This window comes from Enoplosus armatus, chromosome 10 (assembly GCF_043641665.1).
Source record: "Enoplosus armatus isolate fEnoArm2 chromosome 10, fEnoArm2.hap1, whole genome shotgun sequence".
NCBI lineage: Eukaryota > Metazoa > Chordata > Actinopteri > Centrarchiformes > Enoplosidae > Enoplosus > Enoplosus armatus.
Window position 1 is genome coordinate 8,195,344 of NC_092189.1, and position 135,675 is coordinate 8,331,018.

Consider the following 135,675-nt stretch of genomic DNA (forward strand, 5'->3'; position numbering starts at 1 on the left):
TTCACTCTGCACTCTGTATGTGTGGGTGTATGTGTGTGTGAATACATGTGTACTTGCATGTACATGCACACACACAGACACACACACACACCTTTACCAAAACTGTTAAATCAGCCTCAGGTGTATTGAGCTTGCTGCACCATACAGACAGCAGGCACGGCCGGATGTCTGGAGGAGACGCTGCCGCTCTTCCCATAAATACCAGATCCTCCATCATGTCCGCTCCTGCACCTGACCCCTGACAGGCACTTAACAAGGCAAGAGCAACGTGGAATCAATACCCAAAGTATTCACGCAGCATGCAGAGGAAGTGTCCTATTCGACTTAAAGTGAACTCATTTGTTATTGTAAAGTGGAGGTTGCACCTTAGGCCAATCCAAGCTGTTTATCTATAACTGCCTGTGAATGCCGGTTAGGTTTAATCCCATCTGCTCAGCATATGGGTTTGAGAGGAAAAGGCTCTTTGCTCTTTACAATGAGCAATTAAGAAAACATGTTTTTTCACCTGATACAATTTGTAATGGAAAACTTATCTGTGCCTCAAGAAAACCCCTCATCCACTACTGTTACCAGCCACCCACCTGGATGACCACACTGTGGCCCTTCCGTGCTGAGAAATGCAGCGTGCTAAATAAAAACAGACACCAGAGGCTCTTTTTTTAGGCATCCCACACAAGCTTGTTTTTAAGCTTTTGCCCCACTGGCACGACTGAGCGAGAGATATAGTTCATGCAAACTGCTGAATACCCATAACCTCTCTTGCGCGGATGCCATAGCCTGCAGCTCTCTTGATTATTGCTCTTCCAGTCAGATGCAGGCATTCCAGAAAGCTGCAACGAGTCTGTTGTAAATAGACAAAACATGCTTCGACGGGCTTCCTTCATGGTCTCCTATTTTTGTGACAGTTTCTTTCTTTTACTTCTCTCTCCATTTTTGACTTCTTCTTTTGGTTTTTCCAACTCCACCCGCTTTATTAGTACTCCTAAGACCACAGATATTCTCTGCAAACCAAGCCAATTTGGTTCAGAAAATGGAGCGCTATGAAATGTCCTTTTATAATGGAGCCAAGGCCTGAACAGTTTGAGGGGGCTGAAGACTGCTTTCCCATGAGCTCTTTGTGCATGACTTAGAGATTTTTTTGATGTGAGTTAAAGTCACAGCCGTCACAGCTCTGTGGTTTGTCTGTCTGTGAGCGTCAGATGGATGCAAACAAAACTTCAGACACAGTAAAAGTCACCACAGAAGAGAGGGTCCCCATGGACGGGCAGATGAGTGACAAATTAGATATAAAGTGCTTTCAAGTGGATGTTTGGCATGTTGCATGGTTTGTGCGTGTCTGTCGGTCTCTTGGTACATATATGTAAGACTTATAATGTGTTTTTCTTATGTCTGTGTATGTGGTGGCATTTGATTGTGTGCACTCACGAGCATGCATGCATACAATGCGTGCCTGTCTGTGTGCAAGTGTGTTTAGTCTACAGGCCGAGGAAAGGAGCTTGCGGTTTGACAAAGACGAATAGCCGAGTTTGTTCATCTCCTGTGAATGTGTATCAGCACATGACATCATCACTTCCCTTTTCATGCCATCGGCCGGCTGGTAGTCAGTGTGCTCTGGGCATGCTCAGACACTAGAATATATAATAAGTGGGATGCATGATTGAAAAACAGAGGGAGTGAGAAAAAGGACAGAGCGAGATCGAGTGCAGTGGGTGATTAGATAGGCGGTATGCCATTGTCACAGGATAGAGCAAGCTACCGTGGTATTACCAGAGTGTTAACCACATGTGCTACATCAGCTCAAAAATACGCTGAGCAACAGTAATAGTGTCTTTTGTCGAGAGAAAATCATTATATTGAGAATTTAACTTAAACTTAGAGGGGACAAAGAATGATAAGCTAATGCTGTGACTTCAAATGCAGTTGGTTAATATCAGTCAAAACTCAATGCCAGTGATATTTATTATAGTTGTGCTTTATTGCTTACTAGAGTGCAGACAGAAATTTGTCGTGCAGTTAATTATTTTACTAGATTTTCTTTCCTATTAGAAGAGGCAGAGGGATTTGTTAAGTCACTTTAACTAGTAATAACTACATTTTTGGCTACTTGGGGGCAGCAGAAACAGAATGTTAACACAACGCTGATATATTATCACCTTTTAAGTTGATATGGCTACCAAGTTAGCAAGCAGTTGCCTATTTACATATTCAACAGACATGCATGTTTTGGCCACCTGGCAAATGTAAGTCTGTAACTCTGTTTTTGGTCTCCACCAACTGGGAGATGAGGGAAATGGTTGGCTCTTTAGCAGCTGAAGGCTCCACCATGTTGTGCAGCTACTTGTTAACTTTGTCTGTCTGCAGTTTAGTGCTGGATGGCTAATGTACAGCTGGTTTTCAGAGCTCTTTTGCTGAAAACGGCTGCAGCCAAAAACAACGCTGATGAGAGCAGTGAGAGTGAACAAAAACTGTAAAGTTGTGGGCTGTGAAACCAAAACAATGTTCTGAAAGACTCTAATACAGAGGAACTGCAGAATCGGATGATAATTCTCTGTGGGTTTGTCACTAAAATGACCCCCGAACATTACGCATTGTCTTTTGATCCATTGCTATTATGTAAATATTGACTATAGCTGCTTTAAATACTCAGTTACATTTGGAAACATGTTAGAACACTAACATTGCATCTATTAAAACAGATCTACAGCCGGCCCATGGTTTACAAGATTTTGTCTTTACTCCCATAATGTACAGCACCTCATAAATGGCATTTAACACCATCATATGACCATGTTCCCAGCAGAGGTCAAATCAACTCTAGGCCTACAGTGAATTTGTTAGTTGGCTCTGAAGTCGAGAAGTGTAATTTGTTACTGTCGTTCCAGTCTTATCACAGTTCCTGTAGTCCCATTTCTCCTTGCTTGGGCTCACTAACATTTCCCGCCATATTCCTTTGATTAGGAGCACATCTGACTCCCATTAAAACTTCCACGTGCAGATCCAGGGGCTGCTTTGGAGCTGGATGGAAAAGTTTTTTTCTTCTTCCATTATTTCCTTTTTTTCATCCAACGAGAGGCCAACTTCTCCTTCAGGAAAGAGAGCAGTATGTGCCTCACAGTGAAGGTTTAGGTTTAGGGAATAAAGCGTCAAAGCAACTGTTTTCTCATTAACACTTTTAGTGACACACTCCACGCTTTTATCACTCGAAGTTGAAATGAGCGACTAAATGTTTCTGTAATAGTTTAACCAACACCATATACGGGTATGGATCTGAAAGATTGTTGGATAAGTGCTGTCTGCCTTTGGCCACACAATAAAGTCCTCTGCCAAATGCCATTCAAAGCCTGGGAATTATGTTGCAACGGATGACAGTTCCACTGAACTCAAATTTCACAACTTAATTTTCCAACAGTTAAACGGGAAAGGGAAAAAGAAAAGCAAAGAAAATAATGTTTTTGACAGTAGTGGACAAGTGCTGACCATGGCACAGCCATAAGACAGCCATAAAAGCAGCCATGGACAAAGAAGAGCTGCGGCCAAGTGGTCCACTGCCTGGCGAGGACAATAGGAAGTGATATGACTAATCCACGGATTCCAGGGAGGAAATGACACACTGAGGAAAGCCTCAGAGGCCTTGAATCCCACAGAACATCGGGCAATGTGGAGTCCGCCCCTGAAGGAGAGGAAGTTATATCACAAACTGGGCACATATTCGGATTTCTGTCGAACTGTCCCTCTGGCCAACTTGTCACTCTGACAGCAGTACAGTGTGTGATACAAGAAATGAATTCTGATGGACTGGAAGACATGATGACGACACATCATGCTGACTCAGTTGACAGCTCTGCAATTCCCTGCTGTATGTGCTTACTGTGAACCAATACAGTATGAGTGTTTTTGCCTCTATCATGGCTCTAGGAATGGCAATGTTGGTCTGTCTTGTTGGTCCACCATTTTGTTTTCAGGCTGAAAGGAATATCTCAACATCTATTGGATGGATTGTCATGAATTCTTGTGCAGGCTTTCATGGCTCCCAGATAACATATCCTACTGACTTTGGTGATCCCCTGACTTTTCCTCTTGCACCATTTTGAGGTTTACATATCTTTTTTATTTTTTAAGTGAAATATTCCCACAACTATTGGGTGTATTGTCACTTGATTGGTGATCATTTCCTCTAATGTCATCAGGTCAAAATGTACTTTTAAGAAATTCCAAAAAATACTAACATGCTAAACTAAGAGTCTGAACATGGTAAACATTACACCTGCTAAACATCACCATGTTAGTAGTGAGCATGTGTGCATACTGACGTTAGCATTTAGCTCAAATCACCTGTGCACAGGTACAGCCTCACAGGGCTGTTAGCATGACAGTAGACTTGTTTTGGAATTTAGTAGTTTTAGGTACCTGGGAAAAGACCAGACTGATTCCAGTATTTTTAGACTCAATATATTTAAAATGGAGGCCAACAAATTTCCAATAAAATGCCATAAATATAAATGCCTTTTCTGAAGGTGGCAAGAAGGGGCTGCAATGGGGGACTTCATTATTTCTAAATGTGTACATACACTCAATATACTGAGAGTGACTGAGATGAATCTGTGTTTGTTCAGTTTATTTAATAGATCCGAACAGAAGTCTTGAAACATTTTGACTTCCCTCTGGATTGATCAAAGCGTGGAACACCATATGGGATGTATTACCATTCATGCCCTGTTTCGTATTGGCTACCAACCTCTCTATATCATAGTAGATTCATGGCACTGACAGGACCAGGTCTTTCAGGTCATGCACCCCTGCCACAACAACCCAAGCATGTTGTAATATGAGCCCGTCGCCAGGAATCAATTGTCTGCTTTTTTGCCAGAAAACATAAATCAGTTGTCTGCATCCTTTCTGTGTCAGCCGCCTTTTGCACAGTGAGAGGCAGCTAGGCCTGCACACTTCTGACAATTATAACACTGGGTGGGCCATAACCAACCATGAAATCAGCCATTCAGGATGCTCAGACAACATATACTAGGGAGGTAAAGGTGAAGTTCAAGACTGCATTCCGAGCAAGTCAAATAAAATGTGTACAGATGGAAAATAACAGCTCAACATTTAATATTATTTTCTACAGATATCAATCCTTTTTGTTGATTGCATTTCATTTCAGTGTACTCAAAAGGAAAACAAGATGTCTGATAACATCTGGACACATTATCAATAGTAACATGTTTCTAATGAATGAGTTCGACATAATAATAATGCCGGACTGGTTGCTTGTTTTCATAAGTCCCTATTTCCTGCATGTCTGGCTCTTTTCTAGGATTAGCTAAGTGTTCGCAAGGTCCAACTAAAACAAAGATGACGTTGGTGGCTCGAGCACTGCCCTAAACCACCATCCGATCTATCTGCTGATCTCAGCCTAGATCCTGTCCAGACAATACCCGGCTTCCCCGTGCTGCACCAATCAAAACACATGCCATTATATGGCAGCCGGGTGAGAGGCCTGGAGACGAAAAACAAGGAGAAAGTGGAGGGAAGGTGACAGAAAGAGAAAAGAGAGGAGGAGAAGGCATGAATACAGAAATACTGGAGTAAGCTTTTATTGCCGAAAAGCTGAAGTCATCAAATGAAGGAAGGCATTTGTGTAGTCTATTTCGACCACCCTCCCCAGCTTTGTTTAGTCTTTTGTACTGTTCTTATAGCCATTGCCTCTACTCTTCCAGGGCTCTCAAAGAAAACCCCTTAAGTGGGATGAAGAGCAGTCCCCAGTCGCTGGTACTGTGCAGACCAGTGCTCTGATGAACTAAAGGGACTGGGGCTGGTGGTCGGGGGCAGTGAACTCGGTCCTCTCCTGGTGCTCTCTGACAGAGTCTCTAATCCATTTAGGTTAAGTCCTGGCAGAGAATCTGAGGTCTGACAAAGCCCAGCTCTGTCTCTGTGATCCAGCCCACTGAGTTTTAAGCTTTTGCAGATGTGTGGAGAAAGTGGGCATGGAGCAGGCCCAGGCTGGGATGGCTGACTAAGTGGACGCAGGGTGCTAAATCTGCCTTTCAACAACAGCCTGATGAATCCTTCGCATCTGCTTCCCGTCTCCCTGCCGAGCAAGCTCTGAGCTAACCAACACACGATGAACTCAGACAGCCAGGGCCTGGTGGGCATTTCCAAAACTGATATGGCAGAATTTGGATGTGAGGATATCCTTATGCTTTTTGTTGTTTACAGGGCAGGCAGCCAAGCGTCTTATCAGCCCCGATGTTGTTTTTCTTGGTTTCTGTCCTAATGCTCTCCAGAAGGAGAGGAGGGTCTGATGAGGAATGTAATTTCTTTTCCCTTAAGATCACTCATGAGCGATTGTCAAACTGTTGCCATCAAACAAACCACTGGAAAATCTGGAAAAATGTAACATATCTCTGATCAGACATGTCTTAGCAGGCATTACGCCAAAAATGATATGGAGGACATCAAAGCCGACAGGCAAAGTTGACTTTGATGACGGGCAGTACATCTAGATTATGTCATGCCAGCTGAATACAAAAAGATTTATTCAACGTGATGCTGAAACAGATGTCAGCAGTGTGCGTTGTTATGTGAATGCCCCTTTGTTTCCTTTTCCAGTCAAGAAAATGAGTTACGGGGCCGTCATGGTGAAATCAACATCCAGCTTCTCTCTTCCTCTTCTTGAATGTATGACACTAATTCAATTTGGACAGGATAGACAGAGGGTGTGTAGGTAAAAACCAGGATGACAGACTGTGGGTGTGTGTGAGGAGAGATGGAATGCATGAGGATGTGGTGGTTGGCTGAAATAAAATAGGTGTGTGTTAGGTATGATAGCAGCACTTTCCCTGTGTCATTTCCTGGCCACCTGTTTGCCAGAGTGCATGAATAGGAAAGTACTGTGCTTCTCTATGTTAGCATCCCCTGTAACACCCTTTCCTCCTCCTCCTCCTCCTCCTCCTCTCTGCTCAGAGCAGTCTAGCACAGACTAGGTCAGACTCCATTTGAGAAAAACAGTAACCCACTAGTCATTCTGCCAAACATTTCCTGAGAAACGGAGCAAGGTTTTATATGTGCGAGCTGTATTTTCAGACTTTGAGTGTGTCTCATAACCCTAATATTTCATGCAGGCCATAAATAGTTGGGGGATGAATGCTGAGGAAGTCGCTATAAGAGGACTTGAAGTTTATCAGAAGTTCAGGAGCCAAAAAAGAAGGAAAAGCAAAGTCAACTGCCCTTGCTGTTTTAAAGGATTAGTTTGAGATGAGAAGATCGATACCACCCTTAAGTTTGTGTCTTCAGTGTGAAGATACGGCCAGCAGCTTTTGGATATTCCTTTGTGCAAGGAGCTTGAGAGCATCACATGACAAAAAAACGAACTGTACTAAATGCTGGCAATGTGAGCAATCAAGTCGATACAAGACTGAAAACCCACACCAGGCAACACAACAATGTTATTATTGTCTGCAGAATCAAAGTAAGGGATAGGACCATTTCTTCTGGGATTAAATCCAAACCAGCATTCTGCTTCCTAAATCTGAGTCAGTAACCATCGTGTGTGCTTTCCAATGGCAAGTCTAATTACTGGCTGCAGCCGGGGTTAACTAACAGTTTGGGTTCTACCATATTTCCCCTCATAAACCTTTAGTAACGTAACGCAACACCGCACAGCCCATTAAAACAAGTGGAGAAAAAGTGTGTGACAAATACCTCTTTTTGCAGAAACTGCACATCCATAGGTTACAGAGGTTGAGGAATGCATTCCAAGAAGAAATGGGTTCAGCTCAGGTTATTTGACTGCAAAAGTAAAATCATATAGTCACAACACGAGGCGTTGCAGCTGAACATAATACTGTGTTTTCTTTCTCACTGGCGAGGGACTAATGCCAGGATACGATGTTTAACAGAACATCCAGTATAAAAAAAACATTACTGGTGTGTAAGATCTTCTTCAGTCTATTAAAGTATTCCTGTGCAGAATAAACAATCATGTCATTATGAAAATGAAAAAAATAATGACCTCAAGTAACATCTTTGGCAATGCAGTGTTGTTTGTATACTCATAAGGTATTGATATAACAGCCATGTAAGTTATGAGAGTATCCCTGGAGACACACCCAAATATAAACAGCCTGAAATACACGCCTGCCAATCTAGCCAGCGGCAGCCATCTGGGCCTATCCAGTTACAGTGCTGAATAAGAAAATGAGAAAATAAATAGCTAGCAGTACCAAGTTCCTGTTCAGGCTGACTCAAGAAAACCACCTTCTCCTGTTCCAGCCCACAGGTGATCAAGCCAGTATAAAAGCTTGCTAATAAATTCAGCACCACGGCCCCTGAGGTGTCTGGGATTTGGGGGTCTTGATTGAGGGGATGTTTGACCTTCTTGGTTGGAGCTCTCTGCCTCCAGAGGGCTGTTTAAAGCACTAAAAAGTCGTGCCTGGGTTTCAGTTTCGTGACCCAGTTAAAGGCTGTGTGCTGGCAAACGTGCCCGAAAGGTTTCTCGTCTGGCAGCAAAACCTGGTTTGCTCGGCTCCCGGTCTGTCAAGCTTAGCAACGGCACTCTTATTTTAACTCCCCTCTAATTAGGGGCTGGGTGGACCAGGGGGAGAGAAAGAACGAGGGATGGACAAAATGGAAAGAGAGCCACAGAAATAAAGAAAAGGAGAAGAAAGTAAAGTCAGTAAAAGCTGCGACTAAAAGAGAGAAAATGAAAATGCATGGGGAGAGATATAGATGATATTTTATCCTGGCAGAAGGAGAAGGAATGCTTTGTTTAACTTTTCTTGAGGTTGTGTTATGATAACCCTCAGCATGAAAATATTTATGGACTCAGTGAAGGTGGGGGGGGGGGGCCTTAATAACAGATCACGTTGGACGTTGGACGACATAAGTTCCTGCTAACAATGTTGTGCAAGCTACACCAGGAACATGAAGTCATTGCTGTCCTGAGGCTTACACCCACATGTTGTTTTACTCATTTAAAGGAACATCTCAGCACCAAGACAAAATTCTCCATGTGACTCTAATCTGTATGAAACTACAACTCAGAGGTGGTCCCCCTTTTATCATCCAAGGAATGAAACATTTTTTAGCACTTAACCGAGTGATGTTGATCCAGAGGGGAATCTGTTGCTCTTGCTTCAGGGTGAACAAGGTCAGGTGCTCAGGGGTCGAGCTCATCCGTCCTCTGGCAAATGGACAGATGTCAGCGATGTATTACTACTGCACGGCCTGGAGCGCAGTCCCATATCTGTAGCTGTGGGTGAGCTGATGCTATGTGCAGTTAGTGCAGACTTTCCACTTTGTAGCCCTGCTGATGCTGATATTTTTGTAGGTCGGATGTTGCCCAGTGACTACCATTAGCATCTTGTTTGAACACAAATGATAGTTTACAGCTGCAGACACACATGGAAAGAAGACAAATTCTAATGTATGGCTGAAGAAGCGAGATCCTATGAGGAGTCCCTGTTGCTAAGTCTCAACCATTATCAGAGGATGTTATACAGGAAAGGAGTGACAGATGCTTCAGATTGGTCCCAGAACAAAATATTCCCCTCCTTTGAAGACATATTTTCTTCCCTCAGGACCCCTCCCCCCCTCCCCGTCCTGGATCTACATTATTTCTCCTCTATTTCTTTGACCCTCTGCCACCCTGAGACCAGGCCGAGCCACTTCTACTGCATTGCAATATATAATAGGGTCAGACATCTTGTATAAAACCTGATTTTTATGAAGTTGTTGCTGTTGGTGGTAGTTGTAAAAACTGGATTATGTTATATGTTAATTACAATTAAGTGATTAAAGATTTCTTTAATACTACTACCTAAACTGACTCTCTTTCTCGTTTTCACTCTGTCCAACCAAGTCTTATCAAAACTAAAATTACACACAACATATGTGAAAATCCAGTGAGGCCTATCTTCCAACAGTAGAGGTAGTGGAGGGGGGGTTTAGGGGGTTTTAGATAAAGTCGACGCAAGCCAAAGTCAGCGGATTGGCAACAAGATTATCTTTCCCGCGTAGGCAGGAAATCAGATCTGTCAGCCCCATCAACAGGAAATTAAAGAGGACAACATGGTTTAGACAAAAGCCAACAAACCCCTGGTCTACCCAGATCCTCCCAGCTGCAGCTTCACCCAGTGACAAGGCCTGGCAACGCTTGAGGACGTCCTGACAGAGAAACACTCCTCAGTCTAGTCTGCAGATAAACAGAGCCCTCAGACAGCAGACATCCTTGTGTAAATAATAAATGTTTGGAAATTTCTACTTCAGCTGTTGAATGTAGTCTCCATCCTCTTGTCCGGCTTATCTGGGCTCATTTCATTCATATCTCTGTTTCTGATTTGGAAAAGGCTCAGTTAATACAGCCTCTTAGATTTGATACAAGCTCAAAATGGAAGTTTACCTAACCAGACAGCAATCTGCCCCAGGGAGAGATTTATTCAGTTCAAACACTATGTTGGAGAGTATACCTCCAGGTATATACACAAAATGTGATCATACAGATGCCCATTACCAGAGGACCGTCTACTGTTTGTTACAGTATTAACACACAAAACCTTTGCATTAAGCATTCGATGTAAAGTTAAGATATTACAAAATCAGATTTTAATGAAAACCTAAAGAAAGGTGGTTGGATTTCTACTTCACAAACCAATCACACAAATTGTATGTCATCATGATCTCATTGTATGTTCCTTGTTATATTGTTTTAACCGGGGTGGCAATTATAACCTGTCTTAAATTCCTTGGGCGTGACTGATATCTTTACCTTAGCGGTCTGTTCTCTGTTGACGGTCCCTGTGGGATGTTGACTCTGACTCTGAGCAGCCACAGCTGAGCTTGAGTATCTATAAAACTCTGTTTTATCTGATGATCTCATTCATTCAATGGGCACAGGTGTGCAGGTGGAAATTAAGATCCCTTTGGACTTGAAGATAATCAATACTGAATCAAAACACAACCCTCTTCATCTGTGGCTGCATCAGCTGCTAGATATATATTCATTGTGCAGGGAATTTAATGAGACCTCACACTCTGAATGAGTTTGGTGAACAAAACCTGTAAGAATCATAATATGTACAGACGTGTATGTAATGAAATGTGAAATGACATGCTTCACATATGCATGTATGTTTGTAGGTTTTATCTTGTACGATTGCATGACCACTTTACAATAAATTTTTCACAATCTTACATTTACTGACTTTTAAGTCTTCACTGGAAGCAATTTTGAAACTGTGAAAACAGTATTGAACAACAAATACAATGATTAAAAATCTGTAAAAGATGAAATACCATAGATAGTTAGACCAAAGAGGGTAAATCAGGATACAGCATAATGATTGGTGATTTTTCCTCCTCGAAAGTGTTTAATTAGATGGATTGTTAAAAGGCCTGACGAGGTGAAAGTATGCAATGTTTCCCAAGAATATAAGCAAAAATTAGAGAAAAGACAGAAAAAAATCTAACAGGATTTTTCTTCATCCCTTTTATGACCTGGCGAGTTATCGTGGAATCTATTGAGATCTTCTGTTTTAAATTCTATAAATACATCTCACATATAATACACATCTCTCATGTGCAAAATAAAGTATTTATTATAAATTCTTTAAAATCTGTTTACTCCAACTACAGAGAACTCATAGTTCCATCTGCAGGGGATTTTCATTGTCCTCTGGTCCTTTAAGGGCCTCTTCAGCCTGTGAAATGTACCACTGATAGAGTCTACAGCAAATCCACATCTACAGTTTGACATTTCATATTCCTGCACTATAAATCCAATGAAGCTCTCATTGATTCCCTGCATTGATTTAACTTAGCCTCTCCTGGGTGAAATACGGCACTGCTCAGTGATGGGAACTTGTGTGTGTATACTGGATGTGGATATACAGTATTTGTGGTGTGGTGGTGGGTCATGTTGGGCTGGGCTTCTGTGGGTTTGGCTGCACGCCCTGGGGCGGTTGTACAGCGGAAACCAGCCACTTCTGTCTTTAGCATCTATCTACACGTCCTCAGCTGCCAGCACACTATCAGCGAGACCTAATGGGGCTTAGCTGCCCAAGAGGCCTCTGGCTATATGTCCACAGTGAGACAACAATAGTGCTTCTATTACAAGTGTTGCCCTAATTGAAATCCTTTATTTATTGAACTTGCATTATTGCTGGCGTGTGGCTGAATTTCTTTGGGGCATGTAATTCATTTAGGCAATTAATGAACCTTGTTTGGGTGGACACTTGTAGACCACAGAGGATTATCTTGTGCTGGGCATCACTGAATGAAGATCTTAGTGTGGCAGGTGCAGATATGCATGACTCTTTTCTATAAAAGTCTGGGGAACTAGAGCTCTGCTCTGTTTGCTGATACAAGCAAATAATAAAGTGTCATTCGTGTTCCAGGTCGAAATGTCCTGGAATGGATTTATATGTCTGTGCAAAGAGATCCGAAGCCTTTTGGAAAATTCAGGCCTAGGTGTGACTGTGGCAGCATGCTCGAACTCAAGTTGATCTTCGAGATGTCAACACAACTCAGCACACACTAGTACACATGCTAGAGAAAATCTTGTTAAATTAATTTGCTTTCTTACAGAGAGTTACATGAGAAGATTGATACCACTATCAAACTTGCTGGTTAGCTTAGCTTAGCATAAATACTGGAAACAGGGGGAAACAGCTGGCTCTGTCCAAAGGTGAAAACATTTCAACTACCAGCATGTCTAAAACTCACAACACATTAAGTCTAGTTTGTCGAATCCATTTTTTCGAATCTGAAGTTTTTTTGCTGTTTCCAGTCATGCAGGCAAACATTTGATCTCTTTGCGCAGACATAAGACATCTGTGATCACAAAAATACCCATGAAGGTTATAAAAATAGGATTTAAGGTTTGCAAAGGGAACACTGTGTGACCGAATCATTTAAAAATGGGGCTAACCAAAATGTCAAACTATTCCTTTAAGGGTATCATTTCCTTCACTAAACTAGACTAGTCCTGATTGTCAGATTTCTATTCTACTCTGGTCTTTCCACTGAGAGGGAAGAGGCCGAGCAAACAGCAGACTTTTAGCCCTCCAGTGGATTCAGCAGTTCCCCTGAGGCCCCAGTCTGTGGCACTGGCCTTAGCTCTGGGTGCTGACACACTTGTGCCCTTGCACACGCAATGCACCCGGCGAGCAATGAGCAAATAATAAATGAAAGCACAGGCCTGCAGTCTGCGCCTCTGACGGGGGCTCGGAGGGGGTGTCGGGGGTCAGCTGCTTTCTCAGAGCGATCTTTTTCAACCAGTCGTCCAAAGTCAACATTCCAACTAACCTACAGCCATCAGAGTGCAGGCTGAGAATGAAAGCGAGAGGAAATGAAGGGAGATGGGGAGAAAATGACAAAAAAGAGTATCGTGGAGAAAGAGTTTTTTTTTCTTTCCTCCTGAAAAGCTAAGGTTTCACAGGTTTGGCTTTTCCCAGCTTTAGAAGCCCACATGCCTACAGTTATTCATCTGGGTAGACATCATCCATTACCTCTAATTAACCAGATGATGGTCTGGTGAGCAGAAAATGAAGGAGGCGATTAATCACTCAGGGCACCTCCAGGCCTACTGCTCAACCTAAAAGAGCTGGATGTGAACAAAAAAAGCTCTTGGGTCTTCATGCCCAGAAACAGGACTTGTCCAAACTATTCTGGTCCACAAGCAGAAGTAAAAAGAGACTCCTCTGAGGATTATATTGGCCATATCTATCCACCTGGCAGATCTAATGAAGAAAACAGAACCTCATGCATGTACAGTATGCAGTGTGCAGTTGATCCGTGAGAGGGGTAATACATAGAGAAACGACAGCCGAGCAGGCTTCTAGATGCCATATTTTTATTAGACGGAGAGAATTTACTGCCTCTGTTGAGGTGTAGCTTTTCTCCTCCTTTGCTCGCTTGTGTCATGCTTCCTCTGTGGGTGAGTTACTGGCGGTTTTGGGGCGGTGACGTAATTGTGGAAAGGTCCTGGGTGCAGTCAAACTTGTAATTCAGTGAGGAATTTCTCATCTGGTCAAGGCTGGCCGGGCTTGTCTTTATAAATAAAGATGTTAGTCTTCAAAAGAGGAAAAACAGGGGAAGAGGAAAGGAGAGACATGAAAGTCCTTTACTAACCCACTTACTTGCTCAACACTGCTGGAACACCCTGATATTAAATTCTAACCCCCTTAACATGGTCACAGGTCAGATTTCTGTGCTGTTTGCTGTATGAGGTTCTACAAATAAGAACACGCTGATGCTGAGCATGAAATAAGTCCAGCCTTGATCCAGGAAAATATTATCCTGACCAGAAGAATCCAGAATTTGTCTTCCAGACGGTGTTTTTTGGGGCTCATTCAAGGTCTGTTCACGAGTCAGTTATAAGATTTCTGCATAAATCTCCACTGCCATATGCAATTCAGTCATTTTCAATCACTGTCTCCTCTGTTTATCTAAATTAAATTATGGCCATGACGACCTATATACTGGTTTAGCATAGCAAGTGTTCTATCTTTTTTAATAAAATATGATACTCCCAGCAGCACCAGCAACCTCCCAGCAAGCACAGGTACAGTACACCACTGCTGTGCACTGGGAGTCGGCTGCTGCTATCATCAGCTGTGTTTGAAGTGGGAGTCTGGGCTGTTTCAGTGGTACTGACTCGCCCCATGTGCACTTTATTACCTCATCTTCAGGGGTGATTTATGGCTCTCGTACAGGCCATTCTTCTGAACTGTTTACATCTGCTGAAGATAAAAGAAAATCATAGCTTTATTACTCAGACGGAGTGGGTCTGTTTATACAACAGACGGGCCTTATTGGACCTGCATCACATGTATCTGATCTGCCTTTTTCAGAGGCAATAAACTGCCCAATGTGTGCAAAGCATCGCAGGACTGATATGTGTTAAGACAAACGGGTATCTGTTGGAACACAGATTCCATTACTGTCTACTCCTAATGTTGACAAGTAGACATTTTATGCTCATGACTCACATCCTGAAACAAAAAAAGAAAAAACATCCAGCTTTGCTAGGGTTATTATTAAAATGTTTCTGTCTGGATCAGAGCGCCTTGTGTCTTCTCACTCAAAACATTACTATAATCAGATGTACTGTTTCAGCTTGTGGGGTAATTAAAGAATATACTAAAGAACGCATGTCCCTGTATGCTCTCTTATGTCTTCACAAAGCTTTCTCCCAAGCAACTGCTGTCTACAAACTGTTTGCCTGTAGCGCCATCCTGTGGTGACGATGAATACACCACAAAGAGCAGAGGAAGTCACGTGATTCAGAGAGCCTGACTAAACTTTCTGACTAAGTCACGTCAGAGAAGAAAAGTCAAGAGGTCTGTTACAGTATCACATTATTTTATTAGCCGGTATAGAGGATTAACTGTGTTTGTTGTAAGGATCTGTTTTACTAACACACTCAAGACCGAAAGTGACAGTAGCTTACTGGTACACACTGACAGAGCAGTCTGTGAACTCTACAAACCAAAAAAGACATACATAAAAAGTATAGTGTCTCAGTACATTTAAATGATAACACTTTGTACTTAATGTCATTTACAGAGCATCTTACACATCCTCTCCATAGTGCCAATGAAGGCTTGACTTCAGATAATAGTGAAACTGTGGGCAGGTATCACCTTCAACCCAAGAAGAGCCTCTCTGATAAGAAAACAGTACAGGATCAGTAACTGTGATGCCATTGCCTAACGTGTGCGATATTCACTATAGTTGAAGCATGCGAGTTAATACGATACTATTGTCTGCAGAAAAGGATGTTGACAAGGATACAGAAGCTAAAAGCACAGAGTGTGCTGCACGGTTGGGAATTGCTCAGATTGTTCTCAACTACGATTTCTGATTCTGCCCATTGACCTCAGTAATTTATTGTTTTTGTTATATTAAATGATTAAAGACCAATATTCCACAAAAAGAATCCACAGCCAATACATTTAATAAGACAAAACATACTTGTACATAGTGTGGAGACAGAGGCTGGGAGGTTACAGCTGCTTTGCCATTGAAGAAAATACTGTATGTATAACTGTGATAAGCCCAATTTTTCAACAAAACTCAACATTTTTTAATAGAAATCATATGTATATATAAGGTTCTGTTTCCTGCAAGTAACCTCACACTAAAAGTGCTTTTTACTGATAGATGGTATAGTGTTTAAGCTGAGGAAGATATGTTGTGAAATACAGTATATCGTGGTTTATATATTGGTACTGTATTTGCCAAAATCAAAAACAATCAAAATAAAACAAACAATAAACCCGATGCATCAGTTAGTCTGCTATCATGCAATCACTGTATGTTCCACAATGTATCTGATGGTGCAACTTTAGCTGAAACAAATACAAAACAAAAAAAAAGTCCTTTCATATCAATAAGCAGAATCAGAAATCATTTGTAAATTAAATTAATCCCACAGAAATTAGTTCAAAGAACTCAACGCTAGGACTGTTTGATGGTAGTGCAGAGTATTTCATGTTCATGGGGCGAGGGGTCCCAGCCTCAGCTCTACATGGTGCGTGAGCCAAATGGCCTCGGTGGTGGTCTCGGCTCCCTCCTCGCTCGGCCTGACGGGAGCTGCCAGGTTGCGGAAGTCGTGTCGGATCTTAAATGAAACGGTGACATCAGCATCCTCCTCTTTCTGAGGGATCACTTTGATGAAGAAACCAATCTTGTTGGATTTCCTGAAGGCAACAACACTGTGGAAAAGACAGAGGGATCAGGTTAAGAGTTACCTCACGCTATCAGTTCTTTGTGTGTGAGTGTGTGTGTGTGTATCAGCTTACTCTGGGTCATCCTGGAAGTCCTGGGGTTCAGCCAGCTCATCGTACTCAGCAGCAGCATCCTTTCCTGCCAAGACCAGTTCCTTGTTGGGTACTATAACCTAAAAAAAACACAGTACCAACATTCAGTGACTTTCAGTCTCAAGAGATTTTAAATGTGCAGAAAATGCCTTTTCTGTTTTGCAGCACGCCAACGTCAATTTATGTGTTTTGAAGAAAAAAGAAATCCCCCTCGACTCCAAAATGTGTTTTTTCTTATTGTTGTTACTTCACTTGGATGTTTGACCTTCACTGTGCAGAATGATGTACGTGTACAGTTTGTCACCAGAAGGCTGTTTTCACATTCATCTGCTGAAGAAGGAAAGTTTTTCTGAGCTCACCTTAAATCTGAGTTCAACACGAAAGTGATGTGGGAAAATTGAAGCCTAAAAGACTTTTCAGTGAAGTAGGAGACATCTTGTGTCCAGGAGTTAAACTTTTGAAGTGAACAATATTTGCATATTCATAGAGTGTGATGATGAATGATGGAGAGGACATAGATATCATTTTTAAACAGGGTAATTGAACTTTTAATGGAAAACAAATTCAAATTATTCTCATGTCTTAACACACATCTGGACACACTGAACACATTTATTGGACTGTAGAATGGAGTCAAGCAAAGTTACCCAATGTTCAGATGAAACACATGAAATATGGAGGTGAGCGAAGGCAGCCTCGGAAAGAGCTGGTCGATGAAATCAACCAAGCATGGCTCGCTGCGGTTCAAACTGCCCTCCAGGTGTTTGAATATCAGATCAAGCAGAATGACAGGACTGCACACTCTGTTTGGCTTTAATGTGAATGGAAATGGGTCATGAAGATGCTCTGTTTTGGCCAGGAGCTCTTCCTTACCCAGTCTGGCCCATGACTTCATCACTAAAGAGGCCAAGACAAACAGCCTGTAGTCACTGAGAGCCTCGCAGCGGCTGCTGGCAACAGGCAGCTCGGCAGACCGTTTACCGCATGAACACGGCACTCTTAGCTGTGCGTGTGACAGCTGACAGATGGAGGTAAAAATGGGACACAACTGCTCTGCATACGAGATGATGACGAGGTTACCTATTCCATAAGGAACAGGCGGTATGACGGAGCCGACCACCCTGCACTTTCTGAAGCTGGCTGACAAGATTGCAGGAATGCTGTTTGATATGATGTGCAATATTTAAGGTCTTAGTAACCACAGAGAGAAATATCTGGGTTTTTAGCTGTTAGCCTGCCAAGCTCGTTTTCGACAAGTTTGATTGTTTTAACATATTCTTTAGATTCAGCATTAACATGAATAAATATTGATTATTTAAGCTTCAATCTCATTAAAGCAAAGACATACAGCCTCTTGTTATCCTGCCTAAAAGTCAATAAAGGCAGGCAGTACAGCATCACAGTTACAGGCTGCAATCGTAGTTTCAATGTTTGGTAGTACTTGTGACAGTATTTGTGCAATGGCCACTACTTGAAACTGTCTGATACTTTCTGTGACTACAGTTTATTTCAACAAATAAAAAAGGAGAAAGTGTAGTAAAATACCTTGGCAGTGCTGTTGATGTCATCAGGATCGTCCTCCTCACAAAAGGCCAACGTGACGTGAGTGACGTTCTCCACTGGGTTGGTCAGGGTCAGCAGCACTTGGCTCTCCTAAATAGACAAGATGGTGGTGGTGGTGGTGGTGGTGGGGGGGGGGGTCATTAAAGGTTAAGATTATGAACAGAATGGATTAAACATGTAACAGATATATTCAACATGCCAGAACCAGTGCTCACACTGACCTTCATGTGCCGGAGATTTGGAATGGACATAATTCTCACTTCAGGGATGTAACTCCTGCGGGAGGAAAAGGCAGAAGGCCAGTCAATACACAATAACACTCAAACACACTGACAGTATTTAACACAGCATTCAAACACATTCATTAAAGGCTGAGACTTGATCTTTGATTGAACCAGTTGAAATGCAAACATTCATAACTCCTGAGAACAGCAGCATGCTTTTTGTGCGATCAATTTGAACAGTCAGAGGCACTTGGATTTAAACCCTAACTTTTGGTTATTTTCATTAAAAATGACAAAATCTGTTGAAGATTAAGCTACTTTAGCATGAATAATTTCCTGAACATGTGCTTACACTGCACTTAATCTAATTAAACTACGTCAGGCTTCAGGGCTGATTTATATTTTTCATTAATAAACAAAAGATTAACATCATCATGAAAACACATGTTTAGGACAACATCTGATGACCGATACTCACACAGCCACCAGCTGAATTTTAAACTTGATTGAAGTGGGATTAAACTCTGGCTTGCTCAAGTTGTGCTCACATTTCTGGAGGAGGAAATTAAGAAAAAGCAAAGATTATCTAAATGTGATCAACATAAAAACAACAGCCTTTGATTGATGCAGGAGAGTAAAACCCTGATGTGGTACTGACCCTGCAGCGCAGAGAGCGCTTCATCAGGAGGTGTTTGTGTCTGGGGTGGAGCTGAGACGCCCCTGCAGGCTGGAAGTCGGGCTGCAGAAGCCGCTGGCGCAGCGTGGTCACTGCGAGGACACAACAAAACTTTAATTCAACGCCACCTCAATTAAAGAGACAAAAATTATCAGTACTGAAAACGATGGATTGAGTTTGTCAACCCATATAGATCAGTCTTCAGGTAGAGTGTCATTTGTATTGTAACCCCCCTGGTTCTCTGCTACACACACTCTTTTTTGTTTGTCTTGTTTTGTTTTATTTTGTTTGGTTTGTTTTGATTTAGTTGGTTTCAAAAGTTGAATAATGTAGTGTATAATGTGTATCACGTAAGATGTTTTGTACATATTGACTTTCTACTCAAATAAAAAGAACATTTAAAAAAAAAAAAAATTCATCCGTATTGTTTAGAGAGATCTAAACAAATTCTTACCCTCTGGTAAGCTGATGGGCCCGGTATAACAATCTTCAGGCAGGGGCTCCACTTCATCAAGTGCCTGGGCAGGCTCGATGGTGATCTCCTTCTGGTCCTCACCCTCTTTAAGGCTAGTGAAGTTACACAAATACTGCTGTCAACAATCTGTTTTATCTCTTTAACGTAAACTGAAAGCTGACTACACTGTAAAGCACAGTGAGATCTCAGACCATATACACATTACAACAAATTTACTTACAGTACATTAACTACAAATAACCTGTGTATATTTTGCATTGCCACTGAGCACTTTCTTGGTAGCTACTGGTTTCAACAACCTGCAAAGACTTGAAATGTGCATGAGGAAGGTAAGCCAATTAACAGCTCAGCAGCTATATTTGATTTTTTGTCAAAGTTACATTAAAGTTGCATGGCTATGCAGATGGGAAAAGAGACTTTTGAGAACTCGGTGGTGGTGACTTCAAGGACACTTTGTTATCCGAGATTTTAGAATTGGCTACTGAACGGCAACCTTTTGAAACAAGAGACAACCTACTTCACATAATTATTTTCATGGTGTCCTACCCTGCTTTACATTTGTCTCTTGGATCTGACAGCATACTTTGTCAATACAGTGCCATTTGTCAGCCAAAAGGGTCCTTGAATGCATCCCAGTTGTGAAATTTAAAAATGGTCTTCTCACAACAGTATTATTACAAGGTGATGATGTAACTTTGAAAAAAAGTAAGGGTGATGACTGTGATGGATTACCTATGCATCTCAAGCCAAGTTTCAAGGCTCTGCAAATTGATTTTCATCCCACACTTTTGGAAATTAATAAAACAATGGCTGCTGTGAGGGGGGGGGGGGTCAATTTATACAAGTCATCAGTCACATGTATGCACACGATGTGCAGTTACTGGGCAGAAACAAGAAAAACCAAGGGAGTTGTCCTTTAAATTTTTAACAGGAAAACAAAGTCCATGTGTAGAGTCAAAAGCAACAGTAATTTCCAGTATATGACAAAAGACGACTCACGAAAGGCCAGCCAGGTTTGATATGGGGGCTCCAGACCTCTGCCTCTGCAGTCTGGTTCCAAGGCCATATTTTTCCTGAGTGAATTTGAGGCAGAAGAAACAAAATCAGGCATTCTGCCTGCTGAAAATTAAGGAGGACTCAAGACAATTTATAAAATGACCTGATCTACAACCGTTTTTCTACAAGACTACTTTTAACACATGGTCTAGACCCGAAAGGAGAATTTACGACAACTTTTAAAAACAAATATGTAAAGAAATGGTACTAGACATTTAAATAAACAATAAATAAGCCAAAAACAATTTCAATTGTCTTGTGGTAAGATACGCAAACAGGAGCCTTTCTGCCCAGGATAGTGGGAGACAATCATCTCTGACACAGGGTTCAGGACTTGATTAGTTTTAAAAATATTTTTGATCTGGTTCCCCCGACTTCAACAAAGTCTTCTATTTCTTCTCTCCCTCTAACTAACATAAAGGCTCCCATTGTGTGGACCTCAGTCTCATTTACCCAAGGAGACATTCATGTGATCTGTGAGAACACTCAGAACAGATTAGACAGGAACAGAGATAAAGAGAAGACAGCACTACTGTAAAGATGAGACTACCCAAGTTGTGAAAAATACAACTCACCACCACATGAATTGTGTGTTGCTGGGGGGGGGGTAAAAACCAAAATATCAGAGTGCATAAGCAAAGAAAAAAAGAGAGAATAAAGAACCAGGTGAAACCAAAGCAATTTAGCAAACATTAGTGGCATTTGGTGACATGCAACAGCAACAGAAATGCATCAGTGATGGAAAACAACTGCAGGACATCACCACTGAAGTGTTTAAAATGGTTCCAATATACATTAGGAAAGACTGGTTTGCATTATTGGATGTTAATTATTGTAGAAGCAAAATGCAGGAGGTGTAAACAATGTGCCAACAAGCTCAAGAAGCATGAAGACCATGTCCACACCAGGGCGACTAAATGTGCTCCATTTTGACCCATGTTGTCTTCAAATGTCAATGTGTGTCAATGGGAAAACTTTTTGACAGCAACCTAAGAATGTTTGTCATTTCCACATGTAAACAGCTTTTTCATATTTATCCGCCCAAGTATAGACATGGTGTCAATCTTCAACCAAACACTACAGCAGCTGATATTGCCAATTATTCCCTCCTGCCTTGGTTAAAGGTGTGCTAATGAAATAATATCCTCAATGGCACATACTGAGTATACCCTTGGTAATATTATTGAGATTTTGTATCAAATATATCTCTTAAATGCACAGAATTCTTGATCTACATTCTTCTCCAACAGTAGCTGCACATTTTGTAACAAACTACAGTGAGACAACAGCTGTTTGACATTTGAAAAGGTTAAAGAAGGAGGTACGAGTTTTGAAAAGGCCAAACTGAGCTCAGAGAGAGTAGAGTACCGAGAACGCCAGAGGCATGCACTGTCGTCTCCTGGCCAGCTTCTTCCTGTCTCTCTCCTGCTTCTCTCTGTGGGCCAGCTGCTGGTAATACTCGATCAGCTTGTTGATCTGTAGGGAACAGAAATTCCATCCAGACACTGGTCATCAATGCTTCACATATTTTCACATATTGTTATATAAAACAAGAGTGAAGAAGAATTGGGGCAAGGTAACCCAAGCCACACACAGTGTCCCAGCACTACATATTGTTTGGTTGCACAACAATTTGAGGGGTTTGAGGTAAATAAATAACATTTAAAAAGGGAACAGTAAAATAGTAAAATACAGTACACAGCGATTTTACATCTATGAATGTGATGTACTTTAAAAGCAATAATAATCCAAATGTGGAAAAGTGCAGAAATGATGGTCAACTACAATGACGATCACTGAAAGAAACACTTAAAAATGATTTGGTAAAATAATAACACAAATTTGCACAAACCTACAAGATAATCTGCTTTAACAACCACTTAAATTATGAAAAAATAAATAAAAAGGGGCATTTATGATTTGTTGTTTGTGGCCTCAGCAACTAAGCAGCCATTTAGTTTGCTTTAGCCTCGAGACGACTGTGTGTGGGTGTCACTTATTCAGAGAGACATCTATTTAAAAACAAGTAATGCATGATCAGGAAACATGTGAGCAACTCGAGAGAAATCACAGGGGAAAACTTACCCGCTGAGTGTGAGGGTTCTCTGGCTCCTGCCATCCACCACTGGCTGTAGTGAACAAAATTCGCCACAAAATGAGATTTAAGCAGCCATAAAAACAATGGATAAGTTTTCTCCATGAGCTGAATTGATAAGCAACAGTAGACCTAAATCAGGACTGTGAAACATTATGGTGTTTTGGTACTGTTGATGCATCTTACCCCTAATTGAAGTTAACATTTGAAGGAAATACTGTAAATACGACCACATGAATGTGTCGACATCATATCAATACGTACCAACTGATTTGTCAGCCATTCCCACATCCCTGGAGGTCCAGCGACAGAAGCCGCAGGCCAGGTAGTAGGCCTTCTTCATGGCCGTCTTGGTGGGATCATCGGGCAGGGGAGCTGGGATGTTGGTAGCTCGAGTAGACAGTGTGTGCATGCAACATGGGCAGTCGAAACAATTTGCACACCTACAGTAGAGCACAGATGATCAGGAATTAATGAAAGGACATTAATGACATACATATGATACAGAGAGATGACCAGACAGATACAAAAGTCAGCAGTGATTGAGTGCTGTATAGATATGTGGCTTTCTCCATGCAAGTCTGTCTCACCTGTTCTTTTTAAGCTTAGCCTCTGCAGATGGCATGTTCTCCAGACAGCTTGGGCAATAATGGGAGTCCACCTGGTCACCAGAAAGGGAGGAGTCAGTCAAATTGTGCATTCACAAGTTTATTTTACACTGGATTCTTAATAGTTGGATTATCACAGTGTTGGCATGTATTTAGGCAGTGTGGTACAATGACGAATGAGTATTTTTTTTCATGAAGCAAGATTGACGGTTTTTGGTATGATCCGTCAGTAATCACATATTTACAAGGAAAAATCACGCACTACAAATCTGAATTTGCAATAGATGAAACGTCTAACGTTAAATCACTCTGGGTGTGTCCATAACTGTGAGCCACGTTAATATAAATGGATTTTAACAGTGAGGGCGTTAGCTGGGGTGGACTAACGTTGTAACAAGGAGTTTTTAGTTGTCGGACATCTCGCTCATACTCATCATATATAAGCAAATGGAGTTCTTTAACGTTAAATTCAAAGAATAGCAAGAGCTAACTAGCTTGTTCGCCCATTTATGCTGTGATCGGCATAACGCTAACTCCAACGGAAGTTAAACGTCGCTTGCAGCCAATGAGATGAGGAGACTGTTGGAAAAACTCTTGATTGACAAGCGGCTTACCCATACAACGCGCGAGGTGGTCGGACTATGCCCACCTACCTGTCAAAGCTACTAGCAAGCCGGCTAACAACAAAGTAGCTACTGACTAAATAATGCTAACAGCTAGCTTGTGAAAACCAGAGGGTAGTCAAAACGTCCACGTACCTCGTGAGACACACATTCCAGAGATCGTAGCTCACTACAGTAGCGGCAGAAATAAAGTTGAGATATAGGTGCTCTGATCCTTTTCTCTCCACGAACCAGATAGATAACTCTATCTGGCTGCAGAAGGGACGCCATCTCCAACCAGCGCAGTCTAGTCCGTGGGCTCGCTGACTGCACTGTTAGCATCGATGTCACCGCTAGTCGTCTGGCCTTTGAGGAAAGTGTGCTCAATGTCGACCTCATGTGGTCAACATTGAAACTGCCAGCATCTAGAATATTTAATGAAAATGCAAATTTTGTTCATTTTAAAAGTTAAACCATGAGATGCACTGAAACGTATACTGGGGGTTTTGTGTTTCCACATCACAGCCGTTTAAGTTTACTGGACCATGATTGAAAACACGTTTTTGACTAGAGGGGGGCTTCACGTTTCCTTTGATGGTTTCCTAAGTTTTGTCTAGTACCCTCTAGTATTTTGTATAATATTCATGGAGATCGGTGTCTTTTGTGGCAAGAAGTTTTGGCAGATAGCCTCTCTTCATAGCCAGCATGAACAAAATACCAAAGATCCAGTGCAGTTTTCAACCACCAGCAACACTTCACAGTTATGGCTAGCTTCTGTGCAGTGTTTCCCACAGGATTTTGTGAGATTGTGGTAGGTGGACACAGACCCCCTAGGGGGCCAAAGTAGGTCTACTCTGTACTTACTCTGTAAATAGAGAATCATTAAATGTATCTGTGCTGTATTTCATTGAAAATCATCGTCACTGCTGTAATAGTGCCCTAGGAGTTTGCTACAATATTCACTATCTATGTGGCAGCTCCAGAGGGCCTGTCAATCAACTTCAGATCATGATATATATGAATTTAATTCCATTTTGTCCCCCCTTAAAGAGACTGAACAAATTCATGAATTCATACTGAACAGTACAGTATTACAGAAATAACTTGTGCAGGGTGCAGAGATGCGTGTGAACCAGGTTAGTAAAAGTGTGAACATTACAAGACTAGATCAGCTGGGGATGTCGGTATACAGCTACATTTTCAAGCTTGGCAAGTGTATCACAGATGGACGGAAATAAATACAATGAAATAACTTCACCTACTTTAACTTTTAACCAAATCCCCACACTACATTCAAATAGTATACTATAAACATCCTTTGCTTTCTTGTGCAGCCCAGCACATTCATTTGCCTCCTGGATTCTAATCTTTTTTTGTGTTTTGTCTTGATGATTGATGATGATGATATGTAACGTTACACTCATGTTGCTGTAAAAAAGACTGTATGCTGCCTTGTGGGACAAAAACGGTGTAAAATATAGTCAATGAGGCACTCTAACAGGACTGGAAAGAGGCCTGTCAGCCACCCACAGGGCATATGGCCAAGTACCAGCTCACCATGGCAACAGCTGATCCCAGAGAGGAGAAATGATCCATGAATAAAAATTAAACCAACAGTATTTCTCCTCTTTTCAGGAAAGGTGCAGCATATCATCTTGGATCCATTAAGATTCAGTCAAGTCCAACTTGTCACTCAAACAGACGCCTTAATATGTTTTATTTATTTTTTCTCTTACATTATTTCATCAGTCAGAGAATGCTGTTTATGAATGTTCACAGTAGGTTGAGCACCAGGCATGCGCAGACTGACAGACACACGCAGAGACCTAGTCAACTGTGCTTGCTTTATTTTTGTCAAATTGTCTTAATTAGGGGCAGTGAATGTTAAAGGAGTTACTGTTAGTTAACAATCACTACTAAATAAAGAGTTCTGCAAATGCACAAACTTATTTCTATCTAACTTTCCATCTATATGACATCTGTAGATACCGTATTCATCCATTCATTCATTCATTCATTCATTCATTCATTCATAGGCCTATGATTGTGTGCGCTGTTACGTCAGCAGAGGGCGTCATCCCAGCCAGCTGTGCGCCCCCGCCCCCCTCCCAGAGGAGTTAATTCATCCTGAGGGGGAAGCGGACAGACATTTACAGTAAGGAGTCACCGTGTCGGGGAAGGACGGCATGATGTGGCCCCTCGTACCGCTGCTGCTGCTCGGCCTGCTGCGACCCTGCACCGCCGGAGACCTGCTCACACAGGTACCTGTTGATATCCTCACAATACAGATCCAGACAGAGAGGACAGACAGACGTGACGACCTCAGAGGACAACAGATGAAATCGCTGTATTTTCTAATAATAATGCACCGTCCACACCCGCGCGGCGTTAAGCTTAATTAAGATGCAGCAGGAGAAAGTGGTGTTAGTTTGAATGAATGATATAACCTACGACGTAAAAAGCTGTAGCCTGTTTAAAGTAGGTGATAGACAACAATGTGAATATCCCACCGCCACACAGGTGTGTGTGAGAGTCATTTGCTGAGTATTTAGCAGCACCTGTCGTCTCTCATGACCCCAGTTCAACTTCTGCCAGCTTCTTTTTTTCTCATGCAGTTTGTTTGCATTTGGCATGTTGTCAAGTTTTCCCCTGACAGATCAGAACAGACAGATCTGACAGTTTCACTCTCAACTGTATAAAATAATTTAACTGCGATTTATTCTGGGTGTTATTTCTCAGTAGGTCAAAATGAACAGAGATCCAGCTCAGGCTGTGAGTTGTAATTTAACCAGAGTGCTTCTGGCTCTTGGAGAGCAATGTTCTCCTGCTCTGTTGACTCTGGGCTTGTGTTTTGTAGTGGGGCAGATGTCAGTAGCACCAGCACACACAACAACAACAGAGGTATGAGGAGGAGGAAAAAAGGTGAAAGTATTGCAGCAGCCGCTTATTTGGTTAAAGCTGTGGGATCCATTTGGTAAATAAGCTCCTGATATTTGCGTTGGAGACGGGACAGACTGCAGAGACAGGAGATTCATTGTTTTGTTGATCATCGGGACCTTCAAATTGTGATCATAAGCTTTCACTCAGCAAGGATATTCTTTCAATTACCATATTTCCTCATATTAAATATATTTGGGGATCATGTAGGGCTAAAACTAACAATTATTAAAATTTTCTATTTTACTCTGCAGATTATTTTCTCCCATAATTGTGTAAAATGTAAGAAATGCCCGTCCCAACTTCCCATAGCTGAAAGAGACGCTTTCAAATGTCTTATTTTGTCTAACCAATGTTTCGAAACCCAATGATATTCATTTTACCTTCATGTAAGAGAAAGACAAGCGGCACATTTTCACGTTTGAGAAGCTGGTATTGACAAATGTTTGACATTTTTGCTTGTCACTGTCACAGGACTGCAATGTCAATGTTATTTTATTATTAATGATTTACTCATTCACTGACCTATTCATGAATATGTAGCAGCACATCCAACTAACAAACAAGTTTGTGGAGCAGCAATGTTTGTGTTCTCTTGCCTCTTTTTTTTCCGAGAAAACTCATGATGAAACGAATCATTAAAAAGAGTGGGTGACTGGAATGTTACAAAACACACCACCCATACTCAAACATTTGTATGAAGTGAGAACGGTCAAATCCATGTCAAGGCCCACTATTGGCTAGAAAATGGGTGTTGTGAAAAATATAATACGTCCATATGGAGTGGAATGTTTTGCATACATATATACATCTAAAAAGCATATGAGTACAAATACTACAGTAAATAAATACTGATATGATTGTGTTGGCTGTTGGCCAGATGAAACAAATATAACCTGTGTCTGTACACCCAGCGGTGTGACTCATCCACAGATGGCACCATTTACAAATACCAGGCCAAGACTCTCAACGGGAGTCACACTGTGAACTTCAGAGACTACGTAGGCAAGAGCGTCCTCTTCATCAACGTGGCCACGTACTGAGGATACACCTTTCAGTATGTGGGTAAGAAACAGCATCACAGACACAGGGACCAAACAAGCTTCTCCACCTGAAGACATTTGAACTTATTTTGTCTTCTTTTCTATTATCAGACCTGAATGCACTTCACGAGGAGATGAAACCTCTTGGACTCACCCTTCTCGGCTTTCCCTGCAACCAATTTGGCAAACAGGAGCCAGGGCAAAGACATGAAATTCTGCCAGGTTTAAAGTGAGAAATGTTTCTCTTTCAGTGCAAATCAATATCAGCCACAAGTCACTGAAAACACTATAAACACAATCAATGAAACAATTAGGTCGAAGCCATATATAACTGCAGTTCAGTAAAGCTTTATACTGCTCAACAAGAGGGTTTTTTTCAGCCTGTAGATGTGAAAATGTGACACGCCGCTATATATTAGTCACAAGCTGCTTACAAGACAGTATACATTGTAATGTTCTGTAACATAAGAACCTTCAAAGCTGAATGTAGAGAGGAATTTGCAATATTGGTAAATCCCCTTGTCAATCAACAAAGCTTAATTTAATCCGGGGAAAACATCCTTTAGCAATAAGATCAGTTTCTGTTAGAGGCCCCTCAAACACACATAGAATTTATGTCTCCGGTTCCATCAGTCATCTTATATCCACAGCAAAGCCTTTGCAATAGATTGTGTGGTTTGTTGCTCAGCTTGAAGTGAATCTAGGGCAGCTGCCAAGCCACAAAGTGCTCAGAGGCACGTCCACTGATAAGCTGCCCTCTTTCTGGATTCCAGGCATGTTAGACCAGGCAATGGATTTGTTCCAAACTTCCTGCTGTTTGAGAAAGGTGACGTGAATGGAATAAACGAGCATGGGGTTTTCACTTTCCTTAAGGTACGTTATGGTCTGCTCTCAAAGTGTGCGACTTAAAATGTATTTTATACTGTACATCAATAGAGGAAACCTGTTTTCATAGTAGTTTAAATCACGTGTATTACTATTGCTGTTATCCGGCTGTGCACAATCTCTTCAAATATTTCGACCTCATTACTCTGACCTGATAAGTCACACTCACTTGTCTGACTAGTGCATAACATGTGCTCACACCCAACACAGAAGCACACGCACAGCCAAACCCAATATGAGGTGCTTTCCAAATATAAACAGCTATTAATAGCTATTAATAGCTTTGATTTGGAATTATGAGCCACTGAAAAACATTCTCACTAGATTTCCTGTAATGGATGAAGAGTTGATGATTTGACCGTCATGTAAATTATTCATTTACTTAACAAGATAGATGCAAATCTAAGCTGGTCTTGTGCGCATACAGATCAGTCTAAGGCGGCGGTTGTTGCCCTCATTATAATCTTGTGTTTTCCACCACGCAGAACTCCTGCCCTCCAGTTGGAAACGACTTCGGTAACCCCACCGGCAGAATGTTCTGGGGCCCTATGAAGATCAACGACATCAAGTGGAACTTTGAGAAGTTTCTGGTGGGGCCAGACGGGAAGCCGGTGATGAGGTGGCACCCGAGTGTCAACATTTCAGCAGTCCGAGCAGACATTCGCAAATACCTGCTCCAACAATACACACAGGATGTTTTTAATTAGATGTGTAGTGAGATGCTCAGGATAAAAGTAGAGCTTTGATAGAAAGTAAAAATAGAGAGTAATGTTAACAGTTTCTGATACATGAAGATGCCATGTTGAATGAAGAGGAGGCTTGAAAACAGGAACTCTGTGGTGCCTCTTCGGAGTCTGGGGTTCAGGACGGTCCTTCAGTGCATTCAGGCTGCCCTGCAATCCCACAGCATCATGTCATCTTCTCATACCCAGGACCTGTTAGCCATTACAGCCTAAATGTTAATTACTTCCAATAAATCATGAAGAACACACTGATGTGCAGACCAATTTTTTCCAGAAATGACTGTTTTACTGTGGGTGTCAATGCCGTGGAAAGGTGAACATGAAGCAGCATGTGTGTGGCCCCCCTGACATTTCTATCCTGCAATAAAAATGAACAAAATATAAACATGAATACTCGGGGTGAGATGCTAATAGACATTTAGAATAGATTTATTAAGCCAGTCAAATACAAAAAGTCTCACATGTGCTTTTTGCCTACAGCAAAAAAGAAAAAAGGGCTACAAACCAAGAAAATACAACTGCCAGTAATTACAGCGTACCTCTCCAAGTGCAATTCCGCTAATTTCTCATTTAAGCTCTCACCATCAGGATTTTGTTCCCAGTAACTTAACTTATTTGATAAAATGGAGCCTTTTTCATATTCATCTGCACACATTTTTAAGCCCTTCATCTGACTACCTGATATACACTATACTAAAGACATTTTCATGGGTATTCAGTTAAAACAGTGGCTTAATTTGAGATTAAATGTGCCTTTTTAAAATGGTAACGCACATTATCTCAAGGTGTGGGTCCTGTGTCTGTTTATCGGGGCTCTTGACTTTGTGTTACAGCAGTTCACAGGTCAGTCGGCACGGCATGGATTGCTGGTTGTTGAAGAGGGCAGAGAGCAAAGCCAGACATCCTGGCAGAGGTTTTCCTCTGAGGAGCGGCTGTACTACTGCAACACTGCATCTAGGGCCTCCAAATACTGATGACAGTCTTTCTCTTTCTGATGAGCAGAATTTGAGTGTTTCAGCACTAGGTGTTAACAGTTGCACTGATTACAACTCAATAAGTCGACATGAACATGAACAGGATGAACAGGAAGACCGTCATCGCTGCTGCCTAAAGGGTTTTGGTGCTGTGACTTCTAGACACTGTGTCGGGGCTGAACTATGGGCAATCGTACAGGATGCAGTAAGATGAGCATGAATATTGGGATGAGTGGTCAAATCATCAAATCAATTGTGGTCAAGTAGAAGTGTTGTGTTTAATGAGATTAGGTCCATCATCATGGGAAAAAAAAGGTGTATGTACTGTGCATTGTGTATTGTGTCTGATACAAACATACAATGTCAATAGCTACAATATATTGGGATTACACTAACAACATAGAAAGAACAGCATTACTAAAGACAATGATTTACACTTAGTCAATGCAACTATCAAAACAGCAGGTTATAAATAAATTATCAATAATCACAATCATGTTTTTGGTATGATACCATCAAAATTCATTTCCCGAAATTTTTGTATTTCAACAACCACTTTTGAACAGTTACACATATGGGACAGTTCTATAACATCGATGGTACTGAAGAAATCTTCATAAAATCAATTAACATTCACATTGTAAATTCTATGATTCAATGTACCTATATAATCATTCATTGTTGGAATGAGTATATCTAGTCTTAGTCATATTGGGGAATGGCTTCCTGTAACCCTACAAGTAACAAACTAAGTGTCAAGTTGTTACATATTTGCCGAGAGACAATCACATAGGTATATTTTTCTGGAAAAAAAAGAACAATGTTAATTATTCCAACCTATTTAACAAATGACTTCAGTTCCTGATAAAAAAATCTAAATAATATTTCATGTATATATTCAGAATAGCGAAGTGTTTCACAAATAGCCTTATAAAACGCAAGTATAAACAACATTACAATAGGATATCTACAGTTCAGTAGGAAAATTATAGATCAAATCACACCTTGTCAACTCAAAAACAAACTGATTTCATGCTACTACCCAGACTCCATTAGGTGGGTACGGTGATGCTTTAGTGCTTTCCGGGGTCAATGTTCTGTCGCTCCCTTTTTCCAAATCCTGCTCCTGCTGCGGCTGCTGCTGCTGCTGCGGCTGCGGCTGCTGCGGCTGCTGCTGCGGACTGATCTACAGACACACAGAGGAAGAAGACTGCATTATCTACACTGTCACAACCTTTGCTCCCACACACTTTACATTCGAAATGAATACAGTTAACATTTAGCCATCTCATGATTCAGAAAATATACACAATCCTGGGATCAGTGATGATTTGTATGAAAGGATGATGCTGGAAATATTCTATAATTTTTCTTATCAACAAATCTCATGAAAAGACCAAAAGCACAATGAATTGACCCCATCGTCTGTGCAGCCAAAGCCTGATGTAGCTTATTCCTCGGTGCTGTAGAGCTCTATTGATGTCCAAGACCTATTAAAAACACATAACTGAGCCACGCCATTGTACTGGGTGATGTTCCTTCATTACCATGTACATATTAGTTTATATTGAGTCAGTCCCACATACACCGTCCGAGTGTAAATACGCACTAGTACGTATTAATCCATAGCCCAAAATAGTCTTCAACAAATGCAGGATCTCCTCCTGTTTGAGTAACATTTACTAAAAACTACAATGCCCAGCTATTTTAGCAAATATATTTTTTTTGTCACTATATATTTGTGACATTTTTAATGATTTAAATCTTCAGTAACTGAAAGGAAATCAAAACGTATTAATACTACTATGAATGCATTTTGTTGACAATAAGGAAAAATACAGAGCAATAAAACAGTGTACAAAAATGTGATGAGAATAAAACATTGCACTTGGCTGGCTGTACCATACCTGCATTCTCTGGTGGTGGTCTTGAACTCTCTCCTACTGCTCTGGCCCCTCTGGGCTGCGGGAATGACGACTGCCAAGGAAAACCCTGACCAAAAAGAAAGCACCACCTTAGTTTAAATCACTAAATATACTTACATCCATCACAACCAGCAGCCCTCAAGTCTTTGCCGTAACCTAACAATCGTTATTGAATGCAAGCGTGGCTAGCTTGAGCTACAGTTAGACCTAATTACATCTGCTTGTTCCTCCCAAAAGATAAAGGGGAGTCGAGGAAAGAGAAAGAAGAGCCTCGTTTCCTCAGTGAACCAGAGTCACTCCAGAGACAGAGACAGAGGGGCCTTAGCGGACCCTTACCGGGGTAACAGGCTGGAAGTCTCGTACAGGGGGCGGTGCTGCGGCGGCTGCGGCTGTGGCGCCTGCTGCATTGGGCATCCGGGGAGGGAAGTGTATGGGCCAGCCCTCAAGGCCCTGCGGTCCCACCTGCACAAAGGGACCACAGTAGGGAGGGCTCAGCGGGCCGTTCACTGAGCCTGACGTGGGGTCTGAGGTACGTCTTTCCTGCTGCTGCCCCTACGAGGGATCACAAGTACACACGTGATCCCCAATCAGTGCACGGCTGCTACTCTCAGCGCAGTGGCCCTGTCATGACATGGCACGCTGCTGACCTTCAACCCTACTGCCGCTGCCTCCCACTGAGGAGTGTAAATATCCCACCTGTTGATCCCGAATGCACTGACAAACAACCTAACTGGAGTGAGGCTCTTGTCCTGGAGTATTGATTTGTCCAGTATGAACTTATTATAGTCAACATCTATGTGACTGCATTCTGTCACAAGGGGGCGCTAGACTGCAATGTTTACCACAACTCATATCCTCCTGCTTCTAAAAGGCTTGAAGAGCAACTCTCTGAATGCCTTGGCCCTAATTAAACGTACTTGGCCAAAATGACCAAACATTTCACCCTATCCAGGCTGACGGCACCATTTCATTTAAAATATCAACATGTCTGCGACACGACCAGGCTCAGACCTCAGCTGCAGCCAGTACCTGTTTGTGATGCTGCATCTGCAGTCTCTCCAGCTTACACCTCTCTGTACGTTCTCTCTGACACTCATTCTGTGCCTGATGAAGCTGAAACACAAACGCACAATAAAAAAAACACATTAGAGAACAGCTCAGTTATAATTGTTGTTCAATGCAGAAAACACAAGCCTAACCATGCCAAATAAAGGTGAATATACTGTGAACACACAACTAACCTGATTGGTCAAATTAGTAATCTGACCCTGGAGTCTCTCAACTTGCCGCCTCAAGTCCTCTTTCTCCTCATTCATTCGCTCCCTGTCACTCCTCTCTTTTCTGAAGTCTTCTTCAAAGATCTTCACCTTAAGTACAAAACAACAATTAAAAGCAGTTCAGGAAATTCATGTGTAATTGCATTTGGATCTGTGTGTGTGTGTGTGTGTGTGTGTTTACTTGCATGTCTGACCTGTTCCTTTAGTACAGCAATTTGAGTGAGCAGTTCCTGCTTCTTCAGGTTATTGGCTGCATCTGCAAAGTTACCCTGGCCAGGTGGCTGTTGGGAGGATGAAGGGGAGTGCAGGTTCAAGGCTTCCTCTAAAGCCTGAAGTAATACAAAGCAAAGTATTACACAGGGAAGAAATGTCTCCACCCTCCATCTCTCTATGTACTTCTCTTCCACACTCACCCTGTTGAGTCGTTGGATCTCCTTCTCCTGGTACTCCCTTTGTTTGCTGAGGGGCAGCAGCTGATCCTGCAGGTAGCGAATCTTCTGCTTCAGCTCAGTGGTCTCAGAGTTGAGGCACTCCTTCTCCCCCTGAAACACACATACAAAAACATTTAAAAAAAACCCACCTTTGTTAAAGTATCCTGAAACATTTTATTTTGTGTTTCTGTGTCCTGGTTTTGAAATGTTGAGACCAGTTTCACCTGGGCTTTGTGTCCCTCTATTCTCACCTGTACATTTTCAATCTTGGACTTGGCCAGCAGCAGCTTCTTGTCATAGTCGCGCTGCCTCTGCTCTCGCTCGGCCTCCAGCTCAAGCACAGTTTTCTGGGACTCAGCCAGCCGTTGTCTGAGGTCTGTGATCTGAAGGACAATGTAAACCACTTAGTTGAGGACAGCATTCACTAATCACAGTTGTAAAAAGGTACAATTCTCATAAACACAAACACAAAAAGAAGAAACTGTGACTTAGTGATAACAACTCTGTGATAAACATCAGCTGTTGCAGTTGTTAGGATACAGCCTTAGAAAGTTGTGTTATCAAATTATAAACTAAGCCACAGCAACAAGGACACATTTGCAAACACACGCAGTTCTGTTTTTGTGTAAAATATGAACAAACCTGGTGACGCAAATGGATATATCTAGGGTTCTGAGGTTTAAACCTAAGGTTGCATGGTGTCCCTGTCTGAACAAAGTGTGAATGTAGGTGTGTTCATGACTGTGGGTGCGCAGAAGTGTAGGTGTGTGAGTATGAGTGTGAGAGTGTGTACATATGTGTGTCTCTGCTGCCCTCTGACTGCACCACAGCAGGAAGTCAGCGGGTACCAGAGAGGTGAGGGGAATTCTTACTGAGGTGTGACAGGCCTTGTGGTAAGTATGCTCTCAGATAGCAAGCTATTGCAAGATTGCACCTTTTCCACTGGACAAGCATATATAAAACACACGCACGCACGCACGCAGGCACGCACACACACACACACACACAGCTGCTTCACTGCCAACTGATGAACACAAATCCTGTGTTCCTTACAGATATTTCCAAATTACAAAATCTCATTTAACTTGTCTGAAAAACATGTCAACTTTAATGGTAGAAAAGATATTATTATGATTACTCCTTTGACATACTGCAAAAAGTGACCATTGGTGTCACAATGCTACAACTAATTTTAAAGCCTGCTAGCAAGAGAATATTGTTTTATTTATTTATTTTACTGTACAGTGTTCAGTAATGTTCACCTATTTTACGGCCCAGTTTATCCTTAATACAGAAACTTGAAACTAAATTCAACTATAATTTTCGAAATGTGTTACTACTGGTCACAGGCGCCTTAGTATGGGTGAGCCCATTCATGAAATGAATTAAGCTGAAACAGTGGTAGACACAGCTGAGTTAATTTAAAACCCAGGGCAACAGACAAAGAATTGTCTATTCTAAGCAAAAACATTAGTTATATTTATTGAGGTCAGTTTTATGGAAAATGTAGGATAAATAATCCACATTTTTTTTCTGTACATATAGATGTATCCAAGCACTTTGCTTTAAATCTAAAAAGAACACTGGCATGAGGAAGAAGACTTTGAACTTTGAGTGATTTTTTTTAAATTTTAAATAAAACATATAGAAATTAAACAAGAATACTTGGTGGATTGGATTGACCTAATATAATTTCATAGAACTGAACAAATGTGTTAAACCTTTTTAAACGTGAGTTTTGAAATGACAAAAATGTTCTTCAAAGGAATTGGGAGATAATTAGATATTAGTTCTCCTTCAACAGCTCTACATCAGTTGAGGACGCAGTAACGTCTTCCCACACCCTCCATAACAGCTGTAAAGTCATTACTGTACCTTCTGTTCAAACTGTGACTTCATGGAGTTCCACTGAATGTCCCACTGCTTGTTCACCTCCAGTACCTGTAAGCAGCGCCAGAAAGTGAAACAAATGACACTGAACATATAGGAAACTAAATACACAGAGACTTTCCCCTATGGCAAAAGAGGATGAGCAGTAAGAGCAAAAAAAGACTCACATCCTTTCTCTGTTTCTCCAAAAGCTTGATCTTCTTTTCGTACACTTCTACATCACAAGGTTTTGTTGGGGTTTTCTCTGCAGCTTTTCCACTCTGGGGGCACACAAAACATTCCTAAATCCAACACATTCCTCCATTACCCTAACCCCACATTGTAAGAGTTTATAAGTGGAAGTGGGGAAGTTTTAAGTCACAAAATCATTGAGAAAAGCTTTATTTAATGTATTTCTAGATGGGTAAATAAAGTTTAAAATAAAAATGTATTTAGCATGTGAATGAGACAGATGTATTTATATGAAGCAAAGTTGTACAAAGTGTGTCTGTACAGAATAAAAAAATGATTCGCTATGCAGTTCAATTTAAAACTACCTTCTGCGGTGTGGTGGCCTCCATCTTAGGTCTTACAGCGGCTGATTCCTCCTTCACAGCCTCCTCTTTGGCCTCTGGAGCTTCGGTGTCGGATGGCGCTGCAGATGATGCTGCTCCTCCCGTGACCAACTCCTTAAGTTTCTGATTCTCCTGTCTGAATCAGTAAGAGAATGAAAATGATAGTATTTGTGAGCAAGGTCCATTTCTGGAGTTTGTTGAAGTTGTGGTACAGCTTCAGGATATCCTTTGGGAAGAACCTGCAATACCCGCTGTGTGCAATGACGCCAACAGAAAGAATAACCCCCCCATCAAAAATGAAAGCCTGGCCAACTGTCAACATCCATGATACAGTAAAAAAATGTTTAGGGTTTTGGTAACAGGAGGCTGATTCACACTATATTCTAAAAGGTCATGAGAAACAAAATTGTCCCACAGTTTAAAAAAGACCAGAGGAATGAGAGTGAGATGTGAGTGTTCGTATTGCTTAGGTCTTTACAGGGAATATACTGCAGATCTCATGATTTGTTCTGTTTGACCTTACTAATAATAATGTTTCTGCTCCGGCAGAAGCAACACAAAGCCCAGTCAAACCAAAAGAGAAGGAAAAAGATTACCTCAGCTGTTCCAAGTCTCGATTCCTGATATGATGATCCTCTTCCATTTTCTTTCGAAGCTCATTGTTCTCCTGTCTGAGCTGCTCACAGAGAGTCTACAAACACCAAAAAACACAATTATCACAATATTTTTGTTTTTCAAGTTTTCAAGCAATTGCTTTTAACACAACGCAACACATCCTATAATTCACATTTTTAATCCACATACTGACAACCATGACTTATTTATCTGAGAGGTTTTAAGTTAGAACACTAAAAATTCGACTGAAAATATGAAGACCAAGTCACTGCAAATGCTTTTACTTTCGTATATTACAATTGGGCCGTAATGTGTTTCAGAATGGTGGTGATTTACTTCCACTGGTACCAGCTACAAATACAAAACCTCATTAAGATTTATATTGAAATGGTGGGTGGGGGGGTGTTATGTTATACTGTTAAAATTGTGTGAAATTGTGAAATGTGTTCAAAGAAGTAAAGCCTGTGTTGTGTGCCAGTGGTAGTAGTTATGGTCGTTTATGAGTATGTCATGCACATTCAAGTGCCCTGCCCAAGAACTTTCACCTCTCTCCACGCTCAACAACTACAATCAGACACAAAAAGACTTCCTTCCTAACATACAGCTCACGTCTTTTACAAGCCTGCAGGGATGAAGGACATTCTACTATAAAATATAGCCCTGAAGTTGAACATATAATCATATGTACGAATCTAGCATGTCAGAGACGGTAAATTGAATGTAAAACAACCTGTTTAGAGTTAATACATCAAATTTAATTCATCACGATAAAACATACACATTTGCTCTCACTATATGATGCTACGTCGTAAGTGCCTATTAAGCCATCTTGGAGAAATAGCTTCAATCTAAGGAACGTGACAGTTGCTTTTGCATTATTTACTTTTGTCATACAGTCGCTGTGTCACATACCTGTAGGAGGGAGGTCCTCTGTTCATTCTTTTGGACCTTCGAGGAAAGATGGTGAAACTCCACAGCCATGCGACCGAGGTGAGCTAACAGCTGGTTCGGGTTGGACTCCTCTGCAAATATGCTGAAGGAGCTCTCTAGTCTCTTCAGCTGGCTCGCTAGCTCGATGTTCTCCTGAGGCAGAACGGGGATTACTCCTGCCACTGACCCGGCCTGGAGATACCCACACAGGTGAAGAGTCAGACAGTCTTTCCTCTACAGCTGACTCAGTGTGTGAGCTGACAATTACATACATATGTCAACCAGCACAAAACTGAAAGCTCAACATACTGGAAGAGTCATCATGCTGCTATTTTTATGCAAAGCGGCAGCTGATTTATCTCAAAAGTCAAACCAGTTTGTACTCACAGGCTAGAGCTGGTTGTTGTAATACTTTTACCAAAAGTGTTTCTGTTCAGGTGTGGAAACTGGGCCAAAGTAGACTATAGAATTTTACAACATGTGACAGGCTAGTCAATAACATTAGTTTTGACATGTGTGCCTGAAGAATTCTGGCATAGTGTCCTATTAACACATCCCCTAGGATGTAGTGTGTGAATGAATCAGCAGAGTAATTCTAGTCAGTAATAATCCTGGACTTTCCCCTGGCTGACTCAGGCTGGAGCTACCAGTATTGAGTTTGTTTGTGAGTCACCGCACCAAGGATGTGTTCCTAATATTGAGGAAATGGCTGTAAAGAGGAAAGGCTGAATTTAGCCTAAATAAATGACACAAAATAATTACTTTTGGGAGTTAGCCCCAGAAAATTGTTTGATTTGAAAAGATTCTATGGAACTACAAAAATGTGGGTTCCCGTGGTAGTTGGAAAATTATTCATCTTTATTGAATAAAAATAAAAAGTTTAGTACATACAGTCAAGGCATCTGAAGTCTTCCCATCCATATTCACGACTTCAAACTCTGAAGAGGCCTCCTGGAAAGACCAAAAAGTAAGTAAGAGCATAGTACATGCTGTGTCCTTACTGTAAACTTGTAACAATAAAGTAAATGTCTGCATCTAATGTTATTTACAATTCTACAACCATTACAAAGTTGTTTCTGCCTGTGCCAAAAGCTCTCACCCACAGCCTAAAACCTACATATTACTTACATTGGGCTTCTCAGGCTGAAGGGTCTTCCCTAAACAGCTTGTTTGCTCCTCCTTCTGCTCTGCAGTGGCGTGTAAACAGGGTTTACCTGAAATAAGTGATAATGAAAGTAGAACAGCATGAATATGGTTACAACACTGTCCAGAGTAGTAATCCACAAATATGAAAATATGTCTACAAAGTTAAATTCATGATAACCATCAAGTCTGTGAGACCTACTTTGGGTCTCAGTCTGAATGGGCCCTCCCATACACAGACTGGCAGCAAAACTGGAGGACTTGAGGGCCTCGTTGTCTCTCACAAGTTCCTCCACTCGCTGCCGAAGCCTCGATGCCTCTGATTGAGACTCTTCCAGCAAGTCACCTGCAAGTTTCAGAGAGACCTTGTCTCTGTCCAGCAGCACTTCACTTGAATTTCACTTGATCTAACTTCCATTTCTTCAACAAACACTGCTATGGCTAGATCTATCAGCTTGAGCAGTCATCAAATAGGATATGATAGAAGTTCAGCGAGAAATGCTGTGCAAGTAGCACTCCTTTGGTGAGTCACAAAAGGAGCAATCAGGTCATTCACCTCACTGGCATGCAAGCTTTTCAACATGAAGATCATCAGGTTTTACTACATTCCACCTCAATGGCTGCATGACAGTTTCCCTCGTGTATTTGTATATTTTGACTGCTGCTACAAAATGCAAGCTGAACAGTTTTCTGTTATAGATTTTACAAACTACGACAAAGAAATGAATGTCCTTGTAGATACTGATTCTGAAAAAAAAATCAAGTCCTCAGGTGTTAAGACACACAACGGATGTTTAATGCCAAAGAGCAGCTGGCATTAGTGCTCCATCCACAGCCTTGAGGTAACCATTCTGTCTATAGGAACTTACCTAAGCTCTTAAGTCCCTTCATCCGCTCCCTCAGTATGCTGTTCTCCTCCAATAGCTGTCGATAGCTGCTTCCTCCTCCGGCCTCCTCCCTGGCCTTGACCTCACTCCCACCTGGATCATAGATGCGGTATGGGCCTTTCCCTTCCATCGCCGTTGTTCACTTCCTAGACATGGTCCTCTGAACTGTGGAAAGAACACACAAACTGTTATTTTCAACTCAATTAAAAACATATGAAGTACCGGAAACTACTCGATGACCTTTACAGAAAACAAAGAGTGCTGATAGTAAAGCCTTTAAACACAGTCTACTGAGGACTCGTGTCTACAATAGTCCTCCACCCTTTGCAATAACAGAAGCAACTGGAGAAATAACTTTGGCATTTTTTTGCATTGCAACCAGTCACATTTGAAAGTAGAAAAGGTAAAGTATAAGAGCGACCAACATCAAATGTCGACACCCAACTGTTTTTGAAGAGAAAGGCAACAGACGAACAGAAGCATTGGCTATACAGTAGGAGGGAAAATCACCTCTTGGCTCAAAGCCCCATGAACCACAACTTATACTGTAGCAATATTACAACCTCTGTTAATTCTTGACTGCAGATGAAATACCACCCACTCAGACATGCTACTGTACGTAAAAGTTAGTGTAAGTTACCCAAATAGAAGAACCTTTTCGACCCCTCTCACAGTTTATAATTTAGAGCAGGAAGACCGGTAAAAGAAAAAGAAGTCCAACCGACAGCTTTGAGAGGACAAAAGCGGCAATAATATCACCATAATGCTACCCTGCCAGAGTGAAATATATGGCAAGAATGTGCTAACGTTTGTGATGGCTGAATATGACAACTACAACGTTCATACCCGAGGAAAAAAAGGACAAAAGCAGGGGAAAAAATACTAAATGTTACGTGAATCCTGCTAACAAACATCTACCCAATAGACGAGAGTCAAATACAGCACAATCTAGCTAATGATAGCTACCTTGATTGGCTGAAGAAGGCTAATATTAGTTTTCGCTGTTGTCATGCAAATTGCTAGCAACATCGTTAGCTCTCGGCTAGCTAACACTAGATGACAGTGCGGGACAGGAAGCCGCTATCTCCTCTATTTTACCCACTACAGATACTTTTATCGATGCAGTAAGTCAGTCGGAAAGCGGAGTTAAACGACAAACCAAAAAACAAAGAGGTGCCTTTTGTCTGGATACCTTTCAGCTCGCAGTGGCCTCTCGTCTCTCTACCCAGACATCTAACGTATTGCGGAAGTGGTCTACTGGTCTGTGCTGTAACCTGGGAAATTCCACCTCGCAACGTTTGATGATTGACAGCCCGGCGGACCAATCAGGGCACTGCTCTCTGTCAGTGGGGCACCAACAGGAGCCACTGACCGTAATGTAAACACTGGAGCAAAATGCTTTACATAATCCTATTTCATGGTGGTGATTTTACCAAAATTATGGAGCCTGTACACATGATGGGCTTTTAAATATGTATATAAATATTCATGTATAGCAAAAATGGATCATATGACACAACTGATAACCCAAAACAGCCTGATATTTCTCTTGAATCGTAATGATTTTAATTAAACAATGTCTTAACCTTTTTTTTACCTCTTGAAACTCATCCCCCATGATCGAGGGACATACCCGACCATTTTCACTGAATGACTTTTTACTTCATTGATAATTTTAGAGAAGGGGCTGGTGGGGGTTTCTGTGATTGCGTCACATATTTCCTCCGAAGTCGGAGGACAATAAGCTAAGATATATAATGATTAGGGCTACAACAAATTATTATTTTCATTATTTATTAAACTGAAAATATTTTTTCTTGATCAATAAATTGTTTGGTCTATGAAATATTAAAAAAAAATGTAAAAACAAACAGACCAGAATTTACTAAAGCTCTAGTTGACATATTCAAACTGCTTGCTTTGTCCAACAGTCAGAAACCCAAAGGCTCTCGTAGAAATGATACACTATACATATACACAGCAATACACTAAATATTCACCATTTTAGCATCAGCTGAGTTTGACACGTTAATATCATTTGCGATTTTAGTTATTTTAAAGTAATTCCACGATGAAGATTAAATGTCACGTTTTCCTGGTCTTGAAGTCAAATACAACATTTTTCTTTTTAAATGTTAAGCCAGTCACAGGTTAAGAGGTGTTTGTTGAGGAGTACTGTGCTTCATACAGCTATGTTTGACTAAATTGTCAGAACCTTATTGCAGGCCCCTGACTGACTGGCCAAACATGAATAATTTAGAGCAATAGTGACATCTTGTGGGAATGAACAAACTGGTAATCTGCGGTCATATTTGTTCCTCAGGGAGTTACAAAGACCATTCCTAGGCTAAGTGGAAGCACAAATGACTTCTGATGCGATTCAGCGTGTGACCATGTACAATTAGTTTGAACCACACAAGGCTACTTGGTAATCTCAGCTGAGTATTGCATGTTTCTATGGCTCTATAATGGGTCAAAATTATTAATTGAACTACCAAAAAGTCTTATATGAATCACAAGTGAAAACATACTGCGACTTGTCCACAAAGAGCATTGAGACAAACACCCACCAGAATGATTTTAGATTTCAGAGCATCAGCCTTGGAGGTCTTAAACGGGAAGCATGCTGTGTTATTACAGGAAACACCCGTTTGCAAATGATCTTACACTGTACATGACGTGATTTATGATGAAGCTAAACTAATCAGAATCACACCTTTGTTTTTGTCTTTATGTAATCACCATTATTACTTCCTGTAATGCAAAAAAGGGCACATTACCACAATTAACACGATAAACATTATTTTAAAATCTTCTCATGCATACAAATTCAGCTTAGACTGCTTTAGATTAAATTCAAGAGTATCACGCGTCAATTAAAAACCACATAGAACAACAAAACAACAGACACTAACATTTTAGACCATACAGAATGTGGACCAGCCGTGCCCCACTGAAACACTGAATGTGCTCCCAAGAGAGTCATCAGTTGGCAACAGGAAAAAGCCAACACACAGTTCACACACAGAAGTTGTTTTTTCCTCAGTCCTGTGCCTGCCACCAAACACACCTTGGCCTTGTTTATAGGTGCACAATGTTTCCATCTCAGGCTGCTGTGATTTGCTGAAATAATAAACAGGCTGGTGGCTCTGAGGCTGCCAGCAGAAAAACAAAAGCCTGAGGATACAGGAAGAACAAGATAATCATTTAGTCCTCCTGGGTAACAAATTGTGCACTTTGTTTTCTTTTTCCTCCCACCTACTTTTTCCAAAAATATTTTAAAGCATTTCCCTCATTGCACAAAGACAGAAGAGTGGGCAGATGACATGTGGGAAAGGGTAATCATCAGAGTGAAGCCCACAGTGTCACAAGTACAGAGTGTGCACCTCACCCCACTGAGACACAAGGACAGTCCAGTCTCCCATCTCCTAGCAGCAGAGATCAGCAGCTGATAGTCATTAGCTCTGCGCTGCTTAATACAAAATGTCCTTTTGTTGGCCGACTAGTGACTCCAGCTGTCCTGTCTAGGCCTTAAACCAGGGACATTCTCGTCTCTATCACTATGCAAAAAATCTGTACAAGATGTGCATCAGTGTTAACTCCAACAGGCTCTGCATATCACATTTTATTGAAAATCTAAAACCTAGACTTCAACTACAATGAAGAAAGCAGTGTTATAGATTTCCAAGTACATTTATCTCAGGCTTATGTATAAATAATAATGATAACGAATAAATCTTATTTTTAAGCAACATTTTGTGTTATTTTGGATTCAGTTTTGTTCTTTAAAAACATCTACAATCTTGTTTTGTTCTTAACATGGATTTGGCAACATGTCTATAGAATGTGATCTGTTGTCATGTTGTAATGAATTAAAAATCTTAATAAACACTAAGAAATATTGATCAGGTTTAAAATAAACAAAAAAAAAACATTGTATTTACCAGCTTTACAGTATTTACTTATAGTTAAAAAAAACCCTAACAGAGAAAATACTATACGATTATAGAGCTTATGGCATTTTTTTCTAACATACAGTATACGGCAATCAAGAAATCAATCTTTTCATTATGTTACCTTTGCCTGCCATGTAATGTTCCAAAGAGCACAACAACACTCATTTCAGTGACAACATAAAATGATTCAACCCACCCTTAATAAAACAAAGCCAATGCCACAAATAATGATAATAAATCTAATAAGTTCTGTTACTACACCTCAAATGTTAAAACAAATAAACAATAACTCACCCACACATTCAGCTTGTGTCGGAGAGGCACTTTTAAGGAAACTGGTGAATAGGGGGGAAGCAATTTCACTCTGAGACTTGGGGAATTCCCATAACCCAGTAAAATGGCCTGATACTGTATGCTCAGCCTGAACAGAACCTGGTGTGTGTCCAACTGTGTGGCCTGCCTTTACTGAGTAACACAGCACGTGAGAATGAAACTGAATTCATTTAATTAATCTTTGTACAGTAGCTTGCAGCACATACGCCACGCTGCACACATTAATGCATGTGGACAAAACTGAATCAATAGAGGAGGCCACAAAAATGTGACACGACAAATATATTGGGAGCAGCATTTAAGAAACATGCACAGATGACCTCTAATATGTACTAACTTGTATATACAGGCTACAACATATAGGACAGTATGTGGCTTGTTTGCATGGTCACATCATGTTGCACCATAATCATGGAGACTGTAGATAAAAAAAAGTCAAATACCCATAACTCACTCTGAGGACGCTACAGCTTTGAAATATGTAAACAACAGTCTATTTAATTTATGCCGTACAAGCTGTTCTGAACAACACCACAGTGCAAACTTCCCCTTGCTGTCAAAAGGGAAATTCAAGAACAGTGTATATTTTGACATTGGCTACATACTGACAATGTGCTATAGAAATAATCTCTTATAATTATCATCAAATGGAGCAATTTAAGGTTGGGTGTGCCATTAAAAGAGTGTGACTGACTGCTGCACACTTTATTTGTTGCCTTGGATTTTGGCGTACTGCAGGGGATTTCCTCGCCACATACGTCTTTTTTCTTCTTTCCTCTTTTAACTCAAAGATGGCCTGACAACAGCTGCACTCACACATACGCAATGAACTGAGACATCGACAAGAACAGAGGCAGCTGTCTTGTACTTTTGCTCTGCATCAACAAGTATACCAAGTCCTACTGCGACACACGAAAGTGACATATTACAGTTAAGTGTAAACGACATGTTTTCTTTTTGCTCATTTAAATGTGTATGGGTATAACTGTTCAGTCACGGTATGTAGTCGCGCAGCGGAGGAAGTCATGCTATAACTCTAAAGTGTGTTTGAATGTAAAGAAGCAGAGTGGTTGTAAGGGCTAACAAGGGCCTGATTTGTTTAGATTTAGGCCCTACAACATTAGCTAACAGCTGCGATCAAAGAATTAAAATATTTGTTTGAATGAATTGTTATAATTCTAAATAACTTATAGGTATTTTTTACTGTTTTAAGCAGAAGGGGCATTGAATTGGAGTGGGGGTTTCCTGATGTTGATGATGTAATTCCCATTCTACCAGTATCAACACAGTTAATCATTGAGCTGCCCTGCCAAATACAAACCAGGGCACCCCACCCAGAACACATACTGAAAAAAAAAGATACAGCTAGAGGAAGTGTGAGCTAGTGTGATTTACATTAAACATGAACTTGATTTATACATTAAAATGTAAGAAGAAAGAAAAAAGACAATATTTCTTTGTATTTTAACCATTTTATTCAGGCATATATGATACCTCAAAATCACAGTAATCATTGGACGGCCTGCAATCTGAAGGCACTATCAGACTTTCTAATTTCCAATATGCAGTGCATGTGAGGCACCTTTCCACACCAACGTGAACATCTTCATGTTACATGTAATAAAAGAAAGACATCATCCTGACGGACAGGATGATCAGACAAGAGAGCAGAAAACTGGCTTGGAAGGCTGGGAGGTCATAGGTCACGTGGTTTGGCTGAGGAGTGGCAGCAGTTTAAGGACACTGACAATAGATACTGACAGGAACCACCACAATTTCACTCTGTGATCAGACTTGTCTCATGGTTATTTTTCATTGAAGTCTGTGAACGGAGAGCTGCAGACTTGTGACAAGTTTAATCTTCCCCTCCACAGAGCACCAGCAGGGTTTTACGGTAGTCTCCTGAGGTATCACCCTGAACAATGATGGAAAACAAACACAGAAGGAGCTTGAATTAACATATAATGCTGTTTTCATCATGTTTATGTCTGCTAACATTTGGTCATCACAGAGCTGGACTGGAAAGCAGGGTTTATTTCTTACTCTTCTCACGCACACAATAGCAAAACTGTTTATCTTTCGCTAATGTTGAATGAATGAGTGTCATGGGGACGAGCTGAACTCTGCTGAACTAAAATCAACACGGGAATTAAAAGTGAAATTACCCTTAACATCAGCTGACACTCATAGATACAGATTTATATCGTTATAATCATCATCACAAACATTTAAGACTATCTTTTTAAAGGAATAGTTCCTCATTTGGGGAATTACGCTCACACTCAGATGAGAAGATTGATACCACTCTGACGTCTGTATTGGAAATGTGAAACTACATACAGCAGCTTATCTTAGCTAAGCTTAGCACAAAGACTGGGAACAAGGGGAAACAGCTAGCCTGGCTCTGTCCAAAGTTAAGTAAGTGGTGGTAAGTTACAAAACTTACCAGCATCTCTAAAGCTGGAGCTGGTAGCTTTAGAGGATCTGGTAGATGGATGTACAGACATGGGATTTGTATGAATCTTCTCAATATATATATTTTTTAAATGCACTTGTTTGCTCTGAGATGTCATTGATTCTAACTTTTCAGTAAATTGGTTGAAATTTCTAATTTATCAAATAAATTTACAGACTTAGTATCTGACAAATAGCTTGACTAAAATCTCTTCTGCAACTGAAATTGACAACCTAAAAGAACTTTCTACACAAAAGATTTATGTACAAAAGATTGTAATTTTTCTACAAAAGACACACTTCTGTGTATATGGCAATCCTTCCTGTTGCATGATTTGATAATATTTCTCCCAAAGTCCAGGGCAGCCTACTTGCTTGCCTGTATTGGTGTCACGGTAATTTCATCTGTAAGCTATTATAGAACTGCTTCTGGGTGCTTCCTGTCGCTGCAGCTGTCAGCCAATCACACAGCGGATATAGAGGAAGTTAAGTATGCAAGGGAAATTCCTAAACAGCTGTGCAGTAGCCACAGACCCATAGTCCACCGCAGGAAGCTATAGATTACCGTACCCCACCACAGCAGCAGAAGAAGGATGTGCAACACACACTGACACAGAATGAAGACAAAAACTCCACAGAGACACACAGATGAGATGAGAACACAACAAACCAACAGAGTGTTAGTAGACAAATACTCTGACTTACAATCATAGTTTCTACCTGGATGAATTCATGGAGGGACACATCATGTGTTTCCTTGAACTCTTTACGAATGTTGAAAAGGTCAAACTCGCAACGGGACACCATGATGCGGATCAGCGCTCTGTCGTCTGTGCCAAGGCCCTGCAGAGGAGATCAATAGATGCTTAGTTTATTCTGATTTAGTTACAGTACCTGCTACTGTCTGAGAGCATTTAGCAACAGTAATATATATACAAATATGACCTTATCACTTGCTTCATCTGGCATGCAAAGCCCGGGCGACGTGCTGCAGCTAGAATTATACAGCGGCATAAACATATTTAAAGCACTGTGAATAAATACCTTCATGGCTTTGTACAAACGGTCTGCGAAATAAGAGGGCTGGTTCTTCACACTGCGAACTGCAAAGCGAAGAGAGAGCAAGAAAGGGCTGAGGAGGAGTCACAGAATAGATGTTGTCAGCAGTATACACTGTGATGCACTCAGAAGCAAAATATTACAATACTTAAGATCAAGCACAGTACTTACCTATGGCATAAAAGGCATTTTTGACATCTCCTGACATCTCCTTCTTGATAATCTGTTCAATGTCCTTGTTGGTGTATCTGACAAACTCCTGGAATACTGCGAATAGCAAAAAGTATGATCCATTTATCCAGTTATCCATTTCATTTTGTTATTGATATTTAACATACACATTTAGATTCGGAACTAATTGATCACTGTGATCTATCTGTCTTGTCCTGTACCTCTCCTAAGATGGGGGAAGCTTCTGGTGCACAGAATGCTCATGAACTTCATCTCCATGTCATCAGACTCTGCATTGCATGCATCAGCAAGTTCCTGGTAGGTTCGAGAGGAACGACAAGAACAAACATTCAAACCCATTCTTCCATTTCACATTTTAACACAGTGAAATGTTGCAGGAACCACTAAATCACCTGAGCATCTGCATTAGCTCTCTCCACATCTGCAGGGCCCTCCTCTCTTGCACCCTGAACAGAGTAAAGACGGTTAAATGTAAATGATTAATTATGAAATATCAGTCACCAAGAACATTTTGTTTTGTCTTTAATGTGTGGTGTAAGACATTGTGAAAGAAAGTGTGCATGTGATTAAATGGACCTTTTTTGTTATCTGCTACAGTCAGCAGACAGACTGCAACCAGTGAGTGAGCATGGAAATTAAACACAGTCTAAGTTCTCATGATGATGAACATTACCTGCACGAGAGAAACAAGGATGCGGCAGAAGTGGCCTGATGTGTCTGACTGAATGGCTTCCTCCAGAGACTTCTTATAGGCTGTGAAGTGTGGGTACATGATATACTGTATGTAAAAGCTTTCCAGATCAAGAAAGTGATTTTAAAGACTTTTTTGTTTAGCATCAAACTCACCATGCTGATAAGCAGCGTTCATGGCATGCATTTCCTCATTGCTCCTGGTGACCAGGATCTCGATCAGAGCGTGTTCATCTGTCCCGGCTCCCTGTCAAAATGAAGAGTTTTACGCACAAAAAGGCAGAGGAGCAAAACAACAAACAAACCAGATAAACAAGAACCACACCACACAGCGGAGAAAAGAGTATGTGTGAAACGTGCCTCCTCGTATGTACTCACAAAATCAATGTTTCACTGTGTTTGTTCCTATTTTTATAATCTCCATTTGTCTTTGAATGACAGAGCTTCCAAATAATGCCTCAGTACAGGGGTACCTTGACTTTTTGAGCCTAAATAGCACATTTCTCAAGGCTGAGAAATGCAGCAAGCAGGTGTTATCTCTTTAGTTCTTGTACTGATTTGTATTTTGACCACATTCCCTCAAATGAGCAAATTGTTAAATTCCACTGCATCAAGGTGTTTTGCACTCAATCCTTGTCTGTTCAGAGTAAAGGATAAGTCAGGTTTCTACACAAGGGAATTCAGTCAGTGTTTGAATACCTACATTTTTGTTTGAATATAAATACCTAAAATGCAAAGTTATTTGACTTTCAAATGCATTCTGTGTAACTGTCATTGCATTCAAGCACCAACTTCTCTGTGCCATCTCTGGGCCATCAACCATCACAGACTTGGAAAATGATTCAGAAGGGGTACATTTCCTCTCTCTCTACTACACATATACTGTAAATCAACCACGTCAACAATGTACCTGTAGGCAGCCTGTGACTTATTAAAAGAAAAATTAGGTCTAGACTTTGGACTGTACCTCCATCGCCTTCCTCATCATTTTGGCATCAAACTCTGCGGGGTTCAGCATGAGCCCAATGATCAGCCTCTCTAAGTTCTTTGACAGTTCAGACTTCAGGTCCTTCATCAGGTCCTGAGGGCAGATGAAGCACACTGAGTTGTTATAAACTCGCTGCAGGAAGCTTGAAGCAAATAACCAATGAGATCTTTACATATCCCGTGGTCGATGTACATGTGCTTCAAAAGATGAAGAGTAAAGAAATATGTTCCAACTTGAGTCCTTATTTATTTTTGATTTTCAATAAACAATTTCCCTCACCCTTCCCAGGAGGGATTTGAAGGCCTGTCTGATCTCTTGCCTCTGAGCGTTGCTTCTCTGTGCAACAATGTCAATGATTGCGTCTTCATCTGTTCCTGTTGGCAGTAACATTTGTGAAACATTTATTTTGTAAAACTGTAGTGGTGTAAATGTGCTTTAGTTTTCAGGGTGGCTTACCGAATCCCTTCATAGCTTTCCTCAGCGCTTGTGCATCAGCAGCAGGGTCAAAATTGGGTGCAGGGCGGAGTGTTGGCCTTAGCTGAGGTAGTGGAGTGACACAATCAGAAGTGTGAGGTTCAATAATCACACACACACACACACATAATGTGGAGTGGCAAAGCCATACAGTTTCACTCGATTAAGTACATATTAAATATAATATGATTACATACACCAGACGTGTAAGCACTAAACATGCAGAACGCTACAATATATGCAAAAGAGAAAAGAGCTTGTTGTTCCATCCGTTGGATTAATCCACTGATATCATAATTCTGAATACAGCACACTAAGATTTCTGATAACAATATCTTGACATTTGAGGGGGAGTGTGGCCTCTTGAGGTTAGATGCCATGACACCACCAACAATTAAAAGGCGGGCAGGCTGAAAAACAACTCTGCTTTATGGAGCGTTAGTGAGACGAACTTTTGTTGACCAAAATGCTGAGATCTTTTTGACATTCACGAAAAGGACAAAGCGAGGCAAACGGCGTTTTTTATAACAAAAACTATTTGTATCTGAGTGAACGGCATTCTGATCCTATCCAGAGTTACACAAAGCATTCACTGTGCAGACATGGCAGTGTTATCAGCACAAGTTCGTGGCACTGCATGATGCAGGTCATTGCAGGGCCAGCAGGTAATTAGGATGCATGCCACTGCCAAGACAAACATGCAATAACACATCTAAAGTGTGGGGGGGGGGGGGGGGGGGGGGGGGGGGGGCAAACCTGGACTTTGGTCATGGCACTTAATTCCCACATCTTGTAGGCTATCTGAGCAGCTTCAGGGAAGAACTCTCCAGCTAAGCTGTAATGATCAGTTTGACACAAGAGAACACACTCAGCAAAGCCAACATTTCTAGGAACATGGATCTACTATTAAATAAACTTAACAGTGTTTCTTCGCTTTCAGACAATCTTTGGATATCAACTTCACCAAGTAGTTTCAATATGTCTGTTGCAATGACAACATGCCTCTCCCATTAAGTACATAAGTTTTAATCTTGTGTTTTTCTGAGTTTTAATCCCCTAAGAAAACAATAACTCCTGAAAAGTGGTGCTCTGTCACCCCCATCTGGTTGCTGCTGTTGCTTGCAGCCATACTGTAACTTACTCATCATCTCCACCACACAGATTAAGCAGAGTCCTCTTGTAATCCCCCGATGTGTCGTCCTGACAGGTTTAAACACAGGCAGAATCAGGTTATAGGTGAATGATCTTCAAGTACATTTTTTAAATCTTATTAGTTTTTAACCAACCTTAATCATGCTATAAAGTGACTTCTCAAATCTTAAACGGAAACACTCTCGAATGTCCAACATGTCTATTTCAGAGCGAGAAATCATGATCCTGATCAGGGTGTTGTCAGCTGTACCAAGACCCTGGAAATGAAGGAGAGGACAAGTGTTCAGGGTCACGATACTAAGGCAACCATAAGTAGTCCCAATCAATTTTAAATACCACATCAAAAAGTTAGACTGCAATCTGCCGCTAAGAAGAAAAACATGTCTTAATGACTGTGTTGAAATGGCTATTTTTACTATTATGGTTACCTTCATTGACTTGTAAAGGCGCCTGGCAAAGAACATGGGAACACTCCTTATGCACTGCACTGTGAGAAAAGAGAGCCCTTGTGTTAAATTGACAACTTGAAATTCCCCATGTCATCATGAAGCGGTACTTTCAGTGTGTTTCTTACCAACAGCCAGCATCAGCCTCTCAAAGTCCCCAGACAGCTCATTCTTTATGCTGTCCTCTATGGACATCTCTGCAATCTTCTCGAATGCATCGAAAACTAAACAAACAGAAGACAACATTACGTAATTTATCTCATGCTCATATATTTGTACTCATACAGATATTTAAGGTCCCTTGAGGGTAAATTCTGATAACCTTGGTGATGCTAGCTCAAAGCACCACTGTGCTTAAGTACGGCCTCATAGAGCTGCTAGCATCTTGTTACACCAGGCCTCTTTGCTTTGAACAAATCATCATCATTCATCTTTAGTGACCTGCTCTCTGCGATGCACATATTTAAATTCTGAACAGCAGGCCTCAGACAGTTTTCTTGGCATCAGACAGAGAAGGGACAGTGGTAGAGGAGTGTGTACTACAACCCATCATTCCCCAATTACACTCTGACAACAGTCTCTAATGTGCCATTAACTCCTGAGAGACTCGAGGTCACAGTGGGAATGTCCGGCTGCCTCACTGTCGTGTTAATTTCCCCGAGAGCTGTGCTAACCCATTTGGAGGTGGGTCACACTGCGGTTTCCCAGGACCATGATGAATTTGGCCTCGTCGGTCCCCCACTGCTCTTCTCCCGCTGCATACAGCTCCTACACAGAGGCAAGAAAGCACAGGATGAGAATCAGAATCAGAATCAGAATCAGAAATACTTTATTGATCCCCAGGGGGAAATTATACAGTACTGGTGCTCCCATTCAAGAGTAGAAAGTAGCATAAATTTAGAAATAAGAGTATGTACAAAAATATAAAAAATAAGAAATAGAAAATAAAGAATATACACATTTACAATATTTAAGTGAAAAATAAAAGTTAAAAATATTTACAATAACAATATATATGTATGTATATATATATATATGTATTGCTCTGTTGCGTATGTGCACTCATCATGTAGAAGATCAACAAACAAAATGTTTCAGACACTGCATGCAGGGCTCATCTACCTTAATCAGTAACTTAATTGTACGTTGCAAATTAATATCATATGTGGGTCATTAATGTTAAAGATTGCTGGATAATTTGGTGAAACAGTTTCATGTTTAAGATACGCTAATCCCTAAATGTGTGGCCTTACAGAGCCACTAGCGTGCCTGTAGTCTCAATATAGTCAATACACAGTGTGTTTTGATTGTTTCAACAATGTCTTGAATAAATCTTGTGGAACAAAGTGACAATATACTGAAATGAGGCAATTCAACTGTCACCTATATGTTACTTTAAAAAACAAATATTTGTATGTATATATAATATTGTATTACTAAAGTAGCCTGGAGAAAATTATACACACAAAGTTAACAAAAGTTACACTGGCTTTTTAAATAAAGGCCATATAAAGTCAATAAGCCCAGGCATGCTGCACTTCTTTACTAGTCATAAAAGAATAATTTTAAATCTCACTTGTGCATCCTGCTCCACCAGGTCTGCGTTCACCACTCCTGACTCATCTCTGGTCCCCTGGAAGTATCAAACCAAAACAACACACTGCTGATCAGCCAGTGGTTAAAGGTATTGTGGCCAAGACAGTCACTGTATGGTTGAGTGGATACTTCGCTGGTGATAATATCAACTCCTCTGTGAACTGACCTGAAGTAAAACAACCAGCATCTTCTTAAAGTGACCTGACGTGTCCATGGTTATATCCTCCTCTATGTCTCTGCCATAGGCTGGAGACACAGACATCAATGTAAAATGTAGAGAGATGCTAAACAAATAATATGTTGATTTCCAATGGCATCTTATTTAACACGTCTTACCATCCCTGTATGCTTCAACCATCCCGTGTATCTGTTTGTTGTTTCTGGAAGCCATGATTTCAATAAGGCATCTCTCGTTTGTTCCTACTCCCTTGAAACAGAGCATTAAGTTAATTATGTGACTGGAGTATGAGTAAGTATCTCACTATGAGGTCAATGTCTTACTTCAACTGCATCATGGACTTCTTTGGCATCATGGTAGGCTGGGGTTCTCATCAGACTGACGATGAGACGCTCAAATTTGCCCGTCAGTTCATACTTCAGATCCTCAATCAGGTCCTGTTGAAGCAACAAAAACATCATGAAGTTATAACTACTGTCTAAATGTGTTTTATGTTACTATTTGGCATGCTATTCTATTAACCCTCTCTAGCAAACAAAAATAAGGGATAAGATGATGATTATTGTACCTTTCCAAAGTTGCTTTTGTAGGCTGCAGTAATTTCCTGCCTCTGTGCATTGCTTCTTGAGGTGACCAGGTCCAGAATGGCCTCTTTATCACTACCTGAGGAAGACAAAGCAACAATTTCAACAACCTCAGTCTCAGCCACAGAAACTGACCTCAGACTGCATCTCGGGACATTTTCACCTCCGTGACCGATCGTCATGGAGGAGTGAGGCACTCACTCACCGATGCCTTTCATGGCATTGTAAAGGGTCTCAGCATCAGCGCTGGGATCAAAGTCCGAAGCATCTGTTATTGTGCCTCTGAACACCTGAAAAAAAAAAGGTTCATAGTTCAGTAGTTCAACTGAATTTGTAGGCTACTAGCCACAGCTCATACAAGTCTAAAAGTCATAACAACAACAATGATGGCAGAAAAAAGTTACAAAACCACAAATAATACAGCCAGGGCAAACAAAGGTGCCTGCTTAATGGAATCAGTCTGTAATTCTTGGTATAACATAAATATATTATTCTCATTTTTTGCCACGGTAGCAGCTTGGCTCTTGGGATGGTAATATATCCATAATTTGGTCAAATATTCATGGCCCCCTGAGGATAAAGCCTACTGACTTCTCTGACTTTTCCTCTTGCGCCAGCATGAGTTTGAGAACTGTTGGATGGATTGTCATGTAATTCAGTAGACATTCATGTCCCCTGTGCTACCATCAGGTCAACATTTTAATTTGCCCAATACTTTGGTTTATGAATAAAAACCTGATATATGACATTCCCATGACATTCCCATCAGACTCTGTACTTTACTGATCTTGTTTAGTGCTAATGAGCAAATCTAACACGCTACACTAAGATTATGGACATTATTCCTGCTAAACATCAGCACATTAACATGCTGACATTAGCAATTAGCTCAAAGCCTCGCTGAGCCTGAGTGCGTGACTGTAGTCTTGATCTATAACAGACTGACTATTATAGACTGACTGCAGATGCTGCCCACCTCAACCCAGACCGCTTATAATGCTGAGAAAGAGGTTGGACTCAAAATGAACTTTGCTTTTTCAGGGTCACAAGCCTAGACTGTATAAGTTTGCACTGCATATCCCGCTTTCTAACAGTTCACTGGCTTGACCCACTCTTCGTTGCAGGGTGTGAGTAGTGGACTGTGTAAAACTGAAAGTGACGGGACACTGGGACAGGAGGTGAAGCCAAGCCTGCCATTACAGCAGCTGACTGCCTGCACCTGTCTCAGCCCCAACAGATCAGAGGAAAGCCTGTTGTGTATGTGCCTGCCTGTGTGTGTGTGTGAGGCCGGTGCATGTGTCCAGGGGCAGGGACAGTGGGTGTGTACGAGCAGCAGGGAGTCAGGTTGCACACAAAGTAGTTCCCTTTGCAGGGGTCTGTCATACAAGGACACATACAAACAAACTCCATTGGGCATGTAAAGAAAATATAAAGCACTGCATAAGGGCATTGTTGAAAAAATGAAAGTCACTGCTCACACAAAATGATTATAGCTCTATCATTCTGGCTCTATATGAAGTTGTGATGTTATAAGCTCATTCACTGTGGGAAAAATGAAAACCTGGCCTGCGTATTGAAAGCTCTGACTGCAGCTGCTGTCGTAAAGATTACTGCTGCATTGAGGCAGTCAGCCAAAATGTGCTCTCCACCCTGCTGAGGGGCCACTGTACATGCTGTGATCCTCTGCTTCACTACAGCGACCATCACTCTTCACGACAGCTGGAGAGCTTCACACACATAGCAACAGGGCCACAAACACAAGCCCCTAGCAACAGCCTAATGTGGAAAAGTCCTAATGTGGATTTAATGTTATGAGCTGAATTTCTACCCCTTCCTTCCTTCCTTCCTGGGTGCCGCTTGTTTCTTCTGCTGCCAAGGCCACAACTTTGCAGAGTATAATTAAGAGCAACAAGAAAGTCGGACGTCTGCCACAAGCCTTTGATAATTCTACAAAGCCTTTGCCTTTGGAAAGAGGCTGTCAGGTGTGTCTATCAGATGTGCAGGTGCCACAGGGTAGCAATGACACCCTACACTGCTGCCTTTATGATGGGGAGGACTCACATGGTGGTAGGTGGCAGAAAAATGACCCCATTCTGTCCACACCTCATTCAATGGTACACAAAACCATCCATGCTCCACAGACATAAGATCTGCTCAGATATAATCAACATCATACTTACATAATGCAACATGAGAACAGTCCTGTCTACTTACCATTTCTATATTTGGTCTTCTGTGTCAACACTGAGCAGGAATCAATAGTTTGGGGCCTAGAAGAGAGGAAAAATGCTGATGTAGGCCTGGACAGCAGCACTGAAAAAACAACCCTGCCCCCGAGTGAAGGAGTCATTCCCCTCCAATGTGTGAGAACTCATGTTGCAAAGACGCAGTATGCATGATGATGATCCCTCCTTTTCCTGAGTAAATCTAATGTGGTGGTCTGCTCAGTGTGCTGCCTGACAGCTGCTTAAAACTGATCACCACCTACAGTGATTCTGCAGAACAGCTCCAGAAGCAGATCAGGGAGACCAGTTTCTATTCTATAAGACTTCACATTCACCTAAACTGACATGCTGGTGGGTGGAATTTGCATTAAGCCAATTGACAGGAAAAGTATTTAGTCACATTTTCCATGCTGCCATACTCTAAAAGTATAATGCAGCCATTCAGACAAGTAAAGCATATGGAGGCCCAGCTACTAACTTTGCTTGACTGACTATATTTCTGAATTTAGAATCACAGTGCAGAATATCTGCAGGCCAGATCAAATTGAGTGGACAAATGTTTGACAAATGTAGACTTATGCTCATTCAGCTTTTCTACAGAGAGAAAGAGAGAAAACTCCATCCAGGTTTTAAGTGCTGCACTGTTTGTTTAAGAGAAAAGTGAAGCTCTCCCAAAATAGCATGGAGAGTTTAACTTAATGTCAGAATCAAGGTCTGGGGGGAGTGGGCCTCTAAATGTACAGAGCCACACCCTTCTCTGTACCCATATGGTGGAATAAACTTCAGAAGCTATAGATTTAGACTTTTCTCTAAGAAAAAACAAAGACGATTCAGCCTTGTGATGAATTATACTGTTTTTATATCCACTTATTCCACTAATCAAATCCTTCTTTTTCAGGGGAATCTTGCTGTCTACTGCAATTTCACATTTAATAATGCCTCAACAGACCGTATTTCTGTCGCGATCTGTTGTCCCTGAAGACGCGGTTTTAATCGGCAGGTCGGCGTGAAGAGGTCTCCAAATGAAAATGGCTCACCTTCTCTGTGCAGGAAGCGTCGGTGTCCGGTGAGAGTGCTCCTGCTGTCTCAGCTCTGTCCCCGCTAACCCGCCTGTCTCCTCCGGTCAGACTCAGGCCGTCCCGCTACGTGTCCTCTGTGACGCAACGACTGCGGCGCTCTCTCGCGCAGCTTCTCTCGCAGCGTGTCTGTGTGAGCCTGAATGTAGCAGTGCAATGTCTTACGGTAACGGGAATGCTATTTAAAACGTATGTGACCGGGTAACATCCGGCCCTAACTGAAATCTAACTCACGGAGGCTGCGCAATTTTACGCACAATTTTACGCACATCTCTTTCTGCTGCATCTGGGAAACGCAGACACCAGCAGCTTCCATTCTAGCATTCATTTATTTTACTGCAAACAAGTAGACAAAACATGTATCTGTCTTTAAAAACATTTAAAAGCAATTGGTAAAGCATCAATAGCGCGCAATCTTGCATGTTGTTCTTGGAAGTACACAGGCTTCACTTTAAATCCGTTTGCCGGAATTTCTGAACTTTGTCACATGACTGAGAGTTCAAATGTGAGGGGAGCTTGCTGGCACTGATGTGAGAGCTTGCCTGCTCTATTTCTGTCCTGTCAGACCATCCAAGTAAGAGGGGGAGAGAGACACCAGCATAGTTTGAGAGGGGAGGTAGTCCACATGTCATGTCATTCCCATAAACTCTCAGTGGTGATATGATAGGAGAGGAACAAACTGTTCCTGTGATGTTTTGTGCAGAGTTTTTGAAGTACTGCATTCATTCTTGGAGATATTGAGTGTGATTGCAGGAGAGATGATGAGAGAGGAGAGGAGACTTCCAGGAAGCGTAGAGGCTTACAGACAGTCCAGTGCCACATGTAGCAGAAAGATGACTCCATGTTTCATTCTGACTGGAAGTCACTATGCCAAGCCGTTTTAACATTTAATCAAACCACACTCCTATCTGTAAATTACTCTTTAGATGTCCATAATAGCATTTGTCCTGGTCAAAATTGTATTCTCACTAGTCAGAATGGTAATTAAAGATATCCATAATAACATTCTTATGAGTAGAGATTGTATTTCAAGATATCTACAACTTTGATTGTACTAGTCAAAACAAAATTTAGGATATCTTTAAATCCTTACTAGGAAAAACCAAACAAATGGAATTGGTTCAAAAATTAAGTAAATTAAGTAGATAAATAGATTAAATTCAATTCAATCAACTCAAATAAATTAAATCAAATCTACTAAAATTTTGAGTTGATTCAATAAAATTTTTGAAGCAATTTTTGAGTGGAAGCAATTAAATTGTTTTGAGCTTTTTAGTTGATGCAATTTAATTTATTTTAGTAAAACAGTGTGGATATCTGAAATGACAATTGTGGACAGGAAGAATTGAATTACAGATATCTGCAATATTCATCCAGTCTAGCTTTTAAATGTTAAAGCGGCTTGCCACAGCGTCACTGGCCTTAGCTTTTGCTTTGTGGTTGCTATGCCCCCTGACATCCCCTGACCTCAGCTCACTGTGGAAACATGAGAGGACACTTTTTATTCAAGCCTCTTTTTGAACAGTTCATGCTGCATGGTCTGTTTTCCCGTCATATCATATTATTGTGGAGCTTCTTTTATTTTCCTTCCTCTGGTGTTCAGAGTGAGAGGGGGCCATGTGAGGTAAACACAGATGGAGGTGGGCGGCACCAGTGATGAATTGAAATTGTTGTACTGACCTCTTCTGCTTTGAAAATGCATTGCACACTGATCAGAAGCTGACCCTCATTTCTGAACTCAGCAACATCCCCAAGGCTAATAAGGTTATTATAATGTACAGAAAATGGGTTAATTGTGTATTTAAACCTCTCAAAATATTTTGATTGCATCCATGATTTCACAATCTACATGTTTATTTTTTCCACAATCTACATATATTTTAAACTAACCAGTGATGGTTTATTTTATTAATAACAGAGGCATCTGGAAACTCTGTATAATTATAATGATTAATTATCTCCCAGCTATTCCTCAGAACCGTTCAATCCCCCAAAACAGATTAAATTCCTTAAAATCTATATATAAATTCATGAATTTAAAAAAAATGGAATGAAAAGTTGTGAAAACAAAACAACAAATGAAGCGAGCACAAAAGCATTTCTGACATTCTGAATAGGATTTGCTGTTCACAATTCTCACCCTGTGCCTTCCACGCAATAATGACCACATTATGATCCAAACTGGTCGGGAGTGAGAAAGGCGACTTTGTAAGTAATTCCATTGAGTGGGAGGGTCACACGGGCCAGTCTTGTATATATCGCAGTAGAAATCATGTTTCCTTCATCCAAGTCAACAGCACGGATATTTTTGCCTCATTGCGCTGTTTTCACCACACAGTCACCAGTCACTCCTCGTGGGACTGAAGACAAGGTAAAGAACTTGTGTATCTGCTGAATAAAATAACCACCAGCAAGTCAGATTCATCTCCCTGACCTCTGCTTTAACCTGCATCTGTGCCTTTTAATGATGGAAAGCAACATTTATCTGTTACACTGCAGCTGAGATGTTTCTTTAAATACACAGTAGACAACTCATTCATGAGCATAAACTGAGCTTCACTGTGATTCAGATCAACCCTCTGATCGTAAAGCTGCACACGTGCGTAGTAGCTGTTGTTTAGTTAAGCATTACTCCATTGTCCTTCTGGAAACGATATCTCAACCTGTGAGATCTGCAGATAGGAAGCCTGAGCTTTAAGGTTTGGTCAAAGGTACTTTGACCGTCCACACAGGAGGCCTTCCCACTCGCCTCCTGCATGCTGAAGTAGATGCCAGGGGGGATTAGGTGAGCTGAAATCTCCTGATGGGGGATGAGAAGGCGAAAGCTACCTCTCAAAGAGTAAGTGTGCAGCCTGCTGCATGCATAAGCCATGAAAGCTGCTTTGTCCTCCTGTGTTTCATGAACTCATCGGGCCATTGCTCTGGCAGGCTCACACCTCCAGGTAGAGATGGAGACACGGCTCCTATAAGGCAAGCAGGAAAACTCCAACACAGGCTTGTTTCTCAGCAACACATGCATGTGAACACACTTTGAGAACATACAGTACAGTTTTGGAGGGTATGACATATTGTCTGAAAAGCAATAAATAACCATGTTTTATTCATGGGTGTCAGACATGGGGAATGTAGTCAGGGTTTTTCATCTTTCTGAGTTTCTACTGATGCCACATGCAGACATTTCTTTTTTTGCTTTTTCGTAAAGGACAAAATCCAAAGTTGTAGATGAATGTGTACCTTAAAGTTTTGGATTATCTTGAAGGCATAATCATGAAAAGATTATCAAAGCCGCAGCTCTCGTATGAGTGACTGAGGAAACGAACAAATGTAACACTGTCCCTGTTTAATTTCCATAGGGGTTGGTTAATTTCCTTCTCATTTCTTCCGTCCCTGCTGTGATACTGTAAATGTGGATTAAATAACTAAATTTCTTCTGGTTTAGAAGAAACTGTGCAGCAGGTGCAGTCATTTACAATAGGTAAAGAAAATAAAAAATGCCTTTTTAGGTAAAACATGTCATCACAGGAAATGTAAACACGGTTTCCCAGTTTTTCTGTTGACATAAAGGACGCTTTGCATGTCTAACACCAGCACGACTGTATAGTGTGGAGAGGAGAGATATAAAGGTGTTTTTAATTTTGTTTTTTCATCCGATTTTAGCAGTGATTGATCACAAGTAGCCCCGACTCAAACTGAGAGGAGTGATAATCTCTGACATGATACTGCTCTGGTGAGGTGAGAACACAAATTACAAAATACTGTTTTCATAGCCAGAGGAAGAGCAAATTATAAATGAAGCATTCCTCAGACATGTTCAAGGAAGTAATTGTGCAAGTAATTGAAGGTTGAGTAAAGTGCAGTCCTCTAGCAGGGCGTTGTTTTTGTGCTGTGGGCGGCAATGAAATCTCCAGGCATCAGCACTATCATATCAGGTGGCTGATAAAGAAGCGCATGTATAAAAGAATAATGGGATATAACTGAATGACGGATCCTATTATTTGTCTCTTCTAAGCACACCTGTGAGGCAGAGGATTACGTAAAAGAGGTGAGTGAATTCTTCTTTTGTCCTTAATGTAGATTCAGTGAAATATTTTTAGGGCATGTCATGTGTGTTACATTTGATCACATGAACACCATTAAGCTTTGACAAAACAGAATTTTGTCAAAGTCTCAAATTAAATAGTTCCTTTTGCCAACGTAAGGCCACTGTTAGATTGAAAATAGTAATAGTAATTTTTTTTTAAAGAGGAAATCTTCTACTGCGGGGCTGACCTGACAATTATTCACTGACAGGTTCACTGATCCGCCCTCTCTTCCCCATTCCTCTCCTCTCCCCTCACTCTTTCTCCCACACACTCCCTCTCTCTCAATAACACCAAACTGTCTCTCCCTATACAATTCCCACATCTTTCCATCCTGATCCAAACCCCTAGAAGCATGCCGTGCGGCGCGGTAAAGTCCTTTCTGGTGAGCCTGTCTCGGAGGAAGCCCCTGGAGCCCGAGGGGGAGCAGTCCACGTTTAACCGATGCCTGACCACTCTGGACCTGGTGGCCCTGGGTGTGGGCAGCACTCTTGGGGCCGGGGTCTACGTCCTGTCTGGAGAGGTGGCCAGAGACACTGCTGGACCCAGCATCATCATCTCATTCTTCATCGCCGCCCTGGCATCCATATTCGCCGGGCTGTGCTATGCAGAGTTTGGGTCCCGGGTTCCCAAAACAGGCTCAGCGTACCTTTACAGCTATGTGACTGTTGGAGAGCTGTTGGCTTTTATCACTGGGTGGAATCTGTTACTCTCCTACGTCATAGGCAAGTGTGATGTTTCATACATTATCGATTACAATCGATTATCATATCTCTTATTCAAAGGTGTACGTTTTTAGAACAAGTCCTCTCATGATAGTAGTTTTGTCAGACCGAAAGTTGATTTGAAAAGTTAATGATGAGTGCTTTTGCCTGTAAATGCCAAAAATGTGCAGAAAATAATGTTATTTCAATTTAATCTCCACCTAAATATTCATCTCTGGCTCAAACTTGTGATTTCCATCCTGTGAAAAACAGATGTTTTCCTCTTATGTAACATGTTTGGCTCACTGAGAACAGTGAAACCCATAAATGATCAACCATCAACATGGCAGTCTTAAACACTCGGTGACCTTTCACCTGCTGTAGAAGCAGATTCTCAATGGCTCTTTTAACGGTGAAAGTTTGACATTTGAAAGTTTAAGAGAATGTTTCTTTTACGCCAAAACAACAATACATCTTATCTTAAAGGGGCCCCAACGTCTGTTAATTGTTTACCTGGAACATTGCATACATGGCAACTTTGTACTGCATATCATTGTCTGAAAAGACTACTTTTATGATTAGTATCAAATAATACACATCACCCACTTGTTAAATTCATTGCTTGCATGTTGATAACCACATAAATCAGGATTGTGGTTTAAACATCATCATCAGTAGTTTCTGTTTATGACTACAGTTAAAAGGTGACTCAGGCTGATTGGTTTATTGCATCTTTCTGTCACTATCTGCTCAGGGACATCCAGTGTTGCACTGGCATGGAGCGGGACATTTGATGACCTCATAGGGGGCCACATATCAAAATACTTAGAAGAACATGCCGCCATGGGCCTCCCTGGCCTGGCACCTTACCCAGATGTCTTTGCCGCTGTTCTCATCTTGCTGCTGTCAGGTAAAAGGATGAAACTGGTTGTCGTTATGGTGGCGACAGTAATATATACAAAATAATTAACATTCACCGTGTTTGCCATGAAGGTGTGCTGGCATTTGGAGTGAAAGAGTCAACCACAATCAACAAGATCTTCACAGCGATCAACATCCTGGTGCTGCTGTTTGTGACCATCTCTGGATTCATCAAGGGCAACATCGCCAACTGGCAAATCAGTGAAGAGGCTCTGATAAACGCCACAACAGCACTCAAGTAATGTCACAGAGCAATATAATCCTGTCTGTGTTTGGGTGTGTGCAGGATCCTGACTTTCATAAATACAATGGTATTGCTCTGCTGGTTGTCTTATTGTAAATAACCACACAATAATGCTCTCTAACCCGCTGCAGAAACTGGAGCTCTTCTGCCAATGTGACAAGTGAGTATGGAGTGGGGGGATTTTTCCCCTATGGCATCAGTGGAACGGTGGCCGGAGCTGCAACATGTTTCTACGCTTTTGTTGGATTTGACTGCATCGCTACGACAGGTGAGAGGACAACTTCTCCCTTTATCAGTATCAGTTTTTGCCAGTAGATGGTCCTTTACTAAATAAATATGGGATCAAATACGCACAATACTCTATGTACAGTGACAAAGCAGAAATGTGTGCCAAACTTTGCAGTGCAGCAACAGATTTCAATATGTTTGGTGTGCTATTGCTGAAATATGACTCAATTGTAATTCAATTAAATTAGGCGCAATTTCTTGTTGAAATGTAGCGTCCTGTTAATGCATTTGTTATCAGCTACTAATTGAACAGAACAATACAACAAAAAGGTTCAGGGAACACATTTGCTTTGTAATATTAACACCAATCAATCAGTTTGCTCACTTTGAGACGGCTCAGTTGTTATTATGTGATGAAGTATGGAATTTCGCTCAACTGATAACAACCGAACCATCTCCTTGACTGCTGAGCAATCTCCATCTGATGAAGGTCATGAGATGGCTAAAAGCTCCAGACATGGCGCTTAGCTTTGTGTTTGTCAATCTGGTATTTACAGGGGCAGTAATGAACTGTAATGAACATTTAACTCTTATTATATGATGATTTATTACTTCACAAGAGGAGTAAATGATCATTCTTATTGGTCTCATGAATGATCACAGTACACACATTATTACTGTTATATCATCAGTTAATGATTCCTCCTCTTGTATCGTGTTATCAACCAAAATAAGTGAATAAAACATGTTGTGGCCATGTTTTATTGATATTACCAAATATAATGTATTGATTTAATTATTAATCATATTAATCATAAATTATTAGTAATACATTATATTACAATAGCTTTAATACAACAATACACAGTAATATTTTTTAAAAGACTCTTTAGAAATCAGCACCCAATTGTAATCCCAGTCACTCTTTTCAAAACTTCTAAAACTTGGCGTGTGAAGATGTTTGTCATATTTGTGGGATACCACTCTTTTAATTTCATGTGACATCAAACAGCAAGAGGAGGAATATCATTTAAACTATCACTGACTTCTTTGTTTCTTTCTTCACAGGTGAGGAGGTGAAGAACCCCCAGAAGTCTGTCCCTCTAGGCATTGTGGCCTCACTTCTCATCTGTTTCCTGGCCTACTTTGCTGTGTCTGCTGCTCTAACCCTGATGATGCCCTACTACATGCTCAGTGAAAAAAGCCCCCTGCCAGTGGCCTTTGAATATGTCGGCTGGGGTCCCGCTAAATACGCCGTGGCTGTGGGGTCGCTGTGTGCCCTGTCCACCAGGTATGAAACTGCTGGTGGTATAGTCAGGGTCATGTGATGTGGCTTGTCATTCCAGGACACCTGAATACCTTGGATACCTACTTTTTTTATTTATTTATATACTGGGTTTGGAATCAGTGTAAAAGAGAAATATGATGTTAAAATAGAGGTAGATAATCAAAACACAGCCATGTCTGATCAGATAAAGTAAGAAGAATGTCAGAAGCTTTACAGTTTTCTCAGACTAGACTGATACTAATAGTGCTTCTGTTGGGAACTAGATTTTTGCTAACAAGTGGAGCTTGTACCACCAGTGTGACTGCCGGAAGTTTTGTTTTGTTTATTTGTCTGACAAGATGAAAAAAGATGAGATATACTGTATATGATGATAAAAAGTAACACATATTTTCTCCAGAACTGTGAAAGAGCCTCAAATAACATCAAGAAACAAAGGAATCATCACAATTCTCCATTTGGCATCAAGGTCAACTGTCTTGAGTCTAACAAGCTGACTTTACCTTTAAAGCAAATTAAAGTATGACTTTAATTAATCAGCAAAGGGTCAATCATTAGCAAACACATTCCCAAATAAGATAAGCCATCGCTCATATTAGGTTGAGACAAAATGACAAATCAGCATGGAGATGTTGTGGCCAATAATCTGTCTTTCTGCCAGTCTGTTTCTAAATGAAAGAGAAGCTGTGCTGGCCTGGGACTAAAAGCATTTTATATTTATACCACAACATACAGTGTAATTGTTCCCAATTTACAGTGTCATTTTTTGTACTAACAGTGTGCCAGTACAGTACGTACTGATAGGTACAAGAGAACAAGATGAGAAGTTATGGAAAAACATTTCAGAACTTGCTACACTCTACGTGGCGTGTTGCCGAGTTAGATGGCTGTTGACTGACACTGTCTCTCCAGCCTGCTGGGTTCGATGTTCCCGATGCCCCGGGTGCTGTTCGCCATGGCAAGAGACGGCCTGCTTTTCCAATCCCTGAGCAAAGTCACCTCCAAGGGCAGTCCTGCTATAGCTACCATATCGTCTGGATTCGTGGCAGGTACAGATGTTCCGCTTCTGTGTACATGTGGTGAGGTTTTTAGTCTTAACTCCATCCTCCCTGTTTGTCATCTTTAGCCATCATGGCTCTGCTGTTTGACCTGGAAGCCTTGGTGGAAATGATGTCCATCGGCACTCTGTTTGCTTACACCCTTGTGGCCATATGCATCTTAATACTGAGGTATCTATCTATCGATCTATCTATCTATCTATCTATCTATCTATCTATCTATCTGTCTGTCTGTCTGTCTGTCTGTCTGTCTGTCTGTCTGTCTATCTTTTGATCTATCTATGTATCTATCAAGGATAGAGCAAAACTCAATTTCTTACATATTTCTATCTTTTTTTGCAATCAAGGTACCAAGAGGGTCCATCTGAAGACACAGACCTACACATCATAGAATCAAACACCAAGTTTAGCTTCCTGAAGCCTCCATCATCTCCCAATTCACACACCTCAAGAACAGTCACCATCTTGACTATCTTCTCTGGTACGTGAAACAAACATTACTGAAGCATTTGTGGCTGTTCAATTGCTTCTTTAGCACTCTAGTACCTTTTTTTGACCACCAACAATTTCCTTGAACGTTCCTTTTCCTTTCTGGCTCCACAAACTGATCATTCATCTTTTCTTCTTCTGCAGTTGCATGCGTGATTGCACTGTGCGTCACCCTGGCCCAAGCCCTAGATGCTCTGGTCCGTGTGGAAGCATGGTGTGTGGCGGTCGTCTGCATCCTCGCCTCCATCCTGCTGCTCAACATTTTCCTCATCTGGAGGCACCCACAAAATGCCACCAAGGCATCTTTCATGGTGAGAATATTTTAGCTGTGCTTCAGAACAATTACACCCACGTTTTGTGTGTAAGTTCTAATAAGCATCAACTAGAAAATCCAATTTTCTCTGTTCACAGGTGCCCTTACTCCCTGCTTTGCCTTTAGTGAGCACACTCATCAACGTCTACCTGATGGTCCAGTTAGGAGGAGACACATGGATGCGATACGCTATTTGGATGTTAGTGGGTGAGGCCATATTTCTACTTGAAAGCTTTAGAGGGATTTTATCGAGTTAGTTGCTGAACTGTAATGATCCCCATCCTCCCCCTCCAGGGTTACTCATCTATTTTGGCTACGGCGTGCGTAACAGTGTTCAGAGGAAGCGTCTCATGGCCGGCCAGATGATGATTGAAACTGTCAGCGGCAAAACAGACAAGGATATCATTAAAGAAGAAAAATTCTGAGCTGGGCCGGAGCAGGGAGAAATAGATTGAGATGTTACAGTGAGTAACAGCTTTAAGTGTGTAACTACTGTTTCACATGCACCGGTGCTGATCTGTTTCTGCAGTGTTCAAACACAGATGGGCCAACTTGTTAACTTTTATTCCACGTTGACACTTTATTACATGTTGATGGAGTTTGTAATTTATCTAAATATTCTCATTGTCAACACTGAAATGATGCCTGACACATTTATGGATCTGTGTTGCCTGTTTCTGTGTAGTTTATAGCTATGTTGAAAAAGAAAAAAGGGCTCAAACTATTTCTGTTGATAATTCCCATTTTATTACACTTAAATAACACGTTTACACTTTTCTTATCAATTGTAAAATGTAGAAATTTATTGATACAATTCTAATTATGATTATGAGCAACAAGAAAATAGTTTTTTTTACATATCAAAGTTAAACTGTACAAAAGTATGGACAATGTAGATACAGAAAATCTTGTGAACTGTCATTTTTTTTCCTGTTTAAAGACTCACCTTATTAATTGTTTATTGTTTCACAGTGTAAATACGGAAACTGTACATGTTTTCTAATGATATATTGTAAATGTATTCCTTAATTAAAAAAAGAGAGAATTTGGTTTTCAAGACGACTACAATCTGGAGTTCATTTTCTGCAGGCCATGTTGATGAAAACAGTCCGGTTCCACTCGTAATCTTGGATAAAGAGCCAGAGACGGCAAAACTACCCAGAGTTCACTGGGAACAAAAGGACCTTTCATAACCATCACAGCAGCTTACCTGGGTCATGTTCAAAATCGAGGCTTAGCTAGTAACTCGAAAGGAAAGGTTTACATTGTTCTCACTGGGTACATCATGCTATGGATTAATCAAATATGCAAAACCTGAATTTATTCTCCTGTTTAGAAACACGTAATTTCTCAGAGGATGTTTTGTGAAGGTAGAGATATTGTCAAGTCACGTCAGGTTTGTTTACAAGGTGGATTTCTACATTAATATCTTGTTTTCACAGAATTGTTTCACACTAGAATTCAAAATAGAAGTCAGTGTTGAAAAGCACCTAAAGGCTATTTTTATGCATTACATGAAACACGAAGAATTAAAAAGCTGCCTGCCTCTCACAACAGATAAACAGATGTAAGAATGATAAATCTCACCTTACAAGATATGTTATTTTTCATGTAGGCCTATGATTATGTGCATTTTATGTTAGTCTAAAGCTGTGATTTGTTTTACCTGTGTAAAGACGATCACTATATGTTGGACACAAGGTATACTGGGTACCAAATGCTTTTAACAGCCTTGCCACAGTCTTCGTCTGGGCTGTGTAATGTGTTTTGGAGGGCCAGACTCATGCTGCTAGCACACTTCCAGTCCAGCAGCTAAGCAAACAGGCTGTGCGATTCCACATGGAGGGGCCTCTGTCTCTGGACCCTCATTGGTCCAGACAGGCTTGAAAGCCTCCATTGAGCCAGTCAGGAGGAATTTGGGGTGCTAATGCCACTCTCAGGACGAGGAATTTGTGTGATTCTGGTAAACAGCTGACGGCTCACTTTGCAAGCTCTGCCCTCCTCCTCCTCCTCCTCTTCTCTCTTTCTCTCCTTCCTTCCTTTTGGTTTCTGCAGTGCGTTCTCTGTGTTGAACTAGCGATCCACAGACCGCTTTGATATCCCACTGATCAATCATGCCTTTGGGGAACTTGCTTGCCTCAAAAGGAAGGCTGGTGCTGAGCGCTCTCCTTATTTGTGGTCTAATCTTCGAGTTAGGTAAGTGACTTTATTCACTTGCTGAGAGGCTCTGTGAACATGTGTTCCTAGTATTACTGAGGACGGGAGATTTCTGTTGGCCAAATGAACGACATGGCTTACTTGACTGTAGCTACATTTGCAAACCATCACGTTCTCTGTACTCTGTGTAGCTCATTGTCAAAAAGATGCCCAAGAACAGAGGACCACTCCAGGGAGGAAGCCCAAGCCAAGCAGACTTCCCAAACTTGGGACATCAACAAATAAAGGGCCCAGAGCGGTAACAGCCAAACCCAAGATCAAAGCTACACCTGCATCCCCAGCACAGACCTTCCTCACGCAGGTGTTTCGTCTAGCACACAATAGCTTCTGACAGCAAAATTGCATCTGTATCTGTGGTATTTTTGTAAAACTGTATGATTTTGTATCTGACACATAAAGGTGCTGAACAGGGGGAAGTTTAAGAAGGTGGGAGAAACTGTAAGTGTGCCGACAGGAGACACCCTGGAGCTGAGGTGCAGGGGCAAACCTGTGCAGTGGAGCGTCCCCTCGTACCTGGAGGAGGACGATGATGGAAGGCTCAGGTAAGAGATGATAAACCTTTATCATGCATGGTGTACAATATGTTCTTCTAATGATAGAATGATAAAATCTGTTGGAGAGTCAGTATTCTCTCTGACTGTTTTGGCCCTGCAGGATTGTCCAACATGAGCGCTACGGCGTTCTGACGTTAGTCAACACGACTGGTGCAGACACAGGGGAGTACACCTGTTATCCTATGTACTGTGAAGACACAGACTGCAGGAAGGAGTATGACAAAGCTGTCAAGGTCTTCGTCTTCTTTCCCGGTACAATAAATAAACTTTATTGATGCTTACACGTGCACCTCTCCTAACTGCAAGGGTTATCTTATCATCAATCTGCCATATTCTCACTGTACCAATCAGACCCACAAGAACTATTTGTTCCGTCATCCGACTACTACGAGGTGATTCAGCTGAGAACCAACTGGCCGACGCTCCTCCCCTGCCAGGTGACGTCACCTGAGGCCAAAGTAACTCTGCACCGCGAGTTTCCACCAGTGGAGGTGGCGGTGGATGGGACGGAGATCTCGTTTAATGTCAAGAAGGGCTTCACCATTAATCGACCCCGGCCTTATCACGCTGGAGCCTTGTACTGTGTAGCCAGTCTGGGCAACCTGAGGCAGAGCTCCACCAAGTACATGCTCATCTATGTTAACTGTGAGTGCTGCCGCCAAGTCGCCCATTCCCTTAATCATGAATTAATTTGTCGACTATTCTATTGTTGATGAGGGGCCTAGCATGTATCAGAAAGGAAGGCAGAGAAATACTATGTACAGGTAGACAGATCAGCACAGGGCTGACAAATGTACTTATACAGAAGATCACATTCAAAATGATTTATTAGGCGATCAACACACACATTAATTGATAATCGGTTGTTAAAGTAATTTATTAAGCAACAGGCTAAAAATTTGTTTTCTAATGTGAGGATTTGCGACCTTTTCTGTTTATATACTTGATGTACTTTGGGGTATTTGACTGTTGATCAAAACAAACAACTGACATTTCAACTCCTTTCAATGCTTACACCTCAACTGACACTTCAAACCCTTTCAGATCTCAGGTCTTCACATTTTGAACAACTAGAAAAAACATATTTTCTTTGGCTCTTCAAACTCTCACTACTTCCTCTGTTCATACACAATTCACTCCAACTGCTTTCAGCTAAAATCGTGTTTCAGTTTATACACTTGAACTGGTACTAATTTCACTTTCAAGTCATTTTTTCTGCATACACTTCGACTGACAGTTCACTTATTACACTTAAATTCACACTTCAACTTTAATTGCTAATTCAGCTTCTTTCAGTATTTGTATTTCGACTTTCGTACTTAGCCTTTTCTAGTTGTTGTTTTTTTGACATTTTATAGACTAAACGGTGAATCAGAAAAACCACTGACAGATTTAACAACAATAAAAATACTTGTTAATTGCAGCACTACAAGTAACTATTTGTATTAACACAGACACAGTTTCATTATGCTGACTAATAAATAACTAAGCCACTGTTAAATCATTGTTTGGTGTGACTTATCACTTACATAACTCACCTATGTGTATTCCACATTATGGCACCAGACCCCATGGCTCCTCCTGCTCCAGTGATCCAGGCCTCGTCAAGCTCGGTGGCTCTGGGGGAGAATCTGCGTGTCAGCTGCTCTGTGGTGGGAGAACAGGACGTGGCTGTAGAGTTCACCTGGGAATACCCAGGACAGCAGGTCAGGCGCTGATAATGATAATAAATCTAAACTTGAATGTTCTACAGATCAGTAATAAGACATTTTGATGCATGAAAATATATATTTTTTTCTGGATGGTTGTGAGACAAATTAAGTGAAGTATCTGTGTAGTTTATGTACATCATCTTTCATTATAGCTTACTGTGTCTTTCTAGCTAGTTTGTTATTAGTTAAGAGGCTTCTAAACTATGGACTGCAGCACATCCAGGCCTGTAACTATTCATCAATGACTTATTAACATTTAAGCTGCAGACTTAACGGCTTATTGTAAAGAGGAACCTTTTCTCCCGTTCTGTACAGTATGTGTTTGTTTCACCTGTGCTGGTTGCAGATCGGGAGGCCTCTGTACACTCAAGAGAGCATCAGTCCAGTCGGTGGAGGAGCGGCTCGACAGCAGTCTCAGTCTGTCCTCCTGGTGGACGAGATGAGGAATGTGGACCAGGGAACATACACCTGCACCGCCCAGAACCTGCAAGGAGCCACATCAGTGTCCACCACCGTTAAAGTGGTCCCCAAAGCCAAACCTAATAAACCATAAACCATCAAAACTGGATGATATCACTAAGATGAAAGAGAGGGAAGAGATCAGGTGCAACATTTTGCTTTGTCACAGTATTAAACAGTATTTTATCAGTCACATATAAATACATAATTACAACAGAACACACTGCAGCATTACAATGATAACAGAGATATTATTGTTTAGATGAATGTATGTAAATTGTCGTGCTTCAAGCTTGTGGATTAAAGGTTTTATATATGCGCTTTGTCTTTTCCTACTTATTTCTTATTGTGCATGAAAGATAATAGTAAATAAAAGAAAATAAATATATAATTATTATTTTTAGTTATATAAAAAATAGTTATTTTTCTTTGAGTGAGATATTGTACCCAGAAATATGGGTCACAGCGTCTGCAATATTTCCCGGTAGTTTTACATTTACATATTAAGTGATGATTATGAACATTAAGTTGTAAAGTTCAGAATTATTTTTCAGAAATACCATAATCTCATCATATTGACAATTACATTAATAGAGGAATGTTGTTATACAGAGAAAGAAATCCAAAATTAAGAGTGAAAACGTTTGATCTTGACAAAAATGTAAACCTGTCATGATTAGTCGTAAATGGACAGAAAATGAATCTGCAACAATTCTAATAATCAAATTATTAACATAAAAATGTCAAACATTTCCTACTTGCAGCTTCTCAAATGTGATTTCCTCAGTTTTATATCTTTGTAATGTGATTATCTTTGGGTTTCTAACTGTTGGTCGGTCAAAACAAGACATCTGATGACACAATCAGCTCTTGTAAATTGTGGTATACATTTTTACTATTTTGTGACTTAACAGTTAATTGAATAACAATGATGTTTTTCCCTCAGAGGGATACTGTAAATGGTTGTACCCGGTGTGGACCCAGTGGCAACAGTTTGATGTTGGACCCCTATTGACCTCCAACCTCCGGTCCTCTGGGTAATGCATGTGTACCGAATCATCAAGTACAGAGACCAGCCAAAACTCTGAAATAATACCACCTGGTACCTGATATTATACACGAGTGCTGCAAATCCCCTGACAAATTTACAATTCATCATATTACCACAACCAATGGACTAGCAACGAACCTGGGACTTCTGGGGGCCCCGGGAGTTTGGGGCCCTTGGGGCAGCACTTTAAGGAAAAACTGCATGCTTCTCTTCACTGCTTGTGATTTTTTTTTGTTTATATGGTGCACCTACTTGCCTGGCCTCTAGATGGCGTTGTCCCTCTTCGCAACTGTCGCTCGTGTCGGTCCAGTTACCGGAGGGGACAGGCACATGCTCCCCTGCCTCTCATGTTTCCTCTCACTCTGCTCTCCGCAGTTCAAACCTCCGAGAGGGAAAAGAGACGGTCCCTGTGTGCGCTCCTCTCTCTGCTGATCGCTCCGCACCAAGTCCTGGAAAATATCCCGCGGAGCCACGTAAACGCCGTTTGTTTCATTATATAACCGGCGAGAGACAAAACCGCAGCAGAGTACCAGAGCTGGTCCAAGAGATGTCCTGCATGCACAATATGGTGAGCGCCACTTTTCTTAATCTTTTCGTGATCCGCTCCCACGGCACATGCAGTGGCGCAGCCGGAATCGGTGTCAGCATTGGTGCGTGGTTTGTTGTGGTCCATGATGATGGCATGTTGAAAACTTTCTGCAGCCCAGACCTGGATATATAAACTTGAATCTGTGCTTGACTGTGTAGTTTAAAGCCTCTAAACTAATGACTCAGTATTGCTCTCAACCTGATCACAGAGTTTTAGCCCCTAAATCAAGGTTTAATCCTTACAGTGTGTTTCCACTGTTGTCCTGGCATTGGCAAGTGTGTGTGTCTGTGTTGAGGAAGAAAAAGGAGGAGACTGATGGGTGATTTCTTTGCCATTTATTTCCGGTGACTTTGCAGCTATGGTGGTCTCCTGTTCTTCCACTGCAGTATATTGAATAGTGCTTGGCCTGCAGGGCTGTAAATGTTTGGGTTGAGGCTCACACTCCAGGGTCTCTTTTGATGCACAGGAGTTTGGGGACAAAAGCTGGTTCTGTGTGTCTATGTGTGTTGGTGAAGGGTGAGGGGGAGACACCGGCTCAGTCTTGGGGACTGCGAGGCTGTTGTCGTGGAGACCAGAGGCCACAGGTGACCTCTGACCTGAGGACTCATGGAGCATTGCAGAGAGAGTCCTTTGAGCGTGGTGGTTATGGGTGCGTCCTGACGCAAGTGAAGGAGCACGTCAGACAACAGAGAGACAATAGAAGTGCGAGCTGTTGTTGGAGACTGCGTGGTAACCATTCCTGTAATTTAGGAATGGATTATAGGAGGATTCAAAGAGGTGATAGTGGGGTGATATACTGACTTATCACTGCATGGCAATCGCTGAGACAGCTTAAGTATTGTTTAGGGTTAAAGTCACCGCAGAAAAATGCACTTCTCCATTTCATCCAGCCCACTTCTGTATGACACAGAGGTGACTGGCTGAGAGATGAGATTACGCCATCAGCCATCCTTTATCATCAACTGCAAAAACAAAGCAAAACCGATCAAACAGTGCAGCGTTAGCTAGAGTTGTGTGAGATCACGATTGACTGAGAGATTACAGGTCAAAGGGTCAGTTGACCCAAATTATACACGCACAAAGTCATATTTTCATGAAAACATATGATCCATGCATATAGCTTAAGTTTTTTGTGCAGAAGTTTTGAGTTGCTTGTTTCTGGAACTTCTGATCCCGACCAAATAAAATGGAAATGAGTGGAATTAAATTTGTGATGCTACAGAAATCTGACTCAACAGCACAAACTACCTGCATGGCTACTCGTGCACAAAATGTGGTTGTTTCTCTGATTTGGATGAGCTGACCCTTTAAGGCTGCATTAAAATAAAGTGAATCACCTGTTGTAGCTTCTTTAAAATGAACAGTTTTGGCAACTACCCGTCTTGTTATATTGGCACGATCAATTGTTTCCCCAAAAATGGGCTTTTTTGTTAGTGTACACTCAGCCAATTCCCCGATCAGTGGATCTATGGAAAACTACTTGCAGATCATTTTGATAATCATATGGTTGTTTAGGTAATTTATCAAGCAAATACAGCAACATATGCTGATTACAGCTCCACATCTGTGAACTTTCCAGTTGCTTTTCTCTGTTTTGTGTCACTGTAGAAAGACTAGCTGAAGACATCACTTTAAGCTCTGACAACTTGGGATGGCCGTATGTCATCGCGTTGAACATTTCAGAAAAATCGAAAGACTCAAAATCAAAATATTTACTATTTGCTTGCCAATTATGTATATTTAAACTTCTGAAAGAGGTGACACTGATTATTGCCAAATTATCAACATGTCAAAATGGCAATGCCCATCTGCTTATTGAGAGATTTTTGACGACTATTAACTCTGTCTCTTTGCTGCTCTTCTCTCCGCCAGACAGCTGATGTGATGTCTTCGTTCAGCTGTTTGAGCTCCCAGGGGGTTGACACTCCCCTGTGTGTTTGTGTGTGTGTGTGTGTGTGTGTGTGTGCGTGTGTGTGTGCGTGTGTGCGTGCATACATACATGCATCACTTTAAAGCACCGGCAGCTGATGAAACACTAATTCTGCTGAACGATCAGATGTCTGCTGACCATTTGCTTAGTGTTGCCAAACCCAAAGAGAGGAAGATACAAACTCCTCTCCATCAAACACGGTCATTTTGAATGAACTCCCCGTATTACTGATGTAAAACTTAAATGAAGGTGTAGCTAAATTACTTTGCCCAGTCAAATCCCAATAAACCCAACCATCCTTGTCACCACTGTGAACTACAGCACAATATAATGCTAGTCTTCTTGTTGTGTAGCATGTAAGTGCGTAGCAGGTCAGTCATGCATACTACAGTCTAGCAGATGGTGTAGCAGGGAGAGCACAGTCGAAATGGCACCGTGCTGGTTGACAGAGATTTCCCCTCAGGCCAGCCAGCTAATCAAACACTAATCAGCCCTACTTCCACTCACTGTGTTCGGCCGGTCTCCCCTCCTCAGCTCTGTTTCTTTCCCTCCTCAGATTTTCCTCCCCTTTCTTCCCATTTTCTCATTGTCTGCTCCTAATCTTGGGCTTATCCTATTACGCTATGCTCTCTCTCCTGTCTGCACTCATCTCATAGACTCTTTATAGACAAGGCCATGCCTGATCGCTCTGAGGAGAAAGTGTCATGCTCTTACACTCAGAGCTTTCACTCCTCGATCATCCCTCTGCCCGTGGCTGGCCTGATACACTCTCTGGGCCGCCTGTCGCTGCGATTAAAGCCTGGCCGGGTTAACAAAATCACTGTGGGGCTTGGCCAGGCATACTGGGTTGCCACTGTTGGATATAAGGATGTTTAGCTCAAAGCTATCACAGTAAACAGTAATACTTTATCCTCAGTAGAATCAAACGAAAGTGTTCGTCTGTGCCAGAAAATGTAATTCTGCACTAGATGATCAGTTGTTTAACCACATTAACTAACCAGTCCACATAAACATGTGGCAATCCTCACAGTGTTGTGTGAGTTTGACAGCAGCTCAGGTTCAAATAGCCTCGAACAGAGGTATTTTCTAAGTGCCAAGACAGAGAACACACCCAAGTTAATCATTATCCCCAAGTGGCAGGTGTTTCCTTATAGCTGAAGATTGATTTTTGAAAGTATGTTTGTCATTCCCAACACCTCCTCTTGACAGATTTAAAACTAGAATATAATGAAATGACAACTTTATGAATGAAAAGGAAACTACTTGTCCTAAAGACACCTTAAAGCTGCACTAATCAATATTTTTATATCAACAATTGCTCAGTTGAGTATGTGTAATGTGAATGGAGTTGCTTGTAGTGACGAACCCTCAGAGAATTATCACCCAGCTCTGCAGCAGTGCTCTTCAGTTCTGCTGAGCTTTTCAACCTCTTCCAGCTCATTGTTTTAGTTTTACAGTCCACAACTTTACAGCCAACATTAGCGACATAAATGAGCATTTAGCAGCTAAAGAGACAGACGTTTCCTTCGGGAGTTGCAGGGGACCAAACCAGAGCCAAAAGGTGAGTGAAAATTGGACTTCCATTCATCAGGTGGCCAGAAACACGACTCCACATGAATGCTAATGTTGCACTGCGTAATAAGCAACTGTTAGTACTATGATCTCAAAATAACACCTGGAATGCAAACATCACAGACTGATGATATATGACAGCGTGCAGGCATCTCAAAGATGTGGATGTAGTATATTTTCTCTGCTGTCCTTGTCTAATCCAAATAGGTCTGAGCTCTTTCCATACACTTTAAATATAAAGCCTCTGTCCACCTCTGCAAACATCAGACCTGCTGTCTACTACATAATCTAGATGACCATTGCGATTGTGTAGCCGTAACTTTCTGATTTCTACATTCATTTTTAGATGGAGCTTAATCGTAGCCACATTATCTGCCAGAAAAACAAAAACAACTTTTGAAAACTTCTCACAAAGCAACTCAGGGGACGTGCACAACATCACAGATTGAGGATATACAAGTGTAAGTGTGAATATGCATGGGTGGACTTGGCATAATGAGGAGCTAGCTTGGTGGCCCACATGCTTATTTCTATCAATCAAAATCTCTTCTGGTGTCAGATGAACCAGACCCGCCATATACTTAATATTTAATCACAGTAAAGTCTACAGTGCCCAGTGTTTCCCCCGGGTTGTTACCGACTGCACGGTTGGTTGACCTGCCACCTGACTGCTGAACAATAGTTTTCTCTTCATGGGACAAGCGGGACCCTCTGACCTTCAGAGGGGAAAGGTCTGAGAGTGTAGGAGGGTGGACGGACCCCATACTGTGACCATTGTTTTTAAATGTCACCAACTCAAGAGGGCAGACGGAAATAGCCGCTAACTCTGACAGCATCTCATCCTGGGACTATTGTCTTGTAAACGAATGTGGCCTTTTTTTCCCCGTGAGTCAGCCGTGGTGTGTTGACCTCAGCTGAGCCTTATCGTTTCCTCATGTTTTTATTGATCGGGCTTATCGCCCCGTGAGGAGCGCCCGCACTCACCTGCCTTCTATAGATATCAGCAGTGTGTGTGTGTGTTGGGATGAATTGTGTGTGTGCAGAATACTTGGCCCTTGTCTCTTTTATTTAGTCTGAAGAGTTGTAGCATTGCAGAACAAAAGGCCATGAGTCGAAGCCCTCCTCTGCGAGTGGGTATTGTTGTTTATTTATATCTGCATGAACAAGTAGAAGTCGTCAGTCGGCAGCCGCAGCTCTCTTCTCTCCAAAAGCATTTCAGTTTGCTGTCACGTCCTGTTCTTTTACATAAAATCAATACGGTGAATTTAAAGGTTACATTCAGTTACCGTGACCTGCGCGTGTCTCAATTAGGTCACACAGGTAGTAATGTGGAACATTGAGACTCGCTGGCATTGTAATTCTCATCTTTTACCCATCTGGTTTGTTTTTTAAAGGAATTGTTTGACATTTTGGAAAATACACGTCATTCATTTTCTTGCTGAGAGTTAGATGAGAAGATCACTACCACTCTCGTATATGTTCAATAAGTATGAATATACAGCCAGCAGCCGGTTAGCTTAGCTTAGCTTAGCATAAAGAGTGGAAACAGAGGTAAACAGCTTGCATGGCTCGATTTAAAGGTAACAAAATCTGCCCGGACAAAAGAACTGTCGTTTTTACACTTTGGTTTTAAATTAAACAAATTAGGTATGACGTGTTAATTAGTTAGCTTTGGAGGTGCTCATAGACAGAGTTAGCTACCTTTGGACTAGAGCCAGGCTAGCTGTTTCCCCCTGTTTCCAACCGTTGTGCTAAGCTAAGCTAAACATCTGCTGGTTATCGCGTCAATCTTCTCATCTAACTCTCAGCAAGAAAACAAATAAGCATATTTCCTATTCATTTAATAATGGAACTCTTCTCTAATTGTTATTTTTTGTTTATTTTATGTGAAATCTGTCTCTGTGAAATAAGATAGCCCTGCTAGCTTCTACTAAATCCTTACTTTTCAAAATACCATGTTTCCTAAATGCTAAACTGAGAAACACACTGAGCTCAGGTGGGTGTCTGACCAGGATAATGTTATTTCTCAAGAGCCAGACATCCAGCGTGCCTCCCATAGCTGCTTCCTGTTCTGTTATTGACCAGAAGAGCTTATGCAGAGGAAATGAGTCTAGCCCAGGTTGTCGTCTCGTCTAGTTGACTGGTCAGACAGGTACAGTATCTGTAAGCAGGCCCCAGCTCGTCTCTCTCTCTGTTGTTTCTGCCTTGTATTTCCACCTATGGATCTCCACATTCCTATTCTCTCTCTGCCCTGTCCTCCCTCCTCCTGCTCCCATTTTTTCCATCCGTTCCCACTTTACACATGCACCACCTTCACCACTCCTCCAGGTTCCCAGAGCTTTCTTGTTGGAGCTGCTCTGTCGGCCAGCTGGGAGACTTACAACTGAGAATCTGTGGAATCTGAGGCTGGATACGCCTGTGGGGCCCAGAGGTAATGACAGGGGTACAGTGGCACCTGCTCAAGTGTTAGACTGGGCTGCCTAGCTTTGATGGGGTTATCCCCTCCTTTCATTTTTCAGCTGATTTCCTTCAAATTGCACTGGGCAGGCCAAAGGGCACCGCAAAACATCACATTCTTGCTCTGGAATGCCTTTAATGGTTTGCCAATCTCTACATAGTACATCTCTGGTTGGCAAGGTGCTTTATTAGCTGGGATTCCTGTGTGCCCACCTATTGATGCCAGCTTTAAGAAGTCCAGATACTTCCTTCACTCCCCTCCGCTCTGCGGCCGACATCACATGGCAAAGAAAGAAGAAAGGAGTCGCTCTCTCTCCTGGTTAAGGAGCAGAGAACAATGTCCTCTCTTTTCTCCTTCCTCAGATGCAAATGTCTCCAGTTTGAGTTATGTAACTTGATACGACGCAGAACCCGTCCAGTAACCCAGCCTCAGGAAGGGAGACTTACACTCAGACTATTGTCCAGACGGTCCACACTGAGACAACCCCCACATGCTCTCATTTTCCACTTGTTCCTCATCTGCGCTCTCTTATTTTTTCCTACCCTCATCCTTCTTTCTCTGTGTTCCTGCTGTCTGTCTTCTAACCCAAAGTCTGATCACTCATTATTGTCTCATTATCCGTGAGCAAACAAGACACATTGCATTGTTGGTATTTTTTTTGTTCGATGAAGCTGGCTCTCGTGTGACAATGCAGGGCCTGGATTGACCGCCTCAAAGCTTGTTCACATGCGGGGCTTTTGTTTCTGGAACTGGGAGAACAAGTCCAACCACAGTGGCCCCCGGAGAGGGCTCAAAGTGCACAAAGAGATGAGCATGTGAGGCAGGGAAGAGGAGGAAAAAGGAGAGGGTGTAGAGTGAACAGGAAAGTACCAGAGTCTCTCAGGGGAGTCAAGACTGACTTGTAGCAGCTGCAGAGGTCAACTTAGTTTCTCCCAGTTTCCTCGGTAAAACACGCAGGTAAATCTCCAGTGGGTTGTCCTCACGCACAGCTTAAGATCAGCTTAGTCTTCTATTTAGATCCGTGCAAAGTCATCCTGTCGTGGCCTGCAAGTCTCCGGGTAGGACCAGGCAGATCCCTCCCATCCACACCTCCCGACTGCCATCACAGACAGAGAAACAGGAAGTCATGTGGCTTGATAATCAGTAGCGTGAGCCTGAGACAGAAAGAGAGAAGGAAAAACTGTGAACATGGGATCAGGAGCAGAATTGTGAAGTTTCAGGTGGACAAACGCACAGGTAAACAATCAACTTCTTTCTCCTTTTTCCAACCTATCTTTTTATATCTGTTGGCCTCATGTCATTAAAATAATTTGGATTTCTATTTTCTTAGAAAAACTTAACTGTGTGATACTGGGCTTCAGATCAAAGCAAGAACTCGCCTAACCTGTATGTGTATATATTATACATTCCTGAGCTTTGCTGCTGGGAAAGTTTGACTTATTTATATGCCAGCATGCTCAACATGCTCTGAACTCACTGTGATTTCAGGCTGCATTGTTAAAGAACAGCTTAAGCTGCGGAGAGGAGAGGAGAGCTGCCTGATTGCTAATTACTCAGCCCCACAGGGCATGCTTGTTTGCAGTGAAGTGGAATTGAAATTAGCTAACTTTTTAACTAAATCTTTTCTCCTGGGCCGATGACATCACTCTGAGCAGCAGCCTCAGCCTCCCCTATTCACTCCCAGCACAGAACAAATATGCTAATTACTTGTTAATTATTGAATGTCCCAATATGGCGCCACATGGTGCTTAAACAACAATATATAGGATTTTCTGCTCCACTGAGCTGTGTATCTTAATTTCTTCAATATACCCTCTTTCCGTTACATGACTTCTTATGATCGCTGGTCTGATGGTCTATTTGTGTCCCTGGAATTCCCCCTGAGGACTATTCATGGCTCAGTGTTGTATCCAAGCTGGTTAACAAGATTTCCTTGGACTGGCTTTGTTATTTCAAGTTGTGTTTTAAGAATTGTTTAGCCTGAGGCAAAATCACAAGGTGAAATTCTCCTCACGCTGATGTTTCACTCCTGTCCTGTTGTCATTGTTAACTCTGCACAGTAAAGTTGTGACCAGAGTTGGCTGAACAAGCCAATTTTCAGTAGCTCCCACCAACAACAAACACTCACTTTATTTACAGAGAAACACCACAGGAGGAGAAAGTGCTGATCCTCTGACTCGGCATCAGCGTGTGTCAGCATCAGTGTTTACTACCTGACACGCAGCCTGCTCGGCTCCTCTTCTGCTTAAGAGTGCAGATGAGATCAAAGAACAAGTTTGCTGGGACGTGTTCAGTAGAGCCTTTTATCTTTGCGCTTTATTTAGGAAATTAAATTGGAAAGCATTAACATTTAAAGCAGTCATACTGTGGGGTCAATCCATATCTGCGTATTCTCCTGAATCCCAATCAGTTTTCAGCTGCAGTCCACACACCTTCCTGTTTGTGTTTGTGCTGAGTGTGTGGTCTGACATAGAGGGTGTGTGGATAGATGCATGCTGCTGCTGTTAAGTGGAACTGGTTCAGGTGTGGGTCGATGTGGGAACCACTCGATTTCTATCGCTGTAATCACAGAGCGGTGACTCCTACATGAACCGCTCCAGGAAACAAAGACGCCACAGAGAGAAAAGAGAAAGTCTCTGCTCCCGTCCCCCTCTGTCCTCGCTGTAATGAATTTAATGAGAAGCTAGCTCTCGTGCTTTTGTCTTTATCAGCTCAATTTAACACTATACGGCTCCCCCACTCTGATTATGCGGTAGAATTATCAGTCATTAAATGTCTGATATTACCAATATAGCTCTCATGGGAACTAAGGTGCTTTGGATAATAGACTCCGTTGTTTAGTTGTTGTTTTTTTTTAAACAGCCCACAAGACTTGAGGGCAGAGCAGCAGAGAACCAGGGTCCCTCCGCATCACCCATATCAGTGCTGTATGTGTGATGTGAAGGCACATTAATAATTACCTGGTGAGAAATGTAAGGAATGTGAGTTTGTTTCCTCACATCGCTCTCTCCCTTTACATTCTTCACGCTGAACTGTTGAACATGGCTGTGCTGATAGCAGCGGTTGGCAAACACTGTACAGGCTTTGCTCGCTGACAAGGTGAACAGAAACCAAACAGAGAATTTGAACTATATTCAAGATTAGATTAAATAAATAGCATGCCATTCTGTTGTTTGCTTTCTCACAAATTCCAATGAGGTGAGGAAATATGTGTGTATGGCGCTGTTTTCTTTTTACAGTTGTTGACTTCCTTGATGGGATCAGGGGAAAACTGTAAAACTCAGACGTAGCTGGTGGAATCGGGCATATAGATGATATGTAAAGAATCTGGAGGGATAATCATCTCATCACTGTAATAGTCAACAAGTAAACAAGTTGGTTGATTATAACACTCTCATCATGCCAGGCACTGTACAAAATAACAGTGCCAAAATGTGTCATGCTTCCAAGATTGGTCCAAATTGCTCCAGCAGTGTAAAGATGCATCATCATACTAGTTTGGGAGGTGTGATGCTCAGACATTCATCGGATTTTGATGAAACGTTGTGAAATTGTCCATCTTATTTACTGTAGTCCATCACCTTAAAATATACTTTACACTTAATAGTTTTTTTAATCCTTATTTTTCATATTATGCATGACTCACTATGTCTTGTGACGGTGGAACAGATGGATAATGTGAGACATGCAGTTGTTATGGGATACATATAAATTTAGAAAGTCTATTTTAGTCAAGGAAGTCAGTGCGGTTTTAAATGATATTTGCCTTTATCAGATTTACCTCTAGTAGTAGATGTATTTGGTTAGCATGTTGCTTTTACCACTCAGGCAGATTGGTAGATTAGTAGTGTGTGTGTGTGTGTGGGATGAGTGAAGGGCAAGTGGATGTCACTTAAAACAACACTGAGGTCAGGTACTTATCCTTATGCTGGTAGTACAAATCTCTCTTTATCACACACACACACACACACACACACATAGAGGTTGAACTTGTAACCTCACTGAGGGATCAACACAGACATTCATCTAAACAACGTCAGGGATTATGCAATCAATCCTTTTCACACCACAAATTGAAGACTCTTTGTACTGTTGGACGAGAACCAGATCAGGCTTGTTGTTGTTGAATACATTTTCCCTTCAATAACACTAATAATACATTTAGAGGTAAGAGGTGGCCCAGTGAACACACTCCCTCAGGTGCCATCTACTCACACTGAAGCAGCCTTATGTAACATCAGTCAGATCCAGATCAATAAGGTTCCACGAAACACCAGTGCACCTAGTCACCCCAGATAACCCCAACATGGCTACTGTAGCCGGAGCCAGTAATTGAATTCTGTGCAGAAATACAATACTGATAAGTCAGCACAGGCACACTGTTCAGACCGCCGTCAACAGGCTAACAAATGCAAAGTGAGGAAACCCACCTCAGCTGGTCCGCCTCAGAGGAGGTCTTGACAGCTGATTTAATGGGGTGAGTCCAGGTCAGAGCCGGCCAGTCAGGATCAGGACTGTGAGACTTCTAAACAGAGTTGAAGGGCTCATAAAAGTGAAACCTGGTGTAACTGTAGATCCTCTAAAGTAGCCATTGTTTGGAGTTTCTCCTGAGTTTCAAGGTGTTCTCTTCTGGGTCAGTAATTATGGAGGCTGCTGTGGAAATTATTAATGGGAGTTTGATAAAATTAAGTGTTCAAATTTAGAAGTCTCATCTATCTACTCAGCACAGAGAGCCATTTGGAGAAGGAGCCAGCTCAAATCCATTAAATGACTAAAATTACATTTAGTATAGATATTAAGATAATGAGACGGATGACAGGCATGGCAGCATTTGGTGTGGCAGATTTATCTTTTAATACTACCAATAAACTGTAAATTTAGTGGACAGACTGGTTATACTTAGTTATTATACGTTTCAGTCATATCTCGGAATAAACTTTGAGATTTGTCTGCAAAATGTAAGTGAAATAGAGACTCAAAACATGCCATCTGAAACTTGAAAGGTTGGGGATGTGCATCACACAAAGTGGCAGCAAAATAGGACTAATATTGTATTCATAATAATGAGTCTAGAGTGTATACAATCGTATATTATGGTATACAAGCTGCTCCAGTGTTCCCTAAAATGTGGCAGCTCTCCCTTGTCAGAACTTGCAGAATAAAACGTCTGTCTCAGCTCTTAAGTGTGTGTGTGTGTGTGTGTGTGTGTGGTCAATAGCGCCCTGTATCTATGGCCATGACCAAATATGACCTGTTGACCTCTGTAAAGACTCAAGTGTTCGTCATCAATGGACACAGTGTGAGACTGAACACTGGGCCTTCAGCTTTAGCACCGCCACATCTAACCACCAGTGAGTTATGTCCCATGTTTCACAGAGAGGCTGCTCCTCATCTGTCATGAAATGAAAGTCGACCTTTTTATGGCCATTTCTGTCTGCTCTCTCATTCAGAAAACAGAAGACAGGAGTCGCCTCGAGGCGGTGCGGCTTGAGGCATCTGACCAAATTTCCATGTCTGTGTGTAGCTTGTGTCTTGTCAGATCTTTACAGATTTATGATGATACGTGACACACAAACTGCCTTCAGACGCGCAGAAGAAGAAACATTTCATGACCCTGCTCTTCAATGCCTCGGCTGCTCTGAATGGCCTCAGGGTCTGTGCAGAGAAACGAGGTCTGTCTGCCTGATTGTCTTCCATCCATAATGAATAACCTGCTAACAATTAGAGGCTGCTGCCGAGCACTCCTCCGCTGTCGTGCCCCACAGCCAGAGACACTCTCACACTCACTCATTACACGCTAGCATGTAATAGTCAATCAGAGAGTGGAGCGCTCCTTTGCTGCACATGTTGGATGGTTCCTTCCTAGTCGGCCTGCGGCACAGCTCACCCTGCTGCTGCTGACAAATTTAGACAGTCGAAGCCACATAATATCAGATGGAAGTCACACTTGAATTTACATGAATTTAATTTTGTGCTCTCTCTAGCAGAAGCAGGTCATCCAGGATATCCGTTATTATTTGGGCTAATCGATGAGATCCCACTGATTGGCTTAAGATGGATGTTTGCATTTGTTTTAAAGCTTTTATGTTATTAATTATTAATTTGTGAGGGAAGATGTGTTTAATTTTTTTATTTTGCCAACATATTTGGTGATAACTTTGTGCCACAGTTCTCAGAGATCACTGAGCATAGACAGTAGTGATACCTTTTTTCTTCTTTGATATTTTTTAATACATTTATTTTGCAGGAATAACGTACATTGAAAATGGAAGTTGGAAATTTGCGTTTTGGCTAACACTGGCACATTTACAGTGATGCCAAGTGTTAGTCAAAACGCTAATTTCCAACTTCCATTTTCCAAACGTGAACTTGTTCATGAATTCTGAGTAGATGCAAATTTGAAAATGTCCTGAAATAGCTCAACAAATGTTGCTGTGAAATTTTGGACAGACCTTCATGGATCCCCTAACTTTTCATCTAGCGCAATCATCATCATCATTTAACTAATGCTGAATGTGGCAAACATTATCTGTTAAACATCAGCATTTTAGCATTATCATTGTGAGCCTGTTAGCATGCATTTAGCTCAAAGCACCATTGTGCCTAAGTACAGAGGCCACAGCCTGGCTGTAGACTTTGAGAATTGTTGTGCTCTTTTTCTGTCAGCATGATAAGTCAAACCTCTGACACTGCAACAAACCACCATAATGTCCTGTCAGGAGGGCTGTCAGAGGAGGAGTTAAATATAACACTGCAGTTCTTGTTAAATAAGGCTAGTGGCTGATTTGGTAATCGCTCTATAGTGTTTTACACAACTAACAGCTGTGAAAACTAGCGAGCACGGCTTTGATAGAGCTTATATAATGTAACAGAGTGTGCGCTGTGTGGGAGTTTTAGATGTAACCTGCAAAGTTACCCCACAAACGTAAACAAACTTTGATCGTGGAGCAGGGGAGAGAGAGCGCCGAGGGAAGAGGGCAGAGGATGTGGAGCTGCGAGCCGTGCGTATGCTTTTTTCGGGGCTGTGTTGAGTGACCCGCGCACACACAAGTGCGAGTGAGCGTCCGTGGGAGTGAGGGTTTTGTGCAACCAAAACCTGACGAGTCCAAGCTTGTGTTCTGCAAACCATCTTTGGAATTTGGCTTCCCCCATCCTCCTCTCCTCTGTCTCAGTCCCAGTGCTGACCTGTGTGTCTCTGAGGGTTTGAAACGTCCCCTCTTCACGCTCAAGCGTTTCATTGAAAGCTTTGTTTTCCCCACAGGAGACCTGATTACAATATTTTAGGAGAGAGCGTCCTTGAAACCCTCCTCTTGAAGGCTGCATTGTTTGTTTTCTTTGTGATTGTAGTACAGTGGCAGCTGTATGGTTTTCTTGTTGAGTTAGGATATCATCCTGACAAAACTCAAGCCAAGACCTTCACTGAAAAGCCTTTAGAGACTCACACCTCTCAGCCCATGTTCACATCTTTGCTCTTCAGTATGCACTGCTCTAGATCACTAGCACTGTACAGAATTGACAAAAATAATATGATTTTACATCATAACCTGTGACATATACTGAACGGGCACAGAAGGGAGAGACGCGATTCTCAGATTTAATGTAAATAAAGAAATTATACATCATGAAAACACGTTATAAGATATAAGCATATTTCTCGGACAGGGAAAATATGAAAAACATGAATTTCCTATTTCAAGCTAAACTGTATAGTCCCATATGATAATTATACTGATGCTAAGCCACATTCAGCAGGCTGACAAGGTGTGTTGACCAAATATAGTCAGTAATCTGTGAAAGGTTTTCATTCATGTGTTAATTTTATAGTTACAGTTTACATCATTACACAATGAGGCCACTAGAAACATGCGCAGCAGATGCAGGTGAGAGTGAACAGAAGGACAGAGAGACTCATGTGTTACCTACGCAGCGCTTTGATACGCTGATGTTAAACATTTTCATGTTTGATCAAAGTTAGCAGCTTTTGAAAAAGCTCATCACTGCTTTGAAAGAAGCATAAATCAAAAACAGAGCACTTTTCAATTAGACCATAACTTTTCAAGGCTAGTAGGAAGCACAGCTTTGATCCGTGTGTGTGTGTGTGTGTGTGTGTGTGTGTGTGTGTTTGTGATTTAAGGAGGTGTGTTGTATTTCAGGGCCCCTTGGTTAGTCGGGGCTGGGCTGTAAATCTTGCTGTGTCTCCTGGTTTACTTGAGCCCATAAACTACAAGGCAATTATGGAAAACAACTGGATGCAAGATTTCTTCAGTCCTGCAAGATTTGTGGTTGCAGCCTAAAAGGATTTTTACCCTCCTCCTATCTACCCAAAAGGAATTGCTTCGCCTCATCCGCCCTCACCCCAACCCCAGTTTCCCGTCAAGCATCGATTGGCCTCTCATGTCTTTGACAGATACAAGACACAAACTGAGTAAAATACCGTACCTAAAAATACTGTGTCAGACCTTGGCCAGTGGCCATTAGGTTTGGTCCACTCATGATTTATTCATGTGGTGTCAGACACGTACACACTCAGCATGACCTGCACTGACTAATTTCCATCATGTCTTACTCTGACCCGGGACACAGTAAGACAGTAAGACTTCCTGGTCGGACGGCACCAGAGAACTACAGAGTGTCACATTTTATCTGATTACATTCATCATCATTGATTATCAGGTTTCTTTCCTCAGCCTCAGTTCAGCCTGTGTTATATTGGCTTATTAGGTAGCCGGATGCCTTAGTGGAAAGTTTTACATTGGGAGAAATAGTACCTCATGAATATAAACATGAGCAGCTTGGGCTGCTTTGATCTCAGCCTGGCGGAGAGCCCTGAGTGGAGTGGGCTGGAGCTGCCTTTGCACAGCTCTCTCTGCCTATTTTAACCATTTGCATAATTGTTATAACTGTCGAGGCCAGCAGTGCAAAGCACTTGATAAATGTGGATTGTATTAGAAGCAAGAGGAAATGCCAGGAGAGTGTCACTACATGTGTCTGTGCAAGAGAGAGAAATTGCTTTAAAGTAGCATGTGTGTCATGAGCGTGCACTGACTGAGAACTGACGGTCGGGCGGCAGGATGGGCCAGTCATTAACAGGGACGAGCTCAGGTTTGAGCCACCTTGCAGCCATGCACCTGCCAAAGCACGATACTGGAGTTTTTGCATGTTTCATCCAACAAATCATCTACATACCATGTACATTTTCAAGTTTCCAAAGCTTGATTTGATTGGTAATCAATCCATCCTTGTGACCATTTTTGGCTTCATTTTTTTTCTGTAAACCGTGCTATTGTTTGATAGTAATGCAAGAGCCAGCAGGGACAGGTTTGAAAGCTCACCTTGTTGGTGCGTTTACACTCCAATATCCGAAGAGTCACCTGTCAAACAGCACTCTGTCTAATGTAAGAAATAATTAAATATACTTATACTATACTCATTTTAAAGCATTCAAGTTTGCTTATTGGTGATCCTTCAGGTCGAATCTTGTGACAACATACAGTACCTTTGACCCATTTTTTGGCAGCCATATCTCAAATATCAGATGTCTGATGTCCTTGAATGCATGAAGGACAATAGAACAATAACATTTCTTTCACAAGGAAATGTTCTTTATGATGGATTGCCTCTCTGAAGCAACTTTTAAGCCTCTCTGATTTATTTTCATAATACAATGAAATTAGTTAGCAGTAGTAGTAGTGGTAGTGGTAGTAGAAAAGTAGTTATACATACAAGTTAGGAAATTAATCTCAAGATTTGTAGTATGGTTAGCAGTAATGTTCATTTTCAAGATAGGTAGTTTATGGGCTAAAAAAACAAACTGTCCGGTATGGGCCCTTAAAACTCTACCTGTTCTATGAGTGCCACATAAGCTGGCTGAGCACAAAAGGAGAATTTGCCTCCCTCTGATCCTGTTTATAGTCAGACTGTTAGTGTGTTTTATGGTCTCCAGAAGGTTTTATGGCTGCTGGGTGGTGTTTATGCATGGGAAGAGAGAGGGTCAAAAGGGTGAAATCAATAGTGATCCTTAATGAGGTTGTCTGAAAAGAAGGAAGGGAGGGCATATGTGGGTGATTTGACAATCGATGGTGGAGGTTGTAGAGAGAAGATTTGCTGCGTAGAGGCTCAAACTCGAGTTGACAAAACAATAGTACCTCTTAGGTAGGTGTTGGGGTAACTTGACAACTGGTTCAGTTTCGTCAAAGTCAAGAGAAAATGTTCATCATTGTATTGTTTCTTTTGTCTACAAAATGTTGCCTGCTGCTGATGGATAGGAAACCTAATCCCACACAGACAGCCATCATATCTGTTAAAAAAAATATATTCAGGCCAGGCTAGACTTATGAAGGCACACTAATTGCTACGTTTGGATACACGATTTTCATGACAGACAGAAAATTTGCAAACAAAATAAGCTGCTGCAGCACTTGATTAAATTGTCCATAATGTGTATTGTTGCCAAAGCACGTCTGTCTGATTTTTTTAGGCTGTTTTTAAGGCATAGTTGGATCACAGTTACATAACAGGATTGTGATGTGACATATGCCGCCCTATCTCCAAAAAAAACAACGTAACCCTCACTGAGTACATGTTTCACGTGATCCTGGAGTCTTTTGATTTGCCGTTGGGAAAAGGATAACATGGGTTTCTGAGAGACTGATGCTGTAACAACTGCATCATGAAATAGGCATTTTCAAATTGGTTTGGGATTTGTCGTCTTTGTAAAGACAACATTTTACAATCATTGTTCTCCGATAATAGGGTTTTCGTGGAGGTCAGCTTGAGTGTGTTTGTTTTGTAGTGAAGTGCGATGCTGAGTTGTTCTAGCTGTGCTATGAGACAGCTGTCTGTAAACACAGAGAAACACAGCTGATGAAACGTCTGTCAGCTCAAGCTCTTCCTCCAGAGACCAACATCCACTCAGTAGATAGTAAACGGGCAAGAGGTGGAGTTTATTTCAGTAAAGGAGGAAAGACACAGATCTTAGTTTTTTAGCCACACGAGCAGCTTGGCTTTATTGGTGTGCAATGCCGGTTGGTCCACTTTGGTCCAGACTAAAATATCTCAACAACTATTGGATGGATTGCCTTGAAATCTTGTACAAACATGCATAGTCCCCAGAGGATAAAGCATACTGACTTTGGGGATCCCATGACTTTTCATCTAGCGACACCATGAGGTTGACATTCTGTGTTTGTAGTGAAATGTCTTGACAACCTTTGAATGGATTGGTACAGATATTCACGGTGCCCAGAGGATGAATCTGGCATTCCATCTAGAGCCAACAACAGGTCAGAGTTTTCCAGTGAAATGTACACTGAATGGATTGGCACAAAATTTAATACAGACATGAAAACTTCCCAGAGGATGAATCCTATTGACTTTGGTGATGCTCTGACTCTGTATTTCGTCCTAAGTAGCAAATGCTGCTATGTAAATACATGCTAACATGCTTAAATAACAGAGTAATGTGTCACAGTAATTGTGATGGGCATTTTATTTATCATTTTGTGATGTTTTACAAACAAACAAATGATCAATTAATTGAGAAAATAATCGCCAGGTTAATCAATAATGACCATAATTGTTAAGTGTAGCCCTAAAAGGCCCAGAATGAACCGGTACCTGGCATTAAAATGTTAAATGTGCTTAAAACACAGTTTGCCAAGAAGCACAAAAATGATATGTTGCCATCAAGCCATCTTGGTCATCAGCTCATTATTTACTATAAACAGGTCTACTTACTTAAAACCTTCCTTCATTTTTAACTTTTTTTCCTTTTTTTACAGAGCACCCCACCCCCCCACAGAGCCCTGTAACCGATGGCAACCTCAGTCCAGACTCTTCCTCTGACCCGTGGCCCCAACAAAAGCTTCCGTAACCCTTTCCCAGCCCCGCCGCTCTCCTCCCGTTGCGGCATGGGAAGTGTAGGCAGTCTGGTGGAGAGATCAGATGTGTCTCCGACTAAAGGCAGCCGTGCAGTGCCACAGGTGAGACCCAAACAGACCAACGGACTCCTGAAGAAAGGCTTCACCCAAAGAGAGCTACTCAACTACCTCAACATCACCAGGTGAGTGCTGCTGTAAAGATGCACGCTGCAATTTTGAAGGTTTTGAACATGACAGGACTTGACCTCAGTTGACCTACTGTGCTTCCCAACAGAAAAGAGCCCAAAGCAAACCCAAGCAGCGACGGCAAGAAGGACATTATCTCCGGCCTCAGCTCTGCCAGTGCCCGTGAGGAGGACAACTTATATGCCAAGGTCTACCATAAAGACGGCACCGAAGTAGATTTGACAAAGAACTCATTGCCAAGTGGGGGCAAGTACGAAAAGGTGAATAGAGTAAAATGGATGACAAGAATTAGGGCAAAGTATTAAATCTTAAAGGTACTTTAAGTAAAAGTACTTTAAAGTATCCTTTAAAGCAGTAGGTATGAGGAGGACCGAGTCTCAGTCACCAATTCAGGCACAGATGCAGATTAATGACTTCCCATTGAGTTCTTTTTATAAATGATATACAGCCAGTGTGTGGCTGCTGGGGCTGTGTTAAATTGATCAGTATCACATTTATACATCTCTGGCAGCATGATGCAACACCCCCATAGCCTGTTACCAGCATAAATCAACCATGAACTCATCCAGAATCTGCCACTTGCTGTGTTCTGAATTTATCGGTGCAATCATATCTCACCTTTTTTTTTAGCTTGAATTGATCAACGCTAAAAACACAGAGGGTGGACTAGTATTGATCTAATAGAAACATTGTGATTTATGTCCCATAGCCCAGCCCCCTCTGCTGAGAGTAAGGTCTTTCTCTCCCCTTTAGTCTCCCCGTCACTCAGCTACTTTCTCCTACCTTTGCATCCTCTAAAAGTGCCCTTTGCCGGCTCTTGGTTCTTTTTCTCCAGGCTCGTTTTAGGTCCTCTGCCTTCAAGCCTGTCACCCCCAAAAATTTCAGCTCCATGCAGAACCTCTATCCGTCTTCCAAGTCGGAGGATGTGGACCACGGCGTTTCCAACGGGCTGCACAGAGCCTACGCCCATGCCCCTAAAGCAGTTTCCACCTCTTCGTCCTCTTCCTCGCCCTCCCGTCATGGAGGACCGACATCCAGTGGTAACAAGGTATCTGACCACATGATCACAAGTTGAATCCTTGATCACAAAACCTTTTCCTACACTTCAGTTAAACTTGGTGGAAAGTTGAGCTATGGGCCAGGGAGCAAGTGAATTAAGTTTTAGATTCAGGATCCAGTCTTTGTACATTGATTACAGAAGCAAAACAGTTAACTTCTCATGATTTGTCGTTTTATTCAGCCATTATTTGCGACTAAAATTAATCTTTTCTCAGCTTATTAATGTTACAGTGATGAATAACTGTATAATTATGACTCTGTAGGCCCTCTCCTCTGTGCGTGGGATAAGCCAGGAGGATGATAACCTGTCAGACTCGGGCCATAACTCCATGAGCAGCCTGCCGCCGTACCGGCCTCCCTTCCGCCCACACCTGGCTCACATCAGGTCTGCCGCAGCATTATTGTCTCAGCTCTGCTTTACATTCAGAAGAAGTGTTGCTGTAATTGATTTTTTATACTTAATGACTCTGTGGGTAGTGATGATGGAAGAGATTTTAATGGCTTTTGTGGTTTCTTTTTTACCCTAGTGCATCTATGGGCCACATCAACACCATCGGCTCCCTGGACCGAACTTCTCTGGGCCCGAAGCCTGTGGGGTCAGGGGGCGTGGCCATAGGCGAGATGGCGTGTCGGAGCATGGCGACCCTGAGCCGTCTGGCTCCATATGGAGGGGAGGCTCCACCTCCTTATGAATGGACTCTCTCCCTGTCTGTTGAGGAGGTGGTGAGTACTGGGCAGATGGATGGATGGATGGATGGGGGGGGGATGGATGGGAGGAGCAGGCCAGTATGATTTACAGATTGGTACGTCATTCACGTTGTCTTTTCCAGGTCCGGGATCTGGAGGAGCGCCTGGTGGAGAAAGAACATGAGCTGAAACAGATGAAAAGAAACCTGGACGAGAGTGAGGGCGCCATCGCTCAGGTGAATCTCATTGTATTTGTCTGCTCTTCACCATTAATCTATACATCCAACTGCCTCTCTTTTGAAGTTTGACCCCCCCCCCCCATCTGCTCGCCGCATGCAGGTGTTTGAAGGGAAACAGCGTCTGTGGGAGAAGGAGGTGGAGGAGCTGAAACGCCTGTATGCCGCCAAGCTGCGTCAGGTTTCCCAGCATGCCCAGCGCTCCCAGCGCAGCCTGCAGTTGCAGCTGTTCAAGGCCCAGCAGGAGAAGAACCGACTGCAAGAGGACCTCGACGGCGTGAAAAGGGAGCAGAGCCAGGAGGCTGGAGCCATGGCAAAGCGAACCAGTCCGACTCTGGAGGAGACGCAGTGGGAGGTAAGGCTTTGGAAGGACACTTTATGGCAGGGAGAAGCACTTAAAAAGTAGTAATTACAGGGGACAGTGGAGATAAGTGAATTATTTCCTTGTTTGTCCTGTTAAAACGATCACAATGAGGTCCGTAGAGTAAAATGTATCTCCTGCCCCTGTCCCTTATTTATCTCTCAGGTTTGCCAGAAGTCAGGGGAGATCTCCTTGTTGAAGCAGCAGCTGAGGGACTCCCAGGCGGAGGTGACCCAGAAGCTGAGTGAGCTCTTCCAGCTGAAGACGCAGCTCAGGGAGACTCGCACAGAGCTGCGCAACAGGGAGGGCCAAATAGATGCACTGAAGCTGGTCCTGCAGGGGACACAGCGTCGCAGATGTCCCTCTCAGACAGCACAAGAGGATGGAAAAGGAGCTGAAGAGAGTCCTTCAGCTGGGGCAACAGGTAGTTTTATGGATCTGTATGTATGTATGTATGTATGTATCTCTTACCTGTGTGTGCATATCACCACTGGCAATGTTTGAATTACTCAAAAGGAATACACCTTACTTTAGTCATGCTGATGGAACAGACACAGATAAGAGCTGAAGTTTATTTGTTGACACAGCACTTATCCAAAAGTCTCAAAGGAGTTTACATATAAACTAGATCAAGCTGATCAACATTCAGTCAGAAAAAAAAAAAATTCTTGGACATCTTGTTGCAAAGCCATAACAAGTATTTGAGACTTAAGCCTGCACATGCCAAGCTGACATGCATGGAAAGTTGGGGGGAAAAAGTAAAAGAAGCTAGATAATTATATGCCACAGATGTCTGTCTAATATTACAGCAAGGGAGGTATCTAATCTGGGTTTCTTATCAACACAGCAGGAGCTTGACTGGGTTATTTTGAGTTATGATGTTTACATGCTTGGAACCAAAATCAGGTTATTTGACTAACCAGGCCAGGAGCAGAGTTCTCTGCACTTTTAAAAGCAGCCAATGTCTTTCATTATATTTCCCCTACGGCTCGGCTGGCCTGTAGTTGAAGCCATGTGAACCTCTCCGTTGCAGGAGGGTGCGGGGGCCCTACAGAGGAGCGTCTGCGCGCAGAGCTCCTGCTGGAGCGGCGCCAGAGCGAGGCCCAGGCCACCGCTTTTGAGGAGGAGAGGCAGACATGGCAGACAGAGAAGGACAAGGTCATCCACTACCAGAAGGAGCTGCAGGCCAGCTACTTAGAGATGTACCACCGCAATGAAGCGCTGGAGAGAGAACTGCACCAGCTGAGGGCAGGCAGAGAGCGAGGAGGAGGAGCAGGAGGAGGAGGAGGGAGCAGAAATGGGACATTGGAAATAGAAGAGCCAGAGTTGAGGAGTGAGAGAGCGGGTGAAAAACAAGAGGACAGACCTTCCTCTGGTTTGCCCTGGATAGAGAGAATTGAATCATCTGAAATTTGAATGTGACTTATTCACAATGCAAATAGTTTTCTCTCTGTAGTATGGTTTCTACGGCAGCCCATGTCCACCAGGAAAAGGAAAAAAGACTTACTAAGTTAAAATCATGAGATTGTAAATCAGTTTAGATTTTTTCGAAATTTTGTCTTAGTAAGTCAAAACTTATCTCAAAACTTTTACCCAAGTCAGTTTCATTTTTTCATTTTCTTTTCCTAGCGAAAATGGGCTTCCTTAGGTTCCTGTCCGTTTGCCATTCTCTGCCCATGCACTCTTGTTGTTTAATGCCCTTATCCTGCAAAGACTGGACCAATAACCTCCTCTGGGAAACTGCTACTACTTAATACTGAGGGTAGCTGCACAGAAACACTGTCTGTGCCTCAGTGTCAATTCTAAAGAAATACAGCCAAGCTCCAATGATAAATAACCTGTAAATGAACAAATTGATATCATGATTGTTACTATTTTGTGTTCATTTGGTAGTTACTTTTTGTTTTGGACTGCTGTATAGTCTCGACAGTAACCAAAGGATTCAAAGGGATTTCATGCGGCCCGGTAACATCTCAGCACATGTTCAGTCTGTGGATTCAGGGTTCACCTGAGCTCTGGGAGCAAAGCTGCACCTCTGGGTTAAGTATCGAGGATTAAAGCTAACTGGTGCCAAGGTACTAAGGCTATTTCTTTGCCATCAAAAAAACGCTGTACCTTATTTAAGAACCTGGAAATGTTGGACTTTCTTCTCATTTCCAGCAGGTGAGATCTATATATTTTGTACATATTGTAATTTTGATTTGATTGGCCTTCTGTCATTGTATTCCAAGCACACTGTTGTCTTAAATGGGCGTATTTCCACTTCTTTTGATTGCAATGAAAGCGATCAATAGATTAGGATGCTGAACATGACTGCCCTGCTTATTGGTGCAATTAGTTGCACATACCCAGCCAATACCATCAAATGCATGACGTGAAGGTGAAGTTGTTCTCTTGTATTGTTTATAATTAATATATGAACATTCAAAAGCCAGCTCTCAGTCGACCTTTCAACATACTGTGACTCTTGTCTATTTACTGGAATTAAGACTGTACAGTATAAATATATATGTTTGTTTTGGATTCATAATAAACATTTATGAAGTGGTGTAAAAGTCAGATGGTGCATGCCCCAATGGCATTTTCTGGTGTAAATCAAGGCTTTATAATAGGATTTTCTGTCTGTTTTCTGAATTAAACTCACCAGAAATCACTTGTCAAAATGTTAGAGGTGTAACTGATGGCATTCACCCGAGGGCTCAGACGGCTGCCTGCTCTGAAGGGGCTTAAATACTCCGCCGCTGAGCGTGCCAATAAAACCCAAGGACAGGAGCTTTATGACAGAATGAACAGAGCGGTGGAGGCTTTTGGGACTAATGTGGCTTTTAGAGGTTTAGCCTTCAATCCTTATCTCAGCCTCTCCCTAAGGCCCTCCCTGCCCTACCCGAGCCAGTCCTCGCATACCATCTCCTGCAGTGCAGACGGCGAAGAGGTGGAAGGTCAGCTGAGATGGAAACAGAGGAGGATCCCTGTTTGCTCAAGAAAATAAGCACTCCTATGGAAACCTGTCAAAAGTACAAACTAGAACAGAGTGCCAAGGATATCTTGGCAGGGAACGAGGCTTAACACTTGAGTTTTTTTTTTTTAAATCCACGTGTTATGTATCTGGGTTTGCAGCGAGAGCATACACTGTATAAAAACTAGTGTGAACAGTGAGAGACAGCACATGCAAGTACATAACGCAGGGTTTTTTTTGTGCAGGGTCGTAATCTAAATAGTTATGAGCTGTGGCTGACTCACAAAGCCCTTACCTTGGCATTTAAAACATTATATAAACTGGGGCTTAATATAACTGCACAGCTCAAGAGTGGTTCAGTGAAGTGGGATGAGAAAAGATTCTTACCTCACACGTTATCACTCTGTAGGAGGGTTGCTGCGCTGAATACCATCAGTGCTGTTTATCTGATGAATTATCATGATTTTTTAAACATTAGTGTATAATATGTCCCTCGTTGTGAAACTCATACAAATTAAAACCTCTAGCTTGACATCTAATAGACTTCAAGACTAATTAGAGTATGGATAACACAGCAACAGCACCACCAAGTGGTGATCAAAGTAGGGCTGAGCAGCTATTAAACCATAAAGGAAAAAGGTCAGTGAGTTACGGTAGGAGCGGTCCACCACCAAATGCCAGTACACACCTCCAAAACTGACTTGGAGTATAAATTTTTATTTTAATTTCAGATGCAAGTATATGAAACATGTTAGAGGATAAATATTTACAATAAAAGTTGCACACACAAAAGCAGGAAATGCAAACATTCAACAAAATTAATATGACAGAAAGTACGGAGCGCTAGCAGTCTATCTGAAGGAACACTCAAAGAAGCAATGAATGATTGTCAACCAAGGAAAGAAAAAAAAAACTGGAAACTCAGTGAAAGTCCACACAAAACATGTGCTTTAACCCATTCCAAATGAAACCAAGATAAAAAAAAAATGTTCATCTTATACTCTGACTGAGTGTAATGTTGCATTGTCAGTGTGAGCTATGCTGGTGCGGTGCTTGCTGAACAAATTAGCCTCACCAGAGTGTGAGGTGACATCACCATTTTCAAGAGGGCACCAGGAAGTGGCACTATTAGTATTGATCATCTAAACATGTGACACACTTTCCCCAAGTGTATGCTCACACGTCACCGGTTGAATAATATATACAAACTCCAACAACACCCAAACTATCAGCCTCTATAGTGAAATATGCGTAATCTGTGTTCAAGACTCCTTATATAAATGTACACCTTTAATACTAACTGCAAAGTGTGGTATGAACCGTTGCAATGAGCCCTGAGGAAATGTATGGATTTTAAAGTTTGTATTCTGACTCAATCTCAAATAAAAAGCAAAACGTATGCAGTGGAGGCATTTTTTTTACTTTTTTCCTAAGTATATATTAAACAACAGCCACAATGTTCAGAGGACTTCCCCACCCACGACGAGTAAAGCTGAATCACAAGCCTACAGCCACTGCAAGTCAGACCATACGGCTACCATCACACCACTTTACATCTCCAAATCACATGGCGTGCAAGCTTAAGATACACAACATGGGGGGCAGAGTGAGGCGATGGCACAACCATGATGTGAACCAAGTCAAGTCGTTAGTTTCGAAAGTCACGCAGTAGTGTTAAATATGCATTTTGCTGTTCAGTTTAATTTACTATTTTACATGAGCTGTCGTAGCGGTTGCAATGAAAAATAGAAACAAAGCACATTTCACAGTAGTATATATTTTTTGTTTCCTTTTTGTCATTGTTTGTTATATACATACATAGAACAAGACAAATGGCTTCTACAATGAGGAAAATCTTGCTGGTGCAGTCAGTCACAAAAAAAAAAAAAAAAAAGCTGTTCCACCATTGATGAGTTAATTGTTCTACTGATCAAAACGGACACATCAGCCAACAGTGACTTTCAAGCTACGTGAGGCCTTTATTACATCATGGAGGAGTAATGGGTCACAATCAAGAGCTCAATTCTAGACCTCCACAGTTCCCTTCACCAGCAAATAATAAACCTTCAACACAGCTCATTTCTCTGTGGTTTTCTCATGTACAATAGAAGTTTATTACCATCCTGAACTCAGAAACTGCCTATTCTATACCATTTACCCACACTCACCCATCCATAATCATTCAACTGCTTCTGTCACAAAAAAAGGAAGAAGAAAAAAAGAAGCAGTCATCCAACTCAAACAGTCGATAAAGCCAAGAAAACAAACACTATCAAGTATTACATACTTTAAAAAGATAAGCCTATAACTCTGCAGGCATTTGCAAATGAGTTTCAATGAATGATCCTTTTTCAGAGGTGCTTCTTCATGAGGATGTTCTCGTTACTGACAGACTCCTCACTCTACTACAGGTTGTAGTTGGACCATCCCCGCTGGACTCTGTATACTACGCAAAGTTGGAGGGTCCAAGGTGGGTTACGGGATGGCCAAGGCTGTCCAGAGGAGCACTGGGATAAAACCTTAATGCTTACAATAACAGGCCAGGAGGCCAGGGACAGAGGAAAAGGGCCGGAGCAAATGGTCCTGGAAATGCAAAAAGCTCCAGGGAACTTCATCCTTACTCGTGAGGACAGTGTGCGGTATCAAAAGTAGATCTGCTTGGCATGTGACGGATTCTGCTCCATGGGGCAGTACGGACATTTCAACCTGAGGATGAGACAGGGATGGGGGGTGAGGAGAGCAGAAACAGGCTGTTACAGTGTGTGTGGATCGATTTTTTAATTTATAGAAAGCCATTTATTTCCATTAATTTCATCACAGTACTACAGGCTTAAAACATGCTTGCTTTTTTAGCTAAAGTTGTGTTATCGCTATGTGACAATTCAGTTGGCAGCAGGAACTATTTTGAAAAGCAAGAAACCACCAGTAATCGTTTCACCACGTCCATGTTTGCTCTCCGTAGTGATGGTTTTCGGATGGCCAATTAAGCATTACGAAGCTTTGGGGCTTTCTTTCTATTTGTGGTGAAAAAGATTCGAAGCATCGGGGCTTCTAACTCAGCAAACACAGTGACATCTAGTGGCTTGTAAAACTCATAGCAGCCCTTCAAGACTGGGGCCGAAGCACCACACACCTGTGTGCAATAAAAGTCCAAGAAGCCTGTGTGTCATTATTAAATCTGTACACTTTTGTTCAGAAGTGCTATTTAATGCAGTTGTGCAAAACGTAATAACACATTTTTGGTGACCTGAAACATAAATGTCTTTTTGGTGTAGTTCAGTCCGAGTGCCACTGTGGGCTCATGTTTTTAAACTGTGTATCATCCGTCCATCTCTAGCTATCCATCTTCTAGGTGTGATTTCCTAACAATATAGCTCTTCATTACAATGACACTTTGGCAGCTGCTTGTGTAATTTACATCTGGTATATTATTTGCGTAGTTGTGATCCAAGATAATACAACACAAGATTTTTAACAGTTATCCTACCATGCACATATCAGTCAATTGGGCTGTATTGCAAACTTACTTCCCAGCATTAGTCAGTTTGTTGAGGGCATCTCTGGAGATGACGTGGCCACAGATGAGCTTCATGGGAGGATTGCTCTCTGAGGTCTGCTGCCTGAGGATCGGGCAGGCGAACACAGAGTGGTACCAGCACTTCTTGCCGAGGTCGATTTCAATCTACATGAACAGACATGATGTGAATCAACTGAATGGTGAAAAGGAAAGAAAAGGAGTGCTAGATGCCCTTTGGAAATTCAAAAGGGACTCACAGGCAGCTCATCTTTGTGCGTCCAGACTCCGCTGCACTGTCTCTGCTCGATCACCTGCTTGATGTTCATCAGCACAGGCAAGGCCATACAGCCTGATGCAAAACTGCAGAGAAACAGATATGGCAGCAGTGACTTAAATAAGACAACATGGTGATGACAGTGCAATGGCAACATTTATACTTCATCTTGAACTGAAAAAAAAAATCTACTAATTAAATTGTTTCAACTTTCGTATAAATGTAAAGATTTTAACAGGAAACCAGAGAGGAGGTCTAGTGTGTTGTTGATGGTTTTCTAACCTAACACTGAGTGGAGACTCTACAGAGAGGCCCAGTAAAGCGCAGGCATCCCTGGTGAAGATGTTACAGATCTCAGCCCACTGATTTGTCTCCAGCAGACTGCGGTACGGAGAGTTCTCAATGCCATGACGCAGGTACACCAGACTGCCCATCAGGATCTGAATATCTGCAGGGATAAAAAAGTACAGGTGTGAAAAACAACAAAGACAAACATGAGCATTGTGAGGTAGGCCTCATAATAATCACGTATTTGCGTTTAGAACATTTTCAAGTTACAAGTTAAGCATCATGTCAGGAACGTCACAATGATGCCACTGTATACTGTCTACCTCTCTGGTGCTGAGAGGCGAAGGGCTGGAAGTGCCTGGCATACTGCAGGGCCTCCATTTGGTTGCCGATTCCCCCACTGAGCAGGCTGATGAAGTACAAACGGTGCAACTTGAATTCTAGACTGCTGTTCAGATCCAAAAGGCGCTGCCGATTCGTCACAGCCCACCTGAGAAAGCACAGACATGAATAAGTACAGTTGACTATGTCAACACTTAAATATAATATAGCAGTCAACGCACTAGAGGGAGTTTTTTTAAGCAATTTTGCAACTATGAAAACACTTTTGCTTGTCTGACTTTTTTTTCCCATGCGACGTTGTCTTGATAAAGGTTTCTGTACTTCTTGTAGTGCATTTTAACTAAGCTAAAATGTCTATCTCTATCAAGCCAGATTACTCTCTTCAGAAAGATGACGACTGTCTAGAGACAGATAACAGTAAAAAAAAGAAAAAAAAGAAAAGAAAACATACTCTAGTGCCGGCCTAAGGTCCTGCATCCTCAGAGCTTCAAGGATTCTGTTCAGCTCCAGGAAAGGCTGCTTCATGCTCATATCTATAACTACACCAGACTCCTAAAAACAGACAAGGGCATTTTGAATTATTAGAAAATTCTTTCATTAATCATCCTGACAAAAAACAAGAATTACAGTAGATTTGAAGAGCCATAATGCTGGTTAAATTCATTTGCACTACTTCTTTTCAGAAAGGAATCATCTTAAATGTTTACACCAAAAACATTAGTTTGAAGGCTTCACAGCTACCTGACAGAGATCCTCTGCTACACTGAGCATTCCTTGTCTGTACAAGTGCTCCACAATGGTCTCACTCAGGTATTTCTGTCTCTCTGGGGTGTCCCACACTGTCTCTGCCACCACAGCACTGATCTCTGCATCAAAATTCTGCAGGGAAACATATCAGAGGTTAAGTATATGTATGCCAACTGTTAAATGTTAAAGAGAGATGCTGCCTGTCTTTACCCTGTCAATGGCTTTGCCCACTTTTGACACACTGCCATGGATGTCCTTATGTCTGGAGGCTAGCATCTGAACTGTTTCTTTGATATTCTTACAACACTGTGCCATAGTCTGAGATAGGACTGATAGGTCTGCATCTTGTACTCCTGCAAGAGAGAAAAGGGAAAAGTCATCACTGTGCATGCTTACAATAACATGTGCCTGATGAGTTGATACAGCAATGATGAAGCATAACAAACAACATTCATTTCTGATGGGACAAAGAAATCAGAAATACTATAAAAATCAGATTGAATTCAATTAATTTGCAAATATTATATTTTCATCGACATATAGTCATCTTATGTGTATCAGTTTTTCTTACCAAAAGCAACTAGCTGTCCTCGTATCTCACAGACACTGCGCAGGAGCTCGTCTAGCCTCTCCTCAGACTGGTGGCCGTACATAACAAAGCGATGGAGCACTTTCTCCAGCTCCCGCTCAACACATGCACACTGTTCCATGGTTCAGACTGGAACACTCACACACACAACAACAACACCTATATTGAAGGGAAAAAAAACAAAAAGAAAAATACGAGGCAAGTCAGTGAACTATTAATATAGCTTGATTAATACAGGATTTCTGAGGTCAATACCGATATTTGAGAGTTTGATAACAATATAACGGCTTGTAGATCAATCTGCCAATTGTTTTCTAAACGAATTGTTTCACTGAAAATGTCAGAGAAGGGTGAAATATGTCGATTACAATTTCCGATGGCTTCCTATTGTTTGTTTTGTTTGACCAACAGCTCAAAACCCAAAGATATTCAGTTTATAAGCACATAAGACACAGAGAAGCAGCAGATCCTCAGCTAGAATTAGGTATAAAAAAAAAATCTGTTTTTAAAATAGTTGGAGATCAATTTCGGGTTGATAGACTAATCATTCCAGCCTTTTTTTAACATACATAAAAGCACATCAAATAATTTTTTGTTTGTAAAGAATTGTGACCAAGATGTGCAATAAGTGTGACCCTTTAATGCTGAAAAATAAACTTATTAATGCTATGAAAAGGAAACACTGTTTCTAAACTACCTCAAAAAACATATCTTCAGCATTTCAGAAGTGCAATTCCTTGATATCAGTCAGCCCATAGTGAAATATTAGCCCTGCTGATGCATTGGTCAGGCTCAAGAAATGAATGTTTTTGTTTTCTCTTTTCAGTGAACTCTGTAGTTTACTGCAGCGGACTGAACACAAAAGAAACTCCTAAAAATCTGGATTGTGGACCTATTAAGAAGATACAGGATCCCTTCCATTATTTTAATGTTACATACCAGTGACATCACACATCATATCTATCATACTGATATCATATTGACAACCCCATGGCTGTCACACAGCTGCCTCCTGAACGAGACAGCCCAAGCGCTGAGGTCTTAAAAGACCTGTGACAAAGCATAAACATCCATTATTTTTAATCAAGAGAAGAAAAAGCAAAGCCAGGACTGCCCTGATTAAAAGTTTGGCCTGATGTGACACTGCTAACAACTAGCAAGGCCTTAACAACATGAAACGCAGGCACACAGTGTACTCTGCGGCCTGGTGTTTACTAACGTTAGTCGCCACTAGCGTCTCAACCACACAAATGTATAATTTAATCATCAGGTAACGAAAGAAAATGTTGAGCAGTGACTCTGTTTCAGCAGATGGTCTGCATTCAGATACTATTACGTCCTTGGTAGGAAAACATCAAATCGTTGATAAGTATAGCTTTGCTGTTACTCACCGTTTATAAGCTGAATACAGAAAATGTCCACTTAGCAATTACCGTAATAGAGCTAACCACCATAAACGCAAGCTACATTTCTATTTTCATATTTAAATGCCACGTTTTGTGTTTTTATTCCTCACAACAATAAGTATGAAGTGCCACAAACCATGTATTTCGATTCGATGCGGTAATTTAGAAAATGAAGCTGTCGCACAGCTAACATAAACAAACGGTATCACAGTGTCAGGCTAGCTACAAAAGCTCGCCATTGCTAACGTTAGCAGCTACTTAGCTAGTTGATGTTAGCCAGCTGCTGACTGACAAGGCCCAAATAATTTCAGGACAGAATGACAACCCGCTTGTCTTCATTATTTTGTATCATTCCAACACTTAAAACATTTGTCGCCGTTTAACTGGATTTTACGATATGATTAAATAAACACCACTCACCTATCCTGCTAATTAGTTAGCAAACATTAGCGTTAGCCACTTGCCTGTTATGGCAACACTTCACCAGCAGTCGTAATGCGGATCTTCCTGTGTCGCATTCTGCGTTAACTGGACATTTCACAATAAAAGTCGTGTTCTCTGCGACGTCAAAGACTAACAGTTATTCGTGTACCATATGATTTTTCCTTGAATCAGATTTCTCTCTTGCACACGGGCGTTTTGAAGCTGTCACAACTCATCCTTTAAAGGGTGGCACAGATACTGTTGCATCACCACGTAAACACCATTTTGTTGTTGTAGCTGGTCAACTATTTTGTATACACTGGTAGTTTCATCTGTAGCATTGTATCATATTTTTTAAGCCAATCACATGTTTTGTATTTTAAGTCTGCCAAGTAACTAGTAGATCCAAGTAGAGCAGTCAGATCTATATGGTGGAGTAAAAGGTATAATATTTCCCTCTGAAATGTAGTGGAGTAAAAATATAAAGTAGCATAAAATAGAAATATTCAGCACAAGTATCTCAAAATTGTCCTTCACTGATAGCTAAAACATAAAAACATAGCTCACAATAGAAATGTGACTTGTATAGATCTAGGCCATGCAAAGTTAATCACATCCTAAAAGAGCAACTAGGTCAGTTCAAAAAAGATAGATTTGAAATGTGATCTTGTTTTTATATTATTATTATACTGTTCGCCATTAATACTAGCACTTATAACCCATCACTAGACTAGACACTTGCATTATATCCCACAGATGCAGTGCAAGCAGAAAAGTAGTAATGTTTATTTAGCTTCACACAGAAGAAAGTACTGTGCCAGACAGCATTTGACATTTGCGCAACATGTGGACACTGAAAATCAGTCTCCCTGCTAAGCTTCTTGATTTAGAAGGTTATTATACATTTTTCCACTTATAGATGCCCACGCAGCGTATTGTTTAAACATGGCTTATTGGTGTGTTGCATTGCTGACGGTGAGGGTGGGTGAGGTCTGTGGACTTGAACAGGCTGTGTGACTAATCTATCAGTGATGTAGACTAAAGCTTGCCATTGCTGAGGTGCTCATCATTCTTTCCCACTGAGTCCTCCTCCAGTCTACTGTGCTGCCATAATCACAGAGGTTCAAATTTATCAGCACTTCTGCACACTTAAGTTCACATTATATTATAACATACGCATTCACACATGCGTGCATGTTGTCCTTTCCAACCATTTAAAACTCTGTTGTTCTGAAAGACCAGGTTTTACACTTTCACTCTGCGTTTTTTCAAGTAATATCTGTGTTTATTTATAATACGCCATGAAATAGTGTATGCCAGTTTACTGTACAAGTTCTAATCATATCATCCATCTTCTCCTTAGTACCTGTTAAGAGTTCAGAGGCATGAAGGTTCATGTTTGTCATGCCATTAGAGCTTCTAGTGAAATATGAAATCACTTACAGGATATCTTGCAAAGGGGGTCTAGAGTCTATAAACACAAGTCTATAAACACAAATGAGTTTATACAGTATTAATGGTGTAAAAAGTATATATATAGCTGTCGTATAGCTCTGTGATTAGACCCATATTGCATATTGCAGACTCCACCAAGGTCAAGTTCCCATTTTAAAAATGTGTGCATTACATATGAATGATGCCATATATATATAATAGATTGTTGACTGTCCAGTGTTGAAAGCGATCTCTCAACCCATTGATACGACAGATATAATATACGCTCACAGCCTTATGCAACATTCAATCAAAGATTTTCCATTTGCTTGTCCTGAGTGTTTTAATGACTGAGAATTAATGGTAATCTCATGAGGTATTAGGTTAGGGACAGAGGGCTTATCCAAACTCAATGCCATCAAATATGCCCAGACAACCTCAATGTGGCTCAGAGGGTGCTGCTGTTGTTGCAACAATATGTACATTAGAATTACATAATTTGACAGTTTTCATCAAACATTTGCATGACAGGTAGGCTTAAATGTGGCTGTAGTGGTTAAAAGGAAAAACGTGACTTAAAACGTGTGAGAGCACCTTCTCGTTATGCAAGTGTTGCTAGCTACCGTGCAGCACACCGCAGTTCTGCATGTGAGCTGTCAAAGTTGGGTGGTCTGTGTTAAACTTTGACCTGTGTCACCCCAGCTACAACGTATCATTCACACACACTCAAACACATACATACATACATACATACACACACATACATACAAGCACGTATTAACTACACTCTCAATGTTAAGTATAACCACATATGTAGTGGTTAAGTGGACAATGTGTGTGCTGTTCTTCGAGTTCTGTATTTCCCCTTTCTTCCCCCACCAGCGTGCCCAGGCAAACAGCTAAAGCTATGGCTATCTGGCCCTGATAGTATGGGTCTATATATAGAGGAGCCCTGTGACTGAGCTGGCTGTAAGTGTCAGATTCCAGGCGCACTCATCCATCCTGGCCGGATCAGCACCTGCTGCTAACTATAAACCCACCCACCCCCAGCGCTGCACCCTAGCCCAGCTCACACAGATAGCCAATGTCCAACCAAACTCCAGCCTGGAGAAGAAAAAAGATCCAGGTTAGACTCAGTAAGCAATTTCCCTAAGGCCAGCGCAGAAGGGAGGGGCAGAAATAGAGATGGGGGCATTAGAGGATGTAATGGGTCTGCCCCTCTTTGCTCTTTCTATTCAAGTCTGATACATGGCAGTCCCTTTTACATTCTGAAGTTGTCTAGCCAGTGTGGCCCTGCCAGACTGAGCTGTACGGAGCTGCTCAGTCCTGGATTCAGCTGTGGATTTTGAGAGACAGTTCGCTGGATGAGGGGCAGATATTGCAACACAGAGGAACTCGATGCCATTGGGAAAGCCTCATCATTTGCCAAAGGTACAGTACCGATCATTCTGTCTTGCTCTATGTGAATGGGGAGGCGGCTCTCTTTCTCTAGTCAGTCCTACACCAAGGAAATGTGGAGAGCTTAGATAAAAGGTATGTATTGGGCAGAGTTACTATAAATATTGTCACTTTGCATATATGTAAGATAATTAAATCTCAGTCTTTGTAATTCCAAAGAAAGTTACATGTCTTGTTTAAATCTTGCGAGCTTTTTGAATTCCTGGTATCAACTAAATATTTAAACTTAATGTGAATGTTTTTATATTCTCTTGTGTTGATTTCAAGGTGCTTACTACTGCTTTTTAAGGAATATTTATATTTATGTTCTGATCCCCATTTGGAGGCTTAGTATCTCTGTACTGTAGGTATTCTCAGAACCTGTGTGAGGGTTAAATGCTGAATTAGCTGTTGGCAAGCTAACAAAACAGAAACAATGAACAATGCTTAAGCCTCAATATTTGCTATTAATACGCTTTTGCCTCTCAATGATATTCATCAGTGTTGCTGGGGATATAAATGAATGAGTTACACACCCTCCAGGTGACCATATCTTATTTCTAGTCCAGGAACAGAGCCCACAGCAGACTAGAGGAGCAGACTGGACTGGCCACAGTGACAATTTGGAGCTTGTGGACGAGCAATGGACAGCTGGACTCTCCAAGGGGACAGCTACTCCTTCCTGCACAGTGCGCCCCGCACCTTTTCCCTGTGCCGTGACGGCACACCCAACCACGTTGAAATCTTTGACATCATCAACGTCCCTAGTCAGCGCAGTGCCATTTCAGAGACTACCTGCCTGTGTGACATTTTTGGAGACGACTGTGAGTCGCCCTCCCTCTCAAGGAGCACTGCTGTAGGGGCTTTTGTCCCTTCCCAGAGGGAGGTGGACGGAACAACTGCTGCATCACCCCTAGTGGATGATCTGAACGACTCCTCTGGGTCTTACCACACTGCACCGGGCTCCAGTGAAGGAGAGGAGGGCTTTGAAGATTCAAGAGAAAGGCTTTACAGCCCCCTGTTGCAGAGCGAGTCTTCAGAGAAGAGGCAGCAGGAGGGCGAGGGACTGAGCTCAGGGCATCCAGAAGTTTCTGTGGACAGTAGCACAAATTTAGAACCAAAAGGAAAATCACCAGTACCTCAGCTTAGTACAGCTAGCCCATCACCTGAAGTCCTCAACACTGTTGAGAGCACCCCCTCTTCTGGACATAACAGCCCCTATACCCTCAGTCCAGAGGAAAGAACGTCATTCTTATCTTCTTCTTCAGTTGAAACAAGATGTTCACCATCACCATCTAATCCTAGACAAGCTCATTCAGACGCTGAACCAAGGAGAATCACTCCTACTTTCAGAGATAGACACAACAGCCCCGCACTTCAGTCTTTAAATCCAAGTCTCTCCCCTGAGCATAGAAACTGTGTCAGCTCATCCTCCTCTGAATCAGTGAACGCCCAATCTTTACCTGACTTCAGGGTAACACAAATCTCACCTGAGCCAAGGAGCAGCTACTTAAATCAACACAGCAGTCCCTCACCTGAGCCCACATCCAAAGATTTTTCTCTAGATTTTGCAGAATCAGGATTTGAATCTAGAGCCATCCTTTCATCTCCTTTACCTTCATCCAGTAGCACAGAGTTATCATCCCAGTCAAGAGAAACACTGGTCTCCCCTGAGCTGAAGAACAGGCCCTACTCCCCTCATACCCCAGCATCATCTCCTTTTCCTGAACTAAGAAGGAGGGTCTCCCTGCCTGATCTCTTCAGCAGAGGCTCCACACCTGATATAGAAGATTCTACCCACACCCCTGAGCTGATTTCAGATCTTTCCACTGCAGGAAGAGACACCACAACTACTCCTGAGAGCCAAGATACAAGGTTATCAGCTGAATCTGTAAGTGCTAAGTCTACACCTGCCCCACGATACACACCTCCCTCACCTGTCATTTCAATAGCAACATCTCCTGAGCTTTTGGACAGTAGAGTCTCACCTGAATTAAGACACACAGTACCCTCATCTGGCCTGCTAAGTGCTGCTTCTCCCACTAATACTGGGACAAGAACTCCCTCTCCTGGCCCCTCATATAAAATAAGACACATTTCAACACCTTCCGAAATCAGGAGCCAGGTGTCTTCACCTGCACTAAGTTATAGTTTATCTCCATCACCTGGAGTTACGAGCAACTGCTCTTCCATAGAGCACATTTACACTGCTCCCTCACCTGAAATCAGGATTACAGCATCCTCACCTGAGGTCAGTAGGAGAGAGCGGTCTTCTGAGGTGGAGACATCGGCCTCTCCTCTCCTAGAGCCTCACTCTGCCTCATCAAGAAGCCTCACTTCATCCCCTCATATCACAGGGATTTCGTACTCTGTTGTTCAGCCTGAGGACAGGGACAGTCCCCCATTTCCTGAGCTCTCTCGTCTCTCCACCCCTGAGCCTGATAGAACACGTGCCTCCCCTGAAGCAAGGAGCCCTACCCCAAGCAGAGACCCCATAGAAAGCAGTATAGCAGACTCCACTGATACATCGCAAGACTCCCCATCATCAAGCTTCACAAGTTCTGTCCTGCAGCCCGAAATAACTCTGTCGCATCAACCTAAGTACCAAACACCTTCACCTCAGCCAAAGCAATACACTCCCTCACCTGAGCTAAGATATCAAACCCCTTCATCTGACAAATATAAAAGTCCCTCACTGCAGCACAGAACTAAAGATCCATCACCTGTTGCCCCATCTCCTGAGCAGAGGTATCATCAACATTCACCAGCAAACCTCTCCACAGAGTACAACTCTCAGTATACACAGCCTACTTCTCCTCTAAGAAATACGCCTGAGGTCGAGGGGGATTCCTTCTCAGTTGATATTACAGAAACACAGTACTCCACACATTTGGAAAAAGAGAGTGTGTCAGCCTCACTTGAATTAGACAAGGGAAACAAAACAGCTGTAGCAGAAATCAAAAGCAGATCACCAGTGATTGAAGTTCATTCTTTATCTTTATCTACTTCACCTTTCTTAGGTGTGGAAAAGGTAGATAGTTCACTGAAACAACAAAGCACAGAGAGAGAAGCAACACCAAAGGAAGCAAACCATAAGGATAACTCGAGTTCAACCTCCTTCTCAGAGGAAAACCAAGCCATTGGCCCCACCTTTTTTCAGAAAGAAGACTCTTATAATAATCCCCCCATTGAAATAAAGTCTCCTTCCCCCAATCATCTGATCTCTAAGGACAGGAGTCCAAACATTTCACTTGTCCACAGTACTCCATCCAACTCGCCTGTGCAGAGACTGGGCAACCTACAGCCTCACTTCACAACATATTCCCTAACTTCTGAAAGCAGCAGCTCATTAAATTCAGGCTGTACACCTGAGAACACGAGAAGACAGCTGTCAACCAGTGTTAGACGTGAAAACAGAGAGAGGTTCAGAGAGGACATGGCCCAACATGTAAACAGAAGACGGACTCCCTCTCCGCCACTCACAAGGTTTACACCTGTCCACATCATAGCCCCTGAGAAACCATACAGACAGTGGCAGAACAGAAGCCGTAGCCCCTCTCAGGTTGTAGCATCCTCACAGAGTGGTAATTTAAAGAAAGTGGTGACAAATAGGGAAAGCCCCAATGTTGCCCCTGTTGACAATAATAGCCAGGCCCACTGGGTCAGGCTAGGAATGCAATTGGAGATGGAGAAGGAAATGCAGCTGGAGGAGGATAGAGAGGTAGGTAGGGAGAGGCAAAGGGATAGGGAGATGGAGAGAGAGAGAAAGAGGGAGGAGCGGGTTCCTGAAAAAGGGAAGGGGTGGCAGGGGGACGCCAGTTACAGAGGGGAACAGGCTGAGCTGTCATTCAGTGCCAGGAATAGAAAAGGGCCTGTGAGTCGCAGAACAGCTCCCACAAGCAGAGAGACCCGTCAGGGACTGCCAACAGTGCATTCCTATTCAGAGAGCTTGCTTTCCACCAGACAGCTACAGCAACAACAGAGTCTGCTTAGACTTGCTTCCCAACAAGACACCAGGGGTGGTGGTCCTAGCAGACGGCTTCAACCTCCCGCACCTCAGAACAAGAATATTGCTCCTGGACGCGTGGCCGCAAACAGGCCCTGCCGGAGTTCTAGCTCCAGCATGGGAAGTGAGCTTGATGAGGCAGACAATGAGGTAAAGTGGTTTACAGACTTGGCTTTCCGCAGCCTGTCAAGCCCTGAAGCAGATTACCTTGATATGTACAACTCCAGTCACCGTTCATCTACCAACATTTCTCAACCATCTACCCAGGAGAGCCCATCTGGGCTCAATGCTGCCTGGCTGGCCTATGCTGACTTCCGGGGTTCTGCTCCAAAGCTGGACAATGATGAACTCTCCTTCCAGCAACCATCTGCATATTACTCAGATGGCCTGGATCCATCAAGGCGCTATGAGATGGGAAGCTTTGAGTGCGTAGATGTGGCTGTGGAAAGAGAGGACTCCAGGAAAGTGAGAAGAGGAGTGCCAAAGAGACAGATCCAGCTGAAGAGAAGGAATAGTGGTGAAGGAAAGCAGGATGAGAGCAGTGAAAACAGTAGTCCCGGGGTACCAGTGATGGTGGAAAGCCTGTCTCTAGAGAGCCACTCCAGAGAGACATTCGTGAGACAACACAGTACACCAGCAGAAATTCAAGAATGCTATTCTTCTGAGCGCAGCCCTGAGCCCAATCAACAAAATGAAAGAAAATCCAGACTCCAGAAATCTGCTTCTCTGGATGAAACATGCTCTAAAACCAAGATGGCAACTTGTCTCATCAAGAGTGTGTTGTCCAAGAAGATGCAAAGTGTTGATAAACAACCTGATGAGCAGGCACTAGAAGAAGTGAGCCCCACTTTTGAGGAAAACAGCCCACCAACAGAAAGTGCAGTAGCAACACTTAAAGAGTCCCCAAAATCTGACGCATATAATCTGAGTTCCAGTCTTCAGTCAGATTATAGTCTTTCGTCTGAGGGTCTTCCTGTGAGAGGAGAACCAAGCACAAAGGATGAAGCCAAACCACCTAAAAGCTTTGGAGTGAGTAACAGGCCAAGTTCATCCAGCAGCAGCAGAAGTGTTAACTTTTCACAGACTGAGAGTGAAGAGGCTGATTCTCAAAGCAGGCATGCATCTTCATTAAGATCTGAAATGAGATCAGAATTGAAAATGCCATTTGATAGTAACCAGCTAAGAACTGGAGTACAACGAGCAGATGACAGTAAAGCATGGGACGGAAGGGAGGGTGGTGACTCTGCAAATTCCACTGCTGGGAACACAGGAGCTCCTTCTGCCATTGGAGCCAGCAACATGCAGGCCAGGACGACAAATAGAGACCAGGAATGTGAAAACACAGAGGACCATAAACAACTGCAACAGGGTGACAAGGGTGCTTATACTTCAAAAGCACAGGAGATTACTATCAAAGCCGTGGAGAAAAAGAAAGCCTCACTAAATGTCTGTCTGACACCAGAGGCAGAAAACAAAGTGGAAGCTTCTTCACCAGATATGTCTTTCAGAGAAAAGGAGGAAAGGGTAGAGACCAGTGCAGATGAGAAAACAGAGGAAGACGGAAATGGGAACAATCAAGTTAAGGTCCCCATTCACAAAGTTAGAGATGTGAGGCGTCTTGTAAAAAATACATATAATCTGTCCTTCAAGGCAACTAGTGCTGTAATGCCATCAAATGTGACTGAAGAAAGGATGGAAAAATATATTGAGGAAAGGGGGGAAGAAATAAAAAAGGAGCAGAGGGAAGAGGTCCAAGCAAAGGAGGAGAGGGAGGTAAGGCAAGAAGTAAGGAGGGAGGAGAGGAGGGAAGAAAGGGAAGAAGAGTTCAGGGCTGAGAAGAAAGAGGAACAGAAAGACGAGGTAAAAGACTCAAAGCTGCTAAACTTATCTCCACTTCTTCAAAACAAAGGAAGTCCTCTGTCTCGTCCACAGCCAATGCAAATAGAATACAAGGCTGTTTGCTGGAAAGAAGACAAAAATAAAATATCATGTAGCAAGAAAGACCCAGAGAACCCAGGAGAAAAACCAAATCCAAAGCTTGTCACAGAGTCCTCAAATGCAAACACACAGAATTACACAATAGGAGACACAGCAATTGCCAAGCCATGTCAATATGATCTAAACATGGCAGTAGAAACACATGAGACTAAGACAGAAATGCATAAAGTGCCAGACAATGAGGAGAAACATGCGGTGGTTAGAACAGACAGTCAACCGCACATGCTCGGAAGCCTCCCCAAATTGCCCAGTAAGGAAAGAGAGGTGTCCACTGCTGTAGTGTTAATAAGGGATGGATCCAGCAAGACCAAGACATGTGCATCTCCAGTCCAGGAAGAGATTCCCACCCCGCTCCAAGCCCCAGCTGCCTCACCTTCACCTGGGCTCACTACTCTTGGCAGTACCACTGGTAGCAGTGGCCACTCAGTTTCCATGTTATTAAAGGAGAAAGGCTACCAAGCTGACATTGGAGCAGTGGTAGGTGACAACCAGAATACAGCTGTAGGTAAAGGGGTTCTCCGTAAGCATGTGAACTGCCTGGAAATTCCCCTTCAGACCACCATTCCTTCAGATGGAGGTCAGATGGAGTGTCAAAGAGAGAGGACATTCTCCTCTTCATCCCCCATGTCTGGCCCCTCAGCAGTGTCTGACAACACAGACACCCTTACAAATACCAGTGAAGATGAGGGAGTTAGCATTAAGCCTACTATAAAAGACACAGCAAAGCAAAAAAGTGCTTCTCCACTAAGGAATACACTGGAGCAAACACCACCTCCCACCAAACAGAGGGAAGTAGGAGATTTTGAGGCAGTGAAAAGAATAGATCCATCTTTCCCCCCAAGGTCCCCTGCAATAAGGAGATTCAGACCACAGCCAATTGAGGTTAAGTCACTGTCTAAAGAAACACAGAAACAAGAGATGCCCACAAACTCTACAGGAAACAACAGGCCTCAAACCATTGAAGTTAAATCTATAGCTAAAAATTCTCAAAAGCCAGCTGTGCCTCCAAAACCAAGCTGCAAATTTAAACCTGCAGATATGGGAGCAATACCAAATGAAGCACAGAGACCATCAGCATCAACATCAACTGTAAAACCACAAGGTGAGGAGAGGCCTCAAACAATTGTTGTGTCCTCACCAACAATCTATAGAAAGATCTCCAGCGAGTCCACATCTACATCAAATTATACAAGAAAACTAGCTGTGTCTGCAGTATCCAGTCTCAAACCTCCACCATGCAAAACAACAGCAACCACCATCTCCAATCTCTCAAACCAGTCAACAGCTCCATCAGAGACAGAGGCATCTAATGACAGGGGTCAGCAGCAAAAACCAGGGGCCTCGCCTCAGATCTCTAGTTACACACAAAGACCAACAACCTTAGCTACAGCTCCAACATCAGCCACTGGCCCTGGTTTAACCTCAGCTCCAGGTCCAGTTTCTGACCCAAAAGCAAACCAAGTCCCTGGACCTGCCTCAGCTGGAGCCAACCAGCCAAGCCAGTCAGCTGTTATTGATCCAGACAGCCAACCACAGTATCCCAGGATGGCATACCCTCGTGAACATGCTATGCCGGTAACTTCAAACAATGCAAAACCACCCGCTGCTGTTTCCACAACACAAGTGCCAGGATACACACACCAGCCATGCTCCAGCGAGCGCTCCCAAAGAACAGATGACCTGCGTTTTTATGCCTCAGATGACCCTCCAAGCTACGATGAAAGAGAGAGCTTCAGTCCCCTCATGCTCCCAGATCTGACCCACAGGAGGTCAAATCGCTATCAACCCTCCTCCCGCCCCCCTCCCTGCTCCTGCACAGCTGGCTGCCCATCCCACCCTGGTCTCACCCCTCCTCAATATCACCGCAGCCCCCATAACCTCACACCCCCTGCCCCTCCACACTCTCCAGGACAGGCATTACCTTACCCACTGGCTCAGCCCCCTTTTCGTTCCAACCAGTGCAGACCTGACCCTCAGCCGATGAGCTACCAGCCTGGTTCTCCCAAATCAAGTCCCCTTGGTCCAAGCCAGCCACCGGCCATGTACCAGCCTCTCCACCAGCCTCCTCCCTGCCCTCCCCACCCCTCGCTCATGCAGGCCTGCCCTGCTGACCGCCCGTTGCAGCCACCTCAGCATATTGATCCTCGACGACCCCCTGTCCACAGATCACCCCAGCAACAGCCACCAGGCATGGCTGGGGCTCCTTACAGCGATCCTAGTCACAGTCACTCTCCTGGCCTTCCTCCTATTGATCCCCAGTACCTGTGTGGCCCTCAAAGCTTAGGGCCTTCCTATGGCTCTGAATATGGGGGTGACAGCTCCAGTTTGTACTCAGACAGTAGTTATGGACAGACACCTCGCAGAGTGCTCCTGGATCCTGAGACAGGGAAGTATTTTTATATCGAGGTGCCTGTACAGCCACTGAGGAAAATGTTGTTTGACCCAGAGACTGGCCAATATGTGGAAGTGCTCATCCCACAGCAAGCAATGTCACATTCAGGCTTGTATCCTCCTTCAGCCGCCCCATACCCATCTCTCCACAACCCCAACATGTACGCCCCTGCTCAGCAGTACATGCCCTATGCAGCTCCTCCACCTCCAGCCCACCCCCAGGCTCAGCCCCAGCCACCCCGATATCCTGAGGCCTCTGCCGCAGCAACAATTCACCCAAGCGGGCCTGGGGTCAGCTACAGGAATCCCTCTGGTCAGGGGTCCAAGCCAGATCCCCAGAACCATCCACAACTGGACCAGAGCTACCTGGAGAGTATGTATTATGTTCCTACAGGGATGAATGCAAGCCCCAATCCCACCCCACCAGACTATTACCACAAACATCCCCCCAACTTACCCCCATCAGGGGGTAAAAGGTCCTGAAATAGAGGATAGAGGCCGCCTTCCTGGAGCCTGTTGGGTTTTAAATACACAGTGTATAAAGGGAGTGTCTAATGTTAGCGTGTAATGTTATTTGAGTTTTCACATTGCAACTGAAGACAGCATTTCTTTGGTTGTTGTTTATTTGCTGCTGCTTGTTCTGTGCTAGCCTTCTTTATTAGAACATGACATGATTTCTTGAGTTGACAGTTTGGAGAACACCATAGAAAAAGTATTTTTTATGAGGTGTTCTTAAGATTATTACTGCAATCTAAAATGATCTATACATTTTGTCATTTTTGATACAGGGTAAGAGCATCATACTGTAAGCTCACCAGTAATGCACAGGCACTATAAATCAATAGGTTTACTAATTTAATGATGTGTGTACACTAACAACAAATATCTCGAAAAACTTGAAAATACTGTTTTAAAAGAACCTCATATTTATTTTATTAGTGTGTTTCTCTAATATTGGATGAGTGAGTTTGTACCCAATGTCTGCAACAACAATGCCAATAAAATATTTCACATATGCATCCCTCTCTTTTCATGCCTTTATCTATTTTTCTATGGATTCTTTCCATAATTCACTATCTCAGCATTTATTTACCAGTCAGATCATATAAGTAAGGTGAAAAAATACTTTACGATCATGTAACCTTTGTGCTAATACAGTCTTGCAAGACCTTCATTCTTCTTCTTGTCTTCGGGAAACAATTTTAATGTAATCAAATCAAAGTCAGTGGTTTCCATAATCAAATGTTAAAAAGCAATGAGATATCTAGCTAGAATGGACAATACAATTAGGGAGTGAGTCACACGGGGCATGTTCAGCGACACTGTCCCGACTCCTCATTTTGGTGTTGGCACACTACATCAATTCCCCTAATTTACACAAAGGTACATTACAGAAGAGGCTACAATGTGAGGTTTATTAAACTAAATATTAGTTTTAACAACCCATTAAACATTCTGACTTCCAGTTACAACAACAGATAAAGTGCCCAAGAGGATGTTATTGCGAGATATTTCCACTATGATGAATCAAATACTGACCAGCTTTTGCTTTGAAACCAGCTTTGCAAAGAAGCACTTTATTTAGCTGTACCCCTCAGCTCTTTCTGTCTTTGCCTTTAGAGGGCACTGTCACTATTACTGTAACAGTGTGCAACAGCAAACATGAACATTAAATTATAATATTAATTTATCAATCAGTGGTTTTGGTATTGATTTGGAGTCACAAGGTCACATGACATTGCAGTTACTGAAAATATGTTTTTTTAACTCGCCATGACTTTTGTAAGACAGACAAGCCATTAATATTCAGTACAAAGAGGTGGCCCCTGTAGGGTACTGTGAATTTGTAGCAGCACATTGTACTACTGTGACCACTGGAGGGTGCCACAGACCAGTAGAGCAGCACAGGAAGCCCCTTCCTTAAGGTATGTCTAAATCTGCTAACCTTTCGTGAGAAGACCCAGTCACAGTAAAACAGTTTAATGATTTCCTAATCAAAACCTGACCCTGTTAGCTGAAACCAGAGCCTAATTTGTTAGTCCAGAGGGGCAAAATTAGTGCCCTTTTCTTTGATGTGGATGGCAGTAAAACTAATGAGAGGCCTGACCAGTAGCTGTTAGGGACTTTCATGTGTATGTGTGTGGTTGTGTGGCAGTGTGTGTGCTTGTGACTAACTGAAAAAACACAGTTTCATCTGAAAGAAACAGAGTGTGTTCATTCACATCTGGAGGGGATGTAACACTGACAGCACCTGGCAAAATGTGTAGTCTCAGTATTTGGGTCATTTTCAGCACTGGAAATGTACTTCACCAGCACACTTTAAGCAAACCCCTACATCCAAACCACTTCATTGTTAGGAATGCCCTCTGAACCAGAAGACAAATGTTGTGATGTCCTACTGATTAGAAAGCTAAATCCCTACAACAGCCAATGTGTTACTGAGAAGGAAACTGAACCTGTGTGATTACGGCAAGTCATACACGTGAGAAGAAAGGTGCATACCAAGTTTATCAGTTAGAAAATAATCATTGCACAGCAACAGCATGTAACAACAAAACACTAGCGATAGCGCACATATTTAGATTGCTCCTCAGTAACAAGTTGGCTGTTGTAGGGACTAAGCCAGTGAAAACGACCCCATGTTTATTAGTAGTTCACAGAAAATAGACTTGGAGACGAACTGTCTCTCTAAAACGTCTTCCTCTGAAATGGTGAATGGAATGCAATGTTTAGCTATTTAAGTTTATTGCTGTGATCCTGTATTGTCACAACCTGGATAACGCTTACACAGACACACCTTAGGAACACACACACTAATCTGAATAAACCTCCTGGCACACCTAATACAAAATCACTTCCAGACAAACACACACACTTCCACACATCTTGGGCCTGTTCCAAGAAGCAGCTTTATGGAGTTATCTGCCTTTTTAAAGAGTTAAACCCAGAACCTGCTCAAATCTGATGTAAAAAGACCTGCTCTGTAAACATAAAAGTGTGGCTTTATTGTTCAGTGCGCCAATTCAAAGCCATGTCAGAGACTACAGTCAAAGAGCCATAGTCTGAAAATGGTCTCCTGGGACCCTCAGGATAGCATTGCTTTAACTTACTTGTGCCTTAACAAGTGTTTTTGCATTAAATTAGCAAAATATTAAATCACTATAATAATGTAGCTTCCTCCTAATAGTAATTAAGCATTAATCAACATTTTCCAGACACATCCTCTCTGTCGTGTGTGACTATGTTGAATTCCAATCGTACATACACACAAAACAGACACCATGACATCATTAAGAGGGCTCTGAGCTCTTTCCAGTGCGTCTGTTATTGTTATGGTTCTGTTACCACTTTTCTACCCCACAAAGTGAGGACACACACATACACACACACACAGTAGGAGTCCCATCATGCATACCACACCCAGGAGTGAGTGGGTGAGTTTGACTCCAAAGCCACGTTTGATGTGGACCCACTGGGGGGCTGATTGGTCAACGGGAAAATCCTCTTTACATTGTCTTTCTGGTATCAGGAATGGAGAAAAGAGTGGGTGGCATAGGCCAGGCAGCCAGATAACAGGCAGAGTTTTAAGTGATGATAAGTAAGTTGTTTGGACTAAAATGTGCAATGTGCTTCCTGACATTTTCCAGTGAGTGCCCTCTGCTTGTGCGGCCAGAGATTAGATGTCAGGCGTTCAATCCTACCTAATGATGACTGTATTGCCGACTCAGAGTGAAATAAAGGAGCATTTTATGTGTCAGTCAGTCTGTCCGTGACTGTCTCTGTGTGTGATGTATCGATCAAAGGGAGACAACCAGATCATGAGGTGGATGTCTGGTCCCTGTCAGACATAGATATTAGTAACCTCTGTCTGGCTGGCAACCTGTATTGTGAACATGGTGTCCTGAGGTCAGTCTTAGCTGAGAAAGCCCACCAACAGTAATAAGTAATACGTTTTAAGAACCACCTGATTTGAAACACCTGACATGTACACTCTCCTCGGTTTGTAACCCGTTAAAATGAAGCAGTGTCCATAGGTTGTGAGCAGTTCCAACTAAAAGCAATTTCCCCCCTCAGCATCTCAGATTATGTCATTCGAATAACTGCAAGCGATCAGAAAAGATACTGATAAAATAAAAAGATTGCATCAGAGTTAAGAGTCTCCTTATGTGATGTCTACCAGTTTTCCTTCAGTTGTATATCGGGAACCTTTATTGCCTGATACTGCCATGTGCCACCCAAGACAAACTTTCTTGATTGTGACAGGCCATAAAAAAGGAAGAAGACACTTTGAGAAATGTAATTTAACAAGAGAGAGCAAACTCTCAAGGGTTGCCTCACAGGTACGCTTAGGTCAATGCCCATAAAAGGCTTTCTTCCTGGAGGAAGTGGGCGGGGTTACGGGCAGCATGAGCATGCATTGCGTGAGGTGTGCTGATTGTGACAGCCAGTGAGTGAAGCAAGAAGAGCAGAGATAAGAGAAAGGAACACCTGAAACCGTGCCTTCCGGCATTTACCTTGTTGCCTAGCAACCACAGAGCATAACTGACTGTTGCGCCCCTGTGTGTCATACAGACCTCCCTCTGTCCACCAGGTGGTGTGCCTACCTGTCTGACTGTGCAGGTTGCACGTCATCTCCCGTGATCATCCGGAAATTATCAAGCTTTATGTGACTCACCTGTGCAGTAACCACAACATTTGTTTCTAATTACTGATTTTGGCCAAGTGCTTAATCACACAGAGAAGCTCTAGACTGACCTTACTGTTAAATGAGCGACAACAGCTACATTATATTGGACTGAAAAAGGGCTCTGAGAGGAGATGTTTTCATTTATAGTGGAACTCATTAGTCTAGACTAGTCTAGTCCCTTTAGTGTCCCGGGACCCCTCATGTCTAGGGAGGAAATTGTTACTTATAGTATGAGTCTATCCTCCTCTCCAAGACTGGGGCACACATACACATAAACACACTCGCATTATCCAGCGTAGAGGATGAGGTAGCCAAAAAATGATGTCATAGCCTGATCACTTTACCCGTCGTCGCTGTCCTCCTCCTCTTCCTCCTCCCAGGACCTGGACGGCAGATCAATGAGGAATGGAAGGAATGAGAAGAGAGACACTGAGTGCATGTGTGTGTAAGTGGCTGTTGAGGGAGAGAGAGAGAGAGAGAGAGAGAGAGAGAGAGGGACAGAGAGAGAGAGAGAGAGAGAGAGAGAGAGAGAGAGAGTTATTGAGTTATTGACAGGAAGAAGCTGTTTGCTGCCTCCATCCTGAATCGCTCAGAGCTGATGACATGTCTAAATTCTTATTGATACCATGCAATGTCAGCTATTCACTCCACCGCTTCTCAAAGCTCCACATATTGAGTTGGACAGCGATGTTAGCCCACATGGGCCACAGCCAACTGCAGAGAGGTCTGGCAGATATTAACGTGAGGGAATCTCCTGGGAATCAGCCTTTGGTCTCGTTCAGTGGTCAGGTCCGTTACGGGGTGGTGTGTATGGGTCACTGGATTCCTCGAGCATGAGGTAAAAGTAATGAGTCATACGAGGGTGGCCCCGGCCTCACAGACTGTAGACATCAGACATTTAATAATACAACTATTAGACATTAGAGCCGAAACCAATAACAGTAATACATCAGTCTCCCTGTTTGCTGGGGAAATATCTATGTTTCCCTCCTCTCACTTAAGAATCTCTATCACAGGCTTTAGCGACAAGTGAAGTGTGTGGAATCTCAAACATGGTCAGGAAAATCCATGGTATGCTTTAGAGGACTTGAGATCCTGCAGCACAACTATACATATATACAGTCAACTATGCAGCGTCACCACAGGTCAACACCAGGGCGGTGCCAAACAGCTGACAGGGAGATGGGTGCAGGGACAGAAAGTGACGAATGACCGGACAAGGAAAGGCAAGGAGATGGACGTCACAATTGTACTTTGTACTGTTCATCAAGTTTAATATTCACTGATTAAGTGGGTCAAAGTTAACAAGTAGCGGCACTACATGAATCCTATTTTTAGAAATGTCTCAGTTCCAAATATAAAGTAATAATAGATTGGTGGAGCCTCTTTGGGGACATCTTTGGTATGAATTAATGCATTTATGAAACAAATATGAATTTAAACTCATATTGTAGAGGGCACTCAGTCAAGGATTCACTCAGTAGTCAAGCCTGCTTTCTTTACGACCTTACTGAGAGTGCTGTGCTCCTTTAATTGCTTTCCTTCCCAGCAAATGATGATGCAAATAAGGACTGTAAGACATAAAAGATCTAGTTTTTAGAGCCTGTGTTGATTGATTTTTGGCCACTTGGGGGCACAGATCCACTCTGTAAACATAGCACTGATTTATCACATTTTAAGTTGATTTTGCAAACTTGTAAGCAAACAGTTGCTTACAGTATTAACACATCCGGCAAACACAGATCAACATTAGCATTAATTTGGTGTTGTGGTTGTGTCCACCTGACCAATGTAAGCCCAGTATTCACTCGTCTTTTAGCTCTGTTTTTGTCTCCACAAACTCTTGACAAAAAATATCTGGCCTTTTAGCAGCTAAATGCTCCACGATGTTCACCAGCTCGTCACTAACTTTGTACAGTGGGTTTATCTGAGCTTTTTTGCTGAAAACAGCTGCCTGCTGCGGCTGGAAATGATTAGAGCAGAGGTGAGAGCCGTGAGACTGAACCAAAACAGAAGCATTGCAGGCTGTAAAAACTGCAGAGTTGGGTGATTCTCAATGGGTTCGTTCAAATATTCGTGATGCAAATTCCACTTGTGATTGTGTGTGATTATCTTACACCACATCAATCACTGCTCACACTGACATGATTTCCTACATTCCAATTTAAAGTGACTACTGCACATAAATTGCAGGAGTGATCCCTTTAGATTGGATCTAATAACCGGTCTGATCCCGGTGATCAGAGTAACCATGGCATTAACAAGACAAGACAAGACAAGCAGGAACAGTGGCAAACAAACAATACGTGCAGGAAACTCAACTTAATAGTTTTGTTGCCTAGATAATTTGTCATGCAGGTCTTTGCCCCCACATTGTTTGTGGTAAGTGTCAGATAGGTGTTACAGTATGTGTGATTTTCCAAGTGGGTTTTTTTCCATCCCTGAGCCGGTGTGATGTTTTTTTTCAGGCAGCATGCAACACCATGCCATGTTAAGAAAACAAAAAACACAGTTTGTTAATGTTTTTATTCTCAAGAAATCGCTCACAATCTCCCATTTGTGATTAACAGTGGATTTCCCCTTAAGCCATAAAATATACTCATATCAGGGGTTTGTTATTGTGTTGATGGGTGGAGGTACAGTGTGATAACAGATTAATTGGCTCTCTGTCATACCTTCCCTTCAGCACTAAGTGGCACTGCTAAGGCTTTGCATTTTTCTGATATGACAGAGACAGGACATCCAGTACCAACCATAGAAAAATAAACAACATCAGAAGTCAAAAAGGTATGTTTTGGAAAATGTTCAGGTTGGTATGTTCTCAGGTTGGTATGTTCTCAGAGAAGAACAAAATATGGCTCGGTGACGAACAATACACCCTTCTTACAGTAGACAGATAATGAAATCAATGGGGGCTGAATTCCATTTAGAAGCTCTGGGTCCTGGTCTTGTCATGGTTTACTGTGACACTTGAATAGAACAGAGCCATCATTAGTATTATCAGTAACACCTGTGTGTTTTCTACTATAACAAGTAAAAATGTCTGCTGTGAAAAAGGCCAGTGTTGTCAGTTCCCATCACAGTGTTTGTGGAGTTTATATTTTTCAGCACTTCAATGAGTTCCTCCTACATTCCAGATATGTCCATGGTGAACTAATGACTCTATACTCTAATAAGATAGTATGCCCTAATGTTGAATGTACTATTTGGGTAATTAGTATACCATGTATGAATATATATTTTGAACTAGCAGGAATTATGCAAAGCCTGCTGGATGTCAATGTAGCTGCAAGTGCAGAGATACTTCCAGTATTCATTAGGTTTTTACCGGCCGCGACAGTGTGTGGCTGGTTTTGTTTTCACCTTGTGGGTCTGTGTGTGTGTGTCATCATGGCATCATGTGGTCTTGGAGACACCTACTGTAGCAGGAACTACCACAGAAGCGGTTTTGAGTACTTTGCCAGGGGTTTATATGTCTGTCTGTCTGTCTGTGGACAGATTTGGCAACATGATAGCGTCACAACCATGCAAAATGCATTCACAAAACTTTACAGGTGTGGAGTTGAGATCAAATTGAAGGTCAAATTTGAGTACTGAGTACTCATGTAATTATGTACTAATGACTACTGAGTACTCATGGGTCAGGCATCGATGCTGGTGTGATCCCATCGCAAGACTTTTGTAAAATGTTGGCACGTCCATACTTTCCCATGCATTTGTCTTCATAGGTGATGATGTAAGACACAAGTCAAAACAGCAGCAGAGGGGAAAAACCGGAGACATGTTTGGATGATTGTAGCCCTGCGAGTCAGCAGGGCAAAAGCAGGCGGAGAAGGCCTTCTATTGTTGTGGAGAGAATGGAAACTCTCACACAGCCAGATTCCATCCTACCAGCGCGGTCACGGTGGCAGCACCCTGATAAGCTTCTTCTGAACCATTCTCAAAGGGTCCGTTGTCCTGTTCTGCCAGATCAAAATTATTTTCCCCTTTTGAATACCTCTGTGGCCTATTTTCAGACAAGAGCTCACAGATTTGATGGTGGCACAGTGTCCCGGGCTTGTGAATTCGTACATTGATGCCTGTTTGATCTGATAAAGCATCTGTGTTGACAGGTCACTTGTGGGAAGTACCATTGTTCCTCGGTCTGTATCGACTGCATGAAGCAGGTGTGGTTGTTCTCCGCCGTACAATCACACCTGAATGAACTCTCGAGTGCCACACTAACATCATAGCCTCTCTACTTGCGTCACTTACTGCGGTCACCACTGGCTGGCTGTCTCCATTACTCCACCCACAGCATCCATTCCACAGTATCAGTGCATTTGAACACAAAATCAGAGTTTGGATGGAAACCATGGCAATGACTTGTTACCACAGCAGTGACTCGCCACCACAGTCACCACAGCATTGGGCAAAGCATCTGTAGACAGTTGCAGAACCACAGTGTTTTCCTCCAAATGTTTCACTCTATGGTTTCTAAGCTTTTTGACTGCAATGTTTAAACCACCAGTTTTTGCTTGATTACAAAATGGTTTTCTAACTCTTCTTCTATGTGAGATGTTTGCTACAGCCTGTCTAAACAACAGTTAAGAATTGAATCTGGAAGCATTTATTTTGGATATATATTTAGCTCATGACCACCGGCCTGGATCATGCCAACCATGCTAACTAGCTGGGGCAGGGCTATATTTACAGAGGGCTGGGCATCCATCATCGCAACGCAAAAGCACAGACAGGCAGAGAGCGAGGAAGGGAAAGTGTGGCCCATCCGTCACCACAGTCCAATCCTGGGGCTTGCCTATTTAAAACACCTCACAATTTGACCACAACGGTGCCACAGGTCACGCTGTACTACTGGACCTACAGCGCAGCATTAAACATCTGCATCCTTACGTCGTGCCATCTGACGTGCACATGCTCATATTGCATGCTTTTCAGCATGCACATGTGCATGCATCCCCAGAAGACCCAGACTGGAAGGTGTCCGATGACAGACGAAAGTCCAGGAGGGGAAAAAAGCTGATGGTGATACCTGGGCTTTCTGCCCTGGCACACTGCACCTGAATGACATCACTCAGACACACAGACAAAATAACACATCAACTGTCAAATACAAACGGGATAGACTGTCTGATACTGCAAATAGATGGCTAGACAGATAGGCAGGCACACAGCCTGCAATGACAGATAGTGTTAAAGCAGACAGACAGACAGACGGATAGGCACAAGGTCAGAGAGTGAGTGACAGACAGACAGACAGACAGACAGACAGGCATGCTGTGTCACTGCTGGAGACGGGGGTACTGACTGGCTTTCCTGCATGAGTGTAACTATGTGGAGAAATTCCAAGTGTGCATGATGAATCCCATATATAAATGCATTTTTGTATACATAGATTCAGTTTTCATTGTTACTTGAATACTTTTTGTGCACGTTTTGTGAGTATAACAGTTGTATAAGAAAAATACCAAGAAATAAATACTAATAACAACAAAATAACTACAACACAGAGAAAGAATAAAAATGTATTTCAAATTCAACAGCTGTCAACTCAACCGTAGTTTTTGCACATATATCTTTATCGCTCGTGTGTTTGTTTTCCTTTTATCTAGTCAAGGAAAGCTGACAGTGCATACATGCTCATTGTTAAGTTCATCTCTGGGAGATGCCCTGTACAACCACGGTCTTCTGCTGCTGACCACTGATCATTCCCAACGGGGCAGTTGGGGCTTAAGTACCTTGTTTACCGCAATAACCATTGTTGTGGTAGATGACAGTGGTGGTCATCCGTCCCACACAGATTTTCCCAGGCTCTCGGGGGATTTGAATCACATTCAAATCGAACCTGTGACCCCCCAGTCACAAGTTTGCTCGGTGTCCATCGCCCAGTTTGCATCCAGCTTGTGTTCTGAGAGACTGTTGCCCTATGCGTGGACGTGCATGTGTGCTGGCTCAGGCAGCAGGTCGTATAGGTTGCACCAATGCCCTGCAGCATGGGGTCTGATGGGTTGGCATTTTCAGCATGGGGCCAAGTCGTTAGCACATTGGAGTGGAGAATAAACCCGCCATGTAGGGACATTTGTCTGTGAGATCAGAAACACTGAAACCCAAGAAGCCTCTCAAATCCCCCCAACTGACTGCCTCTGGGGTATTAATAACACACACCCATATACACACTCCTGTCCAACTAATGATTAACAATGACCCCAAGCAAAGTTTTTATTCTGATGAGTGCTGAAGAAAGGTGTCACTGCATGCAGAATCCTTGGATCCTGAAAGTCATAAAAGCGCCTTTTGACCTTTTCCGTGCTGATTGCACACTGTACTTCTAGGGAAAACACACTTTGAACACAGTGCGTGAGGTTCATGGTAATGTTGGGGGTCAAGTCTGGGCTGTGATAAGGGTGTGTGTATGTGTCCAGTTTAATGACATCATGTAAATGAACACCCCTGTTACCCACCGTCCCCTGACCATGTGAATGCACGAGCCTCCTGGATGGTGAAGTCATGACGATCTGTAGATCCTTGTCATGGAGGGGGGGTCGGCTTCTAAATACAGAGTAAGGGTGGGGGGAATGCTGGCTATGCACACCCAATATACTATGTACTATGTTTGGTTCCCCCACCATCACCTTCTTACTCAGTGCAGCCGCTTACAACAACACCTACGTGCATTATTCTTAAGCTGTTGGTTGCTGAACTGCACTGCAGGTTGTGTATTTTTTTTGATGCACTGGGTTCAAAATTGTGAATGTAACATAAAAAGCCAAGATTGTCTTGGCAATAAACCTGAGCCACAGCTGCTCCACTGTGTTTTATGACCTCTGGGCTATCAGGGACGATACATAAAGTGTCTCAGATACTATAAATCGTGTATGTGTTGATAGCTGTAATCTGTGACGTGTGTTTGCGTGGTATTAGTCGTGTCACGGGCTCAAGAAACAAAACTACTGGGGAAAAGGAAACATAGGAGGCAAAAGTTAAAGTGTGTGTAGTTATAGCCAAGGAAAGTGTTACATGAAAAGTTTATCGTCGTGTTGTTAAATCTGTTATTGTGCCTCTTGCATTGCTTTGGAAAACTACTCCAGCTGTGCTTTTGGAAAAGTACCAGAGACAGGCTCCTGGAAGACGGGGAAGCCTGTGTTGCATTCCTGAGTCGTGAGAGGGGTAATCACTCAGTGTGACGTCATGACAGGTTCATAGGTTGTGCTCGCATACATGTCCAGACAGAGGACCGATGTCTACAACTCACCACACACCTTCCCCAAACAGGAGCATTTTATTTCCTCTACAGTAAATAGTCTGATAAGAACATTGTATCTCAAGATACATAACAGCAACAGATATACAGATATTACAATTAAATGATAGATATGTACATCAGTGAGTCTTTCTAACTTTCTAATTATTAGAAGTTTTTTTTCATTCATTTTTTTAACGAAGTTAGCCAAGTTTGCGGCATGGCTGAACAGCAATGTCGGTCTGTTCACCACTTTGGTGACAACTGAGACATGAAATTTGGAAAAGACATTCATGGTCCTCAGAGGGTGAATCCTAATGACTTTAACAATCCCCTGACTTTTCCTCTAGCATCACCATGAGGTTGACATTTGTGGTTTTGGATGGATTGCGATGAAGACATTCATGTTCCCTTCATGATGATGCTAACATTAGCATTTAGCTCAGAGCACAGCTGTAGAACGGCCTCACACAGCTAGCGGCTAGCATGGCTGTAGAGTCTTGTCAAAACCGATCCGGTTGGAGAGCTGCTCATCTATATAGAGAGTTGCTGCAGGTGTTCAAAATGATCAAACTTGTAAAAGTGGCTCTGATGGGGGTGGAGTTCTAACAACACTGGCTCAGTGACAAGTGTGCTGTGTGATGTGATATTAGTGTTTGAACCAAAATGTTGTCCCACTATCTAAAATGTCAAACCAATACAATTTTCACTGACGTCTGGAGTGACAAATACAAGCGCTGATGTTATCTGTGATGCGGGTGAACTCTTTATCACAGCTTCATCACAGAGGTCAGCTCCTGTGTGTCAGCTCAGTCATCAGACTGTCTGTCTGCTTGGATCGGTTTTTATTTCCAGTATCATTCACGTCACACAGAATATGTCTGTCTCCCACACATCCTCTTCATATTTCACATAATCCATGAGGCGCAGCTGAGACCGCCGGAATATTCCCTCCCTGCAGGACGTGAGTGTGGTCCATGATAGAATAATAAACCGGGCTTTTCATCATGGGAGGCATCACTCAGTCAAGGAATCCCAGGCAGACAGACAAATGGTTTTTCTCTCCATTTTTTTCTCCAAATCAACACACTTCTGTTCCATACATCCATTTTATGCTGGCTTGTGAAAGAGTAAAAGAAACCACATTGTCCAAAAAAAGAGTCTGCAGAGCCTAGAGAGCATGCTTATGTTGGCAAAATGCACCATTTAATTGCTGGGCTTGTAAAAAACACTATTTGTCTCAGGGATTCCCCCTCTCATACAACGCACACACACACACACACACACACACACACACACACACACACAGTAAGTGCCTGGCTTGTGTGTGGAGACATTTAGTCTTTCAAAAGCAGCATTGTGTGAAGGTCAGGAGAGTCTGTGGAATGAAGATCTATCGTTGTGACATTCTCCGTTCTGAGAGAAAGGCTGGACAGCCAGCTCCTGTTACATAGGCACCAGAGGAGAGCTGGATAAAAGGCAAGGAGTGTATTAGTGTTATTGCATATTGCGTGTGCGCATTTTTATGTGTGTGTGTGCGTGCCGAAGCCGGAGAGCATTATAGAGACAGTGACTACTGAGATTCTGATCCTATTATGACTGTCTGCCTTTTCAGACAGATCAGAGATGAGTGAGTAAGACACAAGGGTATCAGCGATTTCTTTCTGCCCACACACACTCCATGAACACAAACTTTGTATCCTGATACTGGTTCTATTAAATATTAACGGGAGGTGGCGTAAATTACGGTTTCTCCAGCTTGTAACTGAACTTTCAGGTGCAGAGACTATGAGCTAATCCTGATGATGCCATCAGTTTTGAGAATTCATACAGTAAAACATCAGAATGCTGCAAGGTCACACGTCCAGTGTGTACCGGGACAATGTTACATAGGTCTCAGTGTTTGAGATATGTCTGTGGTTACTGGGTTTATTTTATAAAAACAAAACAAAATAAAACCAAGGATATGTCAAAATTTGGACACAAAACTACCTGCATGGCTGGATACATCAAGGGTTAAGTGAGAAAATATGCTGTTTGTAATCTGGGTAAAACAAAAAGAAAAAGTTGAAAAAGATGTTTCATCATTTCTTTTCTCAGGAAATGAAACCACAGGGTGGGCAATTATTTACAAATACACTGCCACGCAAGACAAAAAGAACCACAACCTGCCCTTTTCACTTTTATTTCCTCTGTATCTTCCTCTTTTTTGTCTCTTTTCCCCTATTCTCCTTTCCACTCTGTCAAGTTTATCATTACACTGTATTTTTTAGTAAATGAGCCTCTGTACATTTCCAGGTTGGCAGCAGGTCGACTGTAAATATTTGCCAGGAACTGCCTCAGGAATAAGTTACAGGAATGGCACAAGCAACAGAAAGCTGTCAAGCCAACAGTTTCAATCTCTCTGCACTCAGCTGCAGTTACACTTTCCTTGTCACCATTAGTACACCACTGTGTATCTTCACTTGGCAGGAAAACAAAAGGCTGGTTATTTGTCATACCACAGCCACAACTGGTTTTGATATCCTAAACAACAGTCAACCTAATTTGGAGTTTTTGGTCAGGAAATCTGGTGGTGACACAGGCATGGCCAGCGGTGCTTCCTGTAGGTGTGTCTGAATCCATTCAACCTACCTGAATCACTGGGCCATCCTGCTCAGCTCAACCCAACCCTAAACTGTAAACTGACATGGAGTGACGATGGGATTATCTATCCAGCTGCCAACCGTTAGAGCCCAGACCAGTTTTGTGGTAGTCCATATGAATATTCCCCATTTGAGTTGTGAATATATTATATAGCTATACATATACCAGATTTTGTTGTAATTTTGCTTTCATTTGGCCTCCACTCACTGGAAAAAAATGCTAGAAATCTACAGTGTCTTACCATTCAACATTGTGTCACAGTTAAAGTCTGGTTCATTTTCTGCACAGACAGTGTTAGGTGACTGGTAGTTGGAGCACCTCCAAAGCTTGGATGGGCACGAAACTCTCCGATGGTTGAATCATCGGAACTGCATTACTAAATGTAAAAACTCACAGGTACAAGCTTGTATGAAAATGTGAGTTGAGAATTAAACTAAGAGTGACGCAACACTAAATATTCTGCAAAAAAAAACATCCAATCACCATGCCTAAAATAATAACAATGAGAGGAAGTTATAGATTCATCTTTCAAAAAACCTGGTTTAGCAGTTTAAATCAGTTATTATGGGCCAATGTTAGATGAATTCAGCAACTCTGGTGTAGTGTTTTGATCCCAGTGGTAACAATGAAGTATTTGATTCAGCTCTGATTCACATTCTTCCCATAGAAATTAGTGGTTGAGACTTATGGGTATTGTAGTATTTGGAGCCATTTGTCACATTAAACTGAGGGGAACACATTATTTCTAAGAAAAATAAATATGTAAGACTTATTTTACCCTGCTGCTTCTCTACCTCTGTATCTCACCAATGTAATATCTGCCTGAATTGTGACATGTCACTTTCTCGATTGTGACTGCATTGCATCACATCCCTCTCCTGAAGTTATGCAACGACAGTGAGTCACTAGCTGTTTGTCAGCCCCACCAGGAACCCTGGTTCAAGTTTATCAGGTGCCCCTCAACAGTTTCAGTGTTGAGGTTTTTACAAATATCAAACATACCTGACATGCATCTGCAAGGCCTGAGACAAACACGTTACGGAAACAATTTAGATAATCCATGGATTGTTGTAAGTATTTAGAGGAATGCTGTAAGCTTCCAAAATATTCCGTCCTCTTGAAAGACATTCACGTGTGCGCTGCTCTTCGTCATGGTAAATGCATGTGAACATCTTGTTTATGCCATTATTGTTCTTCCTCTACATTCGCCAGGTGCTTCAGTGCGAGATCAAACTTCAGTGAAGCCCTGCGTGACCACAACAGGCTCTTCACCTGGCCTTTGCCACCCAGGAGAGTCAGAACACAGAGAGGTGTGTTAACAGTGATCAAAGGATTCGCCGCTGGGTCTCTTTCATGGCAAACAAAAGCGATTAAACGCAGCCTCTGACTGAAGGCTGCTGAAAGCGTTTCTGTGGCAGTGGAACATTCCAGGAGAGAAACGTGACATGTTTGTTGGGAAAGGAGCTTTGAAGTTACCTGAGTGCTGCCGGCTTGTCACACGTTTGCTCAGCTCACTGCACTTGGCCCTGAAGGCCTGAACATACTGGGCCAGAGCCCAAGAGAGAGAGAGAGGACAACGCAGCAGCTGTATAAAACAGTATCATCTCTGTGAGTCAGTCAACCTTGTGTAAATTATGTTCCACTCAGGTGTTATCTACACAGAGGAAGAAGAAGGTGGCCCCAGGCTGCACTTAGCACACTTACCCTGCCGCTCTTGCCTCCACGCCTCATTTATCACATTCCAGTGTTTTCCTGTCACGACCTGCATTTGAACTGAAACACTGTGTGTCAGAGTGCATGTGTGTGCTGCATGTATGAGGTGAGCTGTCATGTCAACCGTTGCCACCTGTAAATCCTACCAGGGCTATTTGAAATCAGAAACACTTTATTGTCATGGTCCATTGTTGGCTCTCAACTTAAAGGTGAACTACTGTTTATTACAACTTAGGTTTTATTTTTGTTGCTCCGGCCATCAGTTCTATCATTAATGATAACGCTGTATTCACCAAGTTGCTGAGATGTTGTCATGTTTCAATATCTCAGCAATTACAATATTGTCATAACTGATAGCCAGAGCTACAACAATTAAACCTAAGTTGTAATAAACCGTAGCTTTGCTTTTTACCTAACCCCAACCTTAAACCAGCGGTTAACTGTGTTCGTTTATCCTAAACCTAACTTTATCCTTAAATCTAACCTTAACCTTCACTGTATATTTGGTAGCCTAACCAACAGCCTACTCACATTAATTGTAGCAAGTGAACTTGAGATTATACTGAAAGCAGATGACATGAATTACAGAAAGTTTGGTCAGCAAAACACAGACTTGTTGACAGTTGACTGTCCACTTATACACTGTTAAATGTCAGCCGTTAATGATGAAAATAAAGCGATAAACTAAAGTCATGAAACAAATGGCAGTATCAGTCCTTTACTGACGATGCTTAATAGCTTCCATTAAACTCTTTTTCCCATTGGTCAGTCTTTGAAATGATCTTATCTCAGAGTGTAAATGCACAGCACATTTACCATTACTGCATAATATATCCAGGTTTAAAAGCCCTGGTGCCCGGCCGTCTCCTAACATAACACTGTTACATAGTCATGTTGCTTAGTAATGCTTGGCATGCCAGCAGTGCGTTGGCTGATGTAGGAGCATACTTCAGACTATAGTAAGGCCCTCACGGGATTTTACACACATTCCATAGAAACAAAGTCAAAGCTCATGAAGCAGACTCTCTCTGACGGGAAGCTGAGCTATTAAACCTTTAGAAATGAGACGCTTTTTGCTTTGGAGACTGAGATTGCCAAAAACAACCAGGAAGTGTGTTTTTGACTCCTACTGTATGTGTAAAAATACTGACATAAAACTGAAATAGCAGCTTCCAGCACCGGTTACCCAAGGGGATTATGGGAAAGTGCTACCACCATGCCGATGGCTCCCCATTGTGGCATTGTGTCTGCCTTCAAATGCCCAGGCTGTGCTTATTTTTTCCATTTATTCATTTGAAGGTCAAGAGTTCTGCAGTAAAACACACAAAGATTTCTTGGATGAGGCCAACAGACAAAAAAGCTGGTTGAACCCCCCCACCCTCCCTCTCCCCTTTTATCTTCACAACAATCACACTTCCTCACTTCAAACACTGTTATTTCAGCTTCTTTGTGTTTATGGAGGGTAGAATGAAGATCCACTGCTGTACGGGGAGCTAGTGAGGCCATATCCTCTTAAATTGTACTCTGCTATTAGCTCAAACAATCTATAAACATCAGACGTGTTGTGTTTATACCTTTTTAGCTCAAAATTATCATGCAGTGCCTGCGACGAGGCCACCAGCATTTCCATGGCATCACAGCAGCAGTGATCTCACTGGGCCACCCTCTCTTGACGTCTCTCTCCGTTTGTCATTGCTGCTGGTTTCAGTAAGGTTTTCAGACGGCACAGGAACTGGTCAGGGAGGAATGTGGTGGCACAGCAGCATGACACAGACGGAGCACCCACACGGACAGGATTTAAAGAGAACGAGGAGGAAAGAGCATGAAAAAACGGTGTCATGGAGGGAGATATGTACGTGTCAATGAGGTGTTGGGACTTTCTGACTAAGACATTCAAGTGTATTAAAGAGAAAACCACATTTGCAGCCGTCATTGTATGAAGGAAGTAAAGACGCTAATGTAACCACAAAGGTTCAAATAAAACAAAGACGTGGTTGACGTGTTGCCTCCTACATTCCCAGCTGTCATTTTATCTGAAGAATAAAAAGTCAAACTGTGACACATTCAATCAGTGAACCATGATGACTTTTCATGGTCTGCATGTGCTTTTACAGTGTGCATGCAGGTGTGTGAGCGTGTTTGTGCCATGTACTCGGGAAGTAAGGGTGCTAACAGGGGCTGCAGCACCCCCTGAAACCAGGCATTATAAACACCCTAACATCTCTCGCCCGCATCCAGGCACCATCTCATGCATTAGTTCAGTGTTGTTGCCTGTGTAACAGTTGTATATTGGTGTTAATAACTATTAGATATAAATTATCCTGGCCATTCAATTTAGAGCAAAAACCATGACTGTCACAGCATTTAGTATGGCTGTATTCGAAACCGACTACTATACTAGCAGTACATACTGATTTGGCCAAAATGTAGCATGTAAACAATGCAAACAAAAGCAAAATCTGCAGTATGTCAAAACACACTAAACCTGGAAAATGCAAAATAAATCGATTTGCCAGTTTCATACTGCATACTACTATGGAAAACAGTATGCTGTATGTTCTGCATACTGCATACCGCCTTTGTCAGTAGTATGTAGTACACGGTTTCGAATACAGCCTGTGACATCATTATATTTCTATCAGTACCTCCAACTCTGACTGACTTCCAGCGTCCCTGGTTTGTGCTGTTGTTTTCTTTTTTTTTATACGGCTTTTTATTTCAGAAGAGTGTACACTAATCAGCACCAGAGGATAAACATACAAACATAACAGTACACTGAGTATCAGTCATATTCAAATAAAGGGCCAAGGACTAATTGTAAGATTAGTGCTTTGATTTTGCTCCTGTTTGTCTCCTGTAGGTTCAAACTGGCATTGCAGAATGTGCTCAGGACTAAAGATGTCCCATTTGTGTATGATACAGTAACTGGTGTGTCATGTGGTGAGAATGTACTGACCACCACGTGTCTCTCAGTTTATCATCTCATCACACCAGGATGCATAATCGGTGCATGTCTGAATATTTACAAAAAAGAGTTTTGGTCACATTGTGATCTCATGACCCTGTGGGGGGGAACAAAAAGTGGTAGAGGACGCTGGCCTTTCTGTGACCCAGGTGAAGCCCACAAACTGCAACAAATCAACTGGCTTTAGGGCCATTATAGCAACTGATTAACCAGCAACTAGCAGTAACAGACTTTTCCCCTACATCTACTTTGCCTACTCTGCGGAGGTGTGGAAACTAACAACAGTAGCAACAACTGAACAACCAACTATTTATCTCAGACTCCAACCACACTATAAGCCCTGGTCTATATTATGCAAAGTCTTTCCATGGCAGCTACTCCGTGTTTCCAAAAGGTAGAGCACACACATCCAGGGTCAGCAACAAACAGGTTCAAAAGTTAGGCCAAACATTGTCACCGTTGGAGTGGGAATCAATAAAAGCTCCTCTGTAGAACTGTAAAATGTCATACTTTGGTAGTATTGAAAAAGACACTGTTGCAGACACCAATGCAGAGGTGAATCATCTGAATGCAACACTCAGACTGCATTGAT

The 135,675-nt window shown here is 42.1% G+C and overlaps 9 protein-coding genes across 13 annotated transcripts; 5 read left to right on the forward strand and 4 right to left on the reverse strand.

Moving 5' to 3' along the window:
- Nucleotides 1-15,340: 15,340 nt before the first annotated feature.
- dctn4 (dynactin 4) lies at nucleotides 15,341-24,423 on the reverse strand. 2 transcript variants are annotated; one of them, XM_070913144.1, is made up of 14 exons: nucleotides 24,273-24,423; nucleotides 23,497-23,567; nucleotides 23,171-23,349; nucleotides 22,897-22,940; nucleotides 22,180-22,287; nucleotides 21,387-21,407; nucleotides 20,755-20,828; nucleotides 19,735-19,847; nucleotides 19,263-19,372; nucleotides 19,083-19,156; nucleotides 18,602-18,656; nucleotides 18,363-18,470; nucleotides 16,800-16,897; nucleotides 15,341-16,712 (listed from the first exon to the last, which is right to left on the reverse strand). In XM_070913144.1, exons 1-14 carry the CDS (start codon nucleotides 24,405-24,407, stop codon nucleotides 16,493-16,495), a joined length of 1,410 nt encoding a protein of 469 aa, XP_070769245.1. In that variant the 5' UTR covers nucleotides 24,408-24,423; the 3' UTR covers nucleotides 15,341-16,492. The 2 variants fall into 2 exon arrangements, with proteins under 2 accessions (XP_070769245.1, XP_070769244.1); XM_070913143.1 differs by lacking the exon at nucleotides 21,387-21,407.
- Nucleotides 24,424-26,253: 1,830 nt separating this feature from the next.
- On the forward strand, nucleotides 26,254-29,970 carry gpx3 (glutathione peroxidase 3). Its single transcript, XM_070912903.1, has 5 exons — nucleotides 26,254-26,377; nucleotides 27,968-28,118; nucleotides 28,208-28,325; nucleotides 28,870-28,969; nucleotides 29,467-29,970. The coding sequence occupies exons 1-5, from the start codon at nucleotides 26,303-26,305 to the stop codon at nucleotides 29,686-29,688; spliced, it is 666 nt and encodes a 221-aa protein (XP_070769004.1). The 5' UTR covers nucleotides 26,254-26,302; the 3' UTR covers nucleotides 29,689-29,970.
- Nucleotides 29,971-30,137: 167 nt separating this feature from the next.
- tnip1 (TNFAIP3 interacting protein 1) lies at nucleotides 30,138-41,609 on the reverse strand. 3 transcript variants are annotated; one of them, XM_070912899.1, is made up of 18 exons: nucleotides 41,543-41,609; nucleotides 40,333-40,515; nucleotides 39,666-39,809; nucleotides 39,449-39,534; nucleotides 39,212-39,271; nucleotides 38,303-38,512; nucleotides 37,372-37,466; nucleotides 36,758-36,911; nucleotides 36,389-36,481; nucleotides 36,207-36,272; nucleotides 34,583-34,714; nucleotides 34,314-34,442; nucleotides 34,095-34,229; nucleotides 33,865-33,990; nucleotides 33,653-33,736; nucleotides 32,960-33,085; nucleotides 32,606-32,690; nucleotides 30,138-31,884 (listed from the first exon to the last, which is right to left on the reverse strand). In XM_070912899.1, exons 2-18 carry the CDS (start codon nucleotides 40,478-40,480, stop codon nucleotides 31,772-31,774), a joined length of 1,986 nt encoding a protein of 661 aa, XP_070769000.1. In that variant the 5' UTR covers nucleotides 40,481-40,515; nucleotides 41,543-41,609; the 3' UTR covers nucleotides 30,138-31,771. The 3 variants fall into 3 exon arrangements, with proteins under 3 accessions (XP_070769000.1, XP_070768999.1, XP_070769001.1); XM_070912898.1 differs by having other exon boundaries at nucleotides 32,960-33,175; XM_070912900.1 differs by lacking the exon at nucleotides 32,960-33,085.
- A 4,497-nt stretch (nucleotides 41,610-46,106) lies between these two features.
- Nucleotides 46,107-63,381, reverse strand: anxa6 (annexin A6). The gene is made up of 24 exons (XM_070913010.1): nucleotides 63,362-63,381; nucleotides 54,658-54,734; nucleotides 54,437-54,531; nucleotides 54,192-54,305; nucleotides 54,027-54,117; nucleotides 53,857-53,936; nucleotides 53,671-53,727; nucleotides 52,769-52,862; nucleotides 52,223-52,318; nucleotides 52,077-52,135; nucleotides 51,783-51,905; nucleotides 51,638-51,696; nucleotides 51,253-51,331; nucleotides 50,479-50,560; nucleotides 50,302-50,396; nucleotides 50,002-50,115; nucleotides 49,191-49,281; nucleotides 49,018-49,097; nucleotides 48,737-48,790; nucleotides 48,545-48,638; nucleotides 48,324-48,419; nucleotides 48,138-48,196; nucleotides 47,814-47,936; nucleotides 46,107-46,554 (listed from the first exon to the last, which is right to left on the reverse strand). Exons 1-24 carry the CDS (start codon nucleotides 63,379-63,381, stop codon nucleotides 46,495-46,497), a joined length of 1,992 nt encoding a protein of 663 aa, XP_070769111.1. The 3' UTR covers nucleotides 46,107-46,494.
- Nucleotides 61,652-67,499, forward strand: LOC139291515 (cationic amino acid transporter 2-like). The gene is made up of 12 exons (XM_070913567.1): nucleotides 61,652-61,673; nucleotides 62,147-62,557; nucleotides 63,291-63,446; nucleotides 63,530-63,695; nucleotides 63,833-63,969; nucleotides 64,998-65,220; nucleotides 66,127-66,263; nucleotides 66,341-66,443; nucleotides 66,620-66,753; nucleotides 66,906-67,072; nucleotides 67,173-67,281; nucleotides 67,369-67,499. The coding sequence occupies exons 2-12, from the start codon at nucleotides 62,188-62,190 to the stop codon at nucleotides 67,497-67,499; spliced, it is 1,833 nt and encodes a 610-aa protein (XP_070769668.1). The 5' UTR covers nucleotides 61,652-61,673; nucleotides 62,147-62,187.
- A 1,689-nt stretch (nucleotides 67,500-69,188) lies between these two features.
- Nucleotides 69,189-72,179, forward strand: LOC139291649 (platelet-derived growth factor receptor-like protein). The gene is made up of 7 exons (XM_070913749.1): nucleotides 69,189-69,270; nucleotides 69,423-69,592; nucleotides 69,691-69,833; nucleotides 69,946-70,097; nucleotides 70,197-70,490; nucleotides 71,412-71,551; nucleotides 71,904-72,179. Exons 1-7 carry the CDS (start codon nucleotides 69,189-69,191, stop codon nucleotides 72,108-72,110), a joined length of 1,188 nt encoding a protein of 395 aa, XP_070769850.1. The 3' UTR covers nucleotides 72,111-72,179.
- Nucleotides 72,180-73,540: 1,361 nt separating this feature from the next.
- On the forward strand, nucleotides 73,541-95,536 carry n4bp3 (NEDD4 binding protein 3). 2 transcript variants are annotated; one of them, XM_070913643.1, is made up of 10 exons: nucleotides 73,541-73,635; nucleotides 91,397-91,677; nucleotides 91,770-91,941; nucleotides 92,517-92,729; nucleotides 93,004-93,125; nucleotides 93,268-93,463; nucleotides 93,571-93,663; nucleotides 93,767-94,018; nucleotides 94,190-94,448; nucleotides 95,058-95,536. In XM_070913643.1, the coding sequence occupies exons 2-10, from the start codon at nucleotides 91,430-91,432 to the stop codon at nucleotides 95,438-95,440; spliced, it is 1,938 nt and encodes a 645-aa protein (XP_070769744.1). In that variant the 5' UTR covers nucleotides 73,541-73,635; nucleotides 91,397-91,429; the 3' UTR covers nucleotides 95,441-95,536. The 2 variants fall into 2 exon arrangements, with proteins under 2 accessions (XP_070769744.1, XP_070769743.1); XM_070913642.1 differs by lacking the exon at nucleotides 73,541-73,635 and adding an exon at nucleotides 80,722-80,852.
- A 2,119-nt stretch (nucleotides 95,537-97,655) lies between these two features.
- On the reverse strand, nucleotides 97,656-104,613 carry rmnd5b (required for meiotic nuclear division 5 homolog B). Its single transcript, XM_070913162.1, has 10 exons — nucleotides 104,564-104,613; nucleotides 102,720-102,896; nucleotides 102,359-102,501; nucleotides 102,143-102,280; nucleotides 101,853-101,953; nucleotides 101,383-101,549; nucleotides 101,054-101,219; nucleotides 100,755-100,857; nucleotides 100,508-100,662; nucleotides 97,656-99,686 (listed from the first exon to the last, which is right to left on the reverse strand). Exons 2-10 carry the CDS (start codon nucleotides 102,856-102,858, stop codon nucleotides 99,623-99,625), a joined length of 1,176 nt encoding a protein of 391 aa, XP_070769263.1. The 5' UTR covers nucleotides 102,859-102,896; nucleotides 104,564-104,613; the 3' UTR covers nucleotides 97,656-99,622.
- A 3,467-nt stretch (nucleotides 104,614-108,080) lies between these two features.
- On the forward strand, nucleotides 108,081-116,315 carry LOC139291866 (serine/arginine repetitive matrix protein 2). Its single transcript, XM_070913986.1, has one exon. The coding sequence runs from the start codon at nucleotides 108,081-108,083 to the stop codon at nucleotides 116,313-116,315; it is 8,235 nt and encodes a 2,744-aa protein (XP_070770087.1).
- Nucleotides 116,316-135,675: the final 19,360 nt, after the last annotated feature.

Excerpts from the sequence above, each read along its gene's own strand:
- dctn4 (XM_070913144.1), bottom strand. The coding sequence starts at position 24,407 with ATGGCGTCCCTTCTGCAGCCAGATAGAGTTATCTATCTGGTTCGTGGA. Across the intron at positions 20,829-21,386 it reads AACACACAATTCATGTGGTG|GAAAAATATGGCCTTGGAAC; the intron begins GTGAGTTGTATT and ends AAATTCACTCAG. Across the intron at positions 18,657-19,082 it reads AAAATTCAGCTGGTGGCTGT|GAGTTACATCCCTGAAGTGA; the intron begins GTGAGTATCGGT and ends TTCCTCCCGCAG.
- tnip1 (XM_070912898.1), bottom strand. The coding sequence starts at position 40,480 with ATGGAAGGGAAAGGCCCATACCGCATCTATGATCCAGGTGGGAGTGAG. Across the intron at positions 39,272-39,448 it reads TTCAGCCTGAGAAGCCCAAT|GAGGCCTCTTCAGAGTTTGA; the intron begins GTAAGTAATATG and ends TGGTCTTTCCAG. Across the intron at positions 33,991-34,094 it reads TTGCTGTACTAAAGGAACAG|GTGAAGATCTTTGAAGAAGA; the intron begins GTCAGACATGCA and ends TTTGTACTTAAG.
- LOC139291515 (XM_070913567.1), top strand. The coding sequence starts at position 62,188 with ATGCCGTGCGGCGCGGTAAAGTCCTTTCTGGTGAGCCTGTCTCGGAGG. Across the intron at positions 66,264-66,340 it reads ATCGTCTGGATTCGTGGCAG|CCATCATGGCTCTGCTGTTT; the intron begins GTACAGATGTTC and ends TGTCATCTTTAG. Across the intron at positions 67,282-67,368 it reads CGCTATTTGGATGTTAGTGG|GGTTACTCATCTATTTTGGC; the intron begins GTGAGGCCATAT and ends CTCCCCCTCCAG.
- anxa6 (XM_070913010.1), bottom strand. The coding sequence starts at position 63,381 with ATGGCGGCATGTTCTTCTAA. Across the intron at positions 54,735-63,361 it reads ATGGCGGCATGTTCTTCTAA|AGGCACAATAACAGATGCTT; the intron begins GTATTTTGATAT and ends TCAGGTGTTCAG. Across the intron at positions 52,863-53,670 it reads TGGTGGAGCAGGATGCACAA|GAGCTGTATGCAGCGGGAGA; the intron begins GTGAGATTTAAA and ends GCCTCTGTGTAG.
- LOC139291649 (XM_070913749.1), top strand. The coding sequence starts at position 69,189 with ATGCCTTTGGGGAACTTGCTTGCCTCAAAAGGAAGGCTGGTGCTGAGC. Across the intron at positions 69,834-69,945 it reads GACGATGATGGAAGGCTCAG|GATTGTCCAACATGAGCGCT; the intron begins GTAAGAGATGAT and ends TTGGCCCTGCAG. Across the intron at positions 71,552-71,903 it reads GGGAATACCCAGGACAGCAG|ATCGGGAGGCCTCTGTACAC; the intron begins GTCAGGCGCTGA and ends TGCTGGTTGCAG.
- n4bp3 (XM_070913643.1), top strand. The coding sequence starts at position 91,430 with ATGGCAACCTCAGTCCAGACTCTTCCTCTGACCCGTGGCCCCAACAAA. Across the intron at positions 93,464-93,570 it reads CCCTGTCTGTTGAGGAGGTG|GTCCGGGATCTGGAGGAGCG; the intron begins GTGAGTACTGGG and ends TGTCTTTTCCAG. Across the intron at positions 94,019-94,189 it reads TGGAGGAGACGCAGTGGGAG|GTTTGCCAGAAGTCAGGGGA; the intron begins GTAAGGCTTTGG and ends TTTATCTCTCAG.
- rmnd5b (XM_070913162.1), bottom strand. The coding sequence starts at position 102,858 with ATGGAACAGTGTGCATGTGTTGAGCGGGAGCTGGAGAAAGTGCTCCAT. Across the intron at positions 101,954-102,142 it reads TAGCAGAGGATCTCTGTCAG|GAGTCTGGTGTAGTTATAGA; the intron begins GTAGCTGTGAAG and ends GTCTGTTTTTAG. Across the intron at positions 100,858-101,053 it reads GAGTCTCCACTCAGTGTTAG|TTTTGCATCAGGCTGTATGG; the intron begins GTTAGAAAACCA and ends GTTTCTCTGCAG.
- LOC139291866 (XM_070913986.1), top strand. The coding sequence starts at position 108,081 with ATGGACAGCTGGACTCTCCAAGGGGACAGCTACTCCTTCCTGCACAGT.